At 39.9% G+C, this 144,179-nt stretch overlaps 11 protein-coding genes and 1 long non-coding RNA gene across 14 annotated transcripts in view; 3 read left to right on the forward strand and 9 right to left on the reverse strand.

The window, feature by feature from the left end:
* Positions 1 to 8,785, reverse strand: part of LOC310937956 (proteinase-activated receptor 3-like) — a gene marked incomplete at both ends in the record, with an annotated part of 9,344 nt that extends 559 nt beyond the window's left edge. Inside the window, 3 exons of the mRNA XM_083902346.1 lie at positions 1,512 to 1,799; positions 1,859 to 1,973; positions 7,913 to 8,785. Coding sequence (XP_083758472.1) covers positions 1,512 to 1,799; positions 1,859 to 1,973; positions 7,913 to 8,785 — 1,276 coding nt within the window. The remainder of the gene's footprint in view (positions 1 to 1,511; positions 1,800 to 1,858; positions 1,974 to 7,912) is intronic.
* Positions 8,786 to 13,624: 4,839 nt separating this feature from the next.
* Positions 13,625 to 22,654, reverse strand: sapcd2 (suppressor APC domain containing 2; the record flags this gene model as incomplete). Its single annotated transcript, XM_083903231.1, has 6 exons — positions 13,625 to 13,753; positions 13,851 to 13,964; positions 14,220 to 14,321; positions 14,956 to 15,102; positions 18,784 to 18,917; positions 21,865 to 22,654. 6 exons carry the CDS (start codon positions 22,652 to 22,654, stop codon positions 13,625 to 13,627), a joined length of 1,416 nt encoding a protein of 471 aa, XP_083759357.1.
* A 4,386-nt stretch (positions 22,655 to 27,040) lies between these two features.
* tmem141 (transmembrane protein 141) lies at positions 27,041 to 28,625 on the reverse strand. Its single transcript, XM_083903294.1, is given in 6 exon segments — positions 27,041 to 27,155; positions 27,369 to 27,479; positions 27,574 to 27,592; positions 27,596 to 27,657; positions 28,245 to 28,309; positions 28,487 to 28,625. Coding segments are annotated over 6 exon segments (366 nt in total). The 5' UTR covers positions 28,534 to 28,625; the 3' UTR covers positions 27,041 to 27,093.
* A 4,277-nt stretch (positions 28,626 to 32,902) lies between these two features.
* On the reverse strand, positions 32,903 to 36,672 carry zmynd19 (zinc finger, MYND-type containing 19). Its single transcript, XM_083902966.1, has 6 exons — positions 36,510 to 36,672; positions 35,154 to 35,213; positions 34,960 to 35,066; positions 34,339 to 34,479; positions 33,973 to 34,153; positions 32,903 to 33,271 (listed from the first exon to the last, which is right to left on the reverse strand). The coding sequence occupies exons 1-6, from the start codon at positions 36,558 to 36,560 to the stop codon at positions 33,128 to 33,130; spliced, it is 684 nt and encodes a 227-aa protein (XP_083759092.1). The 5' UTR covers positions 36,561 to 36,672; the 3' UTR covers positions 32,903 to 33,127.
* A 1,756-nt stretch (positions 36,673 to 38,428) lies between these two features.
* Positions 38,429 to 47,122, forward strand: bspry (B-box and SPRY domain containing; the record flags this gene model as incomplete). Its single annotated transcript, XM_083902347.1, has 8 exons — positions 38,429 to 38,486; positions 38,754 to 38,829; positions 40,287 to 40,761; positions 41,838 to 41,936; positions 44,532 to 44,762; positions 44,875 to 44,900; positions 45,001 to 45,125; positions 46,587 to 47,122. The coding sequence occupies 8 exons, from the start codon at positions 38,429 to 38,431 to the stop codon at positions 47,120 to 47,122; spliced, it is 1,626 nt and encodes a 541-aa protein (XP_083758473.1).
* Positions 47,123 to 49,528: 2,406 nt separating this feature from the next.
* coq4 (coenzyme Q4 homolog) lies at positions 49,529 to 56,777 on the reverse strand. Its single transcript, XM_083903017.1, has 7 exons — positions 56,730 to 56,777; positions 55,504 to 55,656; positions 54,645 to 54,741; positions 54,447 to 54,549; positions 54,156 to 54,285; positions 52,493 to 52,586; positions 49,529 to 50,255 (listed from the first exon to the last, which is right to left on the reverse strand). The coding sequence occupies exons 1-7, from the start codon at positions 56,773 to 56,775 to the stop codon at positions 50,084 to 50,086; spliced, it is 795 nt and encodes a 264-aa protein (XP_083759143.1). The 5' UTR covers positions 56,776 to 56,777; the 3' UTR covers positions 49,529 to 50,083.
* A 92-nt stretch (positions 56,778 to 56,869) lies between these two features.
* Positions 56,870 to 70,776, forward strand: traf2b (Tnf receptor-associated factor 2b). 2 transcript variants are annotated; one of them, XM_083902110.1, is made up of 11 exons: positions 56,870 to 57,005; positions 60,954 to 61,156; positions 62,154 to 62,232; positions 62,493 to 62,591; positions 64,695 to 64,856; positions 64,946 to 65,020; positions 66,264 to 66,338; positions 67,205 to 67,429; positions 67,684 to 67,987; positions 68,236 to 68,384; positions 69,364 to 70,776. In XM_083902110.1, exons 2-11 carry the CDS (start codon positions 60,981 to 60,983, stop codon positions 69,580 to 69,582), a joined length of 1,563 nt encoding a protein of 520 aa, XP_083758236.1. In that variant the 5' UTR covers positions 56,870 to 57,005; positions 60,954 to 60,980; the 3' UTR covers positions 69,583 to 70,776. The 2 variants fall into 2 exon arrangements, with proteins under 2 accessions (XP_083758236.1, XP_083758237.1); XM_083902111.1 differs by lacking the exon at positions 56,870 to 57,005 and adding an exon at positions 57,381 to 57,399.
* Positions 70,777 to 76,489: 5,713 nt separating this feature from the next.
* On the reverse strand, positions 76,490 to 85,357 carry fbxw5 (F-box and WD repeat domain containing 5). 2 transcript variants are annotated; one of them, XM_083902106.1, is made up of 10 exons: positions 85,270 to 85,357; positions 84,338 to 84,533; positions 84,068 to 84,225; positions 83,125 to 83,308; positions 82,018 to 82,166; positions 81,404 to 81,718; positions 81,125 to 81,308; positions 80,887 to 81,034; positions 80,309 to 80,521; positions 76,490 to 79,520 (listed from the first exon to the last, which is right to left on the reverse strand). In XM_083902106.1, exons 2-10 carry the CDS (start codon positions 84,522 to 84,524, stop codon positions 79,235 to 79,237), a joined length of 1,824 nt encoding a protein of 607 aa, XP_083758232.1. In that variant the 5' UTR covers positions 84,525 to 84,533; positions 85,270 to 85,357; the 3' UTR covers positions 76,490 to 79,234. The 2 variants fall into 2 exon arrangements, with proteins under 2 accessions (XP_083758232.1, XP_083758233.1); XM_083902107.1 differs by lacking the exon at positions 85,270 to 85,357 and adding an exon at positions 85,075 to 85,187.
* Positions 85,358 to 85,762: 405 nt separating this feature from the next.
* LOC310938558 lies at positions 85,763 to 86,859 on the forward strand. Its single transcript, XR_014593032.1, has 3 exons — positions 85,763 to 85,899; positions 86,380 to 86,469; positions 86,563 to 86,859. It is a non-coding gene; the product is annotated as an uncharacterized lncRNA (long non-coding RNA).
* A 1,706-nt stretch (positions 86,860 to 88,565) lies between these two features.
* On the reverse strand, positions 88,566 to 92,106 carry prdm12a (PR domain containing 12a; the record flags this gene model as incomplete). Its single annotated transcript, XM_083903281.1, has 5 exons — positions 88,566 to 89,035; positions 89,738 to 89,852; positions 89,999 to 90,154; positions 90,277 to 90,467; positions 91,878 to 92,106. The coding sequence occupies 5 exons, from the start codon at positions 92,104 to 92,106 to the stop codon at positions 88,566 to 88,568; spliced, it is 1,161 nt and encodes a 386-aa protein (XP_083759407.1).
* A 6,320-nt stretch (positions 92,107 to 98,426) lies between these two features.
* Positions 98,427 to 121,475, reverse strand: fubp3 (far upstream element (FUSE) binding protein 3). The gene is made up of 19 exons (XM_083903184.1): positions 121,367 to 121,475; positions 117,001 to 117,112; positions 110,737 to 110,770; positions 109,739 to 109,788; positions 109,550 to 109,621; positions 109,398 to 109,455; positions 108,618 to 108,780; positions 107,936 to 108,034; positions 107,636 to 107,740; positions 107,412 to 107,514; positions 106,792 to 106,892; positions 106,468 to 106,597; positions 102,494 to 102,654; positions 102,140 to 102,213; positions 101,956 to 102,032; positions 101,537 to 101,593; positions 101,131 to 101,181; positions 100,875 to 101,002; positions 98,427 to 99,946 (listed from the first exon to the last, which is right to left on the reverse strand). The coding sequence occupies exons 1-19, from the start codon at positions 121,457 to 121,459 to the stop codon at positions 99,938 to 99,940; spliced, it is 1,677 nt and encodes a 558-aa protein (XP_083759310.1). The 5' UTR covers positions 121,460 to 121,475; the 3' UTR covers positions 98,427 to 99,937.
* A 13,044-nt stretch (positions 121,476 to 134,519) lies between these two features.
* Positions 134,520 to 144,179, reverse strand: part of ass1 (argininosuccinate synthase 1) — a 30,011-nt gene continuing 20,351 nt past the window's right edge. The window contains exons 11-15 of the mRNA XM_083902784.1: positions 143,941 to 144,005; positions 141,438 to 141,569; positions 139,123 to 139,279; positions 134,941 to 135,006; positions 134,520 to 134,809 (exon numbers count right to left, since the gene is read on the reverse strand). Coding sequence (XP_083758910.1) covers positions 134,761 to 134,809; positions 134,941 to 135,006; positions 139,123 to 139,279; positions 141,438 to 141,569; positions 143,941 to 144,005 — 469 coding nt within the window. The 3' untranslated portion in view covers positions 134,520 to 134,760. The remainder of the gene's footprint in view (positions 134,810 to 134,940; positions 135,007 to 139,122; positions 139,280 to 141,437; positions 141,570 to 143,940; positions 144,006 to 144,179) is intronic.

Here is a 144,179-nt window from a genome sequence, read left to right on the forward strand (position 1 = left end):
GCTTTACATCCTCTACACCAGCCAATTGGGGTCAAGATGATTTCTGGGGGTCGCCAAATCATTTTGGAAATGTTTTTTTGTTTTTTTTGTTTGTTTTTTTTAAATCAAAATTACAAAAAACCTGAGCCGTCTTGGAGACACATCCGTGCCAGCGGAGAGTTTTTCCTTTTTTTATTTGCCCCTCATTTTTATTAGCCCTGCTTTGATGGTCAAAATTGGACAGTACAGTTATGTTTTTTGACCTAAAATGAATTAGTACAGTGTAGAATAGTTTCCACCCCTGCAAAAAACAGCCATGCATGTTAAATTGGGGGTCGCGACTCAAAAAGGTTGAGAACCCCTGCTCTACACAGATGTAGTGCTCTCTATGCCCTCTAATTGCTCCTCTGGGACAAATAAAAGTTACAGTTTAATATTAACCACCTTGAGTGTAGGTGTATTGTATTTTTTTTAACCCTTGTCCTGTCCAGCAGGGAGGCAATCAGCATGGGCATCTGAATGCCTTTTTGTGTCAGACAGATGTTGCTTTGTCAGGAGGAGTCTGTTGAACTCATCCTGTATCGTGATGACTACTAAGAATTTTTTTTGTAAATGAATGTTGGACCGCTGATGGACCTGCTGGGACACCCACACACAAACAATACAAACAAAGAACAATACCAACAAGTAAAAACACAACAACACCCCCCCTGTCCGGACCGGTCCTCCCACACAACCTAATAAATAAAATCAATAAAAATAAATACATAAATAGCAGGACGGGCATTACAGCGCTGTAATGACTCGCCCTGCAAACAGCAAAATCTGTTCAACACCAACAGACATGCAGTCAACCATAGTGCATGCCCAAGGTACTGGACAGGACAGGTAAAAAAAAAACCACAACAATACAAACTAGAACAACAAAAAAAGCAACAACAATCCTATACAAAGAAATAACAATAAACAAAGTAAGGATAATTACTAAACAGAGAGAGAAAATTAAAAAAACATATATAAATATAAATAAATACATCGGAACAGATCAACAATATATATTTACCTACCCATTCATACATACAAGCATATACATACTACCTGCACATATAAACCTGCAGACATGAATATACTTACCTCTACATATATACTCTATCTGTAAATATAATTTTATAGAACATGATGTTAGTTATGAACACATTCTGACCACAGCAACACTGAGACCATAATCCACTAAATCTACCTTCTAGCTATACGGTTAACCTTTCAATCATGTGATACTGCAGCCAAAATATCTCTAAATGTCTCTTAGCTTACTTGTGTATGATTTATCTGTAGCTATAGGTATGATACGTGTTAATGTTAGTGAGAATGTATGTCTGTGTGTAAGTATGTGTGTGCATGTAAGTCTGCCACTTGGTGCACCGATTAGTGAGACAGGGACGCCACCACCCCAACGCGTCGATCCGGTCAGCAGGCACAGGCAGCACCGAAGAACAGGACCCCCAATGAGCCCTGCAGACCCTATGGCCAACCATCCCACGGATGGATAACCACAGTCCCGCCCCCAGGGCAGAACAGCAAAGGACCACCAAGGGGGTTCCTGCAGCAAAAGGCACCAGCACTAGATGGGCAGGGACTGCACATTCCCAGCACCTCCAGAAGCCAGGCACCCCAAGCACCGGCATGCCCGGGCACAAGGCCCCACCAGTCCGAGAGCGCACACCCCCCTGACCCGGGCCCGCCACCACCAGAGAAGCCGGAGCCACATGCTGCCCGCCCAATGGGAGGGGTGGCAAGACGAGAGAGCCAACTCATACACACTCAAATCACAAACACCCATTCACAACACATTCACATTTTAGACCACTCTTGATCTCACTGTGCAGTGGGAGCTGTGGATTTGGCCCTGGTACCAGTCTCTGGCCTTGCTTCACCACCTGCAGGTCTGTCAGCAGACTGTCCTTCTCCTGCTCCAGCTCTTTCATTTGCTTCAGCTGTGAGTTGAAGGTTAACAAGATTTTTAGGGTTAGAGTGAAAAGTGGGGACAGGAAATGGAGTGAAATTGTTGAAGACAAAGAAGAAACATTGTACAACAACTGTGAGCTCCCTCCCCTTTAGGTTCAGGTGTGCTTGTGAGTGGAGCCGCCCCTCAAACGGCTGATCAGCTCCTCCTGCTGCTGCTGCTGAGGCCTGAGAGGCTCTTCTTGTTCTCCATTTGACTGTTTGACTTGAGAGAGGACACACACACAACACTCAGACACCACGTTACTGAACACTCATCGACTCCAGGCTGACTTTCCTAATTGACTGCAGTCTGCTCGCCTCTCCTCACTTTTAATCTTTTTTAGATACGCATATTCATCAATATGCTGCTCTTCAAATTACTTTAATTTGTCTTTTTTTTTTTTTTTTTTTCTTTGAACAGTTTGGTTTGTTTCTTGCTTCGCTGGCTGGATGGAATCCAACATGTGAGTAACTCCGTTTGTTTGATCTCCCTCTCATGGTTTGACATCTTTCTTCTTTTTGGGGTGGGTGAGTGACAGACGGGCACATGAGAATTTCAATTGTGAGATGTGTATATTTGAAGTGTAATTGACTGATTGGGAGCTGTAGGCCCTTTGTTCTGTTTTATTGTGACATCCAATCTCAAATTGAATCGTTGATTATACTCAATAGACTTACATACTTTTAGTTTGCTGTTTTCTGAGTGGTGAAGGTGGGTAGCAGCATTTGTCTGTTCCTGCTGTCCGTTCTAACAGCCTAACGTCTGAGCAGATTTTACTTAAATGAGAATGGAGCAGCAGATTGAAACAGAGAAGCACAGCATTAAACTTGAACATGAAATTAAGCATGCAACACAAGAGCTAGAATGTGGAAAATTGAAGCTTCAGCATAATTGGCTAGAATTATGCTAGCCAATTATGAGGTAGAATGTGGAAAATTGAAGCTTCAGCATAATTGGCTAGAATTATGCTAGCCAATTATGAGGTAGAATGTGGAAAATTGAAGCTTCATCATAATTGGCCCCCGTCTGCTCAGCTTGCTTCTGACAATGGACGTGGCTTAAAAACAAATTTGAGGAGTCTAATCTAATCTAATCTAATCGTTTTTGGCTGACAGCATTTTGGTGCCCTAGGTGAGATTGGGATTCGGTTCATATCCACAAAGTTAGTGAATATGTTTGAAGGGAATCTTGAAAAGATTTTCTTTACATCAGCAAATGTTAAATAAACTGTATTGAGCACCTCCAGATTTTATAGACAGACATTAAAGACGACCAGAAACTAGAGGAAAATAAAACAGTAGAGTTGAGCTGTGTTAACAGTGTATACCACATGAGGGAGCTGTAATCTGTAAATCTTCTGACATTAGATGACACTTACTGAACTAAAATACAGTGATGACACATGTAGTAAAATAGATTGGTTTAACTTCTTTATTCATGTGCAAACAATTATGGTCCCTTGTCATATTTGGGCTATTCTGTGCTATTATAATAATGGTAATGGCCTAAAAGAGAAATGAAGATCTCACCTAATTTTAACATTGATAGTGTTGTTAATTCTGAGGGTCAGGAGTTGTTTTCTTATGCAAAATTACACTCACCTGTTCTAATATAATAACAATACTGAAGCACTAGTTGTCTCCACTCTCCACTTAATCCTAGCGTACTTTAACTTTGTGTTTGCGTTGAGGAATTTATTGAATTTAATTTTGAGATTTGTGTCTAAATGAAAGAGAAAATATAATCCAAAAGTTTGCATTTTTCAGTACAATACAAAAACACAGTATTTGTCATAATTATTTCCTGGGTATGTCAGGAAAAACTAAGTCCATACACTACACATGAGTGTGTGTCCAGAGGTTGTTTCTGACCACAGTGAGCACTTTATAGGCCAAAATGTGTCTTACCTTTCCATATACTAAAGGATAATTGGTTCAAACTATATTGTGGGATGATTTGCAAAATTTAAACTGAAGTCACACTGTTAGCAAGTCAAAGTTGAATCTTTATTGATATTTATTTAGGTTGACAGCAGTTGAAGACTAAATACAGTAAAACATGAACCTAAAAATAAGTAAGAGAAATCATATATGGGTCAATGATGTGACGCAATTTTTTTTGTGTTCATATTGTTTCAAATGTAAAAATGTTTAAATTTGAAAATAAACTCACAATTTACTTGAATACATGCTCTTTTTGAAGACCTATCTAACATTACTGGATTTGATCAATTTTAAGAGAATATTCAGGATAATGGTAAAAATGTCAACATGGTGTAACCATAACAACTTGGTCCCAACTTGGTCCCAAATATTTAAACTTGTTCAAAAAGGGTGAAAATCTCAATAAAACACATTATTGACTAGTTTGGCATATTCCTGCATTTGTATTGTTTAACAATTAATAAAATATATAGAACATCATTGTTCTGAATATTATAATGAATTTGGGGAATTTTGTCTGACAAGTCAACTTCCTAAATTGTCAAGGCGGTGTAACTGACATTCAAGGAGCCTTTTTGTTCATTTGTGTAAGAAGACCATGTGGCAGGAAATTATATCACAAAGAAGGACCCTTGATGAGCCCAACTGCTGCATGCAAAAGGTTAGTAGGTCTCTCTGAAATCTTGATAATTTGACATTTTTAGGGTATGGTCAGGTGTGCTTAGAGTTACATGTCAAATGGTATGACCCTAAGAAATCATTTATTTAACTTAAATCATAATAAGTGTAAAAAAAAAAGTATTTATTTAAAAAAGTGTGTTTAAAATCTTCAAATCAAGGCCAAGTGCCAACATAGGTGTCCATCATAATGCCTGTTATATTTGAATTTGAATTGAAAAGTCTATTGTGTAACCAGTTACACCATTTGACTGTTATTACATTCCTTTCAGTTAGAGGCCGATTTTGTCAAACATCAGAAGTGTTTGATGTTGATTAAAGATGTCATGTGAACTAACTTACTACGTGGAACTATTTTTAATTGTTCTTGTTATATTTCTTAGAAAAAAGTGTCAATTTATCCACAACTTTATTATTATCAAAGCTATGGAGGGTTAGGATAAAGTCATTATTTTGCATGGCTTTAATCTTTTTGAAATGTTTAGCTTTTAATCCATAATACATATTCACTTTCAAATTTAAGCTGTATATAATATATGTATATGTATATTTCATAATGAAGCAGTGACAATGTTGAAAATCAATGGCAGCTTTAAGAAGACTTGATAACAATATGATAAATGTTTGTCAAAGATTACAATCTAGATCTGTAGAATGACATTTATTAACTTTCTATTGTTTCATAATTATTGTAATATAATAATAGAGTCTCTTTTCCCCCTATAGATGCCATTATCAAGCAAAGAAAAAAGTGAGTGAATGCAGATCCTGCAGCAAGGGCCATTTACCTTGTCAAAAGCAAGAAAGGTGGTTGTGTACACACATGCACACACACTGACACAGAGACAGACACACACACATATACTTTTCCACTGAAATACTGACTGAAAGTCAGAATAATGTAGTAATTTAGACTAATTGGTTTTGACTTCAAGACAAACTTGAGGAAAGCTCCTGGTTTTGCTGTAGCACTTAATAACTACATCAGCCTTTGAAGATGAGTGGCTGATGTCACCCACTGTTTTATTTTTCTATTTTACCATTTAAGTTATCAAAGGAGAAAGAGAGAAGGAAAGAACCTTTGAACTCACCTCATTCAAAACTCATGACAGACGACTGGAAACGACACAGCCTGAACATGCAGGTGTTCTGTCACACGGACACAGACTAGACAAGAATAGGACATAACACAACCTTTCAAACCACACACAAACAGCCATAAACACCCAATTCTACAACTTTGACATGTTTAACACAGATTCATTGCAGTCAGATGTTCAGAGTTCACATGATTTTTGGATGTTTTTTTTTCTTGTCAATTCTCACCCAATTCTTGTTGTTGATGTTACTTCATTGAAAAATAATAAAAAAGCACAAGTTCAATTGACCTTGTTGACTGTCATGCTTGATTTGTAGTGCCAGTTTCTTCTGAAAAAGCAACATGGTCAAGTGGTGTAACCGGTTTTGTCAATTGGTGTAACCAGTATTTTTCATAAAAATATTATTATTTACTGGAAAATTCATGGGGAATAAGATGTAATCCTCTATTGCAAAGTACTACCATATTTTGTAACAGTTTATACATAATTTGTCAAATGTTATTTAGAAAACACCAAGGGTTTTCAGAATTTGTCCTGGTTTATATTGCAAATACGCATCAAAATTTTATTTTAAAATAATCCTAATGAAATATATTTTCAAGTAATATATAAAAATTAAGTAACTGTTTCTATAATTACATTGCATACACTCTAGATGAAAATAGATAGTTAATAGTTCTCCTTTGGTTGTGGTTACACCAATTTTCAGGGGTAATCCATCTTTCCTTTTGTAAACAAATGTTTTTAAAGCTATTTTAAATTACATGAAACCAACAGAAATACAAAAAATAAATGTTTGCAAACCTGATGCAAGCCTTTAAAACTATTTAGGAAAACATTTTTGAATTGCTCATAATGCAAACTCAGAAAACAGTATACAGTCAAAGCTGGAAGCAGAAATAACATGACATGCATACATGATATGTGAAAATGGCTTGGGTTTTTAAAAAGTGTCCATGTTTTTGTAGAGAAGTGATGAAATATTAGAGGTCCTGTTGCCGAGTTAACCAACAGTCATATGTATAAATGTATATGAATTGTGTAAAAATTGAAACATGCCACATGAGTTAAAATTCAAAGTTTTAAATCTTTAAAAATATTCTAACTTTCTCCAACAGACGACTCCTATATAATCAAACAATTTCGACATTAGGAAGAGTTATTGGCAAAAACAAATATACTATGCATAAATATATTTGCACAAGTGGGTATCTGCTGTAATATAAAAATGTTTTTACGTAGCCTTATGCTGTGGACGCAACAAGATTGTTTGCGTGGCGAGTTTACATACAAGTGTACAGACGCGAATGTGCCACACGATTTGTGCAATTGGCGCAACAATCACTCGAATAGAAAATGTTCTTTGGTGAAGAATCGCATTGACACGATCCTCTGGATGGCATGGCATACTTGACGGCAGCCAACATCTGCACATAATGGAGGAGAAACTTTTCTGTGTGTGGGCACTCGGAGCTCTACGACACAAGTTGTTATATGTTTTCTATCTCTTGTGGAAACTTCTGCAGAGAAGAAACTGGCATCATGTGTGGTTTCACAACACCATCTAGAGACGGACACAACTTGACGAGTTTCACCGTTGACTTGTTCGCTGAGTAAGGGAGGACTGTGTGGAGGCATATCACCATTAGATGTCCATACATCCATCATCTACCACTTTATCCTCCACCAGAGGATAGCGGGGGGTGCTGTCAGCTGACATAGGGCGATAGGCGGGGTACACCCTGGACAGTTCGCCAGTCCATCACAGGGCCACTATAGAGACAAACAACCATTCACTCTCACATTCACACCTATGATCAATTTAAAGTGTCCAATTTACCGAATCCCCATATTGCATGTGGGAGTAACCTGGAGAACCCAGAGAAAACTCACGCACAAACAGGGAGAACATGCAAACATTCAAACCACTACACCAAAACCGTGTGGCCCACCGTTAGATGTCACTCATTCTTAAACATTGGACCTTTAAGTGAATTGTGGTAATGCTACGTTCAAATAGGGTGTTGAGCTAAAACTGTGTTTAAAGAAGTGATTCTTCATTTGGAAATATGTGCGTGAAAATATCCAAATAAATTCAGACAATTTAAATGAATTATTATTGTATTTAACCATATCGGTACATTCATATTGCAGTATGTTAGTACATTCATAATAACTTCTAAACCTTTCATGTGGGTCTATTGTACATGAGTGCAGCTGTGACAGCAGTTGAGGCTCTGTGGCATCTTGGAGAGGTAGAGCATGGGTTGAACGGTACTGCTGAAATCCATCAAGCCGAAGGCCACGTAGTGAATATAGCATCGAAACACGTCAGGAGAGTAATATTCCTTGAAGGGGAACAGTGCCACAGGTGGAAAGTAGTTGAAAACTATGATGGCCAGGATGATGAGGACCATTTTGAAGGCTCTCTTCTTCACAGGGTGCATCTCATCTCTGCCGGGCCCAGACTGCCACAGTGCCCACAGAATGGCAATGTTGCAGAAGACCATGAAAGCAAACGTTGCGAGTATCATCGCCGTGAAGACCTTCTCAAAGTTGGGAATGTTGCCTACACATTTAGCAGCAGCATAGGCCAAGATGATAAGCCAGACCACTATGGTCAGGACTGCTCTGTGATGCCGGCCATTGAGCTCAGTGAAGAAGATGGGGTGGACCACAGCTACGTACCGGTCCAAGCAGATGCAGGAAAGAAACAGTGGTGAGGAGTCTTTCAGGCCATAGAAGAAGCGCAGTATGTACCAGGTGTTGGTGGTGGTGTGAAAGGCTTTGATGGCCAGTTCAAGAGGAAGAATGAGGCAGAAGAGCACATCTAATATCGCCAGTTGAAAGATGAAGATATCTGAGCTGGAGGAGTCGCCTTTGTTCTTGTGGATGAGCCACAGCACAGTGACGTTGGCCGGTATGCCCAGGAACATGTTGATAACCTGAAGGCACAGGTACCAAATGAGTAGAGCAGGCATGTCTTTGCATTGCTCATACTCCGTCATGTCTCCATCAGTGGAGTTGTAGGGTCTGTGAGAGATGAAGAGCACAGACGAGTTGATGTTTATGACCTCCATGATGGTGCGATCAAAGGTCATCTGGGAAACAGAGATCTGTCAAACAAACACACAGCAGATTCTGTTGTTAGAGACGTTCATAAAGGCTCTTCACACCTGGTATCAACAGCCATGCTCAACACCTAGTTTTACATTCAGAATTCACAATTCAGCAAATCAGATGAGGTGGTGTTAGCTGAGGTGGTGATCTCTAACCCATCCTGGGGACAGATTGCATTTCTTTCAAATGGGTTGTTCTGTAATCCAATCCGAGGACACATTCAGGACAGATTAGAAGCATTCAGACACTACTGTTTACAATCAGCTATCAAACAATGACACTATCAAACAAACAGGTTATGTTGTGCCATTTTCACCCAGTAAATCCATTTCTCTTCGTGTTCTGTACATATACAGTGATACTGAAGGTGTTGTATTTCGTTCCCAGACAAGCAGGTGTAGTTTTAAATGATTTGATTTATTTTTTAACGTAAACACAAAAATCAGCCTTAAATACTCTCTGTTCTCTCCATGTGTAGATCTTCTCCTGCTCCAGCCACGACTGCAAAGAGAAGCTGATTAGTCAACGCACTCCTGCTGCTGCTGCTGCTGAGCCAGATCTGTCCTGTCTCTCTCCATCAAAACCACACCTTCCTCCACACTTTGACTCATCAAAAATTCAATTGGATATACAACATCCAGTCATATGCAGTCCTGGGGACCAGACCAGGTTTGAGAAACCCTTTGTTAGTATATCACACTTCTCCAGATTAAATACAATGTAACTGCACCAGTCAATGGGGATTGTCAATATAAATATGAAACACCATGAAAAGTTGACCATCAATGTGTGAGTCAACTCATTATCAGACATCACACCTTCATTTTGCTGAATAAATCTCACTGAGCAAAGACAATGACAATACACCAGCATAAACATACACTTAAAAGTCAATCATAAACAGAAAAGACAAAACCCGGTGCTGTTTTTGTGGAAAAACAAAGGCTGTAGCATTTTTAAGATGAAAAAACATTTTTAAAAAATGCTCATAGATTGCAGTCATTTCTATCATAAATGAAACATCTCAACTTTTACTAAACACATTTATTCTCCTCTTAGTTATTAAGTGTCACTGTTACAAATATATGTTATTAGAAGCAGCAGATCCCACTATCTCTGTACCTAAAGGTGATATGATATAAGCACAGCCTGACGACAAACACAACCTTGCAACCTTTAAAAGAAGACTGAAGGTCTCACACTATATTAAAATGGACAGTGTTATTAAATCAGACAGAGAGGTCAGGAGTTATTTGTTATGCAAAATCACACTCACCTGTTCAACAGAACACTGCAGCACCTTCCTAAAATGTGTCGTCCCCACTCTCCACCGAATCCTTGCGTACGTCTGTCCCACTGTGAAGCATCACTGAGTCTTCACCTCAAAATGAATAATGAAAAAAATAACATCTTTTGAAAAAATGACCCAACACTTCAGGGATCCTGCTTCATCTGATCATCCAATCACAGATAAGGGTGTTAGCTGAAGATCTCCCCCTGGATGACGAGAAGCGTTTGTTAGGACCCTTACACAGTCATCATTCCCTGAAATTTAACAAGTTCAATAATCATGAAACAATGAGGAACAAAATTGTTAAATTGTCAAAGTGTTAAAACGATTTATGCGGGGGGAGTAAAAAAATATTAAGGTTGTGTGTTGAGGATGTGTCACAGCAAGCCATCATCCATTCACACCGATTGGCAATGATGCAAGAAACCATTGGTGCCTGACGGAAAATCGTCAGTAAACAACTGATGCAACAGTCCAGAAAATCGCTTCTGATTCAATTCAGTGTAATGATGAGTAACATGTTACACAAGGTCGACAAGTATCACGGTGTGGTGTTTGTCACTGAGTTTCAATTTGACTTCATTAAACTTAACCACCTGCGACTTATGAACTTGCAGCAACGAATAGATCAAGATTAATGTTACGCTACAGTCGTCTATGAACAGGATACTGTATTTCTGCTGCTAATTGTGATGTGTGCATTTGAGCTTTCTGTTGAAACTCGATCCCTGTTTGTTTACATTCGTGCATGTGTCTGTCAACCCGTTTGTCTCGGTGTCAGGTTCCTGTGAAGGAGAAGAGTCACACAGCATCAGGATCTGCATTCCAGTAAAAAAAAAAAAAGGTATTTTATTCACATTCTTTTCAGATATTATTTAATGAGATTTTGATCAAACTCACCCTGTTACTCCAGGTCCACGCAATTCCAGATGGATGTTGCTGAACATGGGAAGGAAACATGGAAAACTGGCATGTTTGTCAAGGGTCTTGATTTGAAGACAGTCATGTGCCAACATTTGCTAAAATTATAGCGTCACCTGCTCCCATCGATGTCATTGATGAGGTGGATCAGATCAACCTCACATTCGTTGAGAACAGCCTTCTGATCTTGATGATGTCGTGTTGTGAAAACTTTTTTTGCCTCGACTAAAGATCCACACATAAATTTAACATATACTATATGAGTTTGGGCCACATGGCACGTGGCTCGTTGTGACCCTGTTGTCCTGGTTCCTATGAGGGTCTTTCTGTACAGAGTTTCCATGTCCTCCCTGTGTGCGAGTGGGTTTTCCCCTGGTACTCCAGGTTTTCTCCCACTGCAAAAACATGCAGCGGTTAATTGGACACTCGTCTATGCAAGAAACATCTCCTGGATGCACAGGGATGTGTACAGTGATGTATCAGTTTCGGGTCTCACAACATCATACACCATTGCCGAGGCCACCCAGCCACCATTGATCAGGCCCCAACAAGCAACCACCGGATCACCAAAGCCACCCAATGGCTTTGTCTCCAGCTTTAATGAAGGCGACTGCCTTCTTTGGGGTGTGATGTCGGTGCTGGTGTTGATCACTAAGGCTAAGCCCTCAGCACCTGGTCATGGTGTCACCGACAGCGACCATCTGCTAGAGCCTTAGGGCAGCTACTTTAGAGAAGTTCTAATGAACCTCTTCCAGAGCAAAGCAGGCAAGGGGGAGTGGTCTCACTCTTCCCCCCCAGACATGAAGGTTTGCTGGGCTTGGCAGAGGATCGTAGGCCGCTGCAATGGGCTCTCCCACTTTGATCATGCTCCCTGCTCACTCACTCTTCCTCCACCCCTGCTCAGAACTCTCCCTGGAGTGGAAAGTGTCTGTCCTCACCCTGGGACTTGCTGAACTGGGTCTTTGGTAAGTAGTCAAAACCCGCCAAGTACCGAACCTCTCTGCTTTATGCCATCTACACTTTAACTCTTCTCCACTGTAGACCCTTGTTTATCTTCTTATCAGGTTGAGATGTTTTGAGAGGGTGTTTGAGAGTAGTGAGGCCTTTTAGAGTATGGAGCGCTACAAGCTGCATCATCAAATTTTGGGTGGTACAGCAGCCAAAATTTCTAGTTTCTTACATGTTCACCTTTTTATAAAGCTACAGACTTTATGAAAAGGACAAAATTAGCTGTATTTATTTATTTATTTTTACTCCAAAAAGAGTTTCACTCTCACAGAATGTAGTTTGAGCAGCAAGAAACGTACAATCATATAATGGGGAAACATACATCAACAGTATAGAACTATGTTATGTGCGGACAACCCAGCGGAACCATATAGATCCATTATAAAGCTACAATGCTTTTTTTTTTTCCTCTACCACCACCCACTGGAGTAAATATTTCTTGTGTAAACTTGGATGATTTAAATTATTTCTACTTTAGCCTAAAGTAAAACGTTCCAGGCTCAACCTGGTAAAAGGTCACACTTGGAGGGACAAACCGTTTTACATCTGTGCTAACATTTAACTTCCTGGTTTCAAACAAAAATCACTTCAAAATAAAAATATTTTATAGCTAAAAAAATGCATGCAAAGAATCCTCTGTTAAGACGCTAGATGTACCACTAGATGTTTTTTTTTTCTTTTGTTTCCGACATATCAGAACCTCTCCCACACATTCGCGGTCGACTTTATTTGTCCTCCTCAGCTCTCTCCTACGTGCAAACTTCTCTCATCTTCCTGCCATCTTCTCCTGTAAGATTTTAACATACTGTTAAAAAAAAATACAGAGAGAGATCGTTCTCAGCTATTCCTTTCTGCGCTTGAATTTAAATACCCCAAACCCCAAAAAGTGAATACCAGGAAAACATTAATAACATTCATTTAAGGAAGAAAATACTGAATGACTGGGGTTAGAAAGTACCTTATAGTGACTGCAGTCAAGTACTGAACTTAAATCATTAAAACAAAACTATCTGATAGGTCACGGCATGTCGATGCAGCTAATTTGTAGACATTTTAAACTGTAAGAACAACTTAATTTCATCAAAAAACATTTCTCTATCACCCTGTTCCTTTTGAAGTAAGTATTTTATGTTGCTTGTGTGGTCAAGCAGCTGAAGAAAATCAGAAAATGTCTGTGTTGGGCATGAGAGTGGTGATTTTGCAGATGCTGCAAAAACAAGGGAGTCAGGGGATTTCAGTGTTTTTTGTTTTGATAGTGTTGCAGTCTTTTCAGCATGGTGTGTGCAGGGAGTGGGAAGGCAGCAAGTAAAAAGCCTCTCCACTCTTGTGTCAAGTCTTTTCGGGAGTGTTCACGTCTAGGTAGTGCATTGTTTTGTTCAGGGTTTAGTAGTGGTGACATGTTGCAGTCACAGGTTATGGCGTTTCATGGCTGAAGGTGCGTCACTGCCATGAGAGGTCAGTTGGGTAAACAAAGAGTCAACTTCAGTTTTAGGAGTGTTTGCTCCACAGCAGTGTGGCTATGTCACCATTAGGACATTATGACTGCCATGTTAGGCTGTTTGGGTGGAGTGTAATTGGTTCAGATGAAGGTAGAGTCCATAGTGCTGGTGTCCTGTGCACTGCGGGATCGAGCCTCGAAAAGCTGTTTTATCAACGCCGATTTCTCCTGTTCCAGCTGAGCGATGCGTTCGCTCTTCTCCGTCACCTCCTTTATGAATACAAAAGGAAATCAAGTAAGTATCGCACATGCTCCTGCAGGCTACTGTGATTTCTATCTATCGGGGGGTTTGTTGTTGGCGTCCAACCTGAGTGAGTAGTCGGTTCTGGTCCTTCAGCCTCTGCATGGCTTGAGGAGGAGCTGGAGGCTGGGAGCCCCCTGAGAGTGTTGCCGTCTGAGCACCACTGGGAGGAAATGACTGCTGGGAAAGAGGAACATGTAATACATGTAACACCAACAACCAGATATACTTCATACTTTAATTGTATTGTTCAGAAATCCTGTAAATGATCTATGGAATAAAACCAACTTTCTTTGACTGTTTCACAGGCAGTTTTCCTTGAACACTATTTTGTTTTGTTTAGTGTGGGAACTTTTGTTTTTCCTCCCCCAATGAACTACCACCACACATATAAAACACTGTTAATAAAACAACGATATGGAAGCAACCACTCACCATCCCAGTGCAGGAAATAAGTTCATTAATGCTGTGGTTGACTTCTTGCAGTTTGGGAATGAGAACATTCATGCGACTCTGGTTGGTTTCTGTGAAGAACTCCTAACAGGAGAAAGCATTGAAACTAAATTAATCCAGCAACAAAGTTCAAGGATGACAATGACACACATAGTCAAAAAAAAAGCAGATGGAAGGTAGTATTTGGAAAAACCCAACTCTCCTCAGCTTGCCTCATGTATAGTTTCTATACAACAAACATTACTACATTTCCCAGAATGCCTCTGTGAGAACCTGAAGCGAAGCCAACTAATAAGGCTTTAGAAAGTCAATGGGAGGAAGCTGAATCCAAATCAATCAAATTCTTAATGTTCAATATTGTTTAATTCATTATTATATTTAATTAATACTTTGGGCCATAAAATGTTATAAAATGTTATAAAACGTTGATCAGTGTTTGTCAAACCCGGAAATGACGATGTTCTCTAATGTCTTGTTTTGTCCACTAAGCAAAATGATTCAGTTTTAATGATTTCTTTGTCATGTAGAACAAAGAAACAAAGAAAATATTCACATTTAAGAAGCTTAAACAGTCAGAAATCTTGTTTTTATAATGAAAAAAGCTTCAAACAGATGAATCGATTACCAAAATAGTTGACGATTAATTAAGTAATCGATTAATAGATGAATTGTTTCAGTTCTATTGCCGTTTTTAAATCTAGACTCGTCTTGAACTCACTGTGCAGTGGGAGCTCTGGCCGACCTGCCGCTGTTTCTCTGCAACATTGTGGATTTGGCCCTGGTACCAGTCTCTGGCCCGCTCCACCACCTCCAGGCCTGCCAGCAGCGTGTCCTTCTCCTGCTCCAGCTCTTTCATTTGCTTCAGCTGTGAGGTGAAAGTTAAAAAGGGGGGTGGTAGGGGAATGAAAAGTGGGGACGGGAATGGAGTGAAATTGTGGGAGGAGAAGAAGAAGAAGAAGAAACATTTCTATCAAGAACAGACAACACTGGATTCCACAGAGAGACACGACAGGGAGAGTGTTCCGATTTCTATTAAGAGTAAATCTAATCATTGATACTCTGCTGCTGCCAGCAGTCTGCGTGGCAGACAGGCTCACATGTTTTCATGGGGGCATCTGCAGCAAACTCTTTTGTGCTGCTGGAGACAATGGCGCCGTACCAATTGTGCTGCACTCACTCCCATCACGAACAATGTTCAGAGGAGCAATCAGTCCAGCGTCATGGCAACTGCACAGCAACCTAAGAATGGGGTAAACGGAGGTCCCACTTCAACTATGGCCGCCCTAGTGTGTCTGTGTCTGCGTGAGTTGTGCTGACCATGCTGTCTATGTGACACACTGCTACAGTGCAGGCCTCATTGCTGGCATTCAGCCACCTGGTGTGTCATCCTTCTTTCCACCCATCACTCCATCCCTACGTCCTGCATGTAGCTCAGAGCACACCAGTGTTTGTCGCTCATAACCCAGGATACAAACTATCTAGATGACAACAACATTAAAACTAAATTTAACTCCTGTTACGCAAAAGCCTGATGAGAGAGAGAGCAAACAGGCAGAGTGAGAGAAGAGGCTTTTAGAGGAGGGGGGGTTCAGGGGTCCATGTCTAGAATGAAGCATGACCCAATGTCAGGCTGCATGAAAACCTGCTGTGTAAGAAAAAAAAAAAAAAAAAAGGGAAAGAAAGTAAACAGAGACAGGCAGAGGAGCAGCAAATGGCTGAAAGGTTATGGAAAAGTCTGAGCGTGTCTGTTTGCCTGCGCTCTGTTAGCTGAATATGTGCAGCGACACATGGACAATAACATGACGCCCACAGCACAATCTGTTTAACAAGAAAAAACACAAAGAACAACACGACAAGCCTTTCAAATGTATATATACACAAAGCCCAACAATACAACAGCAGGTGAGAGGCAACAACACTACAGGACAGTTTTTAGGCTGCAAACAATAAGAAATGCCAAGGTGATGTGTTGGAATTGGCAATTTTTCTACAATAAAAATGACGAGAAAGAAATGTAATTTAGCATTATAATAAGAAGCAGTAAATTAAAACTAAGAAAAGTTTGGATTTTTTGACAACACACACATTTTTTATATTTTCCAGTTTTATGAAAAATACCCATCAAATCTTCATACTAATAACTAACAGGCTAACAAACAGTTCAAGTTCACCCAGTATGCAGTTACTCAACTTACAGTTATAAAACACAAACATGTAGCAAATTCCAACTCTTGTTTGACACATGAGCGAAACACTGTTCTTGATTAAGTTTTGCCAATCAAATCTCATTCCAGCACAAGTCCACACCCTGCAACTCAACAAATATGTCGTTAACACAGACAGATTAAACCCTGATCATCACACACACACACACACTGACATTCCCAGCTTCAAATCCTGAAAGTCACTCACGACAGCAGCGTCTTCCAAGACCATATTTGTCTCTCAACTTCTCCCCCTCTCGTCCTACTCACCCAGAGGAAAAAGTGCAGGGCCTTGCTGCTGTAAAGACTACTGCTGAGTGGGATGAAGACAGTGGTGTAGGCTGCCCACACAGCTGTCCAGGCTGCTCCGGGCCGACCAAACGAATCCTCTACTTCTACTCGGCCCTGGGGCCCGACCCGGCTCACTACCATCGGGGCAGCAGTGGGCCTAGTTGGCCTGGGCAGTGGGAGGGACAGAGGGAAGGGGGGAGGAGGACAGAGGCAGGGAGGGTGGGAGAAGGAGGGGAGTCGGTCAATGAGCCTGCTCTGACACAGAGGCCAAGGGGAAAAGAAAGACGTGACGGCGACACAAGCGGGGAGAGGAGGCTGCGCTGGAGAGAATGAGATATGGTGAGGCAGAGGAAGAGACAGAGAGTGAGAGGAAGCATGGGCTCAGGGCTGGAGGTGGGAGGGGCAGAGTGAGGGGGAAGAAAGGGGTAATACAGGGATGGGAGGGACGTGAGGGGGCCAACTAAAAACAAATGGAAGCCTCCACTGAAAAGGGTTTTCCCAGTTCTTTATTAACTGTATACAGTATTATTTCCGAATGTCCATTGCTTCATGGTCTGCAGTGTGCCTTTAAATCATACAAACAATCATCAATATCTGTCAACGCCAATGTTTTAGCACTGCTTTCACCCAAATTAACACAACTAAAAAGAAAAACTAAGCTAAAAGTTACTTGGTGAGCTCAAGTCAAGTCACTCCTTTCCACGGAGTTACAGAATGTCTAAAACGAATGACTATTTCCATCAGTGATCAACCTGTCACTCCAAGAAAAGGCACAGCACAATATCTGGTGGCGTGAAAATCCAGGGACACCTTGTCCAGCAACAATCCACAAGTCAGTGTGGTTCAAACTAAAGCCCAATTTATACTCCTGCGTAAAGGGTTAGGGTTATGGAGACCCCTCTACGTCGCCGGAGAGCCTGTCAGAGAGCCTCTCCGTCGTCTCTGGCTGCACGAAATATATTTTAAGTGCCTGCCACTCCGTCAAGGGACAACAGAGACGGCAAGGGCTGCGATTGGTCCTCAGGACAGGCCGAGATAACACTGCTCTGTGCCCGCCACAGTGCGCACACCGAGCATCCACAGAGGCAGAGCTGATCAACGCCAACAACGTCGCTGCCAAACTATAAATACGTCATTCACCACATGTTTAGACTCTAAATGGCTAATTTCTTGCCTCAAATGATCTTAAAACTGCGTTCCGGGACAGAAAAAATGTTATTTCAGGTTAGAAACGGCCACTGTTTCAATGTTATTCAGCTGCAACAACCACAACAGTCTTTCTCTCTCCGACGCTATTGGTCACTGTAAACAAAAAAACCTTGCATAGCGACCCCTACTGATAGGGCTGGAAATTGCAGTGCATATCCGGCACCACGACGGAAAACTATGAAGGCTTGAGGGGTCTCCGTGGTTACGCAGTCAGATAACGCATTACGCAGTCAGAGAAGTAAAATGTGGCCTTAAGACTGAAAAAGCAGCAAATCCAAAGAAGCAGATCTATTAACAGTCTCGGCTCTACGAGTTGTATGTCCTGGGTTTTTATGCATTTGTGATTTTATTTTTTACCGTTTTCATTTGGGGAAACACTTTGAGCTAAAGCTTGTATATACAAGCTTTAGCTTGTGCTATATACAATTATATATTATTTTTTACCATGATACAATTGAAAGAAAAGCAATTCCACAATAATATACTGTAGTTTATACAACCAACAATCCAAAGGCAAAGTTTCGCTTCATCACTGATTAGATTTGAAGGAACTGAACACTACTGTGTGTCTACTTGTGTTTGTTTTCTCATTAGAATCTTTTCTGGCATAAACACCTTGAATCTGTCAGGACCAGTAGTCCTCATGGAGAAACCAAAACCAGTTCTTAATGAGACAGAACCTCATTTCTGAGGACCTGGTTAATTCAAGGCTACAATTTGAATTCTAAGTAGGTTGAGTTAAGGCAAGGCTTTGTTTGGGCTGTCTAAGTGGATGCAAGTCAATGCTGTGTCCTCAGAAGAATAGCTGTGCAAACCTGTATGCGTGTATGCGGGATACCAACCATTCCGTAATCCACTCCGTTGGATATGGTATGCCGCCTCTGCTCTTCCCGACTCCGCCCATGTCTCCTGGATCCGCCAGTAAACCCAGTTGCAGATTCGCTCTGAGATCTTGGTAAACCTGATTTTGCAACACCTGAGGAGAAACAAAGACGTTTTAAATCTATGTCGACACAACACTGCAGTCTGGAATTACTCACTGTAATCTCTGCATGTTTGCTTACTGCCTGTTGAACACGACTGGAATAACAGCGTAGGGATTAGACACAATCATTCATGGAATTATGACAGTTTAACTTGTTCAAACATGCATCTTGGAACATATCACACAGTGTAAATCATTGAAATATTAATCATCAATCATCATCATTAGTCTCCTCCCTAACACTTTAACAGTTACAGAGAAAACAATGTTTAAAACGACTTAAAAGACAGTGGCACTGTCAAAATTGGTCAAAATTTCAAAAACATTTAAAAAATAAAATAAAATGTAAAGTTGAGCTGAAATGTATTTGTGTTAACACCGTTTGCCACAGGAGGGAGCTGTACTCTAGAAGACACATACTGAACTCCAATGCAGTGATCACAGATGACATATAGACATAGCTTTGTTAAACCTGCTCTCCTTCTTTCTTTTCGCATGCACATATAATTATGGTCCCTTGTTCAAATTAATTGGAGGATGAGGAAATGTGCGAGACACCCGGTGATGAAACGCAATGTGGAAATAATGTCTTAAAGACACATTAGCTATCTTGATATTGTTGTAATCAGAAAATAGACAGACATAAGAAAAATGCTTTTATTGGCTTCTGCTGATCACAACGGGGGTGATTCTTTAAACCAGTGCTTCTCAATTGTTTTCTGTTATACCCCCCTTAGGATGAAGGAAACATTTCGAGCCACCCCTGGCATCGCACAACACCCCCCAAACTATTTAAGAGGGACTACTTTAAACTAATGTTAACATCTTTATCTCCTTTAGCTCCATTATTACCTTTTACAAGAAAAAAAACCAATCAATATCCTGTCAGAGAACACTCTCCATCTGTTGATGAAAACCATGTGAAATACTGAAGTTAGCGAACAATAGTGATGGATCCTGTGGTGCGGTTGTTGTGTCAGCTGTCATGTCCAAGAATGAACTGTGAAACCAAACTCTGACATCATGTCCAATTCTTCCAGTGGAGCTTGTATATTTCCATGTGTCCCTTAGCTGTCCATTCAGAGTGAAAACTTGAAAAAAATTGTGGTGATGTCCAGGGTGCTTTAATTCAGTGATCTGAGCTCTGGCCTTTCTGCTGTAATCTGGCCTAATACAGCAGGGTTTGGGCTGCATGTGAGAGATTACAGCATGGACACTGTCTGTATCTCTGAACCACGTGAACTAAATGTACAGCCACCTTAAAATGACGCCAAAATGGAACAACTGGGATGAGCATTACAAAATGATGGACTCATTCATAGATTTTGGGATGTGTCTGCAGAGATTCGCTTCCATTTAGCCATGAGATCTTTAGTGAGGTTGTTGACCACTGGCGCTGCGTGATGAATGGTTTTGAATTATTTCACACTAAATTGAGAAAATCCTTAAATACTTCACATTGTGCACAGTCATGTTAGGGGGCTGTAAACAAGCAATCTTTGAAGATTATTTTCATAATCGATTAATCTGTCAATTATTTTATAACGAATTCATAGATTATCCAAATAGTTGACAATTAATTTAGTAATTTGCAAACCACAAACTGCTTCAAACCAAAAGGCACAGAAAAATATGAGAACTTCTCCTTTTGTCTTTCAACTCTGTATTTATCCATCTATCTCTTCATCTCTCCAACTGTGTGAAAACACAACAGTGTCCTCAATGCAAGCGACACGAGCAGTGAAAGCCCAGAGGGCTCAACAGAGAAGCACTGCTCTCATAGCTCCAGACAGGCCTGAATCTATAAAGATCACGCAAACTCAGAACAACTGTAGTGTGTGTGTGTGTGTGTGTGTGTGTGTGTGTGTGTGTGTGTGTGTGTGTGTGTGTGTGTGTGTGTGTGTGTGTGTGTGTGTGTGTGTGTGTGTGTGAAAAAGAGAAGCAAAGCAAGAGAGAGAGACAGAGCAGAACTGCTGTGTGATTATGGGGTCTCTGCAACGACACCTCCAACCGACCTCTGATACGCAGGTAATAAGTGAACAAATGAACTTAATGCTGGCCAGTGCCTGTTTCCCACTCAGTGCTCCGTGGCCAAGACAACTCTGTCCTTACCCCACAAGCCAGATCATCAAGGTGGATAAATCTCTGAAGGAATTTCTGACATGAACTCTGACCTGACCTGGTGTTAACAACACCAATTATTTATCTGGACACCCATGGAGCAGAGGGCCTGAAACAGGCCTGTTTAAGATAACATGACATTATAGTGACCTGAGAAGTGCAAATTGTTCTTTATTTGTTTGTTCAATAGTTTTATGCCAATTCAAACCAAATCATAATCACTATAACTGTCAGAAAGGTCGCATGTGCAAGTTTTCTCCGTGTCATTCAGGCCAAGTGAACATGTTAACTAATAAAGTGTAATATATAATAATAAACTGTAAAGAAATAACAAAACACAATGCAAACACTGTGCACTTGTGTGTGTGCCACATAAATCACAGCATCCAACTTAATTAGAATACAAATCTGAGGAACATGGTGGACCAAATTCACACGAATTCAACTTCAAACATTTTTAAGACTCACATATAAATGAAATAATAGATGGTACAATATACCTGCCATTGCTTTCTAAATACAGGAAATGTTAATTTACAGGGTATGAGCTACAGTTACATTCAATTTAGACAAATAACAAACTGATTCGGGGTTGTTGTCTGAAGAAATGCATTGTTCAATTTTACATTTAAGGAGGAAAATAAAATGGCAATTGTCAATACATTCGAATCACAATACTTGTAGAATTGCAAAACATATCGAAATCATGACAAAAACATACTGTCCAAGCCCTTTAAATGTGTAGAAAATGTTTTCTACCACCGAGGAATCTAAACTATTTAAACATGGTTTTCTCATACTTTGTTTTCACGCTTACCTGGAGCTTGGTTCGGCGGTGACTCCAGATCAAGCGACTCAGAGGACCTGACCCGGCCCTGCTGAGGCTGTGTCGGTTTAGTAGCATGGTTCTGGTCACTTCTGAAACATCCTCCCTCTGGAGCCAAGGGAATCCGCTCCAAACTCCGTCCGGACCTCTCAAAGCCCGCGCTGTTGAACCTCGCAGGTCCACATGCGGGGAACCCGGGCCCCTCCTCCGGCCTGACCCGGCTCTGAAGTGAAGAAGCCCGGTTATGCTGCTGCTGCTGCTGCTGGGTGTTGGAAACATTACTCGGACCCAAGGGACGGACTTTGAGCTCAACCCGGGTCCCGCCACCACACGCAGACAGCGGTGCGGGTTTCTGTTGCGGGTTCTCAGCAGCCTGTGCTTTGAAGTGGCAGTTGTTCTCCGGGTTGAGCATGGAGTACCGCAGGCCCGCAACAAACCGCTCAAAGGTGAGGCAGCCATGCGGCGGGGTGACCCTCCTGAGGCAGCCCAGCACCCCGCCGGGTAGGTCCCGGGTGTCTGCGCCCTGCCAGCGGCTCTCAATCTCCGAAATGTGCACATAGCCTCGTCCAGCGTCATCCAAAATGTCAAAGAGTGTCCTCAGACTGTGGAGAAATGCTTTGGGCAGGCCATGTGTCGAGTACTCCGTCCCCTTTGGCTGCATTTTAGCACTTTTAAAGCTCTCCGTTTTGCCGTGAAAGGCTTCTTTTCTCGTCCCAACTCTGCCGTAAATCACCGCCGTCCCGTTCAGTTTGCACGCGCGGTCCGTCGCTAGCAAAGCCATGGAGGAACCGAACCAATCAATCAATCAAAACACGAGAACACAAGTAGGTTAACTTTATGTAAAGGTAAATATGAGCGTGTACAGTAATAGTAAGTGAGTAAGTAAGAGTTCCCCGCAGTCCAGAAAGGAAAAACACATCTAAAAACCTGATTTTTAAACTGTCTAACTTTATCAGTTTGGGGAATCTACCTCTCACACACGTCCCAGCTCTCTCTCTCCCTGCTGCTGCTGCTACTTTTCCACTTTTCCTTCTTCTGCCGAGGACCGCCCTTCAAACGGCTGTGCGCGAGAGTCCCGGAAGCAGCCATTGGCCGCGGTGTGCACGAGCTCAGCGCTGATTGGCGGAGAGTTGAGGTAGAGTCCAGTTTGAGTTGTGCTTTTGTTATGACTGACGCTGCTCAGAGACGTTAATATTCATAAAGACGTGGACATTTCAATGCACAGCACCACCTCCTCCCTTAATGAGAAAAGGCTGCATTAACTATCACCTTACAGGCTCCGCTTACTGACACACACGATCCCTTTGTTTCACCTCAACTTTTTGACTGTGTGATGAAAGGGAAAAAGGCCAAGAAGTCTGAAAGTTTATACTCAAACAAAACACAGTTTGCCTAAAGCAAGGGTCTGCAACCTGTGGCTCTTGAAACATGTGAAGCCATTCCTGACACTTAAATGCAGTCACGTGTACGTGAAAGTCCCATCCATGTTTGGATCCACAAACCCAGGCGGGTTTTCTCTATCATGAACTACATACAAACCAAATATTGCTTCATTTCAATTTCATTCATTGATTTGGGACAAACAATGGAGGCACATAATTCTGTGTTTTATTTGATTTTTTCTCCACTTCATAAGAAGTTGGGTATAAACAGCAACTTCATTCAGTCGAATCAGTTTTGCAACTCCACATTCATTTTATTTGGTTGGAGAGGGGACAAAAAATGGCTCTTTTCATCCTAAAGCATTGGTTCTCAAAGTGCGGCTCACGAGCCAATGGTGGCCCGCAGAAACATTTCTGGCGGCCCGCAATGAATTACAGTTGATAGTTTTAATCCAGGAGCTACTAAGCTTGTTAAATGTTTATTGGACAATAAACACCAATAATTGTAAACTGTAGAACTGCAATCTGGTCATTAAAATTATTATAAATGGGATTTCTTTCTGTTTTTTCCCAGTTTGTTTTCCTTTGGCGACCCTCAGTCCAATGTTGGGTTCCTAAATTGGCCCTCAGGTATCAAAACTTTGAGAACTCCTGTCCTAAAGGTTGCAGACCCCTGGCCTAAAATATAAAGCAACAACATAACAAAATTAGGCTGCAATGACCATTTTAACATATGTATTATACATATACTGAAATAATCTTTTAAGATAATGTTCTGTGGTAAACATTTTGTGCCTCAAATTTCATGCATTTTAAGATAATTATTGAATTTGTCACACTTTTCAAAATAGCCCTGACCTGTGTTCCTGACCCTTCTCTCTGAACTCACACCCTGCTCACAATTCAAATCCAACCCCACACGCTCTGTCAAAACAAATTGCAGCCATTTCTCACACATCAGTGACACGTTTTCTGTTTCTCCCTTTTTCGACGATGAGTCACAAAACGAAACTTCCAGTCGCTGCACAGGCCTGTGTTTATCCGTGGCCTGCTCAGACATGAATTCTCTGCCCGTCCCGTCATCATCAGCACCAACGTACGCAGTGATGAATGATGAAGATACTGTCACTCTGTCACAAAGGACTCCCTGTAATTTCCTTGCCTGCATGTTTATCAGTTCCACTGTACAGAGGCTGGAAAAGAGGACACAGAATCAGTGAAATAATCAATCACCAGAGCAAACACATGTCCCCCTCCCTTTAACTGTCACTCACACACCAGTTGTTAACTCATTAATTTAAGGGAAATGATTTTGACTTTGGGCTAGAGAGCAGGCTCAAATGCTCAATGACTAATAATACATGAGAAGAGAAGAGATTGTAGCACAGGCGTGGTTTTGTTTGTTCCACGTGAGTTTGTTATCTGTCTTTTTTTTTAGACTTTGACAGCATTTCAGGCTTGATTGTTATATGAGCAAAGAAAGACTAACTGTGAAGGAGAGGGGAGAAACACACACACACACACAGGTTTGTGCAGCTATTCTTATTAGGACACTGGACTGATTTCCATTCATTTGGACCGACTAAACAAAGCATTACCCCTGACCTTAACCATAACTAGTTGTTAATGTCTAACCACAAATGAAATCTAATTCTCTTAGGTTTAACTTAGGTTCTGCCTCATTAGAACCAGGTTTTGGTTGAGGACTACTGCTCCTCAATGGTGTTTATGTCAGAAAAGAGGTAACAAAATCACACATTTGTGCAGCATTTGAAACGAGGACCCTTATAGGGTAACACTTAATAATAAGTACACACTACTATCATTAGTTAAGCATTAATAAATATTGAATTCATCATTTATAACGCATTAATTCTCATTGGTATGTAGTTTATAAACAGTTCTAAATGTTTTACTCATGTGCTGAAGTGTTAGCATGTACTGAGCGACTGCTGGACACAGAGAGGTGAGAGAGCAGTCTCTTGTAAGTCAATCAAAGAGCTGGTTTGTTGGAGGTGGATGCTGATTGGCTGCTTGAGTACAGCAGCAATTTGGACACTGTTCCTCAGCTGATGGGATGAGTAAAACATTCATAACTGTGTTTATAAACGACATACTAATGAGTATTCATGTGTTATAATGATGAATTCAATGTTTGTTAATGCTTAACTAATGCTAATAGTGTGTACTTATTATAAAGTGTTACCCTAAAACCAGGTCTTAACACCAAAAAAAGCCCTTTAAAGATGTGAGGACCAGCCAACATGTGCTCACTTTCCCAAAATGTCCTCACTGTGTGGTGTATACAATTTTTGGTCCTAGCAAATACAAGAACACACACAGTCCAGTAACAGCTCAGCTCAGTGTGATCGTTTAAGTAACAGAGTCAGACAAATGCACACTCTCCTGCACCTCTATTCTCTCCTTCTCACGCACATACATTGCCTCTGCAACAACACCCACGCACCATCTCTGTCTGAGATAGGATTTAATAACCACGCCGAGTGGCTGCTAATCATCCCAGCAATGGTCTTGTGTCGTATCACTGGTCATTTTACTTCAGCTCCAGTTCCCAGATATTTCTGTCATGTAAACACACTCAAGACTTTTCTCTCATTTTGTCCCGTTTGCCTCGCTGTTTCCCTCTCGTCTTTCCCTTCAGCTGCATCAATGTGCATGTGACAAAGGATCTGAGAGCTTATTCAATTCACGAAGCCCCTTTTTTTCTCTCCACAGAAAGCGACTTCAGATCCTGCAAATCCCGGAGGTGTTAAATCATTTGAATGAGTCAGGGAGAGGACGAAAGTGAGAGGAAGCAAAAGAGGGGTAAATCACACGACAGAGAAATAGAAAGAAGAAATATATCTTAAACCAACGTCAAATTCGTCTCTTATTCACATTTCCTTTACTGTGAGAATTTCCTTCCCTTTTTCACTCTCCAGTGTGAGCCAGTGAGCTCTAAGAATTCCTTAGACTTGTTCTTTGCCTGGACTTTGGTCAGTTCATTTATTCAAGGTGGTAAAGTACGCTTGAAAGACTCTATTGTTTCAGTGGCCCGCACTGCATGGTGCCGAAGTTATGTTTCTAAAAGCTTATTGTACAAACTAGTTCAGCGTAGTCATATTTATTTATTTTGTGGAAAAGTTTCTGTATATGAGGCACAAAAAGTTTTGCAAGAGCTTTACATATTCATTCAAATAAATGTTGTTTTTTTGTCTTGTCTCTATAAAGCAGAGGATAAAGTGGATGGATGGATAGATGGAAATAAGCATGTACTTACATATTTCTTTTTTTCGTTGGATTATATTTGCTCCACTGAAACCACTGGCAGTCCCATCCAGCAAGCTGGCACAAGAATATGAAATACTGGTAGTTATATAGAAGTGGTATGCATACAGTGGCAGCTATAATCCTATAGCTGAGGCATTGGTGACTGACTCACTGCCTCTTGCCCTGAAAACAGGATAATGATTTTGCAACATAATTAGATTAGGGATGTCCAGCAATGCTGGTAAAATGTCACTCGATCATTTATGTAACACAGCGTTGGTTTGACTTTGTTTTTTGACAAACAGCCGCTACAGTAATACAGATAATTCCTGAACTGTAAATAATTCCTGACCCCTGAGTCTGTGAAATCCAAAAGCACCGCAAACTTAAATCTTAAATGTAAAAAAAAAGAATCTTCAGTGAAGTATATTAAAGGCATAAAAAGTGTAATAAAATCCAGGAGTCTCTTATTTTTATGGTTAGAAATAAACAGTTTATCATCAGCATAGTACATTTTCTGGGAATATTAAATTATATACAGCATACACATGTTTATTTGTGACCATGTTCAGTCCATCACATCGCCATATTTTGTTTCCCCAAGTGTCTTAGATTCTTCTGGTTTTGGCTCTGAAACAAAGACAGAGAAAAGGACATGTTTGGCGAAGTTATTTATCACAACTGAAGAGCGGAGCTGCAGTAGCTACAGTGCATATGTTAGAAAAGGACCTAGGATGAAATATTGATAAATACATGCTGTAAAAGAAATGATGACTGACTTTAATAAATCAACAATTTTGTAATTTTTCCAATATGGTTTAAGTAAAAAGATATTGTACTCACCCTGCTGTGGAGATTTGTCTAGGATTTTTCCTGTTTCCAGGAACAGCCAGAGATCTGAGCATTTCTGACTTTCCCGGCGAGTCACCGCATAACTGCCCACTGAGGACGCAACTGAGAGAGGAGAGAGGAGAATATACAGAGGCTGCAGCATTACCATCCATTATATACTCAGCACAAACACATTTAGTCTTGTTTCACTCCTCACCTACTGAAATGAGCAGGTTTCACTGAAGAGGATAAGGAAGCCTCCTCTGTAATGCCCACTGAAGGGCAAATAAACCAGTCGCTCCTACAAACATAGCAAAACTGTAAAATGTAAGATGGATGGAAAGAAAAGAACTTGTTACAATAACCCAGCAAACTGAAGGTCAACTAGTTTTTGATATACAGTACTATCATTTATTTGGGTACAATGAACAGGTATGTAGTCATAAGTAATTTGTTATATTAAAACATAAAAATAAGAACATGATCTGTTGCATCCAGTGTTATAATATATTATGTGATCTAAAGTATTTACATTCTGCATTGGGTGATATCTAAAGAAGAGAACAGCACCCTCCTGTGGTGAACAAATAACATTCCTCTGTAAATTCACACAGATATTTATAATATAGACACTGGGACATTCAATTTAATACCATTCAATTGAAGATTGGATCAGATCAATGACGGATGTAGAAACACTGGGCCAAAGTGTATAAGATTTGTTTTTTGATTTGTTTTATTGTTGTTGTTTTTTTTATCAAATATGATGTGTTCGTAACTAAATGCCTAATAGTGCTGTGGCAATCATACCACAATAGCTGTTACTTCTACTGTGACTGACTGACTGACTGAGTGAGAATTTGTAAACAAAAAGAAGAAGAAACTTACCAAGGATAAAGGTGCCTGTCCCCTTCATGAAGGCACGACTGACAGGCAGCATAACTCTCCAAACCCTGAAACAAAATTACTACATTCATTTTTACCGCTAAAATATGTTAATGCTGTTTTTTTTGCATACATTACACAGGTGTCGCAGTGTAGGGGAAGGATTAAATCTCAGTGTCCTCTGACATTAAGCGGCTGCATTGATACAAGGGACACAAAATAAGAAGTAAAACACCAAAACTCACCGGACGAACAAAGCGTCGTCCATTCTCCTGATACCGAAATTCACCATTTTGTCGGGGTTTTTTTTGTTAAGCTTAAAGTCTTGAAACAAAGAAATCACATTGTGTCACATGTCACATGTCAGTGGTGTTTATACATCCATGATCACAAAACCAAAACACTGCTGTCGTGAACACCACTTCCGTGTCTCAAACAAGGAAAACACGTCAAGAGAGTGGATCTGTGGTTTGTCCTCAAACAACAGCGACATCTAACAGAATAAAGGAGTACTGCAGGTACTCACGAAAAGAAAGTGAAAGTTTGAGTCTTCTGGTGTTAAAATACACATTAGCCATAACAAGAACATATATATACATATATAAAAAAATAATAGTAATCATACTGTTGATAGTACGGATTCGGGGCCACGTGTAAAAAAAATAAATAAATGAATGAAACTGAGATAAAAGTCAGAATTCAAATTTTCTGAGAATTCTAAGAAAAAAGTCAGCATTCTGAGATTAAAGTCAGTTCTGACTTTTCTCAGAATTCTTACTTTACTCTCATCAAGACTTTTTTTCTCAAAACTCAAAGATTCAACTCTTAAGTTTTGTATTACATTTTGTGACAACATAAATAAATCATACACATACAGTTATACACAAGGACATTTGAAAACAGATTTACGTCGTATTTATTATGTGCCGTATACATCATGTGAGTAAATATAATAAAATGTGCACTCACACAGGGGCTTTAGCACTAAACAATGCCACTTGTTTGTTTTTGTTTTATCACCGTACATATGAATTAATCCATAACTGGCTCCAACAGTAGTGTCAGATGTAAGCTGGGGAATCTGTCTTTGTGTCAGTTCTGCGTAGATTTCAGGCCGACCTCTGTGACCCCTCTGGTGAACTTTGACTCCACGGTCATTTGGCCAGAAGAAGAAGAAGAGACAGCTGGAGAGACGAAATCCAACTACCGCTGAGACACAAGTAACAACACAGAGGCTCAAGTTACCGGACTGAGCAGCTCAACATCTGTTATTTGTTACATGAAGAGACGGATCCATTGATGCATGGGCTTCAGAGATAAAAGAGATGACACCACAGTGTTATAAAGCATGTAAGTCATCATCAGGAGCCTGATAAAGGTCCAGTGTGAGATTTAGGATCAAAACTGAACTGAATATACACCATCTGTACTTGGTATTTCTTGGTCGTTATGATGTAAAGTCTCAAATATCAAAATGATGTTGGGTGCCACACACACACACCAGTTGTGAGACATTTTAACCAATCAAGTTTCAGGATTTTCTAATAACTATAAATGCAAGAGGTATGAATGAATGACATCACAGCAGATTATAATCAAAACTCAAGAAAATCTCATCATCACCAGTGTCATACATAGCCTGATTTTAAGCTTTAAAGCATTTATACACAGTCTTGTATAAAGACCCAACCAGAAAATGACTTAAATTGAAGTCACTTTTTGTAAAAGTCTTAAAGTAAATGACATTTGCTTTACTTAAGTATCAAAAGTCATCTGTTTTCTATTTTTTTTAAAAGTGGCATTTTATACATTGTTATTTCATAAAATATATGATTATACAGCGGCACTGTGTAATTTTCAGGCCTTTTCACGACATAGTGTCCTGTATCTGTGTTTGTTTTGTCATTTTTACGACACACAGCAGTAATGCCCTGTTGGTATTTTTACAATAGCAATATTATTTCAAATTCTATGTTGGCATTTCATGATATCCTAAAGGCTACTGCGGAGTTTGTGTCACTTAAAACATTTTTGTTGCGTATGTGAGCATAGACTATACTTTTCAGTTGATTGAGTGATTTAGTCACCTAATTAAAAACATTTCACTTTCATTTGTTAAAACGTAATAAACGTGACGATTCAGACAAATCGGGCAAAATGTATCTTAATATTATTGTCAGGCTTTGATTAAAATTATGCAGCTGCCCTGTGTGAGTCCAGCTCTCAACAGGTTGGTGATTTCAGTTTCCATCGATGGATATAAGAATATTTTTTGTCAAAGAATCAATTTATATAAGCTAACATTTTAAGATGAATTTAACATGGTTCTAGTTCTCACACCTACACTCACTCAACTCCAAAAATTGAGGTTTCATTTTATTTATTATCATTTTACATTGGAAAAGCAACCGTCAGTTATCCCAAACTGCACTTCCATTCACATATTGTAGCTTTTTATTTCTAGGTGATTAATGCGTATATTCTTACAAAAAAAAAGGAAAAAGAATAGAGTTCAGACACAATCTGTACACTTTGTCCAAATCACGCCCCTCCTGTAAACCCATCTTTGACAAACACGCTAACACGGTAGCCAAGTTTTAGTGCAGTGTTGAAAACCCGTTCACACACATATACAAAAGAAACAATCAACAAGTCGCATGTGCGTGTGTGAATTACATGCAAATAGGGCTGAAACAAGCGATCGATTACAAAATTGTCAATTGATTATCAATTCATGAGTTTGAGTGATTTTTCAGCTTCTGAAACGTGAATATTTTGCCGATAACAAAGAAATCTTTTTGCAGTGTGGACAAAACATGACGTATTCATTTCAAAGGTTTGGGTAACACCGATCAACGTTTTTTTTTTTAACACTTTCTGACATTTTATAGACCAACCGACGACTTGATTAATCGATAACATGAAAGACAGATCGATGAATGTAATCGTTAGTTGCAGCCCTACATGCGTAAAAAGTGTGTGGGCTCCTCAGCGACAGACACAAGAGGACATGTCAAAGAAGGTGATCACCGAGTAATACAAGGAAGGCAGGCTATTAAAGAAAACCGACTCAATTTCACTGCCGTGTTTTAGAAAAAATAAAGAAGAAGAAGCTGGAAACAGATCTGTCCAGACAACCATCAAACATAATTAAAAAGTACGGGTGTAATTCAAGTTTCACACTCCAAGGCGTCTCTTGTGTGGAAGATTTTAGTGACAATGAAGGTGTGCAGTGTTTACATAGAAAATCTGGAAGGGAAAACAGTGAGAATTCATTCATCCACTCATTTTCATTCAGAATTATACAAGGACAGAAAAAAAACTAAAAAAAAGCACAACAAGTGAGAGAGGTGAAATTAAACCGATGCGACAGCGAGGTGCCACGCTGTCCACCATTCGCCACATCAGCCGTCAGATATCAAACAGGACAAAAAAGCAAGTTTCACAATCAAAGGGTTTTAAATAAATATAGCTCCATTGATAGAATTTTTCTTCAAAAAAATAACCTTAAGAGAAAACACCACGCTCCTACCCCAGCCTCCACACCACAAACCTGCAGATGTGAATTAAAAACAAGAAAGAAAAAAAAAACAGTTAAAAGACAAGCGTGTGTTAAAACCCAGCTGAGGACTGACTGGAGGGATTCACACCAGATCAACCAGTACCAAACCACAGAGGAAGAGCACACTTTGGTAAAGACTATTTCCTCCATGTTGTTTCCATAGAAACTGTTTTCAATTTTTTCCCCCACCATAACAAAACTCTACCAAAGTACCAAATAAACCAGGGACAGCATCTTTAATGATTTAGTGAACTGCAAAAATTGTTCTAATACTTTTGGCATTGAAAGTCTTTGTACTACATCTTAAGTGGCGAAACAGGCTAGATAAAACTGATTCGAAATAATTAATGGGTGAAAAAAAAAATAAAGCCTTTACTTGGCAACTACTTTATTACAGAACAGTGAAAATTTGTAACCCACCAGTTTATGATTAAATATGAAATTTAAAAGTGTGGAATATGGCCCCATAAGAAAAGAACATTAATCTAACCCATTACCCACGTTAACCATTTCAACGTCCTTCAGTACATATTGGCAGAACACTCACATACACACACAAGCACACATATATACACACACACACACGCAGGCGCGCACACACACACACACACAATACTGGTAGTGAGGTTCAATCAGTGAAATCTATCTAATGTGTGTCTTGGCTGGCTGCGTAGTGAGGACGACAGACAGTGAGGCGGCGTGGGTGCTGATGACCATGAAGACGGCAGCCATGCACACCAGCGAGGTCAGAGAGGGAGCAATACAGTGAAAAGGTCCATGTCCAATTGTACCAGCTCAACGACTGGTACTGTAGCCCCTGGGTCCCCCTCCCCCTCCCCCGATATCGTACATCGTCACCGCACCCAGCAGCCCCGGTGAAGGAACACAAGTGGATGACGACAAACTGTCCCATGTTCAAACTGTGGTCCAGAGCAGCATGTCCAGTCTGTCAACAAGACGACCCCCACCCTCCCCTCCCCCACATACAAAACCATAGCAGCAGGTAGATCTCAAGGGTCTGCCTCCTCGAGAAAAAAAACACAAAAAAAAACAAAATAATAATAATTATAATAATAATAATAATACACTTTCCCCGTCATCCAAATGAAAAGCAAGCTATGGAGAACTACCAGTTCTGGGAAGTGGCAGATGTCTTTTTGCTGAATTCTCCCTCCTCCGTCTTCTTTAACACCCCACCGAATCCAATAAATCAAGAAACATTGTCCACTGTCGTTAGTCTCTTCTCAGCAAATTTTCCCCCCATTTTGCACTTCATACCCCTCCATACTCCTTCCATCCTCTCCCAGGCGAGGATGAAGGCGGATCATCGTTCGGGCTCCGACTCCAGGGCCAGCACTCGCTTGCGCTCGCGGCACTGCTTCTTGTGGGCGGGCCAGTCCCTCTGCTGGCACTGGGAGCCACAGTAACGCGCCACCTGACAGCGACCGCAGATGTTGAACTCCCGCAGCTGTGGAAAGATGAGGAGCAATGTCGCTGTTGGTGATGACAGTTCACTGCGCACCTTGGCAAGAATGTCCTTCTGAGAGGGCATGACTTTTGTTTAAACCTAAAGTAACGCTTTGATTTATTATTTTCTGCACTAGATAATAAAAAACAAGGAGCATGGCCAAATGTTTAACAACTACACTCTAATGCAAAGATGAGAGGTTAACAATGATTACACTTTAATTGGCAAAGAACAATCAAATTAGATTGCAGCCATGGCAATTTGGGGTAACACTTTATATGAAGTACACACTATTAGCATTAGTGAAGCATGAATTAATATTGAATTCATCATTTATAACACATGAATACTCATTATTCTCATACTCATACATGTGCTGAAGTGTTAGCATGTACTGAGTGACTGCTGGACACAGAGAGGTGAGAGAGCAGTCCCTTGTAAGTCGATCAAAGAGCTGGTTTGTTGGAGGTGGATGCTGATTGGCTGCTTAAGTACAGCAGCTATTTGGACATTGTTCCTCAGCTGATGAGTAAAACATTTATAACTGTGTTCATAAACTACATTCTAATGAGTATCCATGCATTATAAATGACAAATTCAATATAAACCCTAGTCACAGCTTAACTCAAGTAAATGAGAAGCCTTTGTTTATTATACAGCACAATTTCTTTAATAAGAAAAACAACAGTCAGAGAACATACCCTCCTCTCAATGAGTGAACAGGGAGGATAATGACACTCGTAGTAGGTACAGGAGCACTCCTCTTCCTCCACCAGCTCCCCGTTAGCGTTGTAGTAGCGCGTGCGGCTTAGCTCCAGATACTGCTCCTCCACCGGGTCAGCCGGCACCTGCTGGATGGCCAGCCAGTAGAGGGACTGCTCTCTGGATACACGAGAAGAAGAAATATTACATCGACGTGTACAGTACATGTTTGACTTTTGAGTCCCACTTCTCTGTTCTTTTAATAACTTCTAATTTGTATTTCTCAGCAAACGCACAGTGCACTCTTTTCCTCAGGCACATGCCAACTTAGGGCTCACTCCATTGACAAACTTAATGGTTCTTACCTTTGCTTGCTAGAAATCTCCTCTGGCTTGGGGCTCCAGCCCACTGGCACCAGTCGTAGGTTGTCTAGCCTGTTGTCCACCGTCACAGAGTTGATGTGAATGACTTGAAAACTGGGTGCAATGCCTCCTCTGTGTTTCTCCCTGTTTCATAACATGCATCCAGATTAGAAGTGCTACCACTTATAAAATGACTTAAGTCAGTTTAAACACTTTAACAATGGCGTGATTGGCTAGCAAGACCACAGTGCCATCCAATGCAACACATCATACACACTTCAAAACTGCACAAACTTCTTCGCACGAGTCAACTGCAGAATTCTACACTTTCTCATTAAAAAATATCAGCAGCTCATTTTAAAAGCGGTACAATATGATACTGGAGTGAAACATCAACATTCACTCAATTCGACTCGACAAATCGTGGAGATTTATTTTTGAGGAATCAATGTATTATGAGGCTCTACACTAAGTAAATAGGTTATTGAGGGATCATAATATGGGTCTATCATGACCCGTAGGTCCCATTAAGTACAACTCCACAAAAGGATCCTTCCCCGCACAGAATCAAGTGCAGATACTCCAACAGAAAAAAACATGTTTGATCACAAACAAATCACTTACCAAAGCAACTCATGCAGCGGCCTCCCTGCCCAGCGGCCTTTACCAATGTCAAAAGCATAGGCGAAGATCTTAGCTCCGTTACCATCGGCATCGACCTCCATGCGTGCCTGGAATTTGAAAACAATGCAATGGTTTTAATATATGAACAATCAGCAAAGCAATGACAACCATAACTCACTGATGAACGAAGTTACCTCAAAGGCATAGTTTTCCACCAGTGGTATGTCCTGCTCATCAATTAGAGTGTATTTTGTCTGAAATCGAAAAAGCAAATTCACAAACTCAAATCACTGACATTTACTGGTGCAACAATGTTATGCAACAAACACAAAACTTTATCAGAAATATGAACCTGAAAAGGCCAATAAGAGCCTGACTATATAAACTCAAATACCATAATACTATGGGCCACATTTGTCTTCTCATCAATGATCTCAGCTTCTGACATTAAGAAAATAGGTGAGTAGACTGAAATGTTGAGATGATTCAAACCTTAATTCAAGGTTAATTAGCAATTTCACCATGAAATAAGTACCGTAAAGTGGACTTCTTTGAGCATAACAGATGTATATCAAATATTAAAATTTAAAAAAGCAGCATCTAATGTCAACCATTATAGAGCTACACGAGCATCGTCGGTGGGTGTGACACTGTCGCCCCATGCTTCCACGAGAAGTGAAACGGTTGTTGTACACAAACATGCAATGTGAAGCTTCCCATCTCTAGTCTCGGACAATAATGTGGATTTTTAAACGCCAGCGTGGAAAGGATACGCGTGATAGCCGAGTGGAATACAGTCACTCAGCAGGTGGGCGAACTGAACTGTCTGCACCGTTTATCCGGAGCGTGAGAGTCTTGTGACACCAGCAGCCAGGAGCGTTTCTTTATCCACATTAATCGACAGCTCCGTGGCGGAATCACAATAAACCACAACATCCTAATAATAAATTAATAATAATACTTATTTGCGTGCACAGCTGTGGGTCAAACTGTGCTGTTTTGCCGCTGCTTTGTCACGTTGCACAAAAATAATCCGTTTATACACAGTTACATGCCGACGGCTTCCTCATGAGCGGACCGTGTAATCCAAACAGCAGCTAGCGTGGCACTGCTAGCTCAGCCCCCGACAGCTAACGGGAGCCGTTGTTGACAAGAAGCCACGAGCCCTCTGTGTTTGAACAACACCCGACACCGACAACGACAGAGAAGTCACTGCGAGGCTTCACTTTATGGCGATATTTCAACGTTTAATGGTGGCTCACAGCTAGCAAATCCTGCTAGATGCTAAGTTTGCGTTAGCTTCTCCGCGAGCCTGTGTGGCAGTAGATGAACAGAAAACCAGTATGGCTCGGCAGAGTCGGCTTTCGTAATTCGCTCAAATTACAGCTAAAATGGGCAAAGCTGCGATAGTGCCACCGGTTAATGCGTGCCAACCGGTTGCTGAGTAGACTAACGGCTGGTCAACGTCTCTACTAATGTTTTTCCAGCGCATTCTGTGATCCCGCGGGCCCTCCCCCGGCCGCACATGGCAGCCCTGGAATCAAACTCACCTTCCCGGCCACACGGCCAAGCCGTACGATCCCGAGCTTAAAATCCGACATCAGGAGGATGGAAGGTGACGGACGGGCGGCACGGGATCCAACCTGAGCGTTGGTGTGGTGTAGAACTCGCCGGGGCGGCCCCTTATTCCCCGATACCAGCTTGGGTTCACTGGTTGGGTGATCGGGATGACTCCGAGCGGCAGCCCAGCCTCGGTGACACACACATACACCGCTGCTGCTGCTGCTGGCGCAGAACAGAGCGGGCTGCTGGGGGTGGGGTCACATGAGCCGCTCACCTCACTGTCCAATCACAATGCACGTTCTCTTTTCCTAGACGGTGGACGCAGGATCACGCTGTCCAATAGAAAACGAGTATCTCTGTTACACTCGCTACGTCATCACACTCTCGTGACTATTTCCATCCATGTTCCCGCGAAATGTTTGAGGCTTCGTCGCTCTTTAATAAAAATGTTAACCGGTGTGTTTGACGTCACGGTTATTGACGTTTATCATAAAAATACGCTTGATGCAGACTATTGCCTACGCCATGCATCGAAATCTGATATACTGCATTACACTGATGTACATAAATACATAATAATAAATAAAGGTGTTTACAAAATGTATGCTGTCTAATCTTTTGTTGTTGATGTGTCTTAGCTACGTTTTAAGCTTAATGCTTAAATAACAGATAAAGGTTTTAATCAGATTGCATTTGAATGTACAAGTTCTTTTTACATATATATCTTTTTAAGCATTCTTAATGTTAATATTAATTTGTCCTGGGTTTGTACTGCAATCCCATCATATTATATTCATTTGTGAATGTACAATGTGTCATCATTGATATTACTACCTGTGAAGGTAATAGCTATTGTCTTAGGATAAAGCAGTAGATAATGGATGGACGGACGGATGGATGGGTTTTGTGATAGTTTGCAAAAAAATTCTGCCGTTTTAAAATTTTAAACAAGTAAAAGCACACATGGAGTGTGTGGAGTATGCAGTCTAGACTTTGTCCACAACAGTTTTGCATGATCAGCACCTGTGACATTGCTTGGAATACAAAAGTCATTTCATGATATAAACCACTTGTTTTACCACAGTGTGTGTCAAATGTCTGTTTGTACGTTCATCAGTCTAAATTACCTCCAGAACCTTGTTTTTTTTTTTTTTTTATCACGTGGTCACCTTCAGGACATCATCTTTGGAAGCTGATTTGAAATCCCATCACGTCACATGATGGTCCAGTCAGTAAAGTCCAAGAGCACCCTCTGCTGATCAGGAGTAGTATTACATCGAAAACCATTTTAAATTGAAGAGAGCGAAAAACAGAAAAGAGATTAGGAAGATCATCTTGAGTTCACATTTCTAAATCAATGATGTTGCCAGTTACATTCTGACTATAAAAGTAGGGACTTGGGACACAATTAATAAGGAATGAATGGTAAGCATTTCAGTTTGTCCAGCTGCAATAACAGCTTTGTTTCACCTGTTAAAATACAGAAAACCTTTTGATACACTATTATTATTTTTTCCTTAATGTACTGCCTATTTTCCCCATTTTACCCTATAACATTATAATAATAATAATAATAATAATGATGATAATAATGCATTTTATTTATATCACAGTTTACATTTACATTAAATCTGAAAGTACCACATTAAAAGCAATAAAAGCACAAAAACACCCTTTAACGCACATTAGAACTTCATATATAAACTATTGATTGGCTCTCTGGTGGACAGGCAGGGCATTGCACCACCGTGGAGCTGTTGCCTGGAAGACTGTCTTCCATTGTGTGCAGCTTAGTCCTGAGGGGGATTAGACGGTGACTGGTGTGGAAATTGTGGGGGTTTGAGGAGTTCCTTGTCAAAAACTCAGAAATGGGGCTGCAACTAACGATTCCTTTCATAATCGATTCATGGGGACATTTCTCCAGGCGCTCTGGTTTTTCTCCCACAATCAATACATGTATGAATGTAAGACATTGTGCAATTTTGGTTGTATGACAATTAAATATAATTTCCTTTCCTAAATGATGATGTGGGGCAAAGAAACCAGAAGACATCAATTAATCGTGTTGTTATTGAGAAGACCATAGAATTCACATGTTCACTTCTTTCTCACAAACACAAACACAAACACACTGTTGTCTGATACGTGATCCTCTACCCCTTGCACTTACTAGTTTTACCATTTACAACAGTCTTTTATGATGGTTTAACAATGGTATCCTTGTGCCTCAGCTGTTCTCAAAGTAAAATGCGTGGAAACCAAGCCAAGCCATGATTCTGTCAATAACTCCTATCCCATTACCCACAGGTATGGAGCTGGAGGGAGTGGGAGACGTGTTGTTCCTTGTGCTGATTTGTTTACCTCTGAAATTTTACTATAACCATCAACCAAGAATGTTTAATCTCAGCTCAGGCTAAACAAAGGACACGCCTCTTCGTTGTATCTCTTTTTTCCATTTTTTATGCCACTATCACACAACAGTTAGTTGCTTTTCCAGACACTGGGTGTTGCTCACTATTGCTAAACTGAACTGTCTCCTCTCTGAGGTGTGGCTGCACCTCTGATCCCTGGGCATATTCATATGATGAGACAGCAAAGTATCTACCTATCCACCCTGGAAATATTAATTATGTTATCCCACAACTGGATCTTATGTAAATATTATAACTGATGCAAGTGCCTCAAGAAGAAACTACCTAATAGAGGTTATAATCTTAATATCAGATTTGTGTGTAGTATTCTAGAGTTTTCTAGACTAAAATAAAGATACAAAGAAAAACACTGACCGAGTGAAAGAAAACCAAAATAAGTTCAAGTTTCCTTTAAGCAAACAAGTTATTCCCTGTTTGGTCACTGCAAGACAAGTTCTGTTACGCAATACTATCAGACCTGACCGAGTGTGTGAACTCAACTCGAACAGACATGTGTTCATGTTTAAAACGTACACTTAAACTGTGTTGGTTGAACCTTACAGTCATTTTTAATACACATTGTTTTCAATTAAAGCTAAGAAGTGTTCATTTTGTGTGTGTGTGTGTGTGTGAGTAACTATCTGTGTGTGTGTACCAGGTATTCCTTATGTTGTGGGGACCTTAATCTGTTTACATAGTAACATTATGAAAACCTGGCTTCTTTATGGAGACAGCAAATCAAGTCCCCATAATGTAAATTAGTAACATTTTAAGACATGTTTTAAAGGGAGGCTGAGTTTAGGGTTAGGGTTAGGATTGTGTGTGCGTGTGTGTGTGATTTTTTTGCTTGCACTCGGAGTGTTTAGTGGGATCAAACCAATTGAGTTCATGGCCACCAAAATACTAGGACTGCCCCTGTCAGGACTCATTTTTGTTTCAATAAAGTGGGTAAATTGTATTTATTTTACAAAAGTAAGATACAACAACTATTGTAAATTATTCCTTTTATTACCAAGTTACATGTATAGTAATAATTTGACTTTCGAGGATGTAATAGTGATTTATTACACTTCCTAACTAACCAACCTATTTAAATAGGTTTCACTTTTGGTGACAGTGGAGTTTCATGAGGGAGAAAAAAAAAATGTTTAAAAGAGAAACGAGGGAGAACAGTTGATAAAAGAGGACGTTATTTACATGTAAATGCTAGATTATTTTGTGAAGGAGCAGTTAGCAGCTGACGCCCAGATTAAACAGCAGCAGTAAAAAAAAACACCAGAGCAGAAAGCTCTGACCTCTGCTGAGTGTTGTGTTACTTCCGTGTTCCGCTCACCTGTTACACCTGTGTTACAGCCGCCGCTGCTGCTGCTGCTGCCGCCGCCGCTGCACCTGCTGTTATTACCGCGTCATGTCGGCGGAGCTCGTACCGCGCGTCCTAACATGCTCACCACCGACACCGAGTGAACCGGAGACGTTCAACGGCGTGATCGCAGGCAGGCAGATGGACACTGAACAGCCCATTTTCTCCGTACTGAGCGGCGGTGCGGGGCAGAAGAGTGGGGGAGACGCCGCGGTGCGTGTCGGTGGAGGAGGTGGAGGAGGAGGAGGAGGAGGAGGAGCGGCGGCCTTCTCCTCACCGACTGCGACCATCTCCGACACCGAGTCCGGGATCTTCTCTGGGGAGAGTGAGCTCTGCGTGGAGCACGAGTCCGAGCTCGACTGGTTTTGTGGCACCGAGCAGAAGCTCATCTGTTCCCACTGCGCCATCGTGGGCTCCTGCAACGGACACACGGTGACCCCACTGGCCACCAGAGTCTCGTCAATCAGGGTGAGTGCGTGGACGTGGAACCGACCTGAGACCAGTGAGGGAGCTTTTACAAATTAAGACATTTGTATGCGGTAAAGTTATTTGAAATAATCACGATGAAGTCTTGGAAAGGTCTAACACTGCTTATTTTAAAGTTAAATACACAAAATATGTTTAGTATGTAACATATATGAGGATCTATTGGCAGAAACTGAATGGCTCGATGATATTTTTTCAAGTACGATATTATATCGATATCTGGCGATACCATCAGCGACAGTACGATATACTATGAAAAAAAGAGATATTTTGTGTTTGTTTATCTCTTATCAGAAATCACCAGAAATTAATACAGCGCTTATTTTCCCCATATATTTTACAGTGTTCTGCTTTTGCCAAGATTTTTAAGGTCATTAAAGGTTCACCTCGGTGCGTAGGATGTTCTGTTAGGACATCCTTTTTGTGAGGAACGTTGACATATTAAGAATATTCTATCCATGGACAATATGCAGTTTTCTTCATCTATAGTGTGAGGAGAGGAAGTAGTCGGAAGGGAGAACGCCTGCTGCCAACTAGTGGACAATACAAACATAATTCTTCCATTGTGTTACATATATTCTGCTTTTATAAAGGAGGAAATAAACAGGCCACAATATGAATCAGTTAAATGCTGCTGCTGCTATTTATTTTTAAATTGGCTCCTTTCTTGTTAAAAGGAGTCCATCGTTTTTCTTACTCACATGCAGCAGTAAAATGAATCCAGGAAGGATATACATTCAGTTTGTGTGAGGGAGTTTGCCCTCTAACATCAACATTCTGTCGTTATTAACTTTATCTACTTTTATGAAAGGTTTCCAAAGCCAAACGTGACAAAAATGTGGATCTGTTTAGTCACCCTATCAAAGATGGCAGCCGGTGTGATTGAAGCCACATGGACTGGCATTCTGTCTTGGGTGTGTCATGTTTTGCATATGACAACATTGGCGGCCCCTGATTCCTCAGTGTGGTATTTGAAAAGACAGGATATTCTGGTTGCCTTTCCAGCTGATCAAGCTTGTGTGTGTGTGTGTGTGTTTGTGTGTGTGTGTTTTCATTAGAACCAGCTGGTAGATGTGTGTGAGAAAATGCAGCTGAAGGCGCTGAGGATCGAAAAGTTCCTCGACCAGACACTGACAGGCAAAGAGCAAAAGCTTCAGGTGAGATATACACACACACACACACACAGTGGCAAACCCAACACACACCCCACCACAGTTTGTTGACATTGGGTGGATCGTTTTTTTTGGTTTTTAAAGTCACGTTTGACAACAACACAGCTGTGCTTTGTGGACACACGGTGGGTTTCTCTTCATCTGGATTAGCGCCATGATCATTTGACTTTTCCTATACCTAAATATTGAATTTGTTGTGACGTCTTCAAAGATCTTTTTCCATAAGGAGATTGTTTTGCAAATGTAGATTTCATGGTAAGACAATCAAGGGTTGAAATTAATCGTCAACTATTTTGATTATCGATTAATCAGTTTGAAGCGTTTTTCATGATTAAAACAAGATTTCTGATTGTTCTAGCTTCTTAAATGTGAATATTTTCTAAGTTTCTTTGCTCCACATAACAAAGAAATCATTAAAACTGAATCATTTTGGTTTGTGGACAAAACAAGACATTAGAGAACGTCGTCGTTTCTAGGTTTGACAAACACTGATCAAGGTTTTTTAATGTTTTCTGACATTAGTTACAGCTCTAGTTGAAATAAAGGTTTTATTTGCCCATTTGTTCTCAGTGCGTCGCCCCAATTCAACAAAGCAAAACAAACACGTCTCTTTCACTGCGTGGATATTTATTAACCTTCCTCTTAATAAAATGGGTCTGCGAGAGGTCAAAGGTTCAGATTCCTGTAAATGTAATTAATCAGGCAACAGGATAATAAAACAGTCCTCAGGTAAATAACAAGGTATTGAGAGCACATTTAAAGAAAACATGTAGTGCCTCTGACATCATCAGTGTCTCGCTCACTAAGTCTGCTGTCAATTACCTACATGCATGCCTTCTAATGTGCTTTGTTTATGTTTTACTTTCCGTTCATGTGTATTTTCTGTTTTGTTTTTTCCCTAATAAGTGTTTTAACTGCATGATACTGAAATCTAGAGAAGCATCACTCCCATCAACATGATAGGGATCAGCTGATTCTGAATCAGAGAATTCTTCCTTGAGTCATAACCAACGTCAACATGAAAATCCTTTCTTGACTTAGTTCACAAACAAACAAACAAACAAACCTCCTCCACGTTGACCTCTAAATATCTGACACAGTGGAAACTCTGTTGCCGGTCAATAATCTTATCAGTCAATCTGTGTCAGTGTGAAGGATCGCTCGTATCCACAGGTGGAAAGAGTACTGGAATATTCTACTCAAGTAAAAGTACCGCTATTTTGATAACATTTTACTTAATTACAAGTAGGTAGCTTGTTTAAAGTGTACTCAGAGTAAAAGTTACTGAGTTAAGGTTGGGGTTCTTGTGTCGTGCAAAAAGCACACGGGGACACAAATCTCACGTTAATTGTTCTTAATTAAAGGCAAACCTTTACAAATTAAAGTGCTGACAAAATGAAAGATGTAAACACTGAATGCATCAATCAAAACGGGTCAAAGTTCACGCATGCTTTAACTTTATCCTTAATTAGCATCAATTCACCTGTCTTCGTCCTCAATCATACGCATTCAGGCACTTGTACGCTCATAAATCCAAGAAGTATTTTATTTTTAATAACTTAAAAGTTAGAGTTGATTTATTTATATCAGCCTTTATTTAGCAGGTTAATTGAGATTGAGGATCTCTTTTTCAAGGGAAACCTGGCTAAGGGTTAGGGTTGGCGGCAGCAGAAGCACAGTTACAGAACATTAAAACTGGAGCTGAAACTCCACTGTGAATTATTTAAAAAAAATAAAATAAAAATTTAAAATCTCTTTCCTAATTTGTTTCCAAAGTAGTAATGACTTCCATGTTACCGTCTTAGAGGAGAAGAAGGAGGATGTTTGCCCAGTCTGGTTTTGTAGATGAACACATACCAGTGACTGACAAATACAAATACATATTGACGGTCATAAAATGTTAAAATGTTAATAAAGCATTGATCAGTGTTTGTCAAACCTGGAAATGACGATGTTCTCGAATGTCTTGTTTTGTCCACAAACCAAAATGATTCAGTTTTAATGACTTCTTTATTATGTGGAGCAAAGAAACAAAGAAAATATTCACATTTAAGAAGCTAAAACAATCAGAAATCTTGTTTTAATCATGAAAAAAACGATTAATTGATTATCAAAATAGTTAGCGATTAATTTAGTAATCGATAAATAATCATTTTAATCAATTCAGCTCCAAATGAATCTCAGTGCCGTGTTACACATTATACACATTAAAGATAGATTCCACCAGTTTCAGACTTGTTACTTGTACTGAATATGTTGCTAAAAGGACAAGAGAATTAAGAATCTTAGATATGTAAATGTAACCGACTCAATCTGTTGTTCCAAATGTTTCTGATAAGTCTGACCTTGTAATGATGAAATTATGATGACACTATAACCTTGATCATGAGATGGAATTTAAAACCCACGCAGATTAAATTTATAGTTTAGTTTTAGTTGATATTTTCAAATTAAGCAATAATGTGAAATAATGCTACTATAGAGATATGTTTGTATCTGTCCATGATAAGTTTGTCATGGACAGATGTTTGTACTCAGGGCTTCAATACTCAGTTAACAATGTTTGTCTCTCGTCTGCAGACGGCGGCGAGCAGGACGAGGGAGCAGGTACTGGCTCAGGTCAGTGCGGCGCGGGAGGCTCTGGAGGAGGAGGAGCAGCGCCTCTTGGAGGAGGTGCAGCGCGAGGAGGAGCGGGTGGAGCAGTGTCTCCTCACGCAGCGAGCCCACTGGAGCCAAGCGCTGACCGCTCTGTCGCAAACGCGCTCGCATCTGGTGCACACGCTCACGCACACTCCGGACGCACAGCTGGTGGTGAGAGGACGTTGGAGCATTTTTGAAGAATTTAGGAGCTTCTGTTGAAATTAAGGGTCATGAATTACAGAACTATGTTAACATTATTATTATTATTTGTCTTATCTTTCAGACGAGCGTCCAGGAAATAGCTGAAAGGTAATTTATGGATAGTTATGGATGTTTTTGTGCTTGATCGGGACACAACAGAGAGGTAACATCTCTTCTTCTTCTCTGTTTGTGTGTGTGCTTGTGTCAGAATGGAGGAGGCAGAGGGCGTCAGTGAACCCTGTGATACCGACCAACTCAACCTGAACTCAAGCTGCAGTGACAGCAAGCTGCTGAGGAATCTGTGGGCCACTGCGGTGCTGCTGGGGCCAAACGGTCAGTAGGTTATGAGCAATTCACACACCTTAAAACATTTTTTTTTTCATTATTATGATAAATTCTGTGGGTGTGAAGGATAGTAAAGTAAACGTAAATGATGCTTCAGTAATCCATGATATATTTAAAGTGTTCTAAAGTTTAGTTAGACATTATATATACACTTCCGTTCAAAAGTTTGGGGTCAGCTATACAATTTTTTTTGTGTTTTCCATTGAAAGTCACACTTTTATTCATCAAAAGAGTTGTAAAATTGATAGAAAATATATAGTTGACATTGACAAGCTTAGAAATAATATTTCGTCAAATAGCATGCAAAACTGTTTTGCATGTAACATAATTGCACAAGGGTTTTCAAGAGTTTTCTAATCAGCCAATAGCCTTCAAACACGATTAGCAAACACAATGTACCTTTAGAACACTGGCAATGGGCCTCTATACACCTATGTACATATTCCATTAAAAACCAGACGTTTGCAGCTAGAATAGTCGTTTGCCACATAAACAATGTATAGAGTGTATTTCTGATTCATTTAATGCTATATTCATTGAAAAAAAAGAGCTTTTCCTTCAAAAATAAGGACATTTCTAAGTGACCCCAAACTTTTGAATGGTAGTGTATATGTTAGGAACTTTTTAAAAAAACTGTTTAAAAAAAATAGTAAGAATAAAATCGTAATTACACTATGCTCCAAATTCTCTTCTGTGCTGTGATCATGTGCAGTAGTTCTGAGGAAACATCACAAACGCCATAGTTTTCGGATTTTAAAGCAGCAGTTAGTGATAGATGTGCTTGTGTTTCAACAAGTGAGCGACACAGATTTGGGAAATCTGTAGAGAGAACAAACATTACATAGTGTATATATTCACATTTAGTTATTTGACAGATGCTTATATCCGAAGTGACATGTAAGTCAAGTTTGCATGGAGTTTGCATGTTCTCCACCATGTGTGCGTGGGTTTACTCCCGCAGTCCAAAAACATGCAGATTAGGGGATTAGGCAAAATGGACACTCGAAAATTGACCGCGTTGTTTGTCTCTATGTGACCCTGTGATGGACTGGCGACCTAGGAAACAGGCAATCTTAATGTAATTTAAGCTGCAACTAACAATTATTTTCGTCATCGATTAATCTGTTTGGTCCATAAAATGTCAGAAAATGTTAAAAACGTTGATCGGTGTTTGTCAAACCTGGAAATGACGATGTTCTTGAATGTCTTGTTTTGTCCACAAACACAAAGAAAATATTCACATTTAAGAAGCTAAAACAATCAGAAATCTTTAAAAGCTACACTGCAGACACTCAGGTGAGTTACAGTGCAGTGAGAGATCATCAGGAGAAAAGATATAATAGGTGGAAAATGCATGAGTAGAGAGAACTCGAGACAAGGTATGGTGAGTTAATGGTGTTAAGAGACAGCACTGTAGCACTTTGTGACACTTTCTCCCTCTTCTCACAGCCCTTGGATCACCATATTTAAAGTTTGACGAGCGCACAGTGAGCCCTCTTCTGTCCTTGTCTGAGGACTCATGCACTTTGACTTTCCTCCGCAAGAAGCCCCGTCAATCCCCTGCCTACGACCCGGCACGATTCGACTGTTGGCCCAACGCTCTGGGCTCACAGTCTATGACGGAGGGCACTCACAGCTGGACGGTGGACGTAGGCGAGAGCGGCGCCTTTAAGGTCGGCGTCTGCTACGCGTCTCTGGAGCGCAAAGGTTCTGGGAACGAAGCTCGGCTCGGCTACAACCCCCAGTCGTGGGTGTTGTCTCGATACGACGGGGACTACTCTTTCTGCCACGCGGGGAAGAAGGTTCCACTGCAGGTGGTGACGGTTCCCAAGAGGATCGGCGTGCTGCTGGACTGGCCCAGTCAGACGCTGCTGTTTTACGAGCCAGACTCCAGCGCCGTGCTTTACTGCACCTCACAGCACTTCAGTGCCCCACTGCTGCCGGCGTGTGCTGTGACTGACCGCAGTATCACCATCGTGCACTGACACTGACACATACTGCCCCTCCAAAAAAAATACTCAGTGACTTTAAAACATGTGAAGATATGCAAGAGAGACCTTTTTTAGTATAAGTATGATCCACAATCAGTGCAATAATGAAAACATTCAGACACAGCAACAGTTTGTGTTTATTCTACTAGCTGCTGATTCTTTTTTTGTACTAGTTTTGATAATTTAATAGGTCTGAAATCCTTTTATCTGTTGATTACATTTTACAGAAGTTGATAGTTAAAGCTATCGTGACTGATAGTGTTTTTTATGATGTTTTTTTTTAATATGATTGTTTTTAAAATGAGTTTGATCTGTGTAATGAAGTGTATACAAGCCTCATTATAGAAAATAATTACTACACTGGTTGATCCAGGACTATTGAAAATGTTATGTGACAAAATATCAGTAAACTGTTTATTAAAAAGTTTTATTAACCGACTGTGATGATTATGAAAAGCATGGAGTTTCATCTTTTTTACTTTGTGTTATATTCCAATTTCAGCTGCATCTATAGACAGTGTGTGAATGACTGTTACAGGTTAAAAATGAAGTTAAACATCTGACATTGGCCTTTCATACTTGCAGAGACATTCGTATACACAAGAGTTTTTGGAAAGAACAAAATGAGTCAAGGATCGAGGATTCTTTAAATTAAACTGCTTCAGGCGTGAGTTAAAGGTGAAGTAAGTAGCTTATAGTGCCATCTAGAGTAGAGGCTGAAATTTACAACAAAGACCTGCTGCTCTGCTCACCCCCTCCCTTCCCGGAGCGCTACAGTATCCGCAGCCGGTCAAATGTCGTCCTCGTAGTCTTTCTCCGTGTCAGCAGATGAGGTTCGTGAGGCGAGGGAGAGGGCGAGCTACCACGGCCGTAGCAGACAAAGCGGAGAGAGTGGAGGCGGGACTTCTGCTACAAGTAAAGCGACGCTTGATTTGTTCTCTCGCGTTTGTCCTTACAGGCTCCGGTAGAAACATGGCGTCTCGCTGCTAACAGTGGCTATGCAACCGCGGCCCGCGACCATGTTATTTTACATGACTTTTTGAAACACTACGAAAATGAAACAAAAACTATTATACATCGACTAGACAATGCAGGAGCACATAATATGTATAAAAAAGTGGATTTTGGGTTATATAAACCCATAAATACTACATATTGTCCCTTTAACAGCATCTTCCTGAAAATGGTACTGTTCTTCATGTGCTGTTTTTGCTGTAGTATTACATAAAACCACTAGAGAGCAGCAATGGCTAATTCAAACATCAACATTATGAACATGGCAACAGCATGCTCATGAAGCTCTAACCTCCTCAGTTTATGAAGTTAAAAGAAAAAAAAGTTTTTCCAGGACCATGGACAGCAACATGTCAAAGACCTGAGCACATGGCTAACTGGTCAATATCCGAATTTAGACCAATTTAAACTTTAAAAAACAAATAAAAGCAGCATCTACCAAAAGATTCAGGCTTTGGTTTAGTTCTGTGACACACTCGGTGAGAGATTTGGCAGTCCCAAAGATTTTGAGCGCAAGAATGCAAACGAAACATGTCTGTCACCGACTTTGGAACACAATGTTGTGAAAAAATGCAGGAAATGATTGTGGTGTATCAAGCTTAAAGTGATAAGTGGGGGCAGCTGTGTCCAGCTGAAGTGCTGTTGAGCAAGGCACTTAACCCCCTCACTGCTCCCCGAGCGCCGCTCACTGGCATGGCAGCTCACTGCGCTGGGTTAGCATGTTCTCCACCTCACTGTGTGCTGTGTGTGTTCACTAACTCACTGCAGAATTGAATTTCCCCTTGCGGGACTTAAAGGGTTCTTAATCTTAATCTAATCTAAAAGTAGAAACTGCTGCCGAATATGCGTGAACATCCAGCATTCAGGTGGTATTTTGTGAGAAAACGTCAGGCTACCATGACAGACATAGAAAATCCTTGTTACTTTGCACATATACACAACAAAAAGTAATTTAAAGCAAATGTTTAGGTTTTATGCCTAAAAATCAAAGCCATAGAGAATCTGAACATGAGGGTGCAGTAATAGGCAGTGAAGCAAGAATGAAGCCAAATTAGTAACTACAGCAACTACTGCAGCGCTGTGTATTATTCCGGTTATTGTCATGATATAAACTAATAAGTGTGTAGAAGGAGTAAGATGTCAACACCTGCTGTGCTTTCAATTCAATTCAACCTTCATTGCAGACTCATCCTGGACAGGTCGTCTATCCATCACAAGGCCAACATACTGTATACTGTAGACAAACAACCATTGACTTGCAAAAAAAAAAATACCAGTAGTAAGGAAATCAACAAATGTGATAGAATAAAAATGTTGCATTAAACGCAAACAGGCTTGTATTTATTTGATGTAAAACACGTCACAAAATATTACATTTTTTCATGTAATTGTGTGCATTTGCCTAATTTTGAAATATATACACTGTAAAAAATATACAAGGCAACTGCTCCTAAGTATAATAACCAAAATCATTGGATGGTGACGTGTACACATTACTGTAAAAGGAGAGGCTTGATTAACTATCTGACCATATATTGACTCAAAAGATAAGATAAGCAGTAGCTGTTCCTTTCTCACGAATAAGGCTCAGTGTTGCGTCACATTTAGCTGTTGCTCAACCTTTCAACGGCTGCAATACTTTTTTTTACGCCTGGACATCACACATTATGTTACATTTCATGGATGATTAAAGTAATTTTAATCTTTATACAAAAACATATTGTCAATATCAGACAGTGAATAAATATGGCCCGTTGAACCAAAACAGGTTAATTTGGTTGGGAAAAGGAACAAACCCAAGTTTAGGCAAGACTAAAATGTCCTCAGTTCCTCTGTAACTAATATCTAAAATTCCAATGTCACACTTAATTTTAGTTGGTTCCCTTTGAGGACATTTTTTTTGGTCTGGTGATTCCAGAACCATTACTCTCAGGTGCTCCTCTATTTGGATGCACCCGGTATGATTGGAGGAGGTTCGATGTTGAGCTCTTGTCGCAGGTCTTCGAGGCTCTGCTCCCATCGTCTCTCATAGAAGATGCTGAGGACGCAGCGGGCCCGTCGCCCGTTCTGCAGGGCCCAGGGCCCCAAAGACGTGAACAGCGTCTGCAAACGGCTATGAGAGGGTGACAAAAGTTCAGCATGATGCAATAGAGGAAGAGGAATTGATCACAATTGATCTATTTTACACCACTTCCTTAAAAAACATGAAGTTGACAGGTAATGAATGAGGAAGGAGTTATCATTTACAGGTAAGAATGATTTAGAGGCGATTGTTCTTGTTAATAATCTACTGGTTTAACAAGATTTTGGAATGTATTAAACTCAGAAGTGTTAATGTTTAGACGTACATCCTGTCCAAAGTTTGGGATAAAATGGACCTTTAGAGTCTCACTCATCCAGACACGACCTACACATGTTGAATAGACCTTTGTTGGCAATGTTTGGCATTTGTATAAAAGGTTGTACAACCTTGTGTTTATTTGATGAATCTTCTTTCTTATTGTCAAGGAAGGACAACTGAGGCTCATCGCGTTCATTTGGTTTTTGTTGACTTGCTGCATTGTACCTTAAGGGTGCTTTCATACCTAGGTATTTGGGGCGTTTCTCCCCAAGATTGGTTCTGATGGGTTTGTGTGAACACCGCAATCGCACACCAAATCAACCGGGCCGAGACCGCCGAGAGAGGGTGGTCTCAGCTCAGTTCCAAATGCTCGATGGAGCGGTATGTTTGCAGGGCATATTCAATTTATGTAGCATCCAGCTGCAATTTCCAACAAACCGGGAACACCAACAGTGCCACTGCTCAGAAACAGAGTTCAAGCTACACGTTGAAAAGAGTCTAGGCTTATAAATGATGCGATATAACAGGCAGTCTTCATATTACAAACTGCCCGGTGAAAAGTTCATTAGATGCCTCCAGAACACATCTTTTCCTTCGTAGGTGTCTGGATGCAGCAATAGTGTGTCGTCTTATCATCGTCAGATACAGTATATGTTTTCTTGACGTAGCCTAGATGCTCACTCACATTTGCTATAATATACTGTATATATTTTTTTCATAATGTACATTTTTTTTAAGTGCAATATATTGTCATTTTTCATACTGTCAAGTTTTTTATACTGTAGTTTTCTCATCAGTGCAATATCCATATCCTTATTTAATATCCTTATTTATTAGCTCAACCTTGTTTCCTTACACTATAAATACCATGTGCATACTGTGTATATTCTGCAGACCGGTTATAATGTACATTCTACATTCTATTTTTAAATCTATTTTTATAGTCAGTGTTAATATCTTTATATATTGTACTTTATATATTCTATCTCTTTTTGGTAATGCATGTTTATTATTTATTATCCTTCTTTATTGTCTTGCTGCTGTAACACTGTAAATTTCCCCACTGCGGGACGAATAAAGGACTATCTTATCTTATCTTATCTTGAAACGTTCATAATACTGAACACTGGTATATCGCGATCCAGGGGACGGCAAATTTCCGACAAAATTCTGACCACTCAGAAGCACGTAGCTTGAAGGCATGTCAAGAGCATGAAAACAAATAGAAGTAAGGTTAAGTTGCAACATTGTGACATCATCATCATATTACTCCCTGAATCGGAACGAAATACAGGTGTGAAAGCACCCTAAGAGAGTTCCAGCAATGTATTGGTAACATCTATGAGGATGTTGGCAATTGTTTTATGACAAGACAGGAGGAGGCAGGTTGAAGACTGAAAGCACAAAGACACGAGCATAGGTAACAGTGAGTTTGGGATAAACTCTTCTGAATGAGTATTAGCAACTTTATTAGTTGCACTTCTGTGAATGAACCAGTGCAACATCAGAGCTCTGTCTGAGCTAATGATTCTTTTTTTTCCACAAGGTAATTGTGATCTTTTAAGGATAAACATTTTACTCAGGGAGATAAATATCAGGCTGATCACTGACAAAAGTCATTGTTGCTTTGTTCTTTACCGTGAGCATCTGGTAACAGGAGAGTGGGTATCGTGACACCTGGAGAACAAAGCTACGAGCTTCGTCAACAGGAGTTCTTCAAAGACGGTTGAACGGCTTTGGAAAACCCCTCCATCAACACCTGACCAGCTGTGCGTAGGTGAACCGGGACTGATATTTGTGAAACCTAAAGACTCAAGACTGTATTCAAATGTGTGCCAATCACTACTTTGTCAGGTGGACAATGTTATTTTAGGTTTTCGGCGTAGATTTCTGGACAATAATCCAACTGAAATTAATTCTACCTCTGATCATACTACCACATACCTTACGAAATGTCTTGATGGTCAAAATGTAAAATCAACACCGTCACAAAACCACAGGTATTGTACCTTGCATTTAGCCGGAGTGGCCCCAACACTGCTCCGAGAGTGCACATGGGAAGGCCTGTCTGAGCAGCTTCGAACCATTTCACGGCCACTTCGCCTGAAACAGAAGCAGAAGCCATGCAAATGATTTAGGATCAAGTTATTTCAGATTTAGTGTGAAATCCAACTTCTGTAGTGAAACCCCGACTGCATAAGGTCACTGTGACACTAAATAAAGGCTTTTGTCAGCAGGTTCCCATTAACATTGTGAAACACAGCAACTGCTGGAGACAGCTGGACAGGAAAAGGCAGAGACAGAGAGACACATTTGGCATGTCTGCAAATGTCAAATGTGCTGCTCCAGCTCGCTCCTTTAGCTGTTGAGTTTTGATCACCATGCACACAGTTATTCTTCCTTGGTTTTTGGCTGTATTGTGAGTCAAGCCCGATTTATTTTTGACAAAATGAAACAAATCTCACAGAAGTTTCTATTTATGTTGCAGCAGAAGGTTTCGGTTGAAACAATCCCAGCTGACTCTTTCGGTTCACATAGTTTCATACTAATCGGTACAGCCAGCTTAATTTATCTGTTTAATTTATCACAGATGGAAAGTTTGTGATAGAATTTAGAGCTGAAACAATTAAACGATTACTAAATTAATCGTCAACTATTTTCATAATTAATTAATCGGTTTGAAGCTTTTTTTCATGATTAAAACAAGATTGTTTTAGCTTCTTAAATGTGAATATTTTCTTCATTTCTTTGCTCCACATAGCAAAGAAATCATTAAAGCTGAATAATTTTGGTCTGTGGGCAAAGCAAGACATTCGAGAACATCGTCATTTCCAGGTTTGACAAACACTGAACGTTTTTAACGTTTTCTGACATTTTATGGACCAAACGATTAATCAAGAAATAAATAATAATAAAAAAATAATAATCAGGGGCTGAATGTCAAAATACACCCATCGGCCACTTAATTAGGTACACTTGTTCAATTGTTTATTGACGCAAATATCCAATTATCCAATCACATGGTAGCTAGAAGTAGACATAGAACATAGACCCATTTCATTAACTTTAATGGCAGCTAATCAGTGCATTTAGCATGTAGACAATGGTCAAGACAACCTGCTACAGTTCAAAGTAGGGGTAGGAATCACAGCGTACCCCACGATATGTGGTGATGATACAGTGTCCACGATTCTGTGATAATAATCAATATTTGCAAGACAATCATAATAAATCACAATATCGGTGTAACGCCAAATCGATATTGTGACCCAGCAGTGAGCATCGACATGAAGAAGGGATTTAAGTGATTTTGTCTGTGGAATGGTTGTTGGTGCCAGACAGGCTGGTCTGGTATTTTTAGGGTTGACTGTGAATATTCAGAAAAAGAGAAAATATCCAGGGCGCAAGCAGTTCTCTGAGCACAGAGTTGAATAAGGTCATCTGTGTACCTAATAAAGTGAGAGTATGAAAGTGTCCATGACTCTTGGAAGTGTTCAATGACACCTTTTCCTTTTTCTGTACTTTTAGTGGAGTATTAACAAAGCTACAGGCATTAGAGAAGGTCAAAAATGCTTGCCTTTAAATTCCAATAAGAGATGCCACATTTCTGCAGGACAATGGGGAATTTAAAATGTATTGTATGGATGGCAGAATTCAGAAAGGCTTACTCACCCAGCATGTTTGTGGGCATGCCCAGTAAGGTGTGCAACAGGTCATGGACCTCCCTGTATCTCTGTATGACGTAAGCTAGCTCCTCATTGTCTACAAACTTCACATCTGCCCTTGAGTCAGGAGTGACATGCTGCAAGAACAGGAAAGTGGAGGAGATGATGAGAGACAAAATGTGATACAGCACATGATTGTGGGATGAAGTCAGTGTATGAGTCACTTGAAATGAGACAGTTTGATACTTGTTCTATATGACTCACTGATTTCACCCCATGAACATCATCAAACACTCACATTATCCTCCAGAAAACGGAGGTATTCTCTCCCAAAGGAGCCTTCGGGCAGTGAGGACATCTTGCTCAGATCAAGTGTAGACAATCGGATCCTGGGCCGTTCTCTGCGACAACCAATTAATATCCAGCAGGAAAAAAATGTTATCACAGGAGGAAAAAAAACTGAATTATATAATTTTTAGTGCTAAAAATGTCTTACATTAGGATGGTGTAGCCTTCAGGGTCGTTTCGCATCTTATCCCTGAGATTAATCAACGCGAGTTGTCCCGTCGTCTCTCCGAGCACTGCAACCATGTCTGTTATCAAATACACAAAACAAGACATTTTCTAACCTGTGGCCTTTTGTTGCTGCCAAACCTTCAGTGTAAAAATAATTTTGTTCATCTTGAGGTAGCACTCATTGCTTACATTTCCCATTAGTTTGATATATATATTTCATTTTAGAGAGCTTTTGAAGATTCTCAAACACGATTCATAAAATGACACATACAAAAATATAAAGCACATCACATGTTTATTTACAAATTAAAAGCAGATCCAAATAGGTGAACTTTGGTAGTTAGTAGTGATGGTAGAGGTATCTGTGTATCTGGGGAGATCTTTTGGAGGGAAAATACTGGTCTCTTTGTGTTTGTTCCTAATATTATATCCTCTTTTATTATGTTTTAATGCCATGGTTCTCAAAATGTCGTAGCACCGGAGTACCACCAGTGGTAAGCAAGCTTCCTCTGGTTTTAACCAGTTTGGTTTTTTTGTATTTTTTCTGACTACAAAATTGATTCCAAATAATTTTGAAGCATGTGACAATGGCCTAGAGGAAAAACCTTGCTAACATGTTTGAGTACAATCCTGGAAACAACATTCAAGAGATAGCAAAACTACAAGTCACTGTTCGACATGTCACGAGGCAAAAAAAACAAAAGCAGAATTTTAAGAATTTTTTAATTAGTTCAGCAGTCATGATTAAAGATGCTTCATGGTTTTAACTAGGTTGCAAAGCAATCTATGCAAGATTCCCCTCATAATAATTGCTATAATTATAAATATAAGAGTCTCACCGTGTCTGTAGGGGTTCTGTAGTGCAGCCATGCCTGACCCGACAGCCAACAGTGCTTTCTGGATAGGGGTGGTGGGGATGTGTCCAGGATACAGCCCATCATAGCAGGGGTCTGTATACTGACTGCTGCTAATGCACAACTGCTGGACACACACTGCTGAGGCAAAGGTGGAACAACATTTAGTGTAGAGCTGGAATGATTAATCGATGAATCGATTATTAATCGATTACTAAATTAATGGCCAACTGTTTTGATAATCGGTTTGAAGCTTTTTTCATGATTAAAACAAGATTTCTGGTTGTTTTAGCTTCCTAAATGTGAATATTTTCTTGGTTTCTTTGCTCCACATAAACAAAGAAATCATTAAAACTGAATCATTTTGGTTTGTGGTTTTTGGTTTTTATTTTTAACATTTTCTGACATTTACTGGACCAAACGATTCATCGATTAATCGAGAAAATAATCGACAGATTAATCGATTACGAAAATAATCGTTAGTTGCAGCTCTAATTTAGTGGACAAAGACAATATAATTAGTAAATAGTTGGTTGGATGTATAGGGATGGCACATTACCAGATATAGTAGATACTTATACTACTATATACTAAGTATAAGTTTATAGTAGTATTACCAGATATAAGTGTCTACAGATATGACACAGTCATTTTATGTATGTATATAAATATATATAAAGAAGGTGACACACATTGCTGCAATAACGCAATGTAAACTTCCTTAATGAAACAATAATGTGTGGAGGTCCATAAACATGTCCACATGAAATCCTGGTCCCAGGGCCAGGATGTCTTTGGTCCCAAGTCTCACTTTGGACATGCCTGCCTTCAGTATACTAGTGGCACCTGTCCGCAGTAGGTGCCCTTTCAGCTTTCGCCGCTGCCCTTCAAACTGGCTGTGAACGCCACTGCTCCTTATATGTCCCATGTTCAAAGCAGCGATGTTGACAGTATCAAGCCGATACGGTGCACATTATTGGTTTTATATTGGTCAGAATTGTTCAAAATATATGGTACAAACAAATGAGTGTTCGATTCCAGCTCGTGCCTCCACTGACAGTATGTTATGCTAGCATGCTAGCAGGCTAAACGTTCACATAAATAATGATTTACATTAACACGGTTCGAAATAATCAAGGTTAGTCCAAACAAACATGGTACCCGTTAATTTTGTCTCATAAAGCAACAGCTCACGCGTGGAAAAGTCGTACCTTTACAGGTCAAAACTCGGTGCCGTTGATTGAACCAACGTTGCATCCACATTGTGAACGCAGCTGCGCATGCGTTGAACGATGGTATAGTTTTTAACACCGGGGTAGCCCCAGGAAATGTCTATGACAAAGCCCGCCCTTCTCTGAGCTGCCTTATGAAAAAAACGAGCGCACACATAGAAACTCGTAAACAACTTAGTAAGGTTGAGTTGTCCTTCTCATGCAAGAACACCTTTATCTCCTGTGTGTAGACAAAGCCTCTGCTGAGACATCAAGGTTAGTCAGCTGAGCTCGTGTGTGTGTGTTTTAAATCAAGTAACACGGTTTGTAGGTCGCCAACCGAGTAGTTTACTCGCTAACACCACAGTTACAGGACAGCTGTAACCTAGCTGCACGAAGTTGTCGTAAAAACCATGAGGTAAAGTTAAACTCGTAGATGTTTGTATAATTCCTTGTGCCAAGTCAAATGTACACACACACACACGAACACAAACAGGCAAACATGCAGTAGTTGTTCAGAAAACCTCTCATTAAGTGGCAGGGTTTATTTAAAGTGAACACTCCCATTTTCTCTTGCTGACGTGGGTGAGGGAGTAACTCATTTGTAATTTGAAATAGATCGGCTGACAAATGCGCCACTGTAAGAAAAAAGGCGCACGTTAGAAGCTCGGTGAGTAAAGTTTCTCTAGTCAGTGTGGTAGCAGTAGTAGACGAGTATTGACGGAACACAGCGCAGAGAGACAGTCTGAATGTATTCGTTTGTGCTGGGTTTGAGAATCATCAAAGTCATTGTTTGTGACTTCTTTCTGCCATTGTTTGTTGCTGTTTGTTTTCCCACAGACTTTATATAATTGACGGTTGTGTGGATGTAGTTATTTCGTTATAATTGTGTTTGTTTTCTTCATTTACAGCTTAGTTTTAGTTTGTGTTTTTATTTAGTGGAAGACTTCTTATTTCATAGGTTCTGGTGGTCTGTGATGGTGTTTTTTTAGGATGTTGGGTTGTTTCTGTTGTTGTAGAGAGACTTTTATTTTGGCAACACAAACAAAGCAACAGCTTTTTGTGTGTGTATAGTAACTGGAGGTGCTGTTCATACTACCTGTGCCAGGTAGTATGCCAGGGTTTCAACATGTTCCAACTGCTGAAACTGACAGATTATGATTGTGAAAGGTTGTGTAATAAGAATGTGTAAGGAGTAGTCATTAGTAAGTCATCAAAAAAGGCCATTCGTGTGTAAGTCAGGAATTTCGTAACACTTTCCACTTAATTGTACTAATGATTGAAATGTGGAGGTCATTTAAAGGACTACATTCAAGCTATGTTCATGTGAAATATAAAAGACAGTTCGACCAAATTATTACCACATTATTTATCATTGTTAGAAAGAATAACACACAGTTAAATTGCTTTGTAATGTGATTTGGTTGAAGCTAGGGCAGGGAGTAATAGCAGATTATTGTTAAGTTTTGGTCCTGAGTGAAAGGCAAAGAACAGCTACGAACTGTGTATTACACTTCTTTTATATCAAGAAAACAGCAAATACACATTAAACAGAGCTATATTTCACAAGTCTGAGACAAAACATTTAACAGTAATCATGTGTTGTGTCTCATTATATATAGTATATACATTGAATCTTATATGTATATTGAATAATATACAGTATATTCTTATTGAACAATTACCCAGACCTAAATGAAAGAAAACACCTTCTAATAGATCAGTGATGCCCAAACTGGGGTTCTTGGCTGGAGGTCAAATATCTGAAGGGGCATGGGACTGTGGAAATTTTGGGAACCACTGTAATAGATCATGTTGTTTTTAGTTTGAATGGTCACAGGATGCATCACTGGTCATATGCTCCCTTGAGAGACTCATGCCCTTATCTTGTGACAAGCATGACAAAGTTGTTAAAGTTCTCATGCAGACACATGTTCCCTGCAACTAAATATGAAAATGAGATGTAAAAGTTGGCTGCTGGTCTTTGCACAGTCAAACTGCCTCCAAGGCTTTAAAGAGATGTGGATATGTTCTACCTTTAAGCGAAGTCAACTTAAGAGTTCAGTAAACACAGAGCAAAAGCACAGTGTCACTGTCAATTCCCAGTTTGTTAGTGCAATACAAATAACGTGTTTTGTAACCAAAACAAAACCAAATGAAGTACTTACTTGCCCTTTGTACAGAACAATTCACTTCATTAGAAACAACAATTTATCATGCAACCTTTATCCTCCTGCCACCAAGCAGACAAGTATTTCAAAGGTTATATTTTCCTGTCACAGCAGCCTGAAATGTGCAAGGTTTCTTTGCTGCACCACCGACACAAGCTCACAGTTTTATATACGTGCTGCACATCAAACCAAGTTTTGCGGAAATATGTAGGAATATGTCTGGATATGATCACATCTGCTGTGCAGGAAAAAACACCATTGTTTTCCCCGCACAAGTGATGTGTCAGAAGCACAGAAAGAATTACTAATGGAATAAGCCTTTTATAAAGCAAGCATTTCTAAAATAAGATGTTTTTTTGGGTGACATGAATGTGTGCAGATTCTCTTTAATGCAGGATGAAAGTATTGCCACAACAGCTAATTCACCTAATATCTTCATGTTGTTTTTGGTTCGTCTGACTTGAAGTTATGGAATTAAAGTTTTACACACTTTAGAGACCATTTTTCATTTTCATTACACAGTGTTAAGAAGGAGAAACTGCACTGCAAACTAAAAAAAATATCTAGACAGCACCTTTTTTTGCAATAAAATTGGCTAATCAGTTACATTTGTTTAAACTTTGAACTTCATTCAATTAAATTTATACCCAAAGTTTAAACTCCAGTGACAATCTTTTACAACATAGGGACATTGAGAAACTGATGATTTGGAAAATGATTTCCTCCCTGGACTTTATGCAATCTGGCAACCGTCATGCACCAAACACGACTGCTTATATTTAGGTTTAAACTGAAAAAAATACCCACATCTTCACAGAAACTCATTAACAGAAATTCAATGCCAATGCACAGGTACATTTGTTTTATTCATGACACAGCCATCAACTCCCCACAGTGTCATTCTTGATGCTTCCACCAGGTGGCACTAAAACAGGGAATGTTATAAATCTTCGTTAAAAGTTAGATTTTATTGCATTTAAAATTATGTTTGAGTAAAGCACAGATATGTATTTATTTTTTTAATTTTGTGACAACAGACAATGACGCGATTCACTGCATTCGGTTATGGTTGTTGTAGTACACATAATCACCACTAGATGGTGCTACAAGCACAATTATTACTTACTTACCAAATACCAATGCTGTGTCTTCGTGAAACTTTAATTTGTGCAAATGGACCAATGGTGTTCGGCGAACTCGTGTTGTAGAGAATCGTTTTAAAACACTCTACGTTTAAAAGTTGTCGTTACCCAATAAAATATGACACACAGACTGAACATGTCGTAGTGCTATTACCAGCAACTTATCTCTTGCTAACATATCGGTCATATTTTGCATCGTTTGATAAAAGTCCACATAAAGGCTTTGGATGGAGATACGTGAAATAAAAGTATTAGCAAATAACTAGTGTACTTCAGCACTGCGTGCCTACAATCTACAGCATCTTATCAGACATGTTGGTTTCCTGGCAGATCAGCATGTCTCCTGCACGAAGCACTGATGGTGCAGTTTGTAATCCAAAAAGAGTTGGCACGCATCTCATGTACACGTAAGCAGATAAGGTGAAACAGATAAACATGTCATACATTTTTTTTAAATAAAATACCACTTTTTTTGTGTCCCATACCGTACCATGTGGTATTCTACATCAAAGTAGCTGTTAATAACACAATTGTACTGATGCATCATCCACAACAGTTGCAAACGGTTAACATCTTTCTCACTGATTTCTAAAGAGCAGCATCCAACATAGAAAAATCCATATCAGTCAAACTATAGTTTCCACATTTTCAAAGATGAACTGGCAATTACATTTTTTTTTCTTTGAACTTTAGCACTTTCACTGCAGCTGCAGAATTTCCCACATCCTCACATTTCCAATAAGTACAATCATGACAGGTATAACTAGAATATGATTACTGGTAAGTCAGTGACAGAGTAGGAAGTCTTAGATCTGGGTAAACCTGACATTTCGTTTCATGTTCCGTCTTGTCTAATTGCACTAAAGTTTTTTTGGCTCATGAAATCTGTTGTGTGTGCTATTCCCTTACAGGAGGTAGCTCCAGATTGATGGAGAACAATGGCACGAATCTCGATGGACTGCGTGAACTCTTTACCAGGGATTCCACTGAGTGTCCTGTCGGTGCCCATGGAGAATAAATACAAATGTCAGCAGTGTCTCCAGGTCCTGAGGAAGCCTGTTCAGGCTCAGTGTGGCCACCGCTTCTGTGTTTACTGCTTCAAGCAGCTCACCAGGTACACCGGAGGTCCACCGACCAACCCTAATGCTTACCTTCTTACTGGACATGCTTCAGTACATCCTTAGTTCTTACCTCTGCTCATCTCTGGGGATTATTATTATTATTATTACTGTTTTTTTTTGGTGCATCCAAATCACCAGTACCAGCTACTTCACACAAGCTCATCGGTCACGTGACTGGACTCTATTACTGATGTTAATCCACAAGGATCTGGCTCACTGATTCTAAAGGTGTTCCATTGTGTTGTTTTTTTTCCCCCCGTTTCTCTGACTCATTGGTTGTTCAGTGTTGTTCTTACGCATTGTGAATTCATTAGCTATAGAGCTGGAGGAAGGAAAAACAAGTTAGTTCACCTTCATTAACATGTCAGCCAGTAAATGACGCGTCAGTGCAATCAAATTCAAACAAAAACAAACTCCAGTGGAATTGAATAAGGTTAGGGTGAGCTGGATTTTTTTTCAGTTTTGTAATACTGTCATGAATATTTGAATTGCTGTCAGAACAACTATCGTTGTTACATCCGCCTTCGAAAACCCAAAAATTGGTCAACCTCTTATTAATAATACATTGGCTTTGCATCTTATGTCCATTGACATTATCATTAAATGTAAGGTGAAAGTGTTGGACCTCATCAGCTTAATGAAGCTTGGGAAAAGCACCTGTGAAATCTACGTTTTTAAATGGGAATTTCCTACTGTGTCTCAAAACACAGGTTGTAAAGATAATTTCACTTGTGCTTTTTGTTTAGCCTTTATAGTGTGTGTGTGTTTGTAATTCTTAGTCATTTAGGTGTTGTCAATCCATTTTACTCACACATTTCCCACACAAGGATACAAATTGCATGATGTGTGTCTTTCACTGTTGTTGCATTCATTGATGATTCATCCATTTCATACCGGTCATTCTGTTCCAGTTATAAATTAGCAGAAAACTGTCAACCAGCTGTGTTTTGATTTAAATTATAACGTCACACAAATTGTTTTGTCTGGTAGTTCTGGGCCAAAGCCTTGTGAAGCTTGTCGTCAAGAGGAAATGTTTGAGGAGCCTACGTCCATTCTCAACAGTAATGAGGTAAGCTTTTGAAGTCTGCATGTTTGCCTAGTTATCTGATAATTCATCTGTGTAATAAGTTTAGCAGCCTTCACTCCCACACTCCCACTCTTTTAAGGAAATGCATGTCTCCAATCCCCCTCCCACACACACACACACACACACACGAGACCATTACTGATGGGGCTTTCCTTCACCGCAGCCACACAAAGACAGAGTGGGCTGCATTTGTGGTTTCCTGACTGACTGACTGACCTCTTTGTTATTTGCCCCTCCACCAGGCATTTCCTGACAATGCAGCAGGTCGAGAGATTGCAAGTCTGCCGGCCAGGTGTTTGAATCAGGGCTGCAACTGGACAGGCTCAATAAAAGAGTATGAGGTGAACTAAAAAGTTTTTTGTTTTTTTTCTCAGCATTTTGGCTGACTGTTGCTTTGTGTGTTTTCCTTCTTCTTTCCCACACCCAAAACCAGTACTTTGTAATCTTTCTCTTCCTGGTAATTGATATATGTCCCAGACTAGTGTGTTCCAGAACTTTCACTTCACATCGTGGCTGAACAATGTGGAACAGTGTAGTCATGTTACAAGTAGTGCAGCAACTGCTGTAGGGAAAGAGGAAGTGAAACATAACGTGGTCTGGAAAGTCCCTAGTATCTTACTAATTTATCAACAACAGCTCAGTTGGAAAGTACCAGCGCCATAAGAGGCAGCTCAAAGCGAAACTAGACTGCTGATGGCGGGATGAGACGCCATGACTTGAAAATGAAACTGCTGCATTTGGAGTTTATAAGGGAACTTCACAAAACAGAAACACCTTCTCTCACACTGTGGTTTGTCCAAATATAGAAAAGCCCCTTCAGTATCAGGAACACTGTCTGCTGTCTGACATGTGTATGTTTGAATGAGTGGCATCTGTTGACAAGTTTAATGATAATGTCTCAAGTGTTGGGCAAGTTGATAAGTTTTGTTGATGAAGTTCTGTGTACTTGTAGTGGCTGTCTTCTGTTTGAGGTTTTATTGAATGCAGTTGACAGTTGAGGTTCAACACAGGAAATGTTGTAATAGTGTGATGACAGGAAACATGTTTAAAAAGGAGACACAAGACAATTGTTTTGCATGCTTTGAAAATGTGCTTGTGATTGGTTTAGCTCGCTAATTAGCCTCTCTCTTACAAGTGAAACAACAAGCTTGCTTTTCTATGACCATTGAGATCAAAGTGCGCTGTAGTTTTATTAGTGTTGATAAAATGGTTACAACTACTTTGTGACATTTTGTGGGCAGCCGTGTGAGTCAGCGTTGGTTTGCTGCACTCAGCTAGCTAGTCATTCACTAGCCGTACACGCCCAAAACTACACAAAGCTGGAAAAAAGGAATAAATGTGGCACCAAGTGGTGTAGCAAGGACAGGGATCTGCCTGAAAAGCTGGTTAAGATTATTTTGGACGTTCCCGTCGTGGTTTGCAAGCGTAGCGTGTCTGAAAGTGAGCGAAAAACATGCTAACCTACCTGCGGATCCTGCTGTGTGGCTTCGACATGTTGCTGGTAGTCATTGTGAAAGGGACTGGCATCAGGGTCAGCAAACTCCACCTCGCTATCAAGCCACGCCCCTTTTAAAGTTGTGTAATTTTTTCGATTATTATGTATTGCAATTTTCTGTTCTGTTTTTTTATAGTTTTACTTCCACATCTTCCTATTTTTGTTGGGGGTAAAGAAAAAAAAGGTTGATGTGTTTTCAGTGCTGTCTGTCCGTCTGTCAGCAGAATAATTTAAAAATGACTTTGCCATTAAACTTCATCAGAGGGTGAACACATTACATTTGGGAGGTGCAGATTGTGTAATGGGTAGTTTTAACAACAGTTGCTGTGTTTATGAGAATAACATGCACAATGTAAAGTGTGTTTTATGTACATGTAAAAACATGTACAGCAAAAAAAGAGGTGGGTTGTTGGTGGAGGTTTGTGCTCTCAAGCCACAATCTAATATTTTGTATGTTTTAAGGTCAGATGTCTCTTTTTAACTGAATTCTTTATGGGTTTTTTTTGTTTGTTTGTTTTTTTTTTTAATCATGAAGCATAATGGATTGATGATAACTTAACACACGTATTCAACGCCACATGCATTATTACAGTGATGTACAACTGTTTGACCTTTCACGCACTAATGATAAGGTGTAAAAAAATATAAAGCTTGCTTTTCCACATTCTCGCCCACATAAATGTTTGGGTGTAGCTGGAGATGTTTATTTACACATACCTAACTTCATTCATGCTAGTTATTTTGACAACAGGTGTGGTACTTGAATTATGTGACTGACAAAAGCAATACTTTTTGGATCATCTGCTAAGTGCTTGGGTATGGGACAGATAATGAACAAACCCATTTGGCCTGCGTGAGAAGCACAAACTGTCTATGTATGCATGAATGAATGAGTGAATGTTCTCGGTAATAGGCTGATGATAATAAAGAACCTGTCCTCCATACACAGGCGCAGCATGAAGGGCGCTGTGAATTTGAGCGAATACAGTGCGAGGCCTGCCAAGCATGGGTCGTCCACACAGAGAAACAGCGACATGATGAGAGAGAATGCGAGGCGAGAACACTGAACTGCAAGTACTGCAAGATGACGTTCAACTTTAAAGAGATTAAGGTGAGGCATGGAGACTGTGTACAAGTAAAGCGGTTGCCGGCTCTTTTGGACAACGCAAAGTAAAATTCTCCTTCAATTGTGTATTTTAGGCCCATGATGAAATTTGCCTGAAGTATCCTTTACAGTGCAAGGACTGTGGCAAGAAGAAGATCCCAAGAGAAAAGGTTTGAGCTATTTTTCAAATTACCCTTTAAAGGGTCCACTGTGTAAGAATTAGTGACATCTAATGCAGTGTTTCCATCGTGGTACGGTTTGGAACGGTAAAGTTCTGGGTCACCTTTACTTGGTGTGGGCTGTGCACAATGGACGCGTAGTGTGACGTCATACTGGTGCAACCACCAGAAAAGAACATGATGCAACAGACTACAAAGGAGGACTTCCAGCAGCTTTTTTCCCACCTGCTCCATTTGTGGCTGTGGCACAACAAGATGCGAGGAAGTGACATTTTTTTGTTGTTGACTGTCGTGGGTGGAGCTGGTCTACCTCCACCCTGACCATACTGGGTGGAGGTAGACCCGGTACGGTCAGGGTGGACATCACAGTGTCCAGTGATGGATGAGAGCTTTTTTTGCTCTCAAATCTCTTTTTTGCTTGCAAATCTATTTTGTGTGAGTGAACACAAATGTATCTCCATACTGTAAGAGCCGCTTTGCATTTCCACATGCGCATACATGCCTGTGGTTCTATCCGTACTAAAACAAGGGACCGTGTCAGTCTAGAACTCCATACGTGTTGCGTACTCTAGTTGTACGTGTGTGGGTTGCAGTGGACTTCCTCATATTCCCCCCCAACAAGCACGTTTTCAAGGTTGCCGTGTCCTTGACTAAAAGAAAAACACACCACCCAACTGGACTGGAAAGTGTTGTACTACACAGAACATAAGCAGCTGGGACATACAGTCAGTGCAGCATGAAGCTGGAGGTGGTCGCACATTTTGTCCTCATAGGGTTTTACGTGGACCAACACAAGATCAGCAGATGGCAAAATCCATGTCAAGTGGACCCTGGCAGAACGTTGCAGTTGGTTTGACCCTGGCCTTTATAGTGACACCCATTCCTTTCCTAATGACGTCAACAACACAATTTTATCAGGGAGCGATGGTGGCCTTCAAATACTGAAGAGAATGTCAAGATAAACTTTGCCCTCAACACGGGAAATACACACTCTGAAACATGGCAGTGTTAGATGGCAGCCACTGCAAGGCCAGCCACTTACCTAAAGTATATAAAAAATGATTACAAAAGACAACTTTCTCACTTTATACAAGGTCTGGAACTTGTTTTTCTCCATCTTGAAATAGAATTACAACGCACCATCAGGTTTCTTGATTGAGGTTTCAGGAATTTTTTTACTTTTTTGTTGAGGCATTTGTTTGAACTAACATTTTTTTGGCCTCTCTGCCCACAGTTCAGTGATCACACCAGGACCTGCACCAAGTCGAAGAGTGCCTGCCCGTTCAGTGAAGTGGGCTGCAAATCTGTGGTATGCGTGCTAATGTCATCACATATAATCCTTTCATTGTGTTGGTTTTCACTGAAGCAGGTGCACAAAAATATAGATTTAAATACTGTGGATCTTTAACAGTGTAATTCAACATTACAAAAAGGCCATTTTCAGACATTCACATGTGATGAATCTCTGGGTGAGGTGCATTTCTGTGAGCACCCCAGGAGTATCCAAGTCAAGGCGGTGGCCACCTGGCTTTAGCCTGCAGGAAGGAGGACACCACTTGCTGTGGATTATGCTCCTCCTGCCGTGTTTTCACATGAGCTCACTCGGACAATATCCAGAGATTTGTCTAGAGAATGGGCAGGAGAATGTTCAGGGGGAACTTTTGCAGACATTTGTGTTCTCACAAAAATCTCCAGCCATATCTGGACTTCAGTGCATGAAGACACTTAAAATCTCCTTGGTGGGTTTTGATCTGTTGTGCACAGAGTTATAGAAAGTGAGGTTAATATTTTCACAAAATCCTTAATACAAAATACTTTATCCAATGATGGGAGGGGAGATCATTTTGAACACATTCCAAGTTATACCCATGTTTTGAAAATAAAACAAAGATGGCTATTTGGACAGGAAGCCAAAAACATGTTAAAAATGCCAGAACATTTAAGATCGAAACGGGCGTGAGACAACTTCCTTTAAACGGAAAACCAACAACACACACCCGTTCAAAAGTTTGGGGTCACCTATACAATTGTGTTGTATTTTCCATTAAAAGTCACACTTTTATTCATCAAAAGAGTTTCAAAATGAATAGAAAATATAATCAAGACATTGATTAGAAATAATGATTTTTATTCCCGACCTGACCCAAACTAAATTGGCCCCGTTGTACTTTTCAGATAGATAACGGAAAGCTCAGTGATCACGAGAACAGCAGCACCATGGAGCACCTGCGCCTGCTGTTGCCCATGGTTCTGTCCCTGTGTCGAGCACGTGCAGATACTCCTGGTCCTGGAGAGTGGCAGGAGGACTCTGGTCTGGGCCTTTACAGAGCTCCTGAGGAGGGAGTCACAATGGGCATCGGGGCCACATCCTCCTCGCAGTCTGTGACTCTCGAGAAAAAGGTGAGTCCCAGTAGATTTAAAGCTGCAGGTTATGTTCTTATTCTGCCTCAGTTTAGTCCTTATTTGTACATTATTTGTATGCAGAGTCCTAGAAGTTGAATATATCAAACTGCTGAATGACCAGGAAGTTTGAGCAGTTTTCAGTCAGTTATACTCATAAAACCGGTTTACAGCCTTCTCGAGTGTGGATTTGCTGTTGTTTCTAGCTTTGAATGAGGATCTAATGTACACATTTGTTGTCGTTTCTCCAACAGGTGACCGCTTTAGAAAACATAGCGTGCGTCCTGAATCGTGAAGTGGAGCGTAGTTCGGTTACGTTGGAGGCTTTTTCGCATCAACATCGTTTAGACCAAGAGAAGATTGAAAGTTTATCCAACAAGGTGCGGCAGCTGGAGAGGATGGTGAACATGAGAGACTTGCAGCTCTCCGAGAGTGAACAGCTGGTGCGGGAACTCCAGTTTTGCACATACGACGGGATATTTGTCTGGAAAATCACAGATTTCTCACGCCGCAGACAGGACGCTGTGGGAGGACGAACGCCTGCTATGTTCTCACCTGGTAAGACAATCGCCACAATCATAGGTTTTGTGCATGTGGCGCATCTCACTTCCCAGCCTTAACATGTGAGTGAACCAAGCTCATGGTTCGCAGGATCTTAACACTTGGCTTGTAGACAAGGGAAATTCCACTGAACTACACCCCTGTTTTCCTTTAGGGAGTGTGCACGTCACTCCTATTCTCATATGACATCGTTTTCAGGCTCTGTTTACATTTTGGATTCCTCTTCTTTTTCCTCCTCGTCACAGCTTTTTACTCCAGTAAATATGGCTACAAAATGTGTCTGAGGCTGTATCTGAACGGCGACGGAACCGGCCGAGGGACGCACCTGTCGCTGTTCTTCGTGGTCATGAGGGGCAGGTTTGACGCGCTGCTCAAATGGCCTTTCAGTCAGAAGGTAGGGGAAAACTAGCTGTGCACACGTTCTCATGTTCAAACCAGGACTGTTTTTCTTTTAAAAATCACATTGATTGTGTGCAGCATCTCCTTGTGAGTGTGCACAAAGTAACATAAATAGTTCTGGTGCTTCTGAGAGACAGAATCGCTCTGCCTGTATTGATTCAGAATGTTTTCATATCTTATCCTGCAGCACATTAAATCATAAACTGTATGAAGAGACGGCAATTAAACCGGAACTCCTGCAAAATGAAAATGCTGTTGCATTCACAAGGGACATTGGCCCCCTTTACACCTGGCATTAAAATGTGTCATCTGTGATAACATTGCAATCGAATAAAGCCCTGACCACTTGTAATTGCAGGTGTAAATACACCCAAGGTTAGATTGTTATATGATCTGCGAAATCACTTCAGGAGGTACAGACGTCACAATGCGTGGCTCCAAGGAAAGCTAATGTGAAAGCGGCGACAAATCTCCAAAACTTTGTCAGTTTTCTGCTCGTCAAAGAACGACTTCTTCCCCTACGTCGTAAAACGAAGAGGTGTCCATTAGGGCCGGAGACGCACGATGTACACTACCGTTCAAAAGTTTGGGGTCACCTATACAATTTTTTGGGTGTTTTCCATCAAAAGTCACACTTTTATTCATCAAAAGAATTGCGAAATGAATAGAAAATATTAGAAAGATTAGAAATAATGATTTTTAGTCAAAATAATAATTTTGCCCTTCAAACTTTGCTTTTGTGCAAGTGCTTTTCCCTCAAACTTTTGAACGGTAGTGTATGTGGTGAAGAAGTATCTGATCACAGAAAGCACATTCTAATTCCAGGTGTAAAGGGAGTCATTGTGTTACCTCAGGCTTAGCATCCATTTGATCCATTTTCTAAAAGTGGCTATAGAGAGCTATTATGCACCTACAAACAGTTCATTTTAAACACGATAAAAAGTAACATCGTAACATTCTCCCCGTTTCCTCAGGTGACTCTGATGCTCTTGGATCAAAACAACCGTGAGCACATCATCGACGCGTTCCGCCCCGACATTACCTCCACATCCTTCCAGCGGCCGATCAGTGAGATGAACATCGCCAGTGGGTGTCCGCTGTTCTGTCCGCTCGCCAAACTGGCCAGCAAAAGCCCGTATCTGAGAGACGACACCATTTTCATTAAAGCCATTGTAGACCTCACAGGCTTGTAGAGTGTAGACTGTGGAAGCTGCACCAAAGTTTCAGGAGGGAAAAACAAACGATGGTAAATGATAGTAAATACTGATAATATTATATATATATATATATATATATATACACATAATTATGACTATAAATATGTGAGCATCATATAACATGAATCCACATATACATATATTAAGACATTATGTTGAATCCTATATAGTGATTATACATAAAATAATCTTATTTTATATAATATACATATATAAAATTCATGTACAATTATGCATTATATAATGAGTACATTCTTAAAAATGTGTCTTGTTGGGTCTCCTTCATTAACACGCAACGTCAAAAAAACTTCATATTTCACATGTGTGTGTGAGTGTGTGTGTAACACATCAATCAGTTATTAACTATCGCCTCCTCCTCGTGCAACACTGAGCGTAACTTTGGCTTCTGTCATTCTGTCTAAAATAATAATAATCAGCCAGTGGAGCCTCAGTGTCAGTGCACCCAGCTTAAAGTCAAACTGTCAGGAATCCCTTTAAACGTGCTCTGCATCAATGAAGGACATAAACACATTATACAAATGCTTATACAAAAATGTTACTCGATAGCTTGTATATGTAGACATATAGCAAGTTGTGATTAATGGAAAAAAAAAAAATCGTATTTTTCTGTTACATTAAGTCACAGGAAACTGTAAAAATTAACTTTCTTACTGACATTCTACTACTGGCATCAAATATTTATTTCCACTTAATTCTATGATATGTATGGGTTTCTTTGTATTGGAAATGCTTTGGTGTATTTCTTGATTATATATTTATAACATTGTAATCATACTTCAATGTTTAGACATTAATTTGAACCAAGAAAACAAACAATCAAAAAAGATGGATCAGGGGCTCTGGATAAAATAATCTGCAATTCATATGATTGTTTAATGCTTTGATTATAATAAAAATACATGCATCATATTTCCCAATTACGTCACTTGTTGCTGTCGTCTTCTTTATAATTTTTTTGTCAAAAAATCCAAAAATGTGTTTTAATTTCTTATTTGTCAATATTCACTGTTTTCTTCTGTGCTAAATGTTATTAAGCTGAAATTCTTGTCAAACTAAAAAAAAAAAAAAAGAACGTGCCAATGCAATAGGAAAACCATTTTACTTAACACTAAAAACAGCAATAAAACCTGTAGAAATGTGATTGACATTGTCACCATTCAACAAGAATTTGTGATGTACTGGATTAAAACTTGTATGAAAATGGATGACATTTTCCACTCTTTAAAGAGGAAGCGACACTGTGTAAATACAGATAAAAACAGACGCCTATAGTCACAGAGACTGTCTGTCTGCAGCAAAGTGCTGATGGAAACATCAACCACACGAACCTACTATGTAAAAAAAAAGAAGTGGTTAGAAACCACTGTATTTAGTTTGTTTCTGTTGACATGAATGTGGTGAACTGTTCATCTGCAGAACACATTTTACTAAATGTAGGTCAGTTATGTCAAAAGCTACATGAATGTCTGATTTGTGAAGCATCCGACTTAGATGAACACATTAACACAGCTCATTTTATATCATGGAATATGTTGAAGAATGTGCATTGCATTGAAATGATCCCACCACAGGACCACATTTGGGCAATCACGGTTTTTTTTCAGTCAAAAGGAAGTCACATCCCTACAGAAGAGGATTAGGGCCACACAGGAAAAAATATTTGAGTTCTGACTACACTCAGAATTCTGACTTCATTCTGACTTTATTCCCAGAATTCTGACTTTATTCCCAGAATTCTGACTTTAATCCCAGAATTCTGACTTTATTCCCAGAATTCTGACTATTCTGACTTTATTCCCAGACTTCCCGACTTCCTGCTCACATTACGTAATTTTCTGGCGCATAATGCGATGCCTGAGAAGCCTAAAACCCCATTTCTCCCAGTTGACGCGACAACACATAGCCGGCGTTTTCAGAAATCTCCACTTTGGCCGGAGTTTTTAGAAATAATAATTTTCTGTGATGGGGTTTTCGTGTAAATGAGAGGCCAAACCGCGTGGAAATATCTGCGTTTTCCCTTCGTGTAAATGGGGCCTATGTGTCACTGCATTGTCCCTGATAAATAAAGATTAATTGAATTGAATTGAGATGCAAAACAGAAATTCTTCATGACACGGTCGATTCTGGATTCAACACACACATCAATGGTACTGCAGTGGGAGCTGATACTAGGTCAGTTCTGGACTTTGCTTGGCGAAGAGCACAGATGCTTCCTGTTTAGACAAAAGGCACCGGAGAGCGGACAAGTCTGTTATTATGTGTAGAGAGAGTATTTACGACGCTAAGGAAGTATAGAATAAGTTGACCTCACTTGGAGGAAGGAGCACCATCTTTGGTGCTGAAGCGGTTTCTGTGCTGAAGCTAGAATACCCAAAAAAGGGCAAATGTGATGTATAGGATGACCATGACACATGAAACTCTCTCAAGGTAATTGCAAAGTGCTTGAACTGATGCATGGCTTGTAACAAATAAAGTTCTCTTTGTTCAAAAGGGCATCACAGAGTCTCTTCCTGCACCATCATCTCACCACCTGTAGTTATTGAAAGGAAGGGAGGGCCCGTTGAACGACATTCTAAAAGGGAGTTTCTGTTTCGAGCATAATGTGGGTTTTTGGAGCTTCGAGATGTTTGACGTGCAGCATTCTGGAGATGTTCTCAGTCAAAACCACAAAAACACCATCCTACATTTCCCACAATGCAACTGCAACTGACACCAAAGCAGTGACACATTCAAAGTACAATGTGTCAAATTTAGGTGAAGTTGCACGTTGCAGCTGAACCTAGCTAACCTTGAGTTAGCATCGAAACTCAAAAGATGTTAAGTTTGTCCATTGTAGGCTACTGTAAAAACATGGTAAAAGGCTCATTCTGGGGAAATCAAAAGAACCACAACTTCTGCTAAATTTAAATAATTTCACCGAAATTTTAAGGTCATTTCATGCAGAGAAACTACAAAACCACTACTGATCAGTAACTTTCCTTGCTGCCAGCACGTTAAATTATTTACATTTGGCGATTCTTTACTAAAAGGACACTGCAATGATTGCAGGAAAACAAGACCCAGAAAAACCAGGAATATGTCTCACCGAGGCACATTTTGAGCTATTTACAGATTCTGAAAGTGTGATTTCTAAGCTTTCCAACAAAGTCAAAAACATCAAAAAAGATCACTCCTTAAACTGGTTTAGGGAGAATTTTAGCCTCAAAGATTTACACCTTCTGGGAGCCAATAGACAGTTGTATAAGATTCATATATGAAAAGAATATGAAAATAAGTGTTTTCTATGGAAGCACATTGCATTCATTCATATAAAAAAAAAAAAAAAAAAAAAAGTTTGTTTTTCTGAGTAATTTCTTTTTTGGTTTGGTTTTCAGAGTAATTTCCTTTTCTGTTTTTCAGAGTAATTTCTTTTTATGGTTGGTTTTTCGTAGTAATTTTTTTATGATTTACTGAATCTTTTTTCTGAGTTTAGAGAGCCTTTGAAACAATTAACGCATTCATTCCTTTATTGAGAGCTTGATTAAATGGAAACAACATGGATGACATTGTTTAGTTTGATCAAGTTTGTGTCGACTTTACGCAGTCATGGGAGTCACTTAACTCTTATTTTCAGGCTATGAAAACCAAACATTTTTATCATTTTAATATGATTATACACTTGCACATACTATATTCAATTTCAATAAATAAACCCTGCAAAATGTTACAGAGTGTGCCTTTAAAGAGAACAATTCTTCAGAGCTTTTAGCTCTTAGCTATCTGAATTGAATGTAAATTAAATTAAAACAACCTTTTTTCTTCTGAGGGCTACTTTTCACGTTAATCTTCACATTAAGCTTAATTAATTTTCAACAGAGCAGCAAACTTTTAGGTTAAGGAATTATGGAGCGCATAAAGGGTGGCGCTAAGGGGGCAGCACCCCCTACTGACAAGGAGTGGACCACACAGCGTGGAAATAGTTTTTATCGTTTTCCACAGATTGAGGACGAAGTCAGTGCCCAGTTACAGTACAAGTGCGTCAACTAATGTTCGAGTTCCACTGGAGACGTTCAGTAACCTGAGAATTAACCTTCATTACATTAAATATGTTGATAAACAGTTGGTTTGACATTAAAAAAAAAAAGTGTTGACATTGTTCATTCCCTCATTTTAAAGGTGTTTCTTCTTACCAAAGTTGATAATGGTGTCATAGCTGTTGACGTGCGTTGAAGGAAGGGAAAGTGAAAGAGTCGTGCATGCTGTAGACCACGGTCTCTCAGTCCCACTGCCCTCCAACACACCTGATTCAAATGAACGGCTCGTTATCAGGCTCCTGCACAGCGTGTTGACGAGCCGATCGTTAGACTCAGGTGTGTTGGTGTAACATCTAAAACATGCAGGGCAGAGTGTGGCTTTTTAGAAAGCCCTGTGGGCTCTGACCTGAGGAGAGAGGGCGAAGGCCTGTACACATACTCCGCACCAACAGAGAGAGATGTGTGCTCTTGTTCTTGTTACCTCGAGAAAAACAAAAGTTAGTTCTCTGCCGGGACATTTAATACATCACCAGAAACTTAAAAGGTGCCATATGTAAGATTGTGGCCAAAAACGGTTACTACATTCAAATTCAAAATACCGAGGTCTTTTAGGTTTCGTTTTCTGACGTAACTGGCAACCCGTGGTTATCTCAGCAGCTGAGACGTTACTGACTGCAATGATTGGTACACAGCGGTAGGTGGCGCCACATGCCAAAACATGATTTCAAAACATAAACATGATTTGCAGTCTGCAAAATATTTTTTTTAATGCTAATATTTCGGCTGTACTGTTGTTGTTGGTGAGTTCAGTTTGTTATATGAACATTATTCCTGAGTCTCTGTGACATATTAGGAGGATTTTATGACCAGTTGCTTTAGATTTATTACATAATGCACGTTTAAGCGCAGAACTGGGAAGTCCTCCTAGGTCAGGGGGTCTGAAACCTTTAGAGACATTTTGACCCCTCTCCCTCCACCCAAATAAAATTCAACAGGAGCCGCAAAACACACGTGATGCATAAAATTGAGATAATATTACATTACAAAGCACAATAGATTGACATTTCATTGATGTTTATACCTAACGTCTGGTTTTTAATGGAATATGTACATAGGTGTATAGAGGCCCATTTCCAGTGTTCTAATGGTACATTGTGTTTGCTAATGGAGTTAGATGGATATTGAATGATAAGAAAACCCTTGTGCAATGATGTTGCACAAAACAGCTGAAAACTGTTTTGCTGGTTCTTTGATGAAAGGGCAAAATCATTTACCCAGTTGAATAAAAATCATTATTTTGATGAATAAAAGTGTGACTTTTAATATAAAACACAAATTATACACAATATACAAAAAATTGTGTAGGTGACCCCAAACTTTTGAACTGTATCGTAGTTCATGCTTGAGGAAACCTCGACTCCAAATTGGCTTAGGCAGTGATACTTGTAGTATTTTAGTAGCAGAAGTTACACACTGGAGCTTTAAGTCAGTAGTAAGTATATATTATGAAAGTACTGAAGCATCTCAAGCATTTGGACTCATTACCATATCTTCATCAAACATGAAACCTACGTCTTTTTTGCTGAAACCACACTGACTCATAAGTGCTAAAGGTGTCAACCCGCAAAACGTCAACAGATTAAGCTCCACTTATCAACAGCAGCAGCGTCATTGTGGCTCAACACGGTTTGGCTCAGCACGGTTAGCAAAAACCCGACCAACCCACACGGATGGGAATTTCCCTCCAGACTGATGTCAGCCATCGATTAAGCTCTCATCGATGAGGTGATGAAATATCATCATGACATTTTAAAAAGAAATTCATGATCTCATCTCGACAGCTACAGTGTAGGGCTAAACGGTTAGGTTAAAATATCACACTTTTTCTGACTTGTATTGCGATTTGATTTGTGATACAACTTTTTAAGTTGAACATTTATTGTGTTATACATTTAAAACAAGATTAAATTAATTATATTACAATATACCACAGTATATACCAGGGATCAGCAAGTAAATGTGGCCGAGGGCCAATTTTCTTTGGAAGCAAATAAATAATAATGTGTGAGATACGTACTCGTACTGTTAATATTTACTGTGCATCACTTCAGTTTTAAGAATTTAAGAACATATCATAGTAGTTATTTTTACGAGTTTATTTTCTCTGTTCATGACAACAGCAGTGTTTTTATTTTTAAGTTAAGTTTTTAGTTCAACCCATTAAAAAAAAATATATATATATATAATTTCCAGAGACAAATGTGTTATTTCATTATCAGACAGAGGATCTGAGATGCATGTCACATTCCAACAACAACAGAGGAAGTTGGGATTGAAAAAAAGAAAGAAATAAAATTGACAAAAAGTCGACATCAAAGTCACTTCCTTTAAAGAAAATAAAAGCCCTACACTGCTCTTTACTGCGTTTCTGTCAAGTTTTCTGAGTAAAAGAGCCAAAAAAAATAAATAATAATAGAATTTCCATTTCGACAAACACAGCAGCATCATAATGATTTTAAATGTCTTCTTCAATGGGTGAAACCACCCTTTAACTGTCAATTCTAGCAACAGAATCTATTTGAATCAATTCATTTTCAGTTTATTTTCTCAAAATAAAAGCTCTGGACTCGATATGAAATTGTAAGTTTTGCGTGAAGATGAGCAAATAATTTAAGATCAGATTTGTCAGATTTTGATCTGGCAGGACAGTTTTGACCCACAGGCCACCAATTGCTGACCACTGGTATATAAAATTCAACATAAGGATGAGAACTTATACACTGAATATGTTTAAACATTTTATTAAATTTTTTTAACTGCTATTTCGAGTGCCTTTCCATGACATTTTATGCATGAGGTGAACATTTCTGTTGGTCCAGTAGTATGGTTTAGTACGTCACTGATAAGTTAATAACTCGGGTGGAAGTTAGTGTTTGCAGTTTATCCATGGACTGGACCACTTTACAACAAACAATACTGGACCAGGTTTAAATAAAAAAAATCAGTTTTAAAACAAACAAAAGGTTTGGAGATTGAAGAACAATAATGGAGATGAACTGCTTTTGTTCACATGAAAAAAAGCCACCTGTGCACACTAAATCTACAAAAGTCAACCGTGGACTGAATGTGACTGGGACAGGTGATGTTTTCAGAAGCCTACTGTAGTTCCTATGGTAACGTGTGTTGAGCCTTTAATACACCGTGTCATTGTTCTGTTAGGTCTGCGCCTTCTAAAGTCAACAAAATTCAACAGATAAAAAAATAAAAAAATAAAGCAACTGACGTCATGAGGAGACAGAGTTCCCTGTAAAGTACGACACTGTTCAAAACCGTTTTCATTGAAAAACTGAAATAAATAAACAAACATTCATCTGATGCTTATTGAGAACTTTTATTCCAGAGGGGGCGAGGCAGAAAAACATGGACGGAAATATGGGGCGAGGGTAAAAAATAACACTTAAAATTTGTCGGTGGGCACTGGGGCGAGAGTTAAAGGATTACTGTGTACATTTCAAAACAGGGTAACACTATAATAAGTACACACTATTAGCATTAGTTAAGCATTAATAGATATTGAATTCATCATTTATAACGCATGAATACTCATTAGTATGTAGTTTATAAACAGTTATAAATGTTAGCATGTACTGAGCGACTGCTGGACACACACAGAGGTGAGAGAGCAGTCTCTTGTAAGTCGATCAAAGAGCTGGTTTGTTGGAGGTGGATGCTGATTGGCTGCTGAGTACAGCAGCTACTTGGACACTGTTCCTCTGATGGATGAGTAAAACATTTAGAACTGTGTTTATAAACTACATACTAATGAATATTCATGTGTTATAAATGATGAATTCAATATTTGTTATTGCTTTACTAAGGCTAATACTGTGTATTATAAAGTGTTACCCGAAAGGGTAACAATGCGGCACAATCTGATGAATTATCTGAATTCCTATGGAAATATTAAAATGAACTTGAGCTGGTTTATTATCGTGTTTTAGATTTTGTTTGCTTCTCTTTGAACCAAAGAAAGTGAAAGGACCTCGAAGAGGATTTCCAGTAAGACGGAGAGTCCGGGAATAACTCACAGACATTTCAAGACTTTCAGATTGAACACTGTTGGCGGCAGGATTACTCTGCTGCTTCATCTTTATACGTCACTTTCTTTTTCTGAATGAATAGTTTAAGGTTTTGACGAAGGTTGGTTCTTATAAATTAATCCAGTATAATATTAGTCACCACATCATATGGTGATTTTACCGTGTACTACATACACATCATTTGACTTGGGTGATATTTGTTTGAATTGGAAGGTCCATTAAATCAATTTATTTATTTATTTTATGGCTGCAACTAACTATCATATTCAATTTATCCATTTTTTCCTTTCTATTAATCGAGTAATGCTGATCAGTGTTTCCAAAACCTCAAAATGATGATGAAAGCAAAATTGCTCCGTTTTAATGGTTTCTTTGTTACACAGATCAAAGAAAGCAGAAAATACTCACATTTAAGACACTGAAAAATCAGAGAGCTTGTTTTAATTTAAAAAAAACAACAAAAAAACACTCAAAATAATTAAACAATTATCAAAATATTTGACGATTATTTTAGAACTCAATAAATAACCGATTAATTGTTGTAGCCCTAATTTATTTATGTTTTTTTCCTTTTTACACAATCTGATCTTTTAACATTGCCAACTTTTATATAAGTATTTGGAACTTGATGAGGACCTCAAAGGAACATGAATAAATAAGTAATGTAACATTGCTTGTTCAAAATATGCACAAAATTTAACCAGGTACAATTTGTTTTGGGACACATTTTAGAGGATGGTGTAATGGTACACTTTCATTTAGACAAGATAGATGCACAAGTTTGGTGCATATATCTGTAGGGGACAAAAAAATTATTTTTAGCAGTTTCACGCTGCAGTAAAACAAAAGGGTATCATTAAAACTAAGGCAAACTGCTTTAAATGTCTTTCCCTTTGGGTATTTCATGGATTTTAAATTCTCAAAAGAATGAAGGGTTTAAGGGATATACTCGAGAGATCTAAGAGATTTATCAATAATTTTTTCAGGACAAGTTCTTCGCCTCTGATGATCAGGACATGAAAACCGTGGTCAGGTCCAGGAGTCCAGTGTCTGACCTCGCTCAGACGCACGTGACAGATAAAAACAGACGAAAACCATCTCTCAAAAACAGGTTTGAAAGTCTGTCTGGTGTCAAGTCGGTGTCAGTTCCACAAAATCTGTGATAACATTTCAACACAACCGCGTCGTTCCTCAGAGCAACAGCACCCCCCGGTGTCCAACGCGCCTCCCAGCGTCAGCTGAAGACGCTCTGCACTGCCACAGGTCACAACACCATGGGCTCAAGCAAAACCACTGACTGTAACCACACTGTACATATACATGGAGTGCACATATATATATACATATAAATATATACATATATATATATATATATATATATATATATATATATATGTATGTATATTTATATATTCACACACCACAGAGGAAAACAGATCAAACTTTTCCTCCTCTTTGTTCCTCCCTCCCATTGTGAGTGTTGTACAACCTGACTCATGGTTTTCCATTCACACCGCCGAAAGACGAGGAGTTTCTGTTGCGGTACAGCCAGGACGACAGGAGTTTGCGGGGCTTGGATGGGCGAGCGGGGGACTGTGCCAGGCGGACCATGCGCGGCGAACGCCACACCTTAATGGTAGAGTCATCGCTGGCGGACAGCAGCAGCTCCTGGTCGGCGGGGCTGAACGCCACCGAGTTCACCACGTCGTCGTGCGCCAGGCGTGCCAGACAGATGTTGTAGTGGCGGTCCCAGATGTAACCGTGCTTGTCTTCAGCGCCGCTAGAGGAGGGAGAGTGTGGGGGGCAAAGGTCAGCAGAGACTTCACAAGTGAGGAAACCTCAACACTTGTGTAAAATGACGTGATTCTAAAATATGCTGCTGTACGTGTGTAGAGGTAAGAAAGGGCAGAAAATCCTCAAAATCCCCCTTTGCGATATCAAGAAAATTAAAAACCTATGACTGGCGACGCACTACCGTTCAAAGGTTTGGGATCACTTAGAAATGTCCTTATTTTTGGAAGGAAAAACACTTTTTTTCATTGAATATAACATTAAATGAATGAAAAATACACTCTATACATTGTTAATGTGGTAAACGACTATTCTAGCTGCAAACGTCTGGTTTTTAATGGAATGTGTACATAGGTGTATAGAGGCCCATTTCCAGCAACCATCTCTCCAGTGTTCTAATGGTACGTTGTGTTTGCTAATCACGTTAGATGTGTTAGCAGTGCATGATTAGAAAACCCTTGAAAACCCTTATGCAATTATGTCAGCACAGCTGAAAACGGTTTCGCTGGTTCTTTGACCAAAGCAAAATTATTATTTTAAATAAAAATAATTATTTCTAATCTTGTCAATGTCTTGACTATATTTTCTATTCATTTTGCAACTCTTTTGATGAATAAAAGTGCGACTTTTAATGGAAAACACCAAAAATTTGTATCGGTGACCCCAAACTTTTGAACGGTAGTGTACACAAACAACTCCATTGTAAAGACTGCATTTGTCAAAAAAGCAACTGCATTGAAGAAATAGTTTTGCGTGACAAATCGGCCTATCACCCACCTGGCGACAAAGTCTCTGCTGACATCGAGAAAGATGAAGAAGCACTCGTCGTTGGGTGTGAAGGCTCGGTGAGCTCGCAGGCTTCTTCTCTCCTCCCTCAAGCTCTTCAGATCAATGACATGCAGGTCTATCTCCTCAGCAATGGGAGGCGGAGACATGGGATCAGAGATCACGCAGCCAGCAGGCCAAGCCCGACTGTTTACGTAAAGGTACCTGCTCAATGAAAAGAGTTTTTTTGTTTTTTAATCTGCTGTACGACCACACATAAACAAACACCCACACACTGAGACGTGTGAGGTTCAAATTATTAAGTCTGGACAAGCACAGATTAGAGTCAAATTTTACAACTGAACATCTGAACAAAGATACAAGGCTGCATTTTAGAGCTTTAGTGAGGTCAAGGTCTAACGTTTGTTCATAAGACCTGGAAAATTCAACCCTGTAGATGTGTTTATGTCCAGGCTCTAGGCAGGTCAGCAAAGGTCCTCCAGGCCAAATTTAAAAAGCAATGTATTTATTGACCAGGCTTTGTGATGAGGCCAGTCATGTTGACTTTACATGTGTATGCCATATCTTACCTGTGGTCTGGAGAAAGGCCCATGCCAATAATGTGACCATGGATATCAATAACATGGTCCAGGGAATCGAAAAACTCATCTGAGCTCCGCTCTTCGCCAAGGACAGGACCACTAGTCGTCATCTGGTCTGGTTTGATCCGCTTAATCCCTGGAAACGAAGAGCAATTATTAAATATGAGGAGTATGTTTGACAGCATAATAATTTGGTTTAGTCTTCTCAGCTGGGGAACAACAGTACCTATTTGGTGAGGGGAATATGTAAGGCTGCCGGTGGTGAAGAGTAAGTAGGTTTTGTCTTCTCCGTCACTGGCCTCAGAGGACTCGATGAGGCTGGAGTCAGGTACCTTCGTGTGGGCTCTGCCCATTATCTGAGCCACCTTGGCCTCAATCGCCAGCTCCCTGGGTCCGACGTGTTTACGACTCTGACAGCAAAGGTAGCAGAGATAAAGAGATTAAAAACAGATTCAGAACAAAGAATATTATCCTAAAACACCTGAGAGTATTACACTGAGCTGACCTGCATGACATGCTCAAAGTTCGAGATGGCTGGCTGGGGGAGGCGGGCAGTGTTGAAGTGCCTGACTTCCTTCCGACTCTCTTCCTCCTCTTCCTCGTCTTCCTCCTCACTGCCCAGGTCAAACAGGAGGGGCTGGTGCTGCTTCTGTGGCCCTTTCTGCCTTTGTGCCTGAGACTGGGCCTCATAGTCCAGCACCAAGTCCGGGTTGTCATGCCGACGGCAGTGGGCCACCATCACTGTGCGGATGGTGCTGGCGTTAATGTTCTGGATCTTAAAAAGGCGCTTGACCACGTTGACGTTCTCCGATTCGATGTCCTGTCTCAGTAAAGGGTGAGAAGAAGAAAGGCATCAGTTAGTTCCCATTTTACATGTATTGCTGCGATTACGTTTATCAAAATGTAAATATATGCATTTGATTGAAGCATATAAATTGCATTTTTATAGCGATCAGGATGTACAAACGCAAATGGCACATATTAGTGAAAGATATTTACAAAACACTTTAAAAACAACTCGGTAGACTATTACATAGTGAACAACTTCCTTCTGTACTACATAAAGTAGAGAGATTTTGAGTGATAAGTATGAGCTGCAGCAGCAGCAGGAAGTCTCACCTGAAAAGCTTTATTGAGCCACAGCACAGAGCAGGAGGTCATGTTGCCGATCCAGTGCAGGTTCCCAGAGATCAGGTGGGTCTCATTCAACCAGCAGCCAAACACATCATACGGCTTGTTCCTGACCCGTGACAACAGTGTGTAATTTTCTGTAACAGTGTAGTGAAAAAGAAGAAGAGTGAAATGAAACAGAGTTGTTGCCTTGCTTTTCTACCGGTAGCCCTACTGTCTGTTGAATGACTTTGTTGGCAATCTATCGCCATCTACTTTCATTAGGCTGAGGGTTTTCATGATACTGTGAATCAAGACACCGGAACAATTAAACAGTTTGTTGTCAGCAAACAAAAACATTTATGAATATAGTTAGACATTTTTAGTAACACTGCCCTTTCCTTGTCGTTTTATTACTGAATCACAGATATCCTTAAAGTTACTATTGCATTATACTATGAATGTGTGATTACTCCCATCGATATATTATCTACTTGTACATTTAAATACATACAGTTTTATAGGGCTGAACAATTAATTGAATTTTAAATCAAAATACAGCCTACTGCAATTTTCAAATCGCAGGAAGTGCAATATTTGTGAAAGCCAAAATGTGTGTCAAGATGTAATTTTCGATTATTAATTTTCTTGATCTATACACGTCATATTCTTCAGATTACAGGGAACATTTTTGTTTCTCACAGAACTGCACAAATATCACACAGTAAATCATTTAAAATGTGTTTTTTGAATGAAAATGAGAATCATGATGTAAAGATTTCCATTCCATTCGCAATCCCAATCCGTGTCAAAATAACTGCAACTACATATTTATTCAAAATAGTTCAGCCCTACCGTTTTTATCACATATTTCATTGATATCAACCTGCACCTGCCTTAGTTCAAATCACATCTAGTCAAATAAAAGTCAGTCAATCATATTACATTCATTTGTAAGGTCTAACCTCAAAAGGGTAGATAGAAATAATGATGAAGATTGTGTGAAAAAAAGGAAAAACATAATAATAGTATAATAGTATATAAACAAATTCACTCATCTTCTAAAAAAATAACAGGAAATGGTGACTGCTGGGTGGTTTCCTTTGTGATTCCTACCCAGACTGATGACTGCAATTTCCCCAGAGGAGGTGTGGTGTGGGCCGAGGTAAACACCAGACACGAGCAGCAGACTGTCGTCCGCATTGAACTGGGAGAACTGAGTATAGCCCCAATTGAACTGCCGCATGCTGCAGCTGTGCACCAAGGAGATGTTCCCATCAGGCCTCTCCGTGTCCCACAGCTGCTCACAACAAGAGTAGCAGAAGTGGGGTTTTGAAAGAAAATGTGTGGATAATTAGGAGGAGAAGACTCGGAGGTTACACAATTATCAGATCAGACGAGCAAACTATCTGTTATCTGAAAGCTCAAACAATAAATCCACAATAAAATAGAAAAGAGCGAGCCCTTCAATTATAACTGTACTTCTCCATGTGAATACATGTCTGATAAATTCAAACCATTGCCAAACGAGTTCACACAATGTTGATTTAGATTATCAGCCATCTACATGAGTGACTATACATATGTATAGTGGTGTGTAGATCTTGTGTTGCCGCAGATATACTCGCTCTGCACACAAGAAGTGATACATTTTATGTCAAGAGAAGGTGGAGGCAACAGAGGAATTGTGGTAATAAAGCAAGACAGGGGCAATCAGTATGGCTGAAAAGCACACACAGAAGTTTCAGAAGATAATTCCACGACTTAAACAGCACAGTCGCTCTGCAGTTTGAAGAGATTACAACATTTCTTGACCCAGCCCACCCATGCACTGCCACTGTATACAACACAGACACTCCCTCAGTTCAGGACAGATTCCATTTTCAGAGAAGGACGCAGCATACAAATAACTTTACATGTGTTTTGTTTAGACTACACTGAGGCAGTATAACATTGAAAACAACAAAAGGTTAATGTCTTTATGTAAATAAACACATACTGAAAACAATCATGTTACGCAAGCACAAAGTAAATATTAGTTCTATTATTTAATCCAAACCTTAACCGTGCAGTCTTTGGAGCAGGAGGAGAACCTATGACCCCTGTGAGAGAAAGCCAGGTGGAGGACCTGGTCGCTGTGCTCTCTCAGTGTCTGAACCTCCACACAGGGGATGCAGTCAAACAGACGCTTGAACTCCCTGTGCCATGACACAGCCGCTGCATAAAAGTAGATCATATATTGTTTAAAATAATAATAAAAAAATATATATATTATAAATAACTGCTGTCTTTTCATTTCCCTGTAGAACTCATAGTCACAATTCTTTACCTGGGTGTCGGGGCACAGAGCGGGGTATACGGTAGTAGCTATAAAACAACTCCCTCCACAGAAACTCATCTCTGGAGACGGCTAGCCACTGTCTGCAGGTCAGACTAGCTCTTAACACAGCTTCATGGGGCAGACGCAGGAAGATCTCCAACACCAGGCTGTCCGGCAGAACTGGGCCACACTCCATAATACCATCCTGTGCAACACATACACAGACTACACTATGATGTACAGTATAGTATAGTGCTACTACAGTAGTATATGCTTCACTTTAACCATAAAATAATATTCAACTGATATGCCTTTGTATGTGTTCAGTAATAATTGAAACGATTTGACAGATGTTGATAAACCTGCAAAATAATGTTAAATCCTGTAGTTTGTAGCACTGCTCTCCATTAATAACATCATCATGCTTTGTCCCGCAGTCGCTACTGGAACAGAGCCATGTAAGCGTGGCATTCCTCATCTACAAGCTTAAAGAACAGTCCAATAAGACTAATTTCACATATAATAACAAGTGCATGTGTTTACTTTGATTTTCTTTTGCTGGACCAAACATCCGTGTCTAGATTGCTTAAAATGTACATTTTACAGAAGAACGTAAACGCTACGTAACAGCTGACTATTTGTTATTAATACAATCATGCAATAATACAAAATCATAATCCTGACCTGCGAAACATTAGCGAGATAAAACAGAGATGACAAACAGTTAGCAGAGAGTGTTTGTTTACCAAAACAGGGCGGTAGCCAGTGACACCAATCAAGCTAATATTAGCCACTAGCTGGACATTTGTTTTCAAGTCTTAGCTACGTGCTGCGACTTCATTCTGTCGACACATCGTTGCTTTCATGCGTCAGCACTTTCCTGGACGGGCCTTTCAGGCTGGTTACCTAAAAAAAACGCACTGACAATCCCCGAAACCCACCTGCTGAATCAAAGTATGTGGAGGAAGACAAGCTGTCGGCTAGTTAGCGTTTAAGGCTAGCCGGAGAGAAATGACAACAATCCTCTGGAGGCTCGACTAACAGATAACAGAATCGTCGCTGCAGGCCAACTCAATCGACCCAGTGAACACGATGGACGTGTCGTCGACTCGTCTTATCTATTATCAGTTATAAATCACCAGTTATGAAGTTATTTTCTGATTCAACATTTCCACTTAATGTTATATATATATATTAATTAATGATAGATAGATAGATAGATAGATAGATAGATAGATAGATAGATAGATAGATAGATAGATAGATAGATAGATAGATAGATAGATAGATAGATAGATAGATAGATAGATAGATAGATAGATAGATAGATAGATAGATAGATAGATCACACACACACACACAGCCTGTAATACTATACATTGGGCAGTGACAGGGTCTGGAAAAATGCTTTGTCATTGTTAGGTGGTGTGAGTGGTCAGACATGACACATGACACTGACTACACGTCTGTGACCGCCGACTCTATGGGAACAACAGAGCTGGACCTCAAGACCAACAAAGTCTCAAGGAAACATTGTTAAAGAGGAGCAATGCTGTGACTACTACTGTGTCGTGAGTACTAAAACTGAAGTGGCAAATACTTTGTTACTGTTTGCATCTTTATTTCTGTGTTCAGAAACAAAAAAATGTCTAAAAATATGAAAGTGTAACTATTGTTATTATTAATGTTAAAGTGTTGGGGGCCACGACCCTGTGTGTGTGTATGCAGTAAGATCTTTACAAACTTGTCATATGTATGTATGTATAATAATATTAATATTAATATTATAGATATATTATAATATGTATAATATTCTTATTTCAAAACATAATTTTTTTTGCCATTTCCATGTGCTTTATGATTCACCTGCTAATCTGTTTTACATATGCTAAAGAATATATGTGTACACTCAATTCAAAAAGTGTTGTACAACACAGCATGTTACAGTGTGTTGAACCTGATAGGGGTAGGATGTGGTTACCTGCCACAACAACAATAAATCAGTAGGAAAGACTGATGAAATAATAATTTCTGTGTGTGTTTCTCTGCAGCACTGCGTAAAGCAGCCCGCTGGATTGCTTCTTGCTGTGGCTCCTCGCAGAAGAACAGGACAGCAGCAGGATGTGGATACCAGATTGGAGGTACTGGTCCACTGGGTGCACTGGTGCCATTTGATATCATCACATCTTATTTTTGATGGTTAAACTGTCTTTGTGTTTGTCCTCACTCTGCAGGGCAGAAGGTGTGGACAGTTTCCAGTAATGAGACACCACCCATTCAAAAGATTCCCTAATCCCTCCCAGCAGAGTGGATTGAGGACATGCCCTCATTTTTTCTCCAGCTGATCATTTATGTTTATATAAAGCATGACTGTATGTGTGTGTTGCTCTGCACTTGTTTCAATGATGACTTGTCTGAAAACTTTTTGTTTGGGAAGTTGGATAATGTCTGATGTATCTGACAACTGCAGCAACAGCTCAGAAATTAACATATTGAATGAATAAATTAAGTATATATTATAATAATAATAATTGTATTGTATGTGTCATGAAATGCATTTTTCCATTCACTTCTGTCTTCGGGTCTCTTTTCCCCATGATCTGGCGCCATCATGTGGATGAAAAACGCAACTGCAAGAACAGAAGAATTAATTTAATCAATATGCACAAACATTACAAGGAAACAAAAAAAACGTTATTTAGTAGTCACGAATTAAAAATAATTCTGCATAAAATCCAGCGTGAATAACCACAAAACAAACTATAGCAAAATTAGTCAAATAAAATGCATGAGATAAGATACAGTATAGAGGTAAACCTGGTGCCTGGTGGATTTTATAACATTATTTAAAAAAAAAAAAAAAAATCACAAACACTTTAAAATTAAAATAAAAAGTTGATTATATCACAATTAATAGAAGTAGGCAGAACAAATGCCATAAAGATATCACACATAAATACCAGTTATGTGGTCTGCAGCCACTGTGACATATGTATATATAATATTTTGTTTATTATACATATATAAATACATATATAGGTTTGCTTATATTTCAGATTAAACACTAGGATATATGATTGGTATTCAAAGACAAAGAACCTCATTTAATGCAATATAATTGTTCCAGTGTGTGATTTTACCTCCTGGATTGACTGGCTCTGTAAAACCAAGAAAAACTGAATGATCAAATTTTATTTTATCATGGCTGAAAATAGGTTTCTTGTTTTTAACCAAAATTTGAGTCATTTCGTCTTTGAGCCAATAACCTTTCTTCCCCTCTGAAGTATGAAGTGTGAACTGTCTCTAGCCTGGATTATATTCTTTGGAAAGATAAATAACGTATTCTCTCACATGTTGCAGTGACTAAATGTCAGAAATTGAAGTCGTGCGGTGTGTCATATCGTGTCATAGTATCATTTATTTAGAATATGAGAAAGCACAAATGTATTTACATTCACATGTACAGCGGAATACAATACAATTTTACAATTACACACTTCTGCAAAGTCTGTACAAGGTTAAAGTGACTGTTTCAGTTTACAGTGTGGAACGATGCGGATCTCTTTGTTTGGAGCGACTGTACAAAACCTCTGACTGAAGGTGTTTCTCACCTGAGCTGGTGACGACCACGGGTTACAAAACAAACATGGTGTGAAAATATGTGACACACAGGTAGATTACACACTTTTCTTACCCCCCCCCCCCCCACTATATTTCAGCATCCAAAATACAAACATTAAAACATATTTCTGTCTGATTTTCAAATACATAAGAAACACATAGTTACAGAATAAAGTCTTTGTGTGATTCTTCACTCACATTTACTTATTTGTTCCCTCTCCCTTAAAGGTCCAGTGTGTAAAATAGTGCCATCTAACGGTGAGACTGCAGAATCACATCTCTCTTTCTCCCAAGTGCATCAACTACAGTGGCCTTTGTGGATCAGAAAAGATGTTGTTCCTCTTCATTTTGCATATAACACACTCAGGTTTGTTTGTTCTGGTTGCTATAGAAACACGGTGGCAGCCTCTTGCCTAAAATACACATATAAGCACATGTGTTTTTATTTTATATACTTATACAAACATATCTTATATCTTTCTGTCTATAAAACCTGCTCAATTGTACACACAGGACCTTTAAAACGGTCTTTCTCGTCAGGAGCTCCTTTTATATCTCCTCCTCGGCTCTAAAGTGCAACGTTGGTCTGCGTGACTGTCCCTCTGCGTGTCCGTCATCATAGCACCATGGTGGGGATGTGGTGCACCAGCGGCATCTGGTGCTGGTGAGACATGGCTGTGATCTGCGGTGGAGGAGGAGGAGGGGAAATCCGGGAGGAGACGTCGGTGCCGCTTTGTGCCGCCGGTTTGTGCCGTGCGCTCTTCTGGTGCGCCCTCAGCCCCGCCAGCTGCGAGTACGCGCTCTGGCACACGTGGCACTTGTAGGGCCGCTCGCCGGTGTGCAGGCGCACGTGGTTGCGCAGCGTGGACGACTGGCTGAAGCGGCGGTTACAGAAGCGGCACACGAAAGGCTTGTCCAGGGTGTGGATGCGCATGTGTGAGCGCAGGTTGCTGCGGGAGTTGAAGCCGCGGTGGCAGATGACGCAGCGCATGCGGCCCGCACTGGAGGAGGAGGATGAGGAGGAGGAGGATGAGGAGGATGAAGTGGGGGAGCACGAGGAAGAGCCGTCACACGAGTGGGAGTCATCTGGGAGAGGAAATAAGGAAGGAGATTATTCAAAAATGTCAAATATGATCAGTTACGTGAAAAAATTGTGTCATATGGCAGAAATTGACGTAAAATAATTATACATATAAATAAAGTTATATATTTAAAGCATACAATCCCCTCATTGAATGAAATGTTGTTTTTCATTGCCACAGAATGACTCTTTTATATTTATATCAGGAGCAGGTCAGCCACCATTTTGGACCACCATGCTTTTACATTAATGAAAAAACTAAACATGTTTTAACAAGAGTTTGCAACTACTCACATTTCCCAGTAGGAATTGGGAAATGTGAGGTGAGGGACATTCAGCTGTAACCTCATGCTGCTAAATTTTACCTTTTGGATATTGAACACAAGTTTCTTCTTTTTCAAAAGTTAAAATTACAGCTATATAAAAAAAGAAAATCAAAGGTGAAATTGTCAAACTTGTAATTCATAGAATACTTAAAGGTCTGATAATTTGAGCAAATACGACAAATAAATGTTTTAATCAGAAAAAGTCCCTTTGAGATTAAGAACCACATATTCAAGGGAGACTTAAAGTGAAGTTGTGATTCATTTACCAAATATATATATCACATTATCAGACATATTTTAAAAAAATCAAGTGTTGTGGCACAAAAACTGGCATGTATCTACATGTATAAACATGATGATATTGCTCTGTAAAACACTCACCATTCCTGCTTTTTTTCTGTTGCTCCTCTTCCACTCCAGGAACTCCAGGAATTCCCAGGAACGTGTTGTGTGTGTTTCCATACCAGACGAGAAGCTCCTGGTCTGGTGGGATTGTCTGAGTGAGGAGAAGGAAAGAGGGAACATCATTAACATGAGACAACTTCATCACTCACACGTTCAATTCTGCTGCTTAACAGCAGGTGGCGCCTTTCTAAAGGAGTCCCCCCCACCCATGTTTAATGTTTTTGAAGTTGTCCTCACCTCCACCGCTTTGTAGAAGATGCTGCTGCCGATCTGAACCACCTCCAGGTTCTGTTCCTGCTCGTTTCTGGCGCACTTGATGTAGGTCATCCAGCTGCGCTGATCCTCCTGACTGGCATCAATGAAATAACGCACGGTGCCGTCTTCATTGAACACCTGATAAAAAAACAACAACAAAAAACAATATGATTTCAGATGAGAATCATCAAACATCTGGAGTCAAGTTCGCACAGTAGACTTTTTGTCTCTGCAGGACGCAGAAGTGTGAGGACGCTCACCTCCCACATGAGGTTGTTATTCTTGAACAAGTCCACGTGCTCGGGAGACAGGACTCTCCCCGTGAAAGGTCCCATCTCTGTCCCTGCTTTGATCCACGTCTTTGAGAAGATGCCAAGACCTTCTCCAGGGATCGAGCTTTGGGCGATGATCACTTCACTGGGCAGAACCAGGCTGGACAGCTTCTGAACTTCTGCAAACAGAAAAGGGAGAGAAACATGTCAGAATAACTCATACATAAATAAATAAATTGTGTATAAACATAAAGTGTAAAATCATTTTAAATGTGCATGGTGCGTAAAAATGATAAAAGTCGATAAGCTGTGACTACATGTTGTCAAAAGTGTCTCTGCAGGTTTGAGTTGATGCCAAAGCCTCTCATGAAACAGGATTTTCTAGAAGAAGAAGAAAAGCCCCTGAAAGCAGCAAATGGACTGAATCTTATTTCAGTCACGAAATATTAAGCTACACCTGATCCTCCGTTTAATTCGATTAACTGGCTGAATTGAACGTTTTTGTTGCGCAGAGAAAAAAAGATCGTGCGATTCTTTAATGTCAAAATCAAAGATTTTTTTTTTAATGTGAAGCTGTGAAGAAAGAAAGAAAAGGGCCCTGACTGAATGGAGGTTAAATGGTCCTTCTATTGCGCGGGGTCCAGCAATTTGTCATGCTTCAGATGTGATATTCATTAAAGTTTACTGGAAAAGAAACGGCTAATTCCAAATTCATTATCCTTTTAAGAACTTTGTAGCAATAAATTTGCGCTGAATGAGACGCGGACTTGTTTAAAAGACGCAGGAATTTCTGCGACAAAAAAAATGGAAAGGCGATTAAATGGTTGACATGCAATGAATAGCATTAGATTTAGCCTTCACGGTGCATTATGCGAGGAACAGCAAATCTTTTTAAGGCAAAAGAAAGAGAAAAGCTCCGGAGCCCCATAGCTGCCAAGAGAGGAAAGGAGACTGTCCGGAGATTGATGAATGCGGGATAAAAACCCGGGACATCTCAAAGAAAAGGGAACTTTTCTCAACGAGAGGTTTAAGTGGAAACTTTCCCAGGTCAAGCACAAAGTTAACCAAATGAATTTAATGCCCTGCGTCTTTCAATCGGCGGCAGTTACACGCCTAACAAGGCTCTAAGCGCCGGGTCCCGGAGCCCAGAGAGGGTCAATGCGTTAAATGGGTGGAAAAGAAAACAGAGAAGTGGTGGAAAAATGAGGGGAAAATGCAAGAGACACAGCAACAAGTGAGTTTAAGGAAGTTTGTGAAGCATTATTCAGCAAAAGTTTCATATGGAACCGGAACAAATATTGTTTTCACAAAAACAGGTAAAATCCATGAAAGTATATTACTAATAATTTCTATTGAAAGGTTATTCAAATAAAAAAATATTTTTTATTCATCCAAATCTAACTCAATCATAGTTATGACTCGTGCGTAATTTTACGCATGTATTTTTGGACACATGTGGCCTTAAATAAAAAAAAAATCTGCAAATTACTCCAAGCGCCATTGACTAAAAAACACTTGTAAACACGCAGCACAGCAGGATGAAAGCGTGAAGTGTCAAACAAAAATGAAAACCTTCATGTCAGTCTCACCTCCAGCGAAGGACTGAGCCAGGACCTCCGCGGTGAACGCCGTCTTGGGGCCGCTGCTGCCGCTGCTGCTGTGTCGCTCCTCAGCCAGGTGTTCACCCAGCACGTTCCTCCACCTGCCGTACAGGAAGCTGTGCAGGATGTCCGAGGTGATGACGTCCGACAGAGCGCGGCCCGGACACTTAAATCCGGGCTTGAGAGCCAAAGCGTCGGCGGGCAACACGGAGCCCATGGCGCAGGAAGAAGAACCAAAAAAAGAAAATACGGAGGAAAAGAGGGGGGAAACAAACTGAAGGAAGTAGGGAGAACTCGGAGCAACAAGTAAAGAGTGATGGAACAAGAATTAGATTAGGAGGATGAAGAGAGGAGTGCAGCGCTGCTCCTGTCTGTGTCTGTGTGTCTCTGTCTGTCCTCCTGCTCTGGAGTGTCGGTGCGTAAAAGTGGCTCCTCCGGCTGCGAGGGTCTCTTTATATAAGTGGCTGTGACCCCCTGTCTAATTACTTATTAATGACACACCCCTCAGAGAGAGAGAGAGCGAGAGAGAGATAGAGAGGGAGAGACACAGAGAGAGAGAGAGAGAGAGAGAGAGAGAGAGAGAGAGAGAGAGAGAGAGAGAGAGAGAGAGAGAGGAGACGCACGAAGTCGATTCAGTGCGTTTTTGTTTTTGTGCAAAACCAAAACCGCAAACTCACACTGGACATGATTTATTATGGCAACACATGCACGAGTTCAAGAGTCAGATCTGATATGAACAGTGGGAAAAAATAATAATAAAACAAAAACAAAAAATACAGAACCTGCACTAATTTACGCTTTTAAAACAAACATCCTGAGGACACGTGACGAAAAATGTAAAATGGATGTTTAAAATGTGCAGTTTTTTAGTTAAAAATGGCACAAATATAATAAAAACAAAAATCACTTAAACCTCTTTATCTGGTGATATTGTTATTGTCATGCATGTGTAATACTATATATATATATATGTATATATATATATATATATACTTGTTTAATTGTGTTATACCTATAGTTTTGGTGTATGTTTGACGACAGATGTCAAATCACCCAGTGGCTCCAATAAGGCGAATTTAAGCTGATGTGTGTAAACAAACAAACAAGCAAACAAATGAATAAATACATAAATAATTAAGCACTAAAAATCAATAGCGTGTCTGTTTACAAATGTGCACAATAAAGCAAACATGTCTATACTGACTGTAAGCTGTGTAAAATAACAACAACAACAACAATAACAATACTACTACTACTACTAATAATAATAATAATAATAGTGAGGAGAGAAGTGGGTCATTGAGTCTAAGAGTTGCTCGTCTATTTTTTTCTCATGCATTTAATATTCATGCGGTGGTAATATTAATTTGTGTGTGTGTGTGTGTGTGTGTGTGTAGTTAGCGCGGGAATAACAAGAATGGAAACAAGCTCGATGTGTTTTTTTCTTTCTTTTTTTTACTGCATTGTTTGTCTGCAAGAAGAAAAAAGAGAGAAAGAGAAGAAGAAGAAAAAAGAAAAAAGAGAGGAGAGAAAATGCAAAGCAGCTTTGACGTGCTTCACTTTTCTTTTTTTTTCCAAGCCCTTGTTGTGGAATAAGCGGTTTAATATTCATGGATGTTCACAGCCTCCTCGGTATTGTGACAACGTTTAGATGAGTATATACAGAGCCCCCCCTCCCCTCCTCCTCCTCCCTTTTATTTCTTTTCTTTTCTTGTGCAGTCACAGTCCTCTGTGTTGTTTTCTTCTTCTTCTTCTTCTTCTCCTATTTCCCGGGTTTCTTGATGGACTTGAGGCTCTAAATGGGCAGTTTTTCTCCTTCTTTTTTTTCCAGCAGAGAGAACATCTTTATTCCATCCCGGGCTCACAGGTTTCCTATTCAGCTAATGTCAGGCCCTTGAACGGTGCTGCAAATCAATCTTTCATGGTGTTTTTGAGGCCAATTTGACATCCGTGCACTTCTTCTCCTCTTTTTTCACTGCGACAACAAGAGAAGATGGAAAAGTTGTGGGTTTTTTTTCTCACTCCCTCTCCTCTTTTCTCTGGCAAAAGAAGACATGTCAACAATAATAATAATTATTTATTGTGATGATGGTTATTCTGGGATGGCAGGGACAGTGGACAGGGGGACAAGGTGAGTGACAGGGCACGAAAACAGATTACTGTGAAACAGCTGCTTTTTATGAGCGCGCGCCCCTCCCACGTTTGTCTCCTTTTCCCAGATGAAATTTTCTCTCCTCTTTTCAATGGGATTCTTTCTCATCTTAGATTGATTTACATTTATAGCATTCAACGCACAAATCCGAGGTAAATGGCAGGAAAAGGAGGAGGAGGAGGAGGAGGAGGAGGGGGGTGGGGGGGGGGGGGCAGAGGGGAGGGGCGGGGCGGCTTCTTTATTAAAGAGGAATTAAATGAATTGAATTGGGGTAACGCATGGATTTGATTTGCTTATTTATGCATTAACCTGTGGCTTTATGTGGAGCTGGTAAAGCCGCGGCCATGTCAGCAGTGGCACATCATCCCCGCTTAGCTGCACCATTGTAAAAAGCCCATTTGAGGCCATTATTGTGTCCATTTAAAGCTTATCAATTTCATGTGGATGATTGACAATTATTGCACAAAGAGTTGCAGTAATTGTTTTATTTCAAAGAGCCGCTGGGAAACCCATCAAATTAAGAGCGTTTGTTTGCGGGTGAATGGCAAGAGTTCACGCTCATGAGGAGGACGGACAAAAAGAAAGGGGGAGAAACAGACTGCACGAGGGAAAAGAAGAGTTAGAAGAAAATAAGTGAGGACTTTAAAACAACTTTTAGGACAAACATACAAGCAGAAATTAAGAAATCGAGAAATGATTGTACGCTTATGGGTGTAATATTGAGAAAATCGAGAGTGAATGGATTTCTAAATGACTCTAATATATAAAACAATTTAATTTTAAGCATTTGCTTTCAATGTATCACGTCACTTAAATCAACAATCCCCAAAGATGTCTTTAGAAATGTAACTAATCATGAAGGTTAACTCTTCATATATTAAAAATGTTCTTTTATTTTAATTTTATTCATTTATTTAAAGAAAATCTCCTTTTAAAACGACGTTCTTAATCTCAATGGGATTATTTCACACCCAGGTTAAATAAAGGATGACGATGGCTGCTATAAATTAAAATTGTAATTGTGATCATAATAACGTGTTGATTTGTTATTGTGTAATAACCTGCACTTAAACACAGAATATTCACAGTCACATTAGGATTCACAGGTCTGTAGGACACACACACACACACACACATAGGGAGGGAGAATGAGAGAGAGAGAGAGAGAGAGAGAGAGAGAGAGAGAGAGGGAGAGAGAGAGAGAGAACAGTGCTTTCCATTCAGTCTAAAGTCTAACCTTAACCATAACCAGTTAATGACTAACCCAAATCTTTAACCTAATCACAATAATAATTTAAAAAAAAAAAATCTTAGCCCTGAACTTAACCAGCTCCTCAGAAATTAAGTTCTGCCTCATTGAGACCAGGTTTTGGTTCTATGAGGAACTATGGTCCTGACAAAGTCAGTGTTTATACCAGACAAGATACTGAAGAGGTACACACACACACACACACACACACACACACACACACACACACACACACACACACACACACACACACACACACACACACACACACACACACACACACACACACACACACACACACACACACACAGTCATTAAAAACAGATTAAGGTGCAGTCACAGTGTGCAGGAGACTGAAGATCAGCTTATCTGATGCAAAGGTGAGAGGCTCCTCCTCCTCCTCTTCCTCCTGTTCTTTCAAAATATTCCCCCCTTCTCACTCCTCCAGTTTGGTCAGAACGCAGACAGACACAGACAGACAGACAGTCAGAACACAGACAGACACAGACAGACAGACAGACAGAACACAGACAGACAGAGAGACAGACAGACAGAGACACCTGTTTCAAGTGCTACATCATCACAGATTATTGCACCAGTAATAATCTAACAATATATTTTGTACTTAAATCTCCATGATGAATAACACATCAAATGCTTTAGCATAAATGCACATTTTTCTGCTGCATTTACTGCAATACAAGGAAAATCAATAAACAATATTGTATATTATGTACAAACTATAACTATATCAATAAAACTACAAAAAAACCATCCATTGCTCGTCTTAGTCTGTGGAGGAAGCTCTCGTGTGTTTCACTCGAGTCAAAATAAAATCTACTTACCTTGCAAATATTAATTCACATTAAACTGAAAAATAGTGTTCATCAGGAGTACGTAGAAAATTAAAGTCATCATGACACAGAATGAGATAAGCATTTAAATGTAGTCTCTTAAATGTAAATATATATAAGCTTATAAGCTGTAAATGTGATGCAAGTAAAAATCAACTGACAACTCAATAAAAAAGTATGTTAAGGCTGCAATGATTCATGATTCAATAAATTAATCTTTAACTATTTTATTAATAATAATAATAATAATAATAATAATAATAATAATAATAATGATAATAATAATAATAACATACAATGAATTTAAGTATTTTATGTCCTAATCATGCTTCTTATGTGAACAATTTCCTGGTTCCTGTGCTCCATATAAGAAAGAAAAAACTAAAAGTGAATGATTTTGCTTTGAGAAACACTGAGAAATGTCTCTAAATCATTAAAAAAAATAAAAATAATAATAATAATAACAATAATCAAGATATAAATATATATAAAACACAGCCGCTTGTGAAAGTGATCATCAAGTTCTGTGTATTAGAAATGCAGTCTGTGTAAAAGTTTTTCCATTAAGATAACCTGCATTTGGAATTTTTATATATATCAAAAACACTAAAGAGGGTGGCCACACCACTGCATAGTGGCTAGAAATGTTGCCTTGCAGAAAAAAGACCTGGGTTTGTAACCCTGCAGAGGCTACAGTGTCTGTATGTGTGAATGTGACTGCTGACCTGTCCTCCATGGTGTAAATCATCTATCGCCCTGTGTCAGCTGGGATTAGCTCATGTGGAGGATAAAGCGGTAGAAAATGAATGAATACTAAGAGGAACAGACAAATAAATGTGTATTATTTTGTTTGGTGTGTATTCAATTTGACACACTTCCATAATGAAGCCACTTTTACAGCTTGTTCTCGTCCTACAGAAGCCCTTGTTTCGCGTTAAGTAGGGAGCATTGTGTCACTCAGCCCTGAATATTAAATAAATCCTTAGAATAACTCCCCGTCCACCACTGGGCCGATACTGAAAATAACTCTGCTTCTCAGACTCAGTGTGCGACTGATCCTGGAGCGAGTAGACAGCCATGATGGACCACCGTGGTCAGAAGTGTCCACGGGGACAGTGAGTCTCAAAAAAAAAAAAGGAAGAGGATCAAAATCAAGGGCCTGGATTTGGAAACAGCTGCACAGCATCAATGCATGGGGAGCGGTATGTGGCTGTGCAGACTGCACCGCAGCAGGAGATTCCCCGCTGGGCGCAAAAGATGTGCAGCGACAAAAGGAGAAGCTGGAGGAGCTGTGGACAGAGGGGAGGGAGAGGAGGAGAGGCTCGCTCGCTCACTGCTGCACGTCAGGGGAGGGAGAGGATAGACTGCATGACGAGGATTGTTTTGGGAGCAAAGACATATGGAAATGTAGGAAGTGTGTTCATGGAGGAAAAGATCAACAAGAGACGTGGATGTAAGGATGTAGATCACCTTCCCCATTACATACTATACTGTAAGAAAATGACAGTAACATGTAATAAGAAGGTAATATCACAGTAATCTTACTTGTAACACAATTTCCAAATTTAGTGTGTGATAATGTTTCAATGATACCATGTTATTTAGTAAAGCTTCATAATGACAATTACTAGTTCGGAATCAGTGAAATACCTTTACATTTAAGTGCTTGTGAATCAAAATTGATAACATTAACGTTAAAATTGGATTTTCCTGTATGCATCACCCACCTCAATATAATAATATAGAATATAATATTGCTTCCTCATTTCAAAAATGACAATTCTATTATAGCACCTTGAAACTGTTTTGTAACTAGGACAAAATACTTTTCTACCAACAGGAGTGAAGAACTGATCTACCATTTTGAATTAAAAAGAAGAATGTGCATACATACGTGCAGTACGTTGTAATCTTACATGTGTAACGACTTTGAATTAACTGTAATGCGTGGAAAAAGTGTGTTGCAGTTAACATTAGAAACTTCTTATTGTCATAATAGCACAACAACCACGAGAGCTGCTTGCGGAAAATTTATTTGAATTTGAGAACTGGCAGTAAAGACTATAGAAAATATATATTTCCTGCTTATAAAACATGAAAACACAGTTAGTCTATGTATGAATCTTCTACGTTATCATTTGTTAGTATATATACTGTATATACACACACAGTAGCGCTTTCACAAAAGCTTCCAACGTGAATATTCAACACTTCGCATCAGAATACAACAGATTCAAACGTTTATCGTATTCAAACAGAAAAATCAGCTTAACAGTCCACAATAAAGGTAGTCTGGATGTTTTTAATACATGGTTAACTGTACATATAAAGAAAAAAAAACAAAAAAAAACACCATATCTATTAGACATTTTGAAATTATATCCCTTTTCATGAAGAAATTACGTTAATACCAGAATCAGTTTTCCATAACAATGCATCATTTATAATCATTTATATTAGATCACACAAACAAATAAAAAAATGAATTAAAAAAATTATTAGCATTGGACTGAGTCCAACGCCCCGCTGAGTCCACAGCGAGGACACAGCAGGGTGTTAGTGAACTGGGAGGTACCAAATAAGAGTTCTTTTTTCTGATTATAATACTTAAAACATAAAAATACTACATTAATCAATCATCACACAGGTAGAAGTAGCTTAGCAGTCTTGAATAGTTCAGTTACACGACATACACAAAAATCTACCACGTCTTATTTGTCTTCATAACAAGATGCAACATCAAATTTCAAATTACACATTCACATTTTTGTCTTTTTTAAACATTTTCAGTATGAAAACAGAACAGAAAAAGGAGGGACAATTTTCCTGCAACACTGATCACAGGAAAAAAATATTTTTTTATATAAGTATATATATATGAAACATATATTTTAAATTAACAGTCAAATATGCGCATATATACATAGTTTTACAAGGCAAAGGCAAAAAAGCTATTTGCAACATCCCCCTAAATCTCATCAGATCAATGTAATAAATTATCCATGACATTACCATTTGGAAAAAAACAAAACAAAAAAAAACATCTTAAAACTACAAAGTTAAAAGTCTGTCAAAATATTAGAGAACCCATCTTTGTTTCAAAAGTGAAATAAGATATTGCACCTTTTTTTTCTTTTTAAACCAGAATACAATAAAATGACAATGAAAAACAGCATACAATGCACAACAGGAATTAAGTTAGAACTATTGCCACTGGCTGACATTAATCCTCTTTTTAAACCTTGTAACAAAAATAACATTTCCTGTAACAAAACATCACAGTTTTATTTCACTGAATCATGTAAAAGGAAAAAAAGAACACACTCTTTAAACATCTTATGACACTGGACAAACGCTTATTCAAGACTGCTAAGCACACAATCATGGTTTCATTTCAACAGAACTAGGAAGAAAAAAGAAAAGAAAGGGAAAAACAAAAAATAGACCATATTGCCTTTTGAAATGTTACAACTCTTGGGTTCATTTTGGCCATACAATCTGAGTCAAAGACAGGAAAAATATAGAAAAACAAAAACAAAACATCTCTCTCAAGTCCAAAAAGGGATCCCAGATACCGTCTATTCAAAATAACAGTGTACATTAGCATTTAGTAACAAATAAATGTTCCTGATTTTAGAAATATTACTTTATCATATAAGTCATTCTACAGCTAGTGTTTCTCACTAAGAAAATAAGTCTTCAAGGCGTTGCAAATCTTGAACCCCCCCCCTCTTGTTAAAAAAGGGTTTTTCATCCTCTCAGTGATTCAAGTCTCTAACCTGCGGCGTCATCTCTAATGATCCTGCAGAACAAAGTACTCACGTTATTTACCCTCATCGCAGCACCAACACAGACAATCTGACATTTGGTGTGAAAAAGGAAAAACACTCCTTAAATCCCATGGGAAAAAAAAAGATACTTTACTTTATAAATCCCTAAGGGAAATTCTTTCTCTGCATTTAACCCATCCTCGACTAAGAACCTCCCGAGAATTAGGATGAGGAGGATTAGGAGCAGTGGGCAGCCACTGAGCAGACAGCAAGGGGGGTTGGGTACCTTGGCTTAGGGGTACCCCAAACCTGGTGGGGACTCGAACCAGCAAGCCTCCGGTTACAAGGCAAGTTTCACTGTAATGGAGAACTTCTAAATCTGTTTAGGTGTGTTCCATTTTAAAGCTCAATAAATCGGCAACTAACGAGTATTTCCGTAATCGATTAATCTGTTGATTATTTTCGCCATAATCGTTTGGTCCGTAAAATGTCAGAAAATGTTAAAAAACGTTGATGTTTGTCAAACCTGGAAATGACGATGTTCTCTCATGTCCTGTTTTGTCCACAAACCAAAATGATTCAGTTTTAATGATTTCTTTGTTATGTGGAGCAAAGAAACAAAGAAAATATTCAGATTTAAGAAGCTAAAACAGAAATCTTGTTTTAATAATGAAAAACGCTTCAAATTGATTAATCGATGATCAAAATAGTTGACGATTAATTTAGTAATCGATTTTAATAATCAATGAATCGATTAATAATCAATGAATCGATTAATTGCTTCAGCTCTAAAGCTCAGAAAAGATATAAATGTGTGGGTGACGCAATGTCGTAAAGGAAGATCCGTCCTGATATATCAGACGATTTACAGCTGAATTGCTCACTTTTTTTTTTTTTCCCATGGGATTTGTTAATCTAACAAAAAACGCTCTGGGTGCAGTGAGGGGAGATGGTTCTCACCTGAAGGCCTGAAGCTTGTGTCTGCTGTGCACCCTGGTTGAAGTAAGCCATCGGCTGTCTGTAGAAGTCAAACCAGGCGTTGTAGTCAGGATTAGAGGTCTGCTGGGATCCGGGACCAGCCGTCTGGCCTGAAGGAAACGGGAAAACAAGGGTGCGGAATAATTATGAGGAGCAGGAATCAAGACCGGCCATTCGCATGTTTAGGTCTCAAACTTTCACTAAGTCCTGAATTAGACTTTATTGGTGTAAAGCTCACCCCAGCCTTTGTTGTAGTCAGGAGCAGTGTTCTGGGCTTGGTTTTGCTGACCTGTAATAAAGCAGAACAGTTTGAAATTAGGGATGCAAGATACTGGAATTCTTGCCAGTGGGCTCCTCTCTTTTGTAGTGAAATGTACGTTATAATTTAAATACTCTTTACTGTGCAAAATAAACATAAAAATAATATTTGGAGAGAGAGCACAAGCACAGATGCTACAGATGTAGCCTCCAGATTTTGTCTTTTGAGTTTAATCAGTTTATCTTTTGGCAACAATAGGCAACTAAAGGCTTGTATCCGATGACAAAACTACACATCTCAGCAGGCTGGTGTGACCAAAGAAAAGTGGGCCGTGAGCTTGCCATGAAAAAAAAAAAAAGTTCTTTTCTCTCAGATTGACACTTGCCTAGCTTTTTATAATACTGCTCCCAGTCCATCTGGCTCGTCTGGGATCCATTGTGACCTGAAACCAGACACAGACGACACCATAGTTACCGATCTGTGGGCTCACATTTTCTCCCTTCCTTTTTCACTTTCTGCCTCATATTTAATGATTTCCATCTCGACAAATTTAAAATGTGTGCATACAGGAAAGATGAGGTTAGCCGCACGGATTGAGGTTTCCTCATCCGAGGCTGTGCAAGTTCTCTGAATGCACAGCAGCAGAGCAAAACTCAGGGAAATGTAAGGGTGATTTAAGAACTTTGTTTTGTGAGATCTGTGTTTTTGATGCAACAGAAACAAACAAAGTTAGAGATTTATTCTGTTTATACTGAAGTTATATCGAGGAGGGTTAGAACACAAACTGTTAGCGTGCCCACTTACTGTGGTCCTGTTGGCCTTGAGGCTGCCATATCTGAAAGGTTTGGCCCCATCCTCCAGTCATGAATGTCTGAGGACCACTACAGGCGGAATGAACAGATAATTGATTATCAGTGTACAATTAGCCAGCAATAACTGAACAACTATATCAAAGTGTGACATGTGGAGGAGAGAAGCTGCTCCTTACTGTTGAGGAGGAGTGGCTGCTCCTTGGTTATAGGGATTCATCCCAAAGCTGCTGTTGCTTCCCATTCCCGGGCCCTGGAGCAGAGAAAGGAAAGAGGCAATGAGAGACCCCACTTGTGTTTAAAGGGAGCCAACAGGCAAGGTCAAAGGGCAGGGCTGGCTGCTGATGCACTCCATTAAGTCCATTTGATGGATTCTTTATGTTTAACCCCTGGTGACATCCTGCTGGCCACCAGGTCCACAGCAACCTAGCTCACCCCAGCAGCTCCTCGCATTGACATGTGCGCTCATGAATATCATGCCAGACAAAAGCATTTTGGGGGAGTGTCAGGGAGACCCGAGTCAGACCACCTACCCCAATTCTCTCATCGATCAGCTGGCGAGCTTTCTCCAGCTGCTGAGGGGTGCCTCGGATGGAGAAGATGCGCACGTTGGGGTCGGTGTTGGGTGGCGGGTTTCTCTGCAGCTCCACATGGGCACGAGACTGCTCTTTGATGTTCTTGATGGTTTCTCCACCTACAAAAAGCATCAGGACGATGATTAGGTTCAACACATTCGTATGAGTCATCACAAGACTTCTCAATTAGGAATTAGGTGTTAGAAAAGCCTAGACAGTAGAGGTGGGCAATAAGACAATTTTAGATCGAGAAGAAGTAGAATGTGTTGATGATCTGCCAAGGCTGAAGGATTGAAACTACAGGCAGTGCTGTGGATTTCCCATTCCCCACCGTTTGATAAGAGTGTAGTGGGAAGCCATGGCTGAAAATAAAAACAAACAGAGGAGTTGGTCCCTACCTCCATTATGTGGAACTGGTTTGGCATTTCTCCAAACCACAAGGCAAAAAGAACAGTTATTTGCAACAGACGAGGTTCGCACATCGGATGACAAACCTTCCTACCACGAAAGATACAGCATCCTAACAATATGCCAAGAGTGAAACAGCTAGAAGAGGTATAACGGGTAATTTTTAGATGAAAACAAACCAGTTTAACAAAAGCTAGTCATCTCATACGGACTGCCTTTATCAAAAGTGGAAAAGTGATGGAAAGAACTGAAGCAGCTATCTGCACAGTTTAACTCTTAGATTAACTAACTGTTTCACTCATGAAAACATCGATCGGACTTATCAAGCGATGCTGTATCAATTTAAGTGTTGTAATACTCGGAAATATTCTTGATAGATTTTGTGATGTATTAAAGTAGGCTTTTTGAACATCTGACCACCATGTACTCCTCTCTCTAGACAAAGAAAAGCACAAGAAACTTCTTTAAAGAATATTTAGTTGGGGAAAAATGCAAGACATAGCCTTGATTGTAGAACCTCAATATAACTGCAATATGATGTATCCTCAACACTCTATGGAGATGAGCATCATATTACCACATTTTTACCAATACACAGCTCCAAAAGCATCACCATCAACTCACAGAAATTCTTTCACCCTAGCATGACTCAGTCTGAACACAACGACATGGACACTCCTTCCTATCTCTACATTTATGCAATACTCCGACACAAACATAGGATTGGGCCATACTCTCGGAAACACACTGACTCAGTTGACTAAACTGATGTGATAGTGCTACCTTATGAGGACTCTGGCATGTCCCACCACTTATCTACCATTCTGTGGTAACATCCATGCAAATCGGTAAACAAAAGGAGACATCTTCTGCACGCCAACCCCTCCTCTGCATCAGATGCCAGCTTCCCGACGTGTGGGGAGAGCAATTACACCAGCAGGGAGAAACGAAACAGAGCTTGCAGGAGAAAAGGGCCAAAATTGAAGCGTATCCTCCTTCAGGGATATCATTTGTCTTTTTTTTTACCCTTTCCATTCTTGACTCTGTGTTGTCCTCTGTGATGAGAGGAGGGAGTGAACGGGGGCATACAGCCGCTGCCACCCCTCCTCTACACAATGCCCATCTGAAGGGAAAAGGCTGAGGGTGCTTCCCGTGGGGGACACCGGGGCTGTCCCAACATCAATTACACATTTGTTCACTTGTGGCTGACACTCGAATGACCCAGGCTGACCTTTGAATGAAAACGCTCATCAAAAACCTCTCCTCCTCCCGCAGCCTATTCCTTGCTGCCAACAGACTGCACATGGGCCATTAACCCATTGTCAACCAAATGAAACTTCTGCCTTAATGAAGCCATTATGAGCTCTTCTAGTCAGACAGCAGAGAGCAATGAAGACCCCGACTATTCATTTCATGGACTGGGCTGTAGTGAGGACAGATAATACAGGGCCTTATTAATGAGACTGGTTTAGTGAGCTGGAGAAAAGGAGGGGATACAAAAGTGCAACTGGTGACGGCATTCACGGCAAGGCCAAGGGACTGGTTAGCTGCTGGTGACGGGAAAAAACTCAACCCTCAAGGGAAAAATGACACTAGAACCATCACCAGCATTTACATTAAAATAAGGCATTCCAATATGACTGAAATAAACTGTATACTATTAAATAAAACCCACGTAACTCATGGCATGCGTTAAAAAATGCTGTATTGCAAGTGAATCACAACCTCCACCTTTGAATAATGGGATTTATTATTTTATAATTTCTCCTTGTGTATAAAAACCTTAAACAGTTAAAACTGTCCAGATGTCCTCATAACAGTCGAGCTCTTGGAAGGAGAGCAGAAACTAGGAAAATTAAACATAGATGGCTAAAATTCACTGATTGTATATTCTCTCACAGTTATGCATTTATTTTTGTTTACTTGCTTTTCTTCATATTCAGAGACAAAAAAAGGATCTAGTGTAGCAGTGGACTAGAGGGGTTTTAAAAACCACTATTCATATGTGTAGTTCAATAAGTAGTTTAACTTTCAGTTCTCTCATGCGGTGTCTTTCAACATTTTCCTACCATTATAGTGTTTTATTTTGTAAAACTGTCCCTTAAGGTTAATCATGACATTTCTTTTAAAATGGATAAAACCATGAGCTACCTTGCAGTGAATTCACACTGAATGCAATCGTCCTTTTAATATTATAGGCAATTTACACATTTTTTGAGGGGTAGCTCTGCATTTAAGTGATGAAAAACAGCATCTTGGTGTTAATCCAAGGTTGGGTGGATTACTCTGGCGGTGGTGTCCAAGTTTGTGAGAGAAACTTGACCAAAAAGGTCCACACTTTCTAACCAACTAGACATTTGTCAAAAAATATCTGTTTTTAAACAGAACTCCAGCTCCTGCAGAAAACCGAAAGAAGTGATAGAAAGCCCTCGACATCCACTCAAACTGAGTTCAGGTTAACAGAAATGTAACAAAAAACTCACAAGTCATAGGATGCTTGTTAGAGCTCTTGCAGTTTGAGTCGGTCATAAAGACTGGGCAGGTTGGTGGGTGGCTTGCTCCACCACAAGCAGTGTGTGTAGGGGGGTCAAAACAGAGGGCCAATGGGCTACATATGGCATCGTAAAGATATTAATCACTGCATCCTTAAAGAATCGGCTGACAGCACCCAGACCCACCGCCATCTCCACCATATTGGCTTACTTCATATGCTAATGCGTAGAGAGGGGGACACAACGCCCAGGTTTATTTGTTTCCCTCGCCCCACTACATGCACAAAAGCCACTTGACATTTCTATTGCCATGTTTTTATCTTAGGTAAAGAGGCCCCCCCCCCCGGACCCCGCCCACAACCGCACACATACACACACACACACCAAGACGAAATGCATGCACACATACTACACACACTCGCAGCTCCTTCCAATGCAATGGTCAATGACTTTTAAATAGCTGGCAATAGAGTGGGAATGAATAGCCAATAAGCTAATTCCTCCTATTCATTCCCTCGCTGCACTCTATTGGGCTGAAAGACCCTCATTAGATGCCAGGCAGCCTTCCACATGATTGAGGGCTGTTATTATGCACCTTTAACAATTAATGTCACATTACACGCATTATCCCCGTCATTAAGCCCTTAGTGAAGCCAATGAATGCCACTTGTGCTATATACATGAGCCCTGGAGGGAGAATAGGAGGGTGGTCACTCAGCCCCCGTCCCCTCATCAGTTTCACGTAATAGCAGAACACCAAGTGGCGTTCAGGCATTCAGTTATTAATGGAAAAAGGCAATCTGGCCAGTTGTATACACCGTTATTAAGAGTGTTTTTGTACGAGTGAACAATGCATTTATAATTGAGACAGCTGGTGGAGTCACAAATGGGAAAGGAAACTTTAAGCACACCAACAACTACTGGAGACTTATACACCAGATAATCAGAGGAAATGCATGATGCTCAATGTTTTTGTCAAGAGATAACAGTACCAACAAGTATTTGAATAAAAATTAGAAAAATATCAAGTACCTTTGCCAATTACTAGGCCGCACTTGTCAGCAGGTACTGCATATGTCACCTCCTGCAGTCCACCAGGGCCTCCCATGTTACTGTCTCCTCGCCCTCGACGTCCCATTACGCCCCCAAATCCATCACGCTCCTGCAATTAAGAATAAAATTGGTAAAAACATAGGAAAGGTCAAGGAAAAAAAAAAGGCAAATGTTTTTATTTAAGGCAGCATTTGTCCCATTAATTCCCACAAAATAAAAATAGATGTTTCATTAGGTACTAAGAATTGAGGCTTAAGATTATGAGCCTCAGCAATATACTGAAAAAATATGTTGACCACATACCTGAGCTGTTTGAACCAGTTCATTGATGAGATGGATCGCATGGTGGCAGTGTTCAGGCTGGCCCATCACCTGAGCAACACGGTCAGGACTGACTCCGTCATCTGGACAAGTACAATAATACAACAAGGTCTTTTACTGCTAGGGGTTTTTGACTGAGCTGAGCAAAACCCTGGTATCCTAATACTTTTTTCAACTTTAGCAGCATGCATGTATGCAAGAAGTGAACTGAAATGTGGATGATCCAGGCAGCCCTTTGTCCATGAAGTGTCTCCAAGATTAGTTTGCTGGTAAATCCACTGACAACAGGGTGAATGGAACCCATGTCAAAGTCTGAATTGGTTATGTAACTTCTGGTTCCGGATGTCACAATAATAATATTGTTCATTATGGCATATTTCCTTTGTGATGATGTATGTGACAGAGGATTTTAGCCCAAATTACAGAACTAGATTTCCAGCTTCCATTGTTATGTTTACATTCTTTAACTCCGTGTAAGAGGCTACAGAAGTAAGCCGAGGGTTTGCTGTGGAAATTCCCCTGTGGTACGAAAAATACTTTTGAGGGTCACCAGCATGCCCCTATGTGGCATCTCTGTAGCAATGCTCATCCTTTTTCTTTACCTTGTTTGAACTGGATCCTGACGCCAGCATCGTTCTGAATCTTCTTGATCATTTCTCCGTTCCTGCCGATGATGATGCCGACAGCAAATCTGGGCACAACCACCTGACAATAAGGACAGAGAGGAGAATTTAGAAAAGTTAAAAATGTTCCTTGATCTGAATAAATAATCATTATCAGCAATAATGTGGCTCTACAGTTTCTGAAAATCAGAGAGGGGTCTTACATCCAGACTGCTTCCACCCATTTTGGATCCAAAGTCTGCTCTGCCAGCCCTAAAGTCACTCTGGTCCTTGTCCCGGATGAGCTTCACGACAAGTTCACGGGCTTGCTACAAGGGAGGATTGAAAACATGTCAACAAATTAAATGTCATCACAAAAATCTGTATTTAAAAACAAACCAAAACACCAGCCGCAATCTCCCCACAAAAAACAAAGGCATTTTCCAATGTTAGAAGGCATAAAATGTGTAAAACTGAGTGTAAACTGGAAATATCAGCAGACACTGAGTTCTTCTGAGACCGACCTGCACTTTGTGCGGATCCCCGGTGATTCTCAGAGGCTTGTCTGCTCCAGTGGGCATGGGGTCATCCTGAATCATTATCATCTGCACTCCTGTTCTCTCCTGCAGGGGAACAATCACACGGAAGCAGAAACAAGAGTTACCTGGGGCACCAAGAGATTTTTTACTCTAAGAAAGGTGGAAATGTGGTCAGGTCTCGCACAACAGGACTTTTGAAAAAAATAAGACCAAAGAATACAACTCGAGTCCAAATTTGATGTCATGTTCTTACTCGCTGTGTGTCTACTCGCCAGTGTAACCTTTTAGATCAAATATCCATTGTGTATAGTAGAACCACATAAAACACACTAAAGTGATTTGCAAATTCCTGCAAGCTAAAACAATCTATTTCTCACTTCCTCTTCAATAGTTTAAGTGGGTTTCATGTTGCCCATCACCTCAATGACAGTGTGTAATATTAAGAAGGTGCATCAAAATTATAATATCTTATTTGTATAGCACCAAATTGACCATACATTATCTCAAGGCACTTGAATAGCAAGGCTGAGACCTTATGGTAGAGATAGAGATAGATAGAGTGATAGAGAGAACAGAATCCTAAGTTCACACTGTTGATGGCAGCTTATATACTTGAAGCCTGATTTTAATGCAAGGGCTAAATGTACCGCTTGAACTTCTACCACACCTGCAGCTGTTTGATGGTTTCTCCTCCTTTGCCAATGACCAGGCCAACTTTGTTAGCAGGGATAAGAATCTGCTGGATGGAACTGTTGCCGTCCATGTCACTGTGGAAGCCTGGACCATAGCGACACTGCTCCACGATCTCACTCAACAGCCTCTTGGCCTGCCTGTGGGGGTGGAGCGGACACCAAGTAACACAGTTATCACCACAGCTACAGATTCTGAACAAAAACTATTCTGCTTCACATTTTTCTTCGTCAAACAATGAAAAGAGGTGTTCAGGTGATTAAGAGCAGATGTGAAAAGAGATCGGAGTTCGTGCCCTCTTTGTTGCAACAATAGGGCACACTTTCCTAAATGTGCAGTGCAATTCCAGTAAATCAGTAAGTTGAGTTGAAAGACAGTTTGACAACTGCTGTTAGTGACAGACACAGACCAGTCATTTATTAGACTGGTCCCACATGTCTTCACCCCAGAGAAAATAAAAAGTAGTATCAAATGTTATCACGATTCCTGTGATAATGTCGGTAACAATTAAAAATACAGGATTTGCACTGGATCTAGGAAATCTTTTAAGATTTTGCACCAAAGTGTGAGAATGTTTCATACAATTTGTCAGCCTTATTTATATGGACAAACAACCAATTTAGTTTCAGATTTGATGTGGAAAAAAAACCTGATTAGCCAGTAGTTGGCCAGTGGAATCCAAAACCCAACAGAGGGACTTGAGAGTGGTATTTGTACATTTTTGTGTATGCATTTATTTGTTTAATTTACAACTTACTCGATGTTCTCTGGGCTGCCAGTCAGCGTACAGGGTCTATCCAACATGCCTCCACTGTCTGTGAGAATACAGGAAAATAAACTATTGATTGAAGTCAGTTGAATGTAGTCGTTTTATTTATACAGCTCTAAATCAAACAGGGCTCAACTTACCTGAAGCAATCTGGATCTTGCAGCCCGATTCAAGTTGAATTCTGGAGATCTGCTCTCCTCCTTTTCCAATGACTAAGAGGGGAAGAGGAAAGAACCGTTTCACAGTTATTTAAATACAGAACAATGTCAGGGCTGATGATTACAGGTCAAACACTGGCACCAGCTCTACTGAAATCAAGGGCTACTTACTGAAGCCCACCATCTTATCAGGCACTTTGTAGTCTTCCGTCGCAAAAGCCCTGTGAGAGATGAGGAGGTGATTAGAAACTCAGGCTTACTGATGGAAGCAAAACCATCTTGACAGACATGTTCAAATAAAAACAGGATAAGATTCATTTTCATATTCAGGCAAAAAAAAGAAAGAAAAGCAACTAGAACCAGTTAGATTATGGCAGGTTTTCTTAAAAAGTATTAAAATAATTAGCAGAAACATTACTGATCAATTAAATTTTATCCATGTATATAATGAGTGATTTAGCTCTTTTGTTTGACAAGTTCTGCATCATTCTTAGGGCTGAACGATTTTTTAATCGTTTTTTTTGTAATTAATCTAATTACATTATTATTATATTACAATAATTAATCTAAAACAAATATTGTGCCTCCTGCAATTTGAAAACTGCAGTAAGCTGTATTGTGATTAATAAAATTTCGATTAATTGTTCAGACCTAATCATTTTACTGGTGAAAATGTCCTAAATGTCCTTGCTTTTAACACAAAAAAGCAATATGGGGCTTAAGGATTCATGACCAAACAAAATAAGCATTTTTACACTGACTAACAGATTAGTTTAGTTTGGTTTACAGGGACAATGTACAGAACCGGGTCTATACCAGAGTTAACTAAATAGATCATTTGCATATGTGGTCCCTGGGCAGGGAGTTAAAAGACAATAAAACACATACTAAACATTACAGACAATATCAGAAACAACATTATTACAGAGAAAATATCATACACAACACAATAAATTTGGTGTTCTATATACAAGGTCAATGATCACGTGATTAACTCTCTTTCAGCCATGTCTCAGAAATTATCTTTTATACTCATTTAGGTGACAATGAGAAACCGACTTGAAAACTCTTATGAAACAACATTTGAAGAAGATATGTGATCAAAATACGAGTTAAATGAGAGCAATTCCGATGAATAAATGAGCAGAAACTGTTTTTGCACTGCTCACCTTTGATGTACCATTGCTCCGAGGTGGTTGCCTACTGAGAGAAGAGAAAACCAATTAAGATGAAACATAAATAATGTTTTAAATATGTGGTAAGTGATGGTCATTTAAGCGGCAAAATGAGAATTAATCAGTCGCAGCAGGAGGGGAGCAGATGGATACAGTGTTGTCAATCCATCGTATTCATGTCTGACCCACAGCAGGGGGGCCTTCACAGGCATGGAAATCAGCCTGCAAGCGTATGAGTGAGTGTTTCAATCAGAGCCAGTCAGAATAAGAGAGGCAGGTGCTGGGTCAATGGCTGCTGGTCCTGAATTGAATTTTGACAGGTAGCACCAAGCAAGGGTCCTGCAGGGTCACTGAAGGATATACACTGCCATGGACGTTAACAACACCTGAGCTGATATCTAGCAGGCTTGATCAATTTTATGGTCAATGCACTTATTTCACTGCTTCTGGAAAGGCACCGGGGTTAACGCTTGAGAATGGAACAGCTATGAATATAAAAAAGGGAGGTGAACTGAATTCATACAAGGACAAGACTGCAAGATAAAGCAAGAATACTGAGACAGTATCTGTGCTCTTGTACATATGATAATTAAATGCTGATGGGTAACTATAATGGTACACAGGATATGTATATTATTATTTTCTCTGTACTATAAGGCAACCTTGGCAGAGAAAACCTGAGGACAAACTGTTGCAAACAACGACCACATGTCAAACAAACCTACACCACAATATTGCATACAAATGTATCTTATCTACCCATGCATTCAGGGCTTAGACATCATACAAACAACTTTGACAAGATAAAAGGAGGGCTGTGTAAATGACTGGTGTTCCAACTTCACGGATATGAAACAGATTAAATGTTTGTTCAGTGTGCAAAACATGATAAGCTGGGGTGAAATTTTTCTCAGAACACCCTCGGTGTCAGACACTTAATACTCCACAAACATGCAAATGGAAAACCACAGCTCTGCACATATTTCTCCTTTCCTGTGCAGAACTCCACTAGCACTACAATGCATATATTTTTAAGGGACTTTGGGATTTTGTGCAAATTTCAAGTGCAATATAGTTCTTTACATATTACACATACTTATACATTCAATATTTATATTATAATGACATACAGTCTCCCATACAGAGCCATTTCCTAATACTCAACTATAAAACATATTCATATAAAACAATGTCCACATCAGTTAAGGAAGCTGCCTGTGTTAGTGGACTCACCAATGCTGGTGAAGGGGAGTTTGGTCAGGATTAGGGCTGGGCGATATGGCCTAAAATTAAAATCCCCAATTTATTTAGATTTTTTTTAATTATTTTTCATATGATGTACTATGTGTAAATGCACAATGTTTTACACACCGTGTTTCAGTGTCAGTTAATTAAAATATTTTAACTACGTCCTCCATGACTGTAGCACAGACTCCGTGTCTGTGTCACAGTCTCTGGACTTAAATACAGCGACATCGTGATGACAGCCGCGGACCAGACTTCCATGTTAAATATTGAGATTTTAGACATTTCCCTGGTAATTGTCGGAGATGAACCCACGTTAAATATTTTTTAAATGATCTACAGTTCAGAACTGTTCGGCTTGATCTTTGTGTCGGAGTTCTCCAGAGCAAAGACTCCGATACAGTCACATACAGCGGTAGCTCGCTGCTGGCAATCAGCAGTGCTGGCCTTAATTGTGCTACTGCCTTTTGTTGAAATGGGCTTTAAATAAAGTTTGCAGCATGCAGTCACTTGTTCTTTCTGTAGTCCTTTCTTGGTAAATACAATTCTCGTTTGCTGTAGCCGTGTTGTCACTGTGTGTTCATCTGTGTACATGTCCGGAGGGTAAACAAGTAGCGGGGGTTCCGAGGTGCGCCGTAGTAGGAGGAGAAAATAATATATATATTTTTTTTTCAAATCGTCTAGAACAATAAACTCGAATTAATGGATAAAATCGATGTATCGCCCAGGCCTAGTCAGGATGAAAGGTGGCATTAGAAAATCATTTATATGGATTATTACACCCATAAAACAATATTATACTCACTCCGAATGAGTTCAGGGTTTCAATGAACAAGAAAGAAAGAAAACAACGGCCAGCCCCTCAGAAACATTTGCATGAAAGATTGTTCATTGACATTTGACCTCAAAATTGTAATCTACTCTGATAAGATGTGTATTTTGTTGTCAAGAGACCATTTTATGGTGCATACAATCCACTAGAATGTTGGAATGATGGAATGTTAGTACTTCAATCTAAGAGGAATATGAAAACTTGGAAAGCAGTCTGACTTTTAAACCTTTATTAAACCTGAAGATATAAACAATTCTTATTGATTTTGGAACGGCAAGGTCAATCGACATTTCCAAAGAGAAATGACAACATTACTCAAATTGGATAATGAAGTGATTAAATGGGAACAAGTATGAATTAAGGCTTTTTCTTTGATAAAATCAAAGCTAAACAAAAACAGTTTGACAGGTAAGAAACAAAAATAATATTAATCGGAGGACGGTGATTTTACGAAGGCACCCATGAACATGCAATTCAGGATTTAAGCTAAAGCATCATTAGGTGCCTGCACCGCAATGCATTTAGGGCCTCAACTCTAGTAGAACTAGAGTTCAGGCCTAAATGCATTGCGGAGCAAGCATCTCTTATAATCCTACGCGTTTATTAGGTGCCTGCACCGCAATGCATTTAGGCCTCAACTCTAGTAGAACTAGAGTTCAGGCCTAAATGCATTGCGGAGCAAGCATCTCTTATAATCCTTCGTGTTTATTCTTCTTCTGTTTCCTCTTCCGGCCGTTTTTTGCCGCGTAACTCGTCCCGCAGCTTTGAGAAAACCCTGACACAAGTTATATCAAAACGTGCGGTTTGATCGGGAATGGTGTGCTATGACTTTTATAAGGGTTCCGCGTAACCATGGCGACAAAAATCGCGAAAAACCCTTAACGAGTTCCACATAGACATGAATGGGAAACGGACGGAACAAGTCGACAAAACCAAGCCTGCTTTGGAGCCTCACAGTGTCGTCATACTTTCACGTAGAAACGTGATTTTTACTTTAAACGGGTCACGAGACTTGGGACTTTTATCACCTAAGTCACGGTTTCGACACATATTACGGTTTTTCCACAATCGCAGTTTAAGTTTTGCCAAAAAAAAATAAGTTTTTAAATTTTATAATGGGTGTGTATTGCGTGCGTGGGCGGTAGCTAGAGTGTACACTGTAGTGAGAATCAGAACATTATTCACTTAAAATCTCCAAACAAACTCCTCTACTGCCCACAATTTCCAACTTAAACAGACATTTTTTAGATGAAAACGTTGCTATGGTTGTTGGCTAACCATGTGTGTTGTTTTTATTTTCATAAGACTTGCGGTTTTTCTTCAAATCACCTAATTGTGCAGAGAGTTCTGGTCAACGTCCCCATCGACTGCCATGTTAAAAATTTAGATTTGGACTTTTTGAAAAGTCAAGTTCAGGACATTTTAAAAATGTCATTACTCAGTCAATTCTCACCCGTTTCTTACTAAAATAAATGAGGACGCTGCTCAGAGCCTTGTGACGCTCACAAACCAAGAATGTTACCTCTATCATTTACCGTTCATGAGATATGACAACTTTAAATGGTGCTGATTTCGCTGTTGTCTGAGGTTTTCGACAGAGACACAGGTGTGTGTGTGCGTGAGGTAAGGAGGAGGAGGAGGGGGAGGGGCTAGGGGGGGCTTGTCAGTCTCCAACTATCTAAATGTACTTCTCCACCACAAACTTTGACACTCAACTCCTCCCACAGTTTTGGGAAAAACCCCACACATCCTATATCAAAATGTGCGGTTTGATCGAGAAAGGTGTGCTATGACTTTTCTAAGTGTTCCGAGTAACCATGGCGACAAAAATCCCCAAAGACTGTGCAACCATTTCCACATACACATACATGAGAAATGGTCAACAACATGATCAGGACCCAGTCCACTTTAGAACCTCACAGTGTCGTCATACTTTAACGTAGAGACCTCAAACTTTATATGTGAGACCAGAGACCCGCCCTGAACATGTCTGCAGAAGGTGAACTCACTACAGGAAGTGGAACACCCGAAACAGGAAGTTAAATGTAACGTTGCCATACATTGACCGATCTGCACGAAACATCATTTGTAAGACAAGGGACCCGTCCTGAACATGTTTAGGGACACGCCCTTGACCCAACAGGAAGTCGGCCATTTTAAACAGCAAGTGCCCACTAACTTTGCTGTACATTGACCGATGTGCACGAAACAGGATATATGAGACCAGGGATCCGGCCTGAACATGTCTAGAAAAGGTGAGCTCACTACAGGAAGTGCAACACACGAAACAGGAAGTAAAGTCTAACATTGTCCGATCTGCACGAAACTTGACAGATGTGACGAGGGAACTTCCCTGAACTCGGACGTTGCCCGAAAACTCGACATGCCGGAAGCTGCAGGCACCATCGAAATTACGCCGGCGGAATTTTCTAGTTCCGCTTGAAATTATTCCTCTTCCTCCCGTTTTTTGCCGCGTAACTCGTCCCGCAGCTTTGAGAAAACCCTGACACAAGTTATATCAAAACGTGCGGTTTGACCGGGAATCGTGTGCTATGACTTTTATAAGGATTTCGCGTAACCATGGCGACAAAAATCGCGAAAAACCCTTAACGAGTTCCACATAGACATGAATGGGAAACGGACGGCAAAAGTCGACAAACCAAGCCCGCTTTGGAGCCTCACAGTGTCGTCATACTTTAACGTAGAAACGTGATTTTAACTTTAAACGGGTCACAAGACTTGGGACTTTTATCACCTAAGTCACGGTTTCGATACAAATTACGGTTTTTCCACAATCGCAGTTTAAGTTTTGCAAAAAAAAATTACGTTTTTAATTTTTATAATGGGTGTGTATTGCGTGCGTGGGCGGTAGCTAGAGTGTACACTGTAGTGAGAAGTAGAACATTATTCACTTAAAATCTCCAAACAAACTCCTCTCCTGCCCACAATTTCCAACTTAAACAGACATTTTTTAGATTAAAATGTTTCTATGGTTGTTGGCTAACCCTGTGTGTTGTTTTTATTTTCATACGACTTGCGGTTTCTCTTCAAATCACCTAATTGCGCAGAGAGTTCCGGTCAAGGTCCCCATTGACTGCCATGTTAAAAATTTAGATTTGGACTTTTTGAAAAGTCAAGTTCAGGACATTTTAAAACTGTCATTTCTCGGTCAATTCTCACCCGTTTCTTACGAAATTAAATGTGGACGCTGCTCAGAGCCTTGTGGCGCTCACAAACCAAGAATTTTAGCTCTATCATTTACCGTTCATGAGATATGACAACTTTAAAAGAGCCTGTTTTCTCTGTTGTCTGAGGTTTTCGACAGAGACACAGGTGCGTGTGTGCGTGAGGTAAGGAGGAGGAGGAGAAGGGGGAGGGGCTTGTCAGTCTCCAACTATCTAAATGTACTTCTCCACCACAAACTTTGACACTCAACTCCTCCCACAGTTTTGGGAAAAAACCCACACATCCTATATCAAAACGTACGGTTTGATCGGGAAAGGTGTGCTATGACTTTTCTAAGTGTTTCGAGTAACCATGGCGACAAAAATCCCCAAAAACTGTGCAACCGTTTCCACATACACATACATGAGAAATGGTCAACAACATGATCAGGACCCAGTCCACTTTAGAACCTCACAGTGGGGTCATACTTTAACGTAGAGACCTCAAACTTTATATGTGAGACCAGAGACCTGTCCTGAACATGTCTGCAGAAGGTGACCTCACAACAGGAAATGGAACGCACGGAACAGGAAGTTAAATGTAACGTTGCCATACATTGACAGATCTGCACGAAACATCATATGTGAGACAAGGGACCCATCCTGAACATGTTTAGGGACACGCCCTTGACCCAACAGGAAGTCGGCCATTTTAAACAGCAAGTGCCCACTAACTTTGCTGTACATTGACCGATGTGCACGAAAGAGGATATATGAGACCAGGGATCCGTTTTGAACATGTCTAGAAAAGGTGACCTCCCTACAGGAAGTGCAACACCCGAAACAGGAAGTAAAGTCTAACATTGTCCGATCTGCACGAAACTTGACAGATGTGACGAGGGAACTTCCCTGAAGTTTGACGTTGCCCGAAAACTCGACATGCCGGAAGCTGCAGGCACCATCGAAATTACGCCGGCGGAATTTTCTAGTTTCTATTATTCTATAATGAATGCTTACCTCCATTGTCTAGTGAGCGTTTTTGGCCTCCAAAGCCGTAGAGGGCGGGATCTAGGACCGGAGAGGAATTGTTCATGTTGGGCATCTGGTCTCCTCCCATCTTGGCTGCCATCTGGGGACACACCACAGTGAGAGAAATGGAATAAAAAGGTGAAAAGTGGTGATAGTATTCTTTTTTTCTTTCGGAGACATCATCTTGGACATGTCTTTGTGATGAGTGTGACTCATTCTCCTTTCATCTTGCTTTCATGTAGCATTAGGTATGCTGTGAAGTCAGTCGTGCAGAGTTCTTTTTGACAGCAGCTGAAACCTGCACTTTGTAAAACATTAAAGCAGCTTGAAGCAGTCCATCAGTTATTGTCAAGTCGACCAACACTGGTGCTTTTGATCAAATATTTGTCATGTGCCACCTAGCAAAGAAAAGCTAAAATGTTTTGCTTTCACTGCAAATTGACTGGGTATGGCATTAGAAAGTTACAATTGGTATTAAAGTGGTCTAAAGCACTACCGATTTGAGTTGCTAATTTAAAATCTCAAATACAAAGGTTCATGTAATCAAAGGGTGAGCGTGACCACATTACAAAACTGTAATCTCTGCTTTTGTATGGTTGAATGAAGGCTGTGAACTTGGCACAATCCAGCAGTGTCAATCATAATTAGACCAATATTTGATTTAATGAGTGACTCAGGGTGGGTCAAAATTTGATTGGTTGTGATGGTATTTTGGACCATATGTTGTGTACCTCACCATTTGTGGTAGCTTTCACTTTCAGTACTAAAATGTCTATTCATCGCACATACCAAAAATGTTTTCATCTGGATCAAAATCAATCATAGATCACACATTTCCCTGTAGGTTTTTATCATAGAAACACAACACAAAGGAAATGGCACTTATTTCTTTTACTGCTCGACTCAAACCCTTTGTATTTTAACAATCATCCACTTGTCGACCTAAAGCAGATGCACGTGTTTCGAGGTGATGGCCATTTAAATCTTCAGCTTCGCTACACGATAGCGCCAACAGCATTTTCCATTCCTTGTTAATCTGCCACCTCTCCTTCTATACAAAAGTATAGCATTTCAGAAAATTACACTAAATTGACATCTGTGCCTGACTGGAATTTCTTCACAACATAAAAATAAAAGTGACGGCATTTAGAGCCTTCCATCACCTTCAGAAATGATTATCTACTTCTGAGCCCTCCAGGAACTGAGAGGGGTGCAACTGAAATGGGGAGCCAGAGAAGGAAGATGGGAATGGGATGGCTGTTTCATATGACATTACATTACTTTAGCTAGATGCGTGTCATGCAGCATGAAACCAGTGTTCCAGAGTTTTGCAAGTAGCTCCTCAAACACCTGCCCACATAAAAATACCCTTGAATACCATAAAACTGTACATTTTGATAGGATTTTATACTGCACCGTACTAACAGATACAGTTTGAGGACAATATTTATTAAGAGGTCGACATCTATATTATAGAGATACCAATATTTATACAATACCACACCTTTGTCATAAACCTAATTTGAACAAATTGAAAATGCCTCTGTCCGAGAAGGGCTGGTGTACTCCTACTACTATTCAAAGGGCATGTTTCCTAGTAACAGAAAGGAATCTTAACAAAACTGGTGTAAACAATAGGTTACTAACCTTAATCGGCAATATGATCCTACCTTTGGTGAAGATCATTATACTATTTTCTTCATATATTAATATTTATAAAACTTCCAAGGCATTACATTGATCAAAGTCTTACTAAAACAGTGATGTAAAGATGCAACCAATTACAACCACATTTGCTCACTGGTACAAAATTTCATGAAGTGGATCCCACTCAATGTGCAATGAGGCCTCTGAGTAAACATGACTGTGGACTGGACAGGACAGGCCTCCACAGTCTCTACTATTCTGTCAAATTAAAAATGATCTCATTTGCATAAAAAGAAAGCACCTTAAAACATGTTGTCTCATGTTAAACAGTATTATGTAGTTTATATATTAGACCTTTGGTCACTATGTTACAACAGTTTCATGAGTTATCCACTCTGTTCTTAGGTTATGTACAAAACAGTGTGTTAATTGGTTCCACTGGTTTGTTATGGGTAAATGTAAATACTTATGCTTTGGAAAAAGACTGGTCGATTAAGTGACTGGCATTTTGCAAATGGTCACAGATGAGAGAGGGTGATTCTGATGAATTCAACAAGTGATTGAACAGACCTTTACTAAATAAAAATGGGTAGTAGAATTGTACCATTGAGTAATTCAAACATGTGCAGCTTCTAGATTGAAATGTCAGCAAAAAGATGGTATCTTTTATTTTATTAAAATGACAACATAACACTCTACACTGATATCAAGGGAGACCTAGACCAGCCATCTTCCACATTAGCCGTGTTATCATACGCCACTCTTATAACACGCACACACATATTGACAGTGTCTTCTGAAAAGAACAAATTGTACACACATATTACCTCACCACAACACACAAAATCCAACATGAGCAATAAATAAAGTGTGTGTTGTTTTTTTAATTAACTGTATATTATTAAGATCCGAAACAAAAAAAACATGCACAGCTGCATTTTCACCTAACAGTACAGTTCAGCTCACAATGGTACAGTTTGGAATGGCAATCCCTGATCTAGCTTGTGTTTCAAACCATGAGGTGTGAGGCATGGGTGGGGACATCAGATACCTAACTTTTGACAACTGAAACACAAATAACTGTAATGTACCCTACTGTGCTGTTTGGTGGAAATGGGGACACCTCCTTCTAATCCTCTCATTACACAAGTGGATTCTATTTTTACTGCGAGAGTACTTACAAAAAATAAATGCAATATGTGTCTTGCTTGTAGTATCTGTGGAATTAATACAAATCGCGTCACCACTCACTATATCAGGACATGTATCCTAAAGTTACAATATTGCCAGTACATCGACCTAGTTTATAATCTGCACTGGGCCAAGTTTAACTTGCAGCTGTATGGCTCCAGACATTCTCACTAGGATATTATCAGCACAGTATCAGCATCGGCAGATATTGGCTTTAAAACGTATTATCGGATATCGACAAACACACCAAGATCTGCTGATATGACTTACGATTACAACAGTAGGCTAAATAGGCTGCTACCTCCTGGACTCCTATGCCGGCAAACTGGCAAACTGTTATTTGTTTTACGTTAATTTATGTTGCTTGATGAAGGAATGTATGTGAACATCAGCGGTGATATGAAAAGGCAAAATATTATGTTCATTTCACTATAGAAGAGAGTAAATGACATATACACATATATTGGCATGTAACCAGCCTAAGCACTCCCTATACAATATAATAATATAATTATCACACTATTAAGTGCAGTCAGTTGTTCTTAGAGCACACAGACGGCTCTAATGGCAGCACATCTACAGTGTCCATCTCTGTTACTGTCACCATGTAACACCGTTCAGTGCCAGGTAGACAGGTGGGCAAGTGGGAAGCTATTAGCATCCTGATAACATATCCCACCTATTTTCAAAGCAGTAATGGGAGAAAATCCAGTGTGGCGTACATCAGGTGGAGTATAAGGAGGCTTATTCAACAGATGACGTTACACTGCATGGCCTATATGTGAGGCACACTCACAGAGTAGCATGCTAACACCAGCTACGCTAGCATGGTCGGCTGTGTTGTGTACTTACAGTTTCACATACAAGATTCAAATAGGGTTGGGCATCAGAAATAAAGGTGGTTTAAACATCAGTGCTACGTGTGTTTACTGATCAATCTCTGTGTGTGTATGCGTCTCTAACACCGGGGCAACATTTATAGTTCATTCAAGCAAACTTGAGCAGTAGCAGCGTGTCAGGCTGTTGAATGCTTCAAGTTCCATGTCAAAGCTGAATGTTTTAGGTTTTAAACAAATAATGTTTTTAGGACCCCGGGTCTAAAAGTTGTGAGTGTGCGTGACAGAGTTTAGCGTGCTAAGCTAAGTGTAACTTCTGACTTGACAACAGGTTGCAGTGCGTCTGTTGACTTAAGTAAAGTTGAACAAACTTCGACACCAACAAATGTATTCCTGTCTTCCGTCGAAAACGACGTATGTGGTGGTTTCTGACAGTTTCGACACGGCGAATTAACGCGTATCCTGCTCCAAGTCAACTTTAATCTGTCCGCTCAGCCGTCTGTGCTGCTTAACGTTAGCATGCTATGTAGCTAGCTAGCAAGCTAGGTAGCATGTTAGCTGCATGAGGAGTGTTTGTAGTAGGGGGTCCGGGCTGTCCTGACCAAAGTCGTGCCCTGCTCCGAAACGCTGACCCACGGCTTGTGGTCCCAAAGTGTTCACTGGAGGGCGTTTTATTTTACCTGTCGGACCCGGCGTATCGTGTCTGCGAAGTCATCTTTCGTTCCGGGCTGAGCCACCGAGGCCTGTCCCTGAACCAGCTCCGCCATCATCATCACCCGCCTCGGCAGCTGAGAGATCCACACTTAAAAAAAAGGAAAAAAAAAAGGCTGCACACGTGCCAAGCTAAAGCTCCGTGAGCCGCGTGATCTCGCGAGGTCATGGGTGACCACATGCGGGCCATGATGCATGCATGGAAAATGTATATTTACTTATATGTCACACACAAGAACAATTCAAGATAATTTATTCTAATGTTTTAAACCATAAAAAAGAAAATATTATTTTGCAATGCAACAACAAGCAAGAAGTAAAGTAACATTAATCATGCATTAATTCCACAGTTTGTTAGAGCAGCAAAGAGTATAGAGCTCCAGAAGTAACTCTGTCCCTGGTCCCCATGAACCACCATGTTGGCAGCCTAAAATGAAGCCATTATTTACAGAGCCCTTACCACGAATTCCATATATGTTTTGAATAAATCTTTCGTTGTGAATTATTACAAATACTTTTCTTCCATCCACCATGGTATATCATAAATTAAATAGTCGTGCAATTAATAATTAATCTCATAATATGTATACCATCGTTATCATCAACAAAACTGTACTGCATGGACAATGGCCACCTGAGTCTGGATCTGTGGGGATTTGGTAAAATGCTGTCTCGTGACAGTTGTGTGACATACGTATTGTCTGATTTATGTGTTGTCTAATATCTACATCTATAGATGTGAACAGCGTAGTATCACGCCACAGGGCGTTACCTTGGTTGTGTGACTTCAACTACTGAGCTCGATAGCACAAAATAAATACAGTTAATACTATAAGTAAATACAAACAGAATCATAGGTTGTGGGATCATAGGACAAGTTTCAGTTAAAATAACTGAATAGTTCAGTTATTTTGGAGTCATTGATGACATGGGAAAGCTGATTTGTAACTGATATCTTAACAATATTTTCTACATTGTATCCACAGGCTTTTTTGGCTGGAAATAGTTTGTAAACTCCCTGTTCCAAATACCATAAGGAAAATCTGCAGTTTCTTTTCATCACAGCACACAGGAGTTGTTAATCCACTGGTGCCTCCATCACTAAATTCAAATACTATGTTACCTTGTGACTCTGGTATGTGTGAAATCCTGTGTCCACATTTATCAAAGTTACCAAATGAGGCAGCAGCTGTGTCGATGTGAGCTAGAAATGCTGATGTTTCCTTGTGGACCTTGGTGCGGGTGAGTTAGTGGTTTACAAACTTAAATCCGTCAGAAATCTAGTTATATGAACTTGGTTGTAGGCAAAGCATTTTCTTAAATGAGGCACATATTTGATTTGTTCTCATGCAGTGAAACAGAGCTACAGAAATACTGTCATAATAGGACTTACTGTATGAACCAAAATGCATTAGCAAACTCAATTTTATACCGATATCATGATGTGAACACTGATAATATCGTCTATTTTACTTTCTTTCTTGCAGAGTGGAAACCAGGGTAAAGGGGCAGATTTTTGCCTTCCATCAGTGATATTTCCGCCTTATGTGTGAATGTATTGTTGAGCCACCATATATCTTTTTGGTAATGAAAAGGGGAAATATAATTACCACCTCCTCCTAAAAGGTCACGTTGATGCTTTATTCTGACATTTGTTGGTCTATTTATAGCTCAGACATCTCAATCCCTGTTGTTAGAATCAAAAAATTCTCATCTGACACAATGAAGTGAAAATTGAGGGATGCTGGCTTTCTCCACATGTGGAAACATCTATTGTTGCACATCTGGAAATTGCCGGCAGCAAGAAAATTGCTGCAAATTTCCAAACTGTTTATGCAAAACAGTTCCTGCTCCATAAATCGAATCCAAACGTGTGGTCCAGCAGAATCGGGAACAGTTGAGGGTGATTTCAGCGTTTTGTTTCTGATTGTATAATGAAGGTTTTCCTCAGAACAACAGCATTAAAAGTAATTTGACTCCACAACTGTACCTAGTAATGTAACAATCTCTCAGATAACCATGAAAATATAATGATTTTCGGAAAACACATGGTCATTCAGCTCCTTGAACACGGAATGATTGACTTCAGGTTTGAGACGAGCAGCCCTGCGTGTTACCGACATATATCAATTTCCCCGATTCGTCAGCCTCCGGGCATGTTATCACCTCTAAAAAAGAAGCAGATACATTAAGTGGGAGCTGATGGCTGTTCCCAGACCAGCACCTCTAAATGAAGACCTCCAGTTTAGCATGACTAAAGCATGACCCCGGCCCTGCAACCATATTGCTACCATGTGCTGTCCAATGTATTCAAACCTGGAGGTTGATGGGAAATGATTTTGAAGAGGGCTCTGGTATCAAAGGGTGAGTCAGACGGTGGTCATTGTGTACAGACGGATGATGCATATACATAAGCATGGACACAAGAACACAGACAGACAGTTATTATGAATTCATTTTTGTCAGCATAGAAAGTAGAGTCAGGTGTGGGTCACTGGAGACCTGGATATCAAGTCACTCACACACACACGCACACAGCATCTTCTCTATCATTGACTTGTAGAGAATAGCAAAAATACAGACAGTGTCTCAAGCATCAACAGTGTAAGAAATCATAAACACTTTGCTGATTAATTGACACATTATTCTTTTTATTCAGTGAGGTACAAAGATGATGCCTTTGTGGTTAGGTTTGTGGAATTCATATTCAACTGGAAAAAAGCATTTGGAAAAAGGAGCATCGATGCTTGCACACTGACTCTTTAACTTCTGTGTTTTTACCTCCTCCTCCACCTCCTCTTTTCTTCTCCTCAATCTGAAAAGAACAAGCCATATGAAATGGTAATTGCTTTATAATTGCCACAGTTCTGCAATAGGCGTACATTTCTAAAGGCAGGATACAAGAAATGGATAGTGTTTCACCCAGAGACCCCTGAGGTATCCCAGCAGAGCTTTCATTCAGGAACACATTGTGTTGAAGTAGGAAGCAGGGAATAAAAGGTAACATATTGGGTTAAAAAGAAAAAAGCTATACATAAAACAAAATCTGAACTAAATTGGTTTTAAAGACATCAAAACATTAAGCTTGTCTTTTGTTTTGATCTGTTTGATTGTACTGGCTTTAATGTTTTGATCTGTCTGTCTGGTAAAGTACGACTGCAATTGTAGCATATTAAAAAAAGGTTCTCCTGTTATTAAATATGAGTGATTTATTACCATTCAAAAGTTTAGGGTAGAAATGTCCCTATTTTTGAAGGAAAAGCACTTTTTTCCAATGAATATAACATTAAATGAATCAGAAATACACTCTATACATTGTTAATGTGGTAAACGACTATAGCTGCAAACGTCTGGTTTTTAATGGGATATGTACATAGGTGTATAGAGGCACTTGAAAACCCTTGTGCAATGATGTAGCACAGCTGAAAACAGTTTTGCTGGTTCTTTGACGAAAGGGCAAAATTATTGATATTTTGAATAAAAATCATTATTTCTAATCTTGTCAATGTCTTGACTATATTTTCTATTCATTTTGCAACTCTTTTGATGAATAAACGTGTGACTTTTAATGGAAAACACAAAAAAATTGTATAGGTGACCCCAAACTTTTGAACGGTAGTGTACGATGCGATACGATACGATACGATACGATACACGACACATTTATCAATAATAATATCGCAATATACCAATTCCATGATAATCCACATATTGCAAGACGTTCATAAAGCAATACATCCCGATATCTGACTAATAAATGTCCGTGAAAAGTAAATATTTTATTATTTATTCACAATATAGAGAACAAAGTGCATCAAGTCTATGAATTTAACATGGATGGAGCATCTCTGTAAATTCCATCTTCTTCGTCCAGGTAACTTCCACCCAAGTTTCCCCTCATAATATATTTGAGCGGCACCACCACAAGGAGACAGGCAAATGAACCTGGCAGGGACAGTTTAATTTAGAGCGCCTTAATTTGTTAATTTAAATATCAATATTTATATAATATAATATTTATAATATCCTAATCATGATAGACAGTTTTAAAAAGCATCAGAACTGATGCTGCAGTTGCTGAGACATGTTTGTTCCTTGTGCTCCTCCAAACCAGGTTCCTACAATACCCAGAATGCAATTCAACTACTAACCGCTCATTCAAACGCTGCTTGCCATTGACATCGGACGTCAGAACTGGGAGTGACTGAATTCACTTCTCAGTTCTCAAATTCCTGTTGAGTGGTCGGGAAAAAAATGTGGTCACAAATTATGTCTGGGACTTGTTAGCAATACCAGTTTATAACAAGACTATGGTAGAAGTAGTGTGTTTGTAGGGTGGCAGCCATCTTGGATAGTTCCTAGCTACAAATGGAAATGCACCAAAAGATGAAATAAAGATGAAATAAAAACTTTTATGGGTGAAACACAACTGTGGGCGACATGTGCTTCAAATCTTAATTTAGTTTGTTGCCACGTGTGGGCGTTATGTCTTTTATCTGTTATTCTGCACAGCACTTTGGCACACTGTGGTTGTTTTTAAGTGCTTTACAAATCAAATTGGATTGAAGAATTTCAGAAAATAAATGTGCTTTTTTTTTCTTCTTTTTTAAAATATGCAACCATATTTAGTTCACAATAATTAAAAAAAAACAAAAAACATCACTTCTTTTGGAGGGCCACATGAGCTCACTCATTAACTCAACACCTCCACATGTATTTTTATCATCAGCCTGTTGGAGCCACACAAGCCTTTATTAAAACCTTTCTTACCCATGTGCATGTGGTTTTCAAGAGCTGTAAACAAATACTGATCATTAAGTATAAACTAAAAGTAAATAGTTGCTACTCATATATTAAAAGTTTTAACTGTGTCTTATAATTTTGCTACATATTGTTTTGGATGCATATGTAATTCCTGACCTGAACCAATTCAGCCAAAAAAAAAACCCATAAAAAAATAAGTGTTCAATCATATATCAAAAAGAACGTACTACATCTTTACCATCATAACAATATAAAAGAGATAAGAAAAATAAATAGCGGATTATTTACTGCAAGAAATAGAAAAAGGAAAGGAAAGCAAGGAAGAAAGAACAGCGGTAAATTAGAGAACAGGAAGCAGGTGTATTATGGAGGTTAGTATAACAAACAAAAGGAAATCTGACAGGTAACAATGTTCCGTCTTGAAGGAGAAGATTGACAGATGAAAAGGATAAACAGACCAGTTTTATCCAATGATAGGAGACACACATGTCTACCTCCTTGTTTTTACCTCTGCCGTCTTACTTTGCAGCCTCCTTCTCTTCCTCCTCCTCCTTCTCCACAAACCACTTTGCTTTGATTCAGCTCTGTATCTGTATTTTAAATGACTCAATTACACGGGATCCCGTGGTGAAAATTACGGATGTTTTCCACTATTTCTCTCCACTGGGACACCATGACCCCTCCCTGGCTCCAATAACCACCCTCCTCCTCTTTTCTTCATCTCTCCTGGCCTCTCCCTCCACCTGTCCTATTTGCCTCCTCTCCCACAGTTGCCCGTTTTCCTTGATAAACGTTGCCTTTGCTGTGTGTGTGTCTGCGGCTGAGAGGAAATAATAGCTAAATGGTCTTGTTTGTTAGCTCCCTGCACGGCGACCTGACAAAGAGTGTTTTTCTGCAGGTAATTTTTCGGCTGTCACCACACACAACAAACCAGTGAGGAGAGTTTCTTAAGGGTGACCCAAGGTGCTGCTCAAATCCAAACACCAGGCATGACAGAAATAAAAGCACATCAGCAGGCAAGAGTTTCAAAGATGGACAAAAATGGTTGTTTATTCATCCAAAGCAAAGCAGTGTTTTGATTTTTGATTTCTTTTTGCTGGAGCCTCAGCTTATGGAAGGCATTTTTCAAAGTGGTATCTATCTTTGATGTACTCGACTACTGTTTGAAGATAAACTGCTGTACATACTCACCGAGGTGCAAAGAGGCAGGTAATGCTCAGTCTAAAGTGTACGCCTGGCTCACTTTTCAGGTGACAACACATTCGCACATGAAGCAAAACATGTTTTCTTCAGGTTATTTATATAAAGGAGTGCAGATATTCCAGGTCTCATATGTACCATGACCTCTGCAGAGCTATGTATGGATGCAGATATTTTTTTAGATATCATTATGAACTTGACACTACTTAAAACACTAAATACAAGGTAAACAAAAACCACAAATACACAGACAGTACATATGCTATACATCTACACGGGAAAAAACTTAATGTAACAAAGTACAAATACTTCTTTAATTTATTTGTATATGTACTTTACTTTGTTATTTATACTTCTACATATATATATACACACTTAGCAGAGCCAGGAATTGAGCCCACAACCTTCCAGTTGAAAGATAACTCGCCCTACCACTGAGCTGCCAATTTACTTAAACTAAAACTTAAGCACATTTTATATCAGAAAATTACTTTTAAGTACAGTAAATGTCATACGCTTTAAGATTTTTACTTAAGTAATATTATAAAAAGTGACTTCAGCTTCATTTTCTGGTACTTGTACCTTGTAGACTGCTTCCACCTCCTACTTAATTTACTTGTAGATTACAGCTTAATGTAGAAAAACTAATAATTATATTGACTGTGATTCATTTTCTACCCATTTTCATCTTTTTTTTAGTTATTTCTCTTTAATGTAATACCAATGTGAGTTCAGAGCCTAAGATACTGCAAAGAGCTGTCTTTCATTTCAACGCTATCACCTTAACACACTTAATATTCAACTTACATGGTGGTGGCAGGGTGGAGATGGTCAGAGCACACCAAACAATCTGATGTATATATATATACTGTATTAAGTCTACAGTGTGTGGTCAAGGCTCAGTGATGAAGGCCAGTTAAACACCCGAGACAAAACAACCGGCATACCCTGTGGTGTAATTCAGGCACCATCAGAATACACTGCATTACCATCCATCATAACACACGCCATAACAACCAAATAACCAGCGCCATTAAACATTTAGTTTGTCCAAGGGATTCGCTGAGAGTGGGCCAGACAACCCAACCATCATCTCCACCTTGAATCCGATAGGCCCTCCATCCATTCAGCACCAACGCTGAGCAACAGATCGAACAACATAAAGAGTGTGTGCCAGCAAACAAACCCCCAGCAGCAGACCTCGTGGGACGGGAGGGTAGGGGAAGGGAAGGGGAGAGGCACGAGCCAAGTCTCTTGTAAATGAGGGAGATAATTATATTGATTTGGGATCAACATGCTGCAATACTGCTGCTGCACTGGGGGACCCACAAAGTGGAGCAGGAGGGCGTATTAATGATGGAAGGTTGTTTTTTGTTGTTAAGACTATCTTTGATGCGAAAACAAAAATCAGACAGAAACCGTTCAACGGGTTAGATTCAACACTGAATTTAGCCACAGGACTTTCAGCAAGTCAGTTTGACACCGTACACTCTGACATGGAGCCACTACTAACTTTGACTATAATAAAAAAAACACCTTTATTACATTAGCGTCTTTAACATATACTGTCAGTTTGCAGATAATGAATAAAGTATAATTTCAGGAGAATGTGTAGAGCTTAACTGAAAAAACAACCACGTGTTCCATAATTTGCTGAGTCTCTGAGGTGTGAGTGGCATGATGTTGAAATAATAACAGTGGAATGAATGAATTTTCTTTAAAAAAGTGCTGATTTTCTCAAATTAATGGACACTTATTACAATTAAAGCTCACATAAAGTGGTCCTATCGCACATATATGTGAGTTATGGAGGTATGCTTACATACATTAACTTGTTTTTATGGTGAAAAACCTCCTAGTTGCTGCAAACGAGGAGATCGTAATCTCTCCTCACTGAAGCTCTCATCAGCCACGCTGTTTCAGACCGAAATCACACCCCTATAGAAGACAGAAACAGCATTATTTGGAACCAGCTTTAATATCAAGACAACAGGTCAAAAGGAAATGAAAAGATAAAGGACTTCACTGAATACAACTGAACCAAGTAAATAAGGCAGTCTCATGTACATGGGGGTTTTTCCAAAAACCTCGTGGACTAATATGGTCTGCTGTTTTCAGTTTGGGCCCCCCCAGGCAATCGCCTGCTTTGCCCACCCTGTTGCAACAACACTGAGAGACCTCTAAATCTATTGATTAATACTAAATAAATTATTTGTTTATTCCAAAACTCAAATGGCAAACTGTGGCAACAGGCTAGCATGTGCTAACAGGCTGCTAACTGTCGCTTTCGCGAGAAAAGTGCACTTCCTGAAACGTCTAACTGGAAATGTCAGAAGTCAAAAACGTTAGCAACCTGCAACCCGGCGTAACTGTCAATACAGCTCGTAGATCAATCATAACGGTGTAATTTAAACCGGAATTGAGAAGCTTATTGATTGTTGTTAGCCCCACAGAGGCTGCAGACTCCAGTCCAGTCACTGTTAGTGGCTTAGCCGAGCTACATTTTGTTGTAACAGGAGACAAGGAAGTCTTCACACACATTAACCCTTTTAGATGAGCTGCACTGAGGAGCAGGCAAAATATTTCTATTTTTCCATCAATATTTCATCACCGGCTCAGGCCAAACAAAGCCAGGGGCTTTGACCGTAATGGTCCCATCTGTCTATAGATCTTCAGGACATCACCATATGGATGTCCTTTGACACCAGAAAATAGGCTTCGACATCAAGGACACACTCCCAGGATCCATGGATGTTAGCGAGCCTGGAAGGCAAACTGTACCCCGTCTTATTTTGATGGTTACTCACAGATGGCCGTTTGATGTTGTAGCAGGTGATCGGATTTCAAGAGTGTGGACATGTCAGCTATTAGGACAAATCAGCACTGTGTGGACACTGTATGTCTATATCCAATAAGTGCTCTAATGTGCAACACAGTATTAACTGATTAACTGAATAATTAATACACAAATGTTGGGGAAAATATGTCGTCAGTTGCCTTTGGTTCGCCATGACTGAATCAAACGCTTGTGTTTGAGAACAGTAAGTAAGACGCAGACATGGCCTTATTTATATTTATATACAAGGTGTAAATAATACATTAATAGTAAGCAGACAGTATTAACACACTATCCTGGCCTGTAAGTTGCTAATTGTTTTTGGGCAGTTAGAGAGTGACCTCATCATCTTTGCCAGGACCATTAGTGTTCTGCACAAAGCCCCAAGAGACCAGTCCATTAATCCTTACCTGCTTCGGACAGAAGAAACAAGAACTGACAGTTTATTGAGCCGTGTTTTCAATATACAAGCAGGTGGTAAAAGAGGAAAAGTAAAGTAACACAAAACTGAAATGAACGCAGAAATCTGAATCAGGGATCTGACCCTGGTGGCTGACGGCAGGTGAAGATAGTGGAGAAGAGAGAAATGACAACAGAGCCTTCATACAGCTCCCAGGGTTTTAGTTACACACAAACCATAGTGAAGGAGCCACTTCGACCTCTAATTGGTGGTAATTAACCCTCTTGGCCATTGTTGCTGCTTCATTGTGCTTCAGGAGGGGAGGGGGGCTGGGGAACATGGGAGCCCCGTCTACACAGACAGGTAAATGAAGAGCACAGATTGAATGACCCCCCAAAATATTCAGCTATGAATGCAAAAGTGGGAATAAAAAACAATTAAATTCATCTTTAAATCCGGAAATTATAAGCACCTGATATGAAGTTTTGAAAAAAGAGATAATCACATTGGGTTACCTCCGAGATAAAGCCTGAGGAGTTTTTAATTTTGCAAGTCTTTTATTTACTATAACTTCCTTATGTGTGAATCAGAAGATGCTGAATCAGTGTCATCTTTTAAATCACTTCTTAAAACGTATTGTTATAATTTGTTCATTAAATAAAATTACAAAAGAAAAGTGTACTGAGCAAAATCTTCTCAACTGACTTTTTATTTAACAACCACAGACTTGATTTTGTGTAAAAAAAAGAAAAAACGTCTCCATGTTCTCACTTTTACCAGAAGGAAAGACAGAAAAGACGACAGCCACCATCTGGCAATCCAAACCCAGTGGCTTATCGACTAACCATCAATAATTTGTTTCAACTTGCCTGATTAAAATGTGGCACTGCATCAATTTACATTAAAATAAAATACCTCTACATTTTTTTCTGAAATAATCCATTTCCAAGCTGCCCTTCTATCGCTAGAGGCCCTCTGCACTTCAGCACAACGGGTCATAGGCCCTGATCCTGAACAATAGCCTCTTTTGTGCACGTGCTGTTGGGAGAGTGACAAGGACTTGAAGGTTAGTCGACCTGGACTCCCGACGAGACGCAGCCGCACAGGAGTGTCCATTAGGGCCCGGTCCTGTGACGCCGCCAACCTTCATGTTGTGCTATTGTTACAGCACTCTCCCCTGAGAGGTAGACAGAGTGGGTAATGAGGGGTAATTGGTCCAGGGTTAAGGATGATTAATTCCCTTAGTCAGGTGTCAGCCAGTTTTCATACCTGGCTGGGTAGACAGGTAGGAGGGAGGGGAAGGTGGATGTAATATGACACATGGTAGATGCTCTGTACACGCTGTGTAAAAAAAGAGTCCAGAGTGAGGCTCACATGCAGGAGCTTTATTTTCCCCAGTTTCTAAAACAAACTACCGTTCAAAAGTTTGGGGTCACTTAGAAATTTCCTTATTTTTGAAGGAAAAGCACTTTTTTTCAATGAATATAACATTAAATGAATCAGAAATACACTCTATACATTGTTAATGTGGTAAACCACTATTCTAGCTGCAAACATTTTCTGGTTTTTAATGGAATATGTACATAGGTGTATAGAGGCCCATTTCCAGTGTTCTAATGGTACATTGTGTTTGCTAATCGTGTTAGAAGGCGATTGGATGATTAGAAAAACCTACAGTTTTGGTGGTTCTTTGACTAAAAAAATAAAAATAATTCTTTCTAATCTTGTCAATTGTCTTGACTATATTTTCTTTTCATTTTGCAACTCTTTTGATGAATAAAAGTGTGAAAACACAAACAATCGTATAGGTGACCCCAAACCTTTGAACGGTAGCGTACACATTGTAAAACACCACGACTACGCCAGGTACATTTTCCCAAAGTTTCTGGAACGATATGATCTTGTGACAAAGGTCACAATGATCCTCCCCAGCAGCCACCAAAGCTAGATTGAGACTGATAGCTGTCCCCGTCACTCCTACGTCCCCATTCAGCCTGACTGGATAATCTGAATACCGCTCCACCCATCCCTTCATTCAAACTGGGCAATTTTGGACACTGATTATCTTGTAACCTGTGTGCGTACGACATTAAATGCATGGGCTGTCTGGTAATTGACCAGGCAAAGACAGAGACGCCTGCCGCGTAATTGAGCGGCTCTCACAAGACTGAAAGGGTCCGAGAAACCCTGCTGCCCATTAGACCTGGCAGGGGGTCTCCTGTGCTTGTGGACTCTACCGTGAGGCCCATGCAGTGCCCAGCGCTTCAATGCAGGACTGACACCTTTCAGTAGCAAGAGACTGGGGGAGAGGTTCACACTGACACAGCTGCTGCCCTGAAGTGATATAATATGGATCTGTGCAGACTAGAAACGACATTTAAACATCCAACATTCAAACGTCAAACACGGTGTAATCCTCTTTCCTGAACGTGTTGTATCAGTTAAAGATAAGCCTACATTGGTTTTTAGGTTAAATTCAGGAAAACAACTTAATCTGTTGCAGCGATCATGTCTAAATATGTAGCTGAATATATTGCCACACCAGAGATGGAAAAAAAAGGCTTCATATTAACTGCAAAAGACGAAATTATGAAATGGACTTGTGCACTTTCTTCCACGCGTTAAGACACACACAGTGTGAGTCACACCTGTACAAGTTAAAGCTGTAGTGTGTAACTTTTAAATAGACAAACGTTAGCTCGCTACAGCTCTCTCAATGTTTCTCAGTACGACATTTGATTTTCAAATCATTCCAGCTTTGAAGCTTTTTGATTGATGTGTTTTCATACTAGCATAACAGCTATGCTAGTAAAGTGATTGGAAAGATGACGGTAAACGTTAGGGTTAAAGAATAAGCCCAAGTTAATCTGTAAGTGAGGTATATCAACTGTTAACAGACAATGGTTGGAATATGAACCTAGACCCATGCTCACCTGAGTAGTGGGGGTGGTAAATCTGATGTCACTTCCTGCCTCTTCAGCTGAAAATGCTAGAAACGCTAGCAGTGGTTTTGCTAGCAGAATGAAGTCACACAATTGCGCTTTAGACTAAGCTAATCTAAGATATACTAGCCTCTGCTATGCTCACCCTGTTTCTTAAGCACGTCAGGGAACTATGGTGGCCTTTGAGTGCCACAAAGGATGGTGTCCGTGTTCGTTTGAGTGGTAAGCATGTTGAGGCTGAAACACAAAACATGTTAGCGCAAGATGGCGGCCTCTGTAAGGCAAGGCTTTTTTTTGTCAAATTACATACAAAAGGCTCTTTCTGAGGCTTGAAGAAACAAAATATTTCTTTAAACTGTTATGCATGTATACTTATGGCTAGTACATTACATTTCTGCCAATAACCCCCTCAAAAAATGTAACATACTGGACCTTTAACCCTGAAAAGGTGCCAATTGTCCTGACAAATTCTGTTCACGCCACAAACTAGGAAAACACAGCACCCTGCTCATGTGCACCATGCTTTATATAATTTAAAAAAACAAAAAGAGGTAATAATCACTTACACAATACTTCATGTGTCTACAAAAGGCATCAGCCACTTTCCTCTTTTCTATGATCCCCATGCTGAGCTGTGAAATATACATTTATGGCCAATTAGTTTCCCTTCCATTTGACTTGTGCCATTTGAGCTCAGAACAGCCTCATCACTTCCACACCAGCGACTGTGGCTGTGTTCACATTCACCTGTACAAAGCTCCGGCTCCTGCTGCCCAGCCTACATCTGCATAGTTATAAATATGATAACAGTGTTGTCGCTTCCCTGAGATCTTTAGCAGGGCTGTGATTGTAAAATTTAAACAGCCGGGTATTAATAAATATGGTGTCAGAGAAAAAACACATTTATCAACAGAGGCTGATTCGTGACACCTCAGTGTCAGTGAATACAGACAAAAAATACAGGCAGAGGAAGAAAAAACCCCATTTCATTCTTTTATTTATTTCTAAACCACATGGTTTGCTCATCAACAAGTAAAGAAACCAAGAACCAGACAATTCAAGGAATAAAATACTGAATTTCTCAACATTACAACATTTAGGCCTCCACCAATGCAAAAAATACATGACAATGAAGGCACAAGTTTAAAGCTTCTAATGCAATACATTGACACAGTGAGATGATCAGGGCCCAAAGAAAGACAGTGCTCCGGACTGCTGCTTTTAATTCTTGGTGTTGGAGCTACCCTGCAAACGGTGGTGCTCCCTCAACCTGTGAAGCAAAACAAGAAGGCAATAAAACAACGAGTGGAAAACTGTATCGCGGTTAACGACATAATCGTTTAAATAGATGACCTTTTTGCTGTTTGGAGATGATTTGAAAGTGGTACAGAGAGTGCTAACCTGACAGCGTTGATCCTGATGAATCCAGAGGCGTCAACTGGGTCGTAGTCTCCTTGCACATCCATGCTGGAGTGAAAAGATAAGTAAGGAGAGAGGCAAAAATGCATAAATCAGAGGATGTACGAAAACAACAACTGCAGGTAACAGCAAGGAGTTCCTCTGGTAACAAAATGATTGAAATGTTTGGAGTAAACAGTGAAGTGAGAGACACGGAGCCTGATCTGCATCTGGAACAACTGGATCATTGATAATCTGCTCTTTTGGGAAACAGTTCCCTTCGATTTCCCCTTGAATGCTTTTCTTGATCATTGTTTGTCCTGAATAATGAAGAATCAATACCAGTGAATGACAAACACGCTTGTGTACACAACCACACAAAAGATGCACATAAACCACTTAAAAACAATCCCATCATATCAACTGTGAGCTAAGTGTCAGGAAGATTTCGTAATCTACTGTTTCTGTCTTTTATCCACGTTCTCTCAAACAGAAGTAAATCTATAACTTGTGCCGCTGCCTTCCTGCGTTATTAAGGCTTCTTGTTGTTGTCATCTCGCCTCAGTCCTTCGTGAAAGCAAGTGCCTCACAAAGAGTGTCCGTGTGCCGTGTAATTACAGCAGTTTCTACCTGCAGTGCTTAATACACTCCTCTCCATCGCCACAACACCCCCCAGCAGCCGACATACAGCTTGCTCTCATTCTTCAGAAGCACTTAGCAAAAGAGGAAATTGCCAACAAATGACGGGATAAACACTATAAAAAGAAAGAGCGACAACTAAATCATCAACTCTCAATACACGGCTCCCTACCTGGCTCCTGAACATGATTATGAATGAGTGGCTTCAGAGAAAAACGCACTCTCAGTGTGTGTGTGTGTGTGTGTGTGTGTCTGTAAGGACCTTCCTCACAAATTTTAAAGGGCTTTTGTACTTTGGTTTACTTTTACTTAGGTATAGGGGTCTATGTGGGTTTAGTTGTGATGGTTAATGTTAAGGGAATGCATTTGGTCGAGTGTGCTCACTGAGAACACTGTAAAAGAATGTGTTTGTGTGTTCTTTTAGGACCTTTTCTGGCATAAACACTGACCTTGTCAGGACCAGACGTCCACAACTTCTGAGGAACTGGTTAAGTTTTTAACAATTGTGGTTGGGTCAAGGTTCGGGTTAGACATTAATTGGTTACGGTTAAGGTTAGGCATAACGCTTTGTTTAGGCAGCTCAAGTCCCTAAAAGTATAGCTGTGCGAACCTGTGTGTGTATGTGTGTGTAAGCATGTGATATATTGTGTATTTCTTTAAGAAACCCTGCAGTCTAATTGAGAGTGGAGCCAGCAGACAGTGAGTAGGGTGACATTTCGCTCTCAGATGACGGTCTGTGTTACCACTGTGTTAATGACGCCGTTTACTGTTGCCTGTGGAGAGACAACAGGATGCCCAGTGTGTGTGTGTGTGTGTGTGTGTGTGTGTGTGTGTGTGTGTGTGTGTGTGTGTGTGTGAGATTCTGGCAGGTTTTCATGTTGTGGAAAATGTGAGACCGCTGCTTCCAGGTGTATCACTGTCAGTTACAAGTATAGTCTGTGACATGTCACTCACAGTCGTACAAGCCTAACGAAGCTGCACAGCTCACAACAACAGTTGTCTCCATTGACACGGTGCAAAGTTTTTGTGTCACTGTGCAGCGAGTGAATTGGAGACTTGGCTATAATGGGCTCCTTCATGCGACCATCTGTGCGTGGCCTCGAGGACTTTTTGCGACGCTGCAACTCTACACTTCTGCCGCTGCACTCGCGCGACGTCTGAGCAGAGGCGTGTGTCTCACGGAAGGTGAAGTTGTTTTGAAGTGGAAAAAAGAGTCTTTCATCATTAGTGACAGTTTCTAAGCAACTGGCTGAGAAAAATCATAATTTATCTTGAGTGACTCAACAGTTACAGGAACACAGGGAAAGATGATTGACAGACATAATACTCTGTTAAAGGAAGCATTCATTCTGCTCCTGATGTGCCTGCAGTCCACACAACCTCAGCTTTTTGAATCCTATAAAAATATTGGGGGCATAAAGATCAATATGTTTGTGCTCTGTGCAAATAATTAATAATTTGGAATAACATTTATTAATTAAGAGGTTTGTTAAACTCTCACACAGGAGCACAACTCGATCTTGAAATGTCTGACATTTATTGCAATAACTTACTGATATATTGACTAATTTTAAGATTATCATAACATTTTTGCTAATATTGCTATTATTTACAATATTGTTCAAAAGTCTGTGATTCCTTAGGAATGTCCTTATTTTTGAAGGAAAAGCACTTTTTTCAATGAATATAAAATTAAATGAATCAGAAATACACTCTACACATTGTTAATGTGGTAAACGACTATTCTAGCTGCAAACGTCTGGTTTTTAATTGAATATGTACATAGGTGTATAGAGGCCCATTTCCAGCAACCATCTCTCCAGTGTTCTAATGGTACATTGTGTTTGCTAATCGCGTTAGAAGGCTAACGGATGATTAGAAAACTCTTGAAAACCCTTGCGCAATTATGTTAAAAACAGTTTTGCTGGTTCTTTGACGAAAGGGCAAAATGATTATTTTGAATAAAAATGATTATTTCTAATCTCGTCAATGTCTTGACTATATTTTCTATTCATTTCGCAACTCTTTTTAATGGAATTTAAATGGAAAACAGAAAAAAATTGTATAGGTGACCCCAAACTTTTGAACAGTAGTGTATATTATTTGTGATACAGAGCTGAAACCCTCAGCTGGATGCAGATAATTTGTCTAAAATGAAAACATACTAAGACTGTATCATCTGTATATAAGTGAACTGTGTGAAACGTATCTCCTTGCATGTCTGTGGAATACTTAACAAGCATGACACCTTCACACTTTCCTCTAACAGGCCCAGTGAAATCACTTCCCTCCTCTGGCTGAAAATACCATTAGCTCTCTCACTCTGGGTGTCAGAGAGCGTGTGTCTGTGTGTGTGACTGAATTAAGATGGCATATGGAGGGGTTTCACATTGGTCAGTGCTGAGCCTGCCCACAGGGCATGAGGGGTCAGCCTCCTGAACAAACCCACTGTTACCACAGCTAAGAGGGCAGGGCTGGTGTGGTGGGAGTGGTTAGGGCCGCAGGCTGCCCTCCAGGGACTGAGCCTGACATTTCTCTGATGTCTTTGTGTGGCGGGCTCGGTTTAATATGTCTACGCGGAGGTCATAAGAGAAGTTGGGAGAGAGTCGACCGAACAACCGGCCGACTGGTGGACGTGTGGGATGGCGGCGCTGTGCCCAGAGCAGCCAAACACAGCTGTCAAGTAAGAACAAGCACACACTTTGATTAAGTGAGTCCTGGCAACACACACGCACATACACAAGTTTGTGCAGCTGTTCTTCTTCTGACACTGTATGGACTTCCATGGATTTGGACACCCAAACCAAAGCCTAACCTTAACCATGACCAGACAATACCTAACCTTTACCTCACCACAACTCACCTCTTAACTCTTACATTAACTAGAACTTTAGAAAGTCTCATTAGGACTAATAATCCTGACATTATGCCAGAAAATGCTCAAAAGAGGGAACATAAGAGATAAAGCATTTGTAAGGGCACTGTGAGGGCACTCATAGAGATAATGTAATACCTAGTCCCTTACCTGAACTTTAACTATCACAACTTAATGTCCTTTACCTAACCCTATCCTAAACCCAATTCTAACACTTACCCTAAAACCAAGTCTTCATCATCAAAAAGCCCTTTTGAGGGGCAACAGAATAACCCTAACCCAACCCGACACACAGAGTCTGGTTCCATGATTTAACCTCTAACCTCAACACACACACACACACACACACACACACACACACACACACACACACACACACACACACACACACACACACACACACACACACACACACACACACACACACACACACACACACACACACACACACACACACACACACACACACACACACACACACACACACACACACACACACACACACACACACACACACACACACACACACACACACACACACACACACACACACACACACCCTTCACGCACAGACCTTTAATTCCCATGAGGACCACTGGGTCAGCACTTTAACCTGAAAATAACTCAAGAGGAAACAAAAAAACAAGTTGACACAAACAAACACAACTTACCTGACTAATTCCTCATTGTACAGAGACTTGGGAGACTCTCGTCCCAGGATGTAGACCTGACCCTTGAAGACGGAGAGCTGCACTTTGCCCTCCACGTTCTCCTGGGACTTGGCTATGCAGTGTCGCACAAACTCACACTCTGGACTGTACCAGAACCCTGAGGCAAGAAAACACACAGGAACAATATAATGTATCACTTTTAAAAAAAAATCACAAATAAACAACAGTTCAATCTGTTCAGTTCAAGTAGTCAGCATTTGACAAAACTGGAGGAACTTAAAAGAACTCAGCTTGTGCGTTCCCCTCCTATGACTTCTTAAAATGTCTGATTTGTCTTCAAAACAAGAGACACATTATAAAAGACATTTGTTGTCCTATGAAGAACAATTCAAATTCTTACTCTGTAAGTCAGTAAAACATACAATACACAGAGTACAATGATACAATGAGTGAGGGAGAAGAACCCCGAGTTAACATCTAAAAACCTGATTTTAAAAAGTGAATACGTTGGTGGAGGCAGTAGATAAACTGTTCAAAGGCCTTTGTTCTAGGTGCAAACATAAGACAAATCCCTGATCAATGCTGTAACTGATCAAATGGCATATGAAAAAAGAGCTTATTTTATTATCATTATATTTTAATGTATTAACATTCATTCTTTTTAAATAATAATGAACGGACAATGGTAAATCACAGCATTTGCTAAGCAAGTTGAGGACGAGACATGTCCTTTGCAAATCTTCCATAAGGAGCTGGGTCCACATTGTTTTTAACAATTTATTTTGTTGTTGTTGTTTTTTACAGATATGAAATTCTGTGTGAGCTATGGTGTTGTTTCTGTTGCAGGTAAACTTCATACTCCCCTCGTCGTTTCTCTCATCGTGCAAATCAGTCTCGGAGACAGATGGGCTAAGTCGGTGTGTCTGTATACGTGCAGAGGTCAGACACACCCCACTCAGCAGGGGTTCTCTCCTCTCATCAGCGGTTGACCTCCACCTCGTCACCGGGGCCACGTTCAAAGACACAATTCTTCCCCGGCTTTTATTGCCTCTGATTCAGAAGTCGCTCTCACACACACACAAGCCCCCATTTTAGTTTAGAGGCAAAGAGATTTTGTGCTGTTGGAGTCAGTGTCACTTTAAGAGCTAAACTTTCACTCACTAAATCTTTATATTTAAATACACCACCATTCAAAAGTTTGGGATCACCTTTACAATTTTTTGGTGTTTTCCATTAAAAGTCACACTTTTATTCATCAAAAGAGTTGCAAAATGAATAGAAAATATAGTCAAGACATTGACAAGATTAGCAATAACATGTACATATTCCACTAAACTAGACGCTTGCAGCTAGAATAGTTGTTTACCACATTAACAATGTGGTAAACATGTGGAGTCTGATTCATTTAATGTTATATTCATTGAAAATAAGTGCTTTTCCTTCAAAAATAAGGACATTTCTAAGTGACCCCAAACTTTGGAACGGTAGTGTATCATTTAGTACACTTGTTATAATTTACTATTACTATTGGTTTAATTTTCAATGTTATTTATAAATCGCAGAAATCAAGAAAATATACAAGATACAGATATACATTTGATGATGAGCTCAATTGTTTGGTGCCCACACTTAAATAAATGTATCTTTTTTTTATTTTTACTGAACATTAATTTCTAATTAATGCAGCAATGTCGGCTGTTTACTTCCCACGTGTCAAACGCTCGCTGCATCAGACAAACTCCAACTGCTCAATCGTCTCTGATGAAAGATTGCTTGGATAGATAATGCAGTATTAATGCAAAACAGATGCAGGACAGGTGGACTGTTAAAAAAAATTAAGCCCCCACCACAAGCTGTCTGTTATTTATCTGCACAATTATTAAGGATTTAAACCTGCCACGGGTTTAATCTCTGCTCTGCGTTTGAAGGTAGCACCTCCATGCATGCGTGTGTGTGTGTGTGTGTATGTTTTTCGCTTCCTGTCTCTGGAGGGTATATCTGAAGTGGCCTAGTAGTCGGTCTCTAATGGCACTGATCCTATTATGTGGATGAAGGTGCAGGGGACTGGAGACCGAGCAGAAGGGAGGATTAAGACACCTGAGCCAAGAAAAGCTCATGCGCACACATGCAAACATACGCAACACATAAGCACACGTGTTCTTGTGCTCTTATGTAATAAAAGGCGCACGGTGACATTTTTAAAATACAAATGCCACGCAATTTGGCAAACGGATGATTTCAAATATTATTATTTAAATTAAATTAAACATAACAATATGTCAATTAAATAAATATCATATATTCTGGGGACTCACCATTGTAGATGAACTCAGAGAACTTGATGCCGAGTCCCTGTTTGATCCTCCGGACCTCTTTGTCCATGGTAAAGGTTTCGATGTCTAAATGAGCCTGTAACAGTATGGTGCCTCCTGGGGTTTCATAAATCCCTGACAAACACAGCAAAAAGTCAACAAATCAAATCGTTATTTACATAAATAGACATTACTGAAATCCTAGATATAATTTCCTTCACAGAAATACCTTCATTTTACTATAAATAGTGGTGCCGTCATCATCACTGGCCAATTATAGGAGCACAAACTCCAAGCCATATTTACCTAAACTAACTGCAAGCAAACAGCTCTATTAGCCATTAGCCGTGTGACAGGCAGGCTGTCACACAACATGGATGAGCCTGTCCTGGGTAAATGACGGAGTAGGAGGACCCTGCCAGCCTGGCGCCTGGACCAGGTCTCTCCCTACCCTGCAATTTACCCCCCTCTGGACACGAAGGGAGGGGTGAGAGGAGAAAAGATGAGGTAGATGACAGGAAAAATGAAGCTGTCACTCAAATGTCAACAAAAATGTGTGTGTGCGTGTGAGAGAGAGAGGGGGGCAGGGGAAAAACCTTCACAACAGCTCTGACAACACAAATAAGAGCTTTATCACTAATATTCTGTTTTATCGAAAGTGAAGTTGTCATATTTTCCTTTTACACATTGTTGCTGCTTCCTTCCGACTCCATAATCCTTCTCTGAATGTTTTTTTTAGTCTTAGCAGCACAACGCGACTCTGTATCACTCCAAATACGGCACCGGCACCGCTGCTGATCTGAAAATGGAGAAGCACTTACTACAGGGCTGGTGGCCAAAAAACAGAGCTTAGCTAATTGTCTAAAGCCTCAAAAGACGCCACCTGAGCCAGAACGGCTACTGGCTTTTTGATCCCGGGCCACAGAGGGCACGTAGGGACATTTCCGCTGGCTCTATCAGATAAATAAGTTAAAACTGCCCTCCAACACAACTTGGCTTAAGTGCTCCAAAAGAGAGTGAGCTTAACAGTGAGGAGCAACAATGAAATGCTATCTGGGTAAGCTCCAACTGTGGCAGTTTAGTTAAGCTTTAAGAGACAACGCCCCCTGTGGTTTTTGAGGTTTTAATCTTTATACGGTTACTGCAGGTATGCTAACCATGCTGTAGGCCTGCAGGGGTTCAGGTCAGGAATTAATTCACCCTGAGCTGATCCTCTCTAACTGTTTGGTCAAGCTGTTAATGTAGTATAAACAAGCAACATGTAAATAAATGCAGATAAAAATCTTCTTAAGATATGGAAATAGATAAAAAAAAAGCAATTTTATCTGAATAAACAAGTGAATATATTAAACATGTTCTGCATTGTTTTTCTCCAAAGACAGCCAGTCTTGGGTTTGACAGCAGCAAACACGAAGGAGTCTGCGCGTCATTAAAAGAAGCAGCCGCTTCCGACGGCACCTCTGTCAGTGCCGTCACCTGTGCTCAGGTCAGAGGTTTGACAGCTCTGTGACAGGTGGGGAAATGTTTGTCTGCGGCACAGGGCGCCGAGTGTTTTGCCGCACAACATTCTCGACAAATCCATTTTCGATCCACTCCGCCTACCTGACCCGACACAAAATAAATATGACCCGACACAAATAAGTACGACATGTCACCATTCACTCCCTCCCTCCCCATCATCCATTGTGCTAACACGCCTGCCATCGCAGAGGCGACCAACATGTGCACTCGATGGCAGTTATTCAACCACTTGGACACCTTGTGCTCCACCTCCTCCCATGGCTTCAGTGGAGGAAAAAGCTTTGATCTTTTGTTCAGCAGAAGGGAGAGAAAAGTGGGCTTCCAATTTTCCAATTTCTACCTGCCAAGTTGCACCACAGCCACAGTCTGTTGGCAAGTCAATTTGCCAATCATAGCACATAGTGTCGTGGGTGGAAGAGGAGAGTGTGTGTGTGTGTGTGTGTGCATAACACAAGGCTATACAGCACATGGATCTTGTGTATTTGTGGAAATGCACATAAAGGAGCTTTTTAAGTTACCGGTTGTAACCAAAGATAAAGAAAGAAAAGCATCTCTATGCAACACACAAGCGTGTTCATCATCGTGTGTGTGTGTGTGTGTGTGTGTGTGTGTGTGTGTGTGTGTGTGTGTGTGTGTGTGTGAATCAAAGTAACTTCAGTGATTGCAGGTGAGCCAGAGTAAAAGTGTGTGCGTGTTTGCCGTTAAAGCCCACTTTTATGGAAGCAGAGAAGCAAGTGTGACTTAAAGCACTCAAGTAAAATATCCACAAATTATATGTAAGCTGCACACGACACGTCAAAAGGAAAGGTGTGTGAAAATTAAAACATTACAAATATGTCCATCTCGCTGCATTTACACTGTATATCGTTGTTAATGCAGGTGAAGTCAGTCTGTCACACGTCATTTGGCACAAATAGAACAAAAAAAGTGTCAAAAATTAAGACGGATTAATCATGTGTTTTCTTTTTTTTTTTTAATTCCTTACCTCTGGACTTCATGCCAATGAAACGGTTTTCCACAATGTCAATCCTGCCCACGCCATGTTTTCCTCTAAGAGAAAGACACACAGAGTAAATAAAACATTTTTTTTTTTTTTTTTAAATGTACTGTCAGTTACAGCATTTCTTCTCAAAAAGTATATTCTATAAACTTGTTTCCTTATTTGTCTATAAATCCCTCAAACATATCCCTAAAACAAGACTGTGACGCCTGTTTTCAAAGACG

This window comes from Microchirus variegatus (genome assembly GCF_963457635.1).
Source record: "Microchirus variegatus genome assembly, chromosome: 16".
NCBI classification, from domain to species: Eukaryota; Metazoa; Chordata; class Actinopteri; order Pleuronectiformes; family Soleidae; genus Microchirus; species Microchirus variegatus.

What these genes read in the sequence shown, in the direction of transcription:
- zmynd19 (XM_083902966.1), bottom strand. Translation starts at nt 36,560, where the DNA reads ATGTCGGATTTTAAGCTCGGGATCGTACGGCTTGGCCGTGTGGCCGGG. An exon ending in TTGGCCGTGTGGCCGGGAAG is followed by an intron (nt 35,214 to 36,509) that starts GTGAGTTTGATT and finishes TTTCGATTTCAG; the next exon opens with ACAAAATACACTCTAATTGA. An exon ending in TGGAAAACTATGCCTTTGAG is followed by an intron (nt 35,067 to 35,153) that starts GTAACTTCGTTC and finishes TTCAAATTCCAG; the next exon opens with GCACGCATGGAGGTCGATGC.
- coq4 (XM_083903017.1), bottom strand. Translation starts at nt 56,775, where the DNA reads ATGCAACGTTGGTTCAATCAACGGCACCGAGTTTTGACCTGTAAAG. An exon ending in ACAGAACCCCTACAGACACG is followed by an intron (nt 54,742 to 55,503) that starts GTGAGACTCTTA and finishes ATTTGATAACAG; the next exon opens with ACATGGTTGCAGTGCTCGGA. An exon ending in CCACTCCGGCTAAATGCAAG is followed by an intron (nt 50,256 to 52,492) that starts GTACAATACCTG and finishes ACCCTCTCATAG; the next exon opens with CCGTTTGCAGACGCTGTTCA.
- traf2b (XM_083902110.1), top strand. Translation starts at nt 60,981, where the DNA reads ATGGCACGAATCTCGATGGACTGCGTGAACTCTTTACCAGGGATTCCA. An exon ending in AAGTGGGCTGCAAATCTGTG is followed by an intron (nt 66,339 to 67,204) that starts GTATGCGTGCTA and finishes TGTACTTTTCAG; the next exon opens with ATAGATAACGGAAAGCTCAG. An exon ending in AATGGCCTTTCAGTCAGAAG is followed by an intron (nt 68,385 to 69,363) that starts GTAGGGGAAAAC and finishes CCGTTTCCTCAG; the next exon opens with GTGACTCTGATGCTCTTGGA.
- fbxw5 (XM_083902106.1), bottom strand. Translation starts at nt 84,524, where the DNA reads ATGGAGTGTGGCCCAGTTCTGCCGGACAGCCTGGTGTTGGAGATCTTC. An exon ending in CCAAAGACTGCACGGTTAAG is followed by an intron (nt 83,309 to 84,067) that starts GTTTGGATTAAA and finishes TGTTGTGAGCAG; the next exon opens with CTGTGGGACACGGAGAGGCC. An exon ending in GGCCTTTCTCCAGACCACAG is followed by an intron (nt 80,522 to 80,886) that starts GTAAGATATGGC and finishes TTCATTGAGCAG; the next exon opens with GTACCTTTACGTAAACAGTC.
- fubp3 (XM_083903184.1), bottom strand. Translation starts at nt 121,459, where the DNA reads ATGATGATGGCGGAGCTGGTTCAGGGACAGGCCTCGGTGGCTCAGCCC. An exon ending in TGATAAGATGGTGGGCTTCA is followed by an intron (nt 109,622 to 109,738) that starts GTAAGTAGCCCT and finishes TTCCCCTCTTAG; the next exon opens with TCATTGGAAAAGGAGGAGAG. An exon ending in TGGGTGGAAGCAGTCTGGAT is followed by an intron (nt 107,515 to 107,635) that starts GTAAGACCCCTC and finishes CCTTATTGTCAG; the next exon opens with GTGGTTGTGCCCAGATTTGC.